The sequence below is a fragment of the Lepisma saccharinum genome, chromosome 5, assembly GCF_977018435.1.
Source record: "Lepisma saccharinum chromosome 5, izLepSacc3.1, whole genome shotgun sequence".
NCBI classification, from domain to species: Eukaryota; Metazoa; Arthropoda; class Insecta; order Zygentoma; family Lepismatidae; genus Lepisma; species Lepisma saccharinum.
The window spans coordinates 88255072-88399250 of record NC_139233.1 but is presented as its reverse complement, the minus strand read 5'-3'; the positions used below and the strand labels follow the sequence as shown (position 1 = coordinate 88399250).

Sequence of the window (144179 nt, the reverse complement as noted above, 5' to 3'; positions counted from 1 at the left end):
ACGTAAGCAGATAATGATTCTGTAGCGTGTTGTACTCTGCAAACATGAGAATTAATAAGTAAAGCTACAGTGTTTGATGGAACCAGGGTTGACCATATGTGACATTTTAGAGCAAACCAAGAGGCGGAGGCGGCAACTGCCTCACACCAAAGCGTCTTCAAAAGTCCCGTAGTTTTCCTAATAACATTACGGAGAACAAGTTGGTCAGGATATATATTGAAACTAAAAAGTAATTGCAAACGTAAAACAAAGTCAAACAAAAAATCAACATTTTCCCCATCACATAAAGGCAATTCATCAATTTCTGCATCAAGGTTACGTAAGGTTACTTTATCTGATGAGGAAGAAGGTTGAGAAACAGATTGCTCCGTCTTGCCGTCCGTTGTAGGTTCTCCCCCGCCTTCGGGGCTAACAAACAAGACCTTAGGCACCTTGACATAATCCACTCGCTTGGGTGTAGTGGACGGGACCAATTGGACATTGCCTGGAAGCTGTGACATAATGAAAAAAAAAATCACAGAAGGTCAAACTTTAAGGAAATAATGGGAATCTGAACTGAAATTTAAACAATTTAAAACCCTGAAAAAAAATTCTATTCATAATCAAAGATAGTGGGTACAGGAAAATTCTGCAATTCGGCAAGGCAATACATTAAATTAACAGCAAAACACGAATAATTTCAATTCCCCAAAAAAGTTCACTGCAAACCTGTTTAACAGAAATAAACGCAGTTGGTCAAAGGCGGAAGTCCAACACTGGAGCGAAAGCACCTCGGGAAACGTGGCCGTGCCTGGTACCATATAGTTTGTGACGTCTTGTTCAAATTCGATGTTGTTCTTGACAATCCGTCACAACCCATATTTTTTTGATTATTTTGGAAGTACGTGCGCTTCCTTGGATGTCTCCCTGTAATAGAAATAAAATAACACACCCTCCAAGAAATACATATGAATATATATATTTAGCTTCTCTATCACGGGTGGCTCGCGTGCTGTAGGGAGAAAACCAAGGATCAGACAATCAAAATGGGCACAAGTCAAACTACTAAATCCCAGTTTTTTAAAGTATTAAATAGTGCGTCGCTCCAAGGCTTCTCGCATATACCGCCAGCTGGTCCGGAGTTTTGTAGCGGGCTCGTCTAGTCCCACTCCCGACGAACTAACGTGTATGTATATAACTGAAAACATGCAACTGCTTTTTTTTGGTTCTTCCAATATATATATATATATATATATATATATATATATATATATATATCTGCTACCCAAGAAATTATACGGGGAAGGGTGAACTTATCCTAAAGGGCGCCCAGCGCTCAGCTTAATTACGTGAACAGTAAGATTGGGTATTTTCTCAATAATGCTTTTTATTTCCTTAACAAGTGCAGTGTATTTAATTTCTTACAACAACAATAGTAACAACGTGTTCTCTATAAATAAGTCACTTCACACAAGAAACTGTTAGCAATTACCCCCCTTGACAAATGTTCACAAAAATATTTAGAATGACGATCCACGTTGACCATTCCTTTTATTTTGGTTCCCAGTATCTCTTACAACACTTAAGCTTACAAAACTATGTCCATGATCATTCCTTCTTTTAACTACTTATATATTTTGCAGGAATTAGACCCCGGCGATAGGAAATTATTTGCAAGTGAAGTCTCGATGTTTTCTAAACTTTTAAGTAAAAAAAGGGGGAAAGGGAGGTGAAAGATTGAAAATTTATCAATTAAAGTAACGCGATAAACTAAACCCTTTTTAGTAAGAATACTTAACTCCATGTCCGCAAGGTTCCACGTTCTAGTCGGCGTCCCAGGTGTACGGGAAGATAAAGGGGCTGAGTCACGCCCACATTGACTCAGGCGGCTATCACGTCGTGGAGCACCGTTGCTGGAGTTGATGTTATCGGGGTCGGCTGGGAGAGAACACTGGCTCGCCCAACAAGGAAAACGTCTGCCCCGAGAAGCTCGCTAGGTGGCAGTCTCGTCGGCCCCCATGTGAGTTTCTTGGGAAACAAATGAAGTTTCTCCGCGAACTGACAATCCCACGTATCGGGTCTAATTCCTCTATACAGGGTGGGCCGAAGAATGTGGCGAAACGGGATAAACAAGTCTCGATTCACCACATAACCTAAGTTAATTTCTATCGCCATTCCTTTAAATGTAACCTCTTGCATTTATCACATTTAGGCCAAGCGAGTGATAACCATCTGAGAGATGAATGAGAAATAACTACATCACCCAATTCAATCTAGAGGTTCTTGGTTCGATCCCAAACGCAGCTTCTGAGTTGCGTTACGAGAGTTTCCAGCTGTGACTGTCATAGAATTACATAATATACTACATAGAGTTAAAAATTCAGCACCAGGAATGGATGGAATTCCATACCAAGCTATAAAGAGCTTACCTAAAACAGTAATTGATATTTTAGTCGCTATATACAATAAAAAATATACCGAGGGTAGTATACCTTCAGAATGGAAAACACATGTAGTAATTCCTATATTAAAGTCGAATAAACCACCATCAAATGCCCGTTCCTACAGACCAATAGTCCTAATTTCAGTATTGGAAAAATTATTCGAACGCACGCTACAAAATCGTCTTATGTGGACTTCACAAAAACAACGATTCTTTCCCCCTACGCAAATTGGTTTCAGATTACAACATACTAGTGAAGATGCCATTACAATTCTCAACGCTGTAATTCAAAATAACATTGTTATGAATTCCTATTGTTATAGTTTGTTTATTTATCGATGTGGATAAAACCTATGATGCTGTACCACTGATACAACTTTGTCAATTACTAGAAAGAATAGATATAACTCCTATGATTCCCAGATTAATTTGGAATTTATATGCTGATCGAAATTTTTTTGTCTGGTTTGAAAATTATATCCAGGGGCCTAGATTCACAACTACAGGAATTCCACAAGGAGCTCCACTCAGTCCTATATTATTTAATACATATGCACAGTCTCTACACTATGAACACTTGGAGGATTTTGAGCTTATTCATTATGCAGATGATTTCTGTTTTTACAGAATTACTCCACAAGCAACACAGGGACAAATAGACATGACACGTTTAATATATAAACTTCAAGCATGGTTTTATGAAGTAGGTTTATCTTTCAACCTTAATAATATTTTAATTCTCGTAGCCAAAATGTATTTCCTAAGAATATTAATCATATTTATAACATCCCAGTGGTATCTACATGTAGATATTTAGGAATTCATTTCGATCGTAAAAATAATTGGAAACCGCATACAGATTATTTAATAAATATAGGAAAATCTATCCTAAATATTCTTCGTGGCTTGGCAACTACTAAGTGGGGCAGTCAACCCACAATTATGTTACTATTTTACAGAAACTGCTTTCGCTCCTTATTTGAGTATGCGTCTTTCAGTTACAGTGGTACGTCCCCAAAACTGTTACAAAAAATTGATGTACTACAACGCAAAGAATTACGAATTTGCTCTGGATTAATGAACTCTAGTCCAAACGTAAATGTTTATATGGAAAATAGAGAGATGGCTCTATCTTATCAGCGTAAACAATTAACAAATAATGTTCTTTTTAAACCTGGGAGAATATTAATCACCCCTTTAATTTGCTATTTGAAACACAAAAACAGTATGCAATTGTAAATGTTATAGATCCGATCAACTCGAAATTTTATTTCCTCCATTGTTATTGTATGGATCCTGACGCGTACCAAAATTCTTTCACATATCATTCGCCTCCAGTATATAAATTAGATTTTCCTCTTTATGCTCAGGCAAACGTCCAATTTTTTAGATCATGGGCAGCATGCTCGGTATAGAGAAATATGGCCAGATTTAATTTTCATTTATACTGAAGGCTCAAAAAATTTTCAGGATGTAGGTTGTGCGTTTTATATTCCTGAAATGAATCAACACGAGATATTTAGGTTACCAGCAGATACTACAATTTTTACGCAGAGTGCTATGCGATTTACCGTGCATTAACTTATTCCATACAAAATAACTATAAAAAATACTCATTCTAACAGATGCGTTAAGTGTCTTACAGGCACTAACATCATCATATCCCCAACTATGTTGTCAATTTATTTTCATTATATTGATTATACAACTAACTCAACAAGCACAATCCAAAAATATAACTGTTCAGTTTACATATGTCAAGGCACATCATATTAACCAGAGTAATATTATGGTAGATATGTAAGCCAAGAGAGCAAGGAATTTACCTCAAATATCTTTCACCAGACTCCCTTATACAGATCTATTACCTAGAGTTAAAATTAAAATAAAAAATCACTGGAAAATTTGGTGCAAGGAACAATTGACGATGGTAAGGTCATACATATAGATGTCTGGCGGAATTTAATGCAAGACAACCATGGTTCCACAAATGTCCTCTTCCAAGACAGGTTATAGTTTTTATTAATAGATTGCGAACTGCTTACGTGCGTACACCAGCACATTTAGCGAAAATAGGTATTACACATCAACAAAATTGTACATGTGGTAAAGTAATCCATACGACCAACATTTATTTTGGAATGCGATCAATTCTCACACCAACGAAATATATCTGATAAGATTAAAAATTCCATTACCTATATCTTTACTTTATCTTTTATCTGATTTATCAATACCAATTATTTGGATTTGATATGGATATGCACGAAAATGTCAAATCGAAATATAAACAGAACATAGAATGTAAAAGTGTAAAAGTGAAGATTTATTAGTGTCATCTGTCGTGTATCGTATTCGTATTACGATACGGTATTACAATATGTGGTATTACACGGAAACTGGAAATGTTGTGTAACTGAAATCCCATACCACAGATTACTACTGTCCCACACTACAAATACAGGAACGTTGGCCAAAGTCGACAGTGTTTTGTCTGACAGGGTCAGAAAAAGAAGAAGAAGAAGAAAGTTCTAAAGCCATGTTAAAGAATAGGCCGGGAATAGCCTGTGGTTGATGGAAACTGAGCTGTTTGTGTAATATTGTGGTAATATTAATAGTTGTTAATTAAGTGAGTACTGTTTATAAAGAGAGAATTTTGTGACTGGAATTGAGTTAAACCCATATACTTATTTAAGTTGAAGTTTAAAACTACGGTAAAAGGAAATATACTCATAGTAGTAGTATATATGATATTATAAGGACGAGAAAGTATGAGCCCCCCCTCAGGCAGATTTGGCTACACTTAAAACTAGCTCAACATGCCCATATGAGCTTATTGCTCAAGTGTGGCACCCTGTCTAATCCAAGATTTTTGTAAAAATGCCCTCGGGAATTTCCCGGGAAAGTATGACCCCCCTCAGATTGATTTGCCTACACTTATAAAAGCTGCATCTGCCAGATTTTTGTCCATAAGCTTGTCAAAAATATGCCCCTCTTGATATTGTTTTGGCCACACTTAAAACTAAGCCAAAAAGCCACCCTCACCCACCCACACCCACACATATTTACTTCTGGTTTAAGTTCAATTGAACACCAGCCTCAACTTGCATATCTAGTACTAAGACAATGTAATATGCAGAATTCTTCTAGAATTGCTCTGTGACTCTCTCATTTCTTACATCATAAACATATGATTTTTCACCTATAAGAATAACACTACATATGGTGTCATCAGGGAGTGTATCGTGGAATTCACAGATAATTTTAATGTTTGTCCTGTCATTAACCACAACTTGTTTTCTTTTTGAAGTGTTGATGACAAACATGGGTCTCTGTGCTTTGAATTCATCTGGTGTGTAATACATGTCAGTATTCCCGGTTGTAACCCTTTTGTATGATGTAAATGCTTCATATAATTTGAGGAAATCATCCTTGGACATGTTTAAATTATAATTTTCTCTAGGAAACACCTCATTTCTGCCATTTTTAAGATATATGTTCTTGATGTTGCAGTTATCAAATTTACTTGAATTTTTTTCCTGATTATTGTGTCTTCCAGTCTGAAACAGTACCACCACAAAATCTGGCATGTCATATTGTATACTGGAGAATGAGTTTGTAGCATCAAATTCATAATAGGTACCAGTGGCAGGCTTCTGCACACATTGATATGTATAAAATTGTAAAGGCACCTGTGGATTTTTTAGTATATTTGCTTTGTATTTAAGAGCATAACTGGCTTCATATTCAACAACTGGTATTCTTAGCTCCATAGTCTGAATAAGGCACTTGCCCTCATCAGGTAGGGTATTAGGCAGAGCTTCCCCGGTAGAGTTTAATGTACTGTACCTCATGAAAGCATTGTTATCATTGGCAGCTCTTCTAAATGTAATTCTTAAACCACCCTTCCACATAATATCTTTGTAATCTGAGAAGAAACCTGGCAACAGGCGCATGGGAAACAGTACTGTGTGGCCCTTGCTTAATATTTTATCACCAGCCTCAAATCCACCTATTTTGTAGTAAGAAGCCTCGGTTTTGGATAATTTTAGTGTGGCCAAAGCTGTGGAGGTAATGCCGGGGTAATCTGCTCTGTTTATAACAACACCATGTTTTCTGATCTCAATTTCAGAGAACAGATGCGGCACAAAATTGTCTACCAATCTTATATTTGAATTTGCCGGATAATCTGTTCCATCGAGCTTTACAACATCAAATTTGATGTATAGATCTGCTCTGTGGGGGTGTATAAAGCCATCCCCTACATCAAGATCAACCTCAATCTCTGTGTTGGGTTGATTTAAATTTGCAAATGTCCTCCTGTTTGGAGGGAATGATTGTAGCTCATAACTCTCAATATTTTCCATTTTTTTCTTGTATGTATTATTATTTAAATATTAATCTCTATGATTGCAGTTGTTGTGGCTCCAGCAAAATCAACTAATTCTTCTTTTTCATTAGTGACCATCAATTCAATGTTATCTATTCTATTATGGCACACAGGAAAATATAATGTTGGTGATGGAGTGTAGATGATGGGCTCCATAAATTCAGAATTAGGTTTGAATGTTGCAATGATGCCAGTTTGTTTGTGAGTGCCTATGCTATTTGATTTGGTGATCATACCCTCGGCCACATTACAGTGAATATTTAGAGTCTCTATGGCTAAGAATTTAGGTATATTAATAGTAGTGTGTTTAATGGCCGGTTCAAGTTTTGTGTTGTTCTCAAAGCCTAACAGCTCTCCTATAGTACCCAGATCCACTGTTTCTGTAGCAGATACAATCTCTACTCTGTGAGTGACAGAACTTTGAGTTAATACTATACCTCTGGGTAACTGAGCATTTAAAGTGGACAGATTATACTGCCCTGGAGTGATGACAATTTTTTGATCCCCTTCTGCAATTGTGTTGTTGTGGTGTGTAATATTAGGGATCAAGTACATGCCATAAAATGCTCTGAGAGCTATTGTTTTGGGATACACTATATCATCATGTAATCTAAGTTTCAATATTGAATTTTGGCTGGTGAGATGGAATACCCCCATGATGTTTTAAATACCACAAGGCCTTTTGAAAATCTTCAATTGATGGTTTATTTATTTGAGACAGATATCCAAGAACAGATAAACACAGATGTCCACAATTAACATCTTTGAAGTTTTGAACACGGGCATTACTGTAATAAAGATTAGCTGATTTTAGTTATTTTATTAAATTGTCAGGTGGAACACCTCCAAATGAATCAAACACAAATGCCTCATTGTTTAAATATTTAAGATAAATCCAGTGAGTGCCCTGATTTTTGTACTTATCCAAATTAACAATGCCACACTCTTTGTTGAGTGGTTGCTCTGGCAAAGAATCAGACATGTACACACCTCTAAAATTTTTGATGCCCAGTGGCTTGATTAAAGCTTCAATATCTTGGTATGTAAGCGGCTCTTGTTTTTTTTAAACTTATTCATGGCTCTCTTAACACCTTTGCCTTGTTTCTCCATGGCCAGGTTATGGCGCTTCAATTCATCTAATTCTGCCCTATTCTTCTTGGCATCTATTACTGTTTTTGCTATGGCAGCTGATCCCCAGCCAAGCTCCCAACAGCCCCAAGTGCTGCTAAGATGGCCGGGATAGTAAATATGAAATCCCCCACATGTGATTTTTTTCTAGATTGTTGTAATTTTTTTAATTGGAGGGTACTAAGTAATAATTTCATACCATGGCCTTTTGCAAGACAAGAATTTTTTTCTTGCGCTGCTTTTTGGTTAAAAGACTATCAATAGTTTTAAGAGATTTAAGACCTGCATAAGGTATTTGATACATAACACCCTTGGCCTTCATTCTAGGTTTATTATATATATATATTCACAGCCCCCACCCCAGTTTTTGTTTCGTGTTCATAGCTATGGTGGTTCCCAATGCTGCTATTCTTTCACTCAAAGAAGCAACTTTGCTTACAAATCTACCTAATGCAGCCTCTTCTAATTTATTGTCTGCAACATGTCTCTTGTCAACATCAGAATGTGTGTTGTATGCTATGTCATGGTCCTTACAAGCAGCATCTAGGGGATTAACACCAGGATCACCACTGTTTAATCTATGGTCTAATTTTGTGCATGGACCACAATACTGATAGCCTGGAATGTGTAGTTCAAATGGCAGCTTGTTTATAATATCATTAACCAACCCCCGGCCCTCAGAAATATTCCAAAATTTAGGTGGTAGAGTATTAATAATTTTTATAAGATATCCAATCCCCTTAGTGTCATTCACTATAAAATTAGACAATTTTGTGCTTATCATGTCCATAATTCCAACCTTTTCATTGTAAAAATTGTGGTTGCCAGCATTTTCCTCCCCAGCTATCACCAATAACCTATCTACAAGTTTCCTGACATCATCAACCCACACAAATTCTTTAGGCAGGGTGTTGTATTGTTTGATTCCACTGCGAGTCTTGATCTGTGACCATATGGGCTTGATTAAATTGTTGTATTTTGCTCCACTGCTAGACTTGACTCTTTTTTGTGTGGGATCATTGTTCTGGTATAGAGCATCTGATTTTATTAATATTTCTTTGTAGTGCTCATAGTCTTGATCTGTATAGCTGCCAGGCCTCTTCCTAGTTATCAGTTCCCACAATCCAGGTGTGCCGGGATATTTAACAAAACCACCTCTTTGTCCAAGATGAGATTCTGAATATACAATTATATCATCTCCCATAAATGTTACTCTGAAATTGCCAATTCTATGTATGATGCTACCATCACGCTCTGTGTCAGCATATAAGCCAAAGACCTCATCTTTGTTGTCTTTAGGTGTGCTTAAATATTTTTGAGCAAGAAGACCCAATTCAATAGGATCCAGAGTAGCTTCAATTCTTCGAGGAGCAACAGGACTAGGTGTATGAATACTGGAAAGTGGGGTGATTGGATAATCTAATATGTTCCTTGCAGCTACACGTACAAGCTCTGTGATCAAATTTTGATTTTGCTCTGTAACAGTTTTGATATTTTTACCTAATTCACTAATTGCATCAATAATAGGCTGTTCTGTTTGTTTGTGTTGTTCATAAATTCCTCGGTTCTGTGATTTCCATCCCTTAAATCTTTTTACAAGATAATCTCTTAATTTAAGATCATCAATGATTGGCCTTTTCATGGTTATTTATATATGTTTCAATGTCTAGAAAATTGTTGATTTTATTTCTGTATTTGGCACTATTGGGTTTTCTTGTCATATCAATTGTGACAAACCCATAACTGTCCTGGTTCCAGCACCTACTGCAAAACTTGGAAAAATCATTGTAACTCAAGTCCCCACCTACATATTCATCATGTATGTGTTTGAGGTTGGTATGATCTTGATGAAACACACATATAAAATTGCTGTTGTCTCGGATCAGCTGCTTCGGTATTTTAGAAAAAGTCTGTGCCAGGAAGAAGCAATCAATGTTTTTGTGTCGGCCCTGTGTAAAGAAATTTCTAACCTTGTTTTGATTATCCAGTATAATGTCATCAAACACAACAACAGAATTATCGAGACATTCATGAAGTGGCTTAACATCTGATTCAAAAGTGGCTATATCCAATCCATCATATAGTTTCATCAGCTGCTGATATTTTAATTGTTCCAAGCTCTTAGAGAAAACATACAAGTGCCTGTTTTTCCAGTCTAACCAGTTGGGTGCCAATAAAAAATTATCAATCATTAGTGTAGTTTTACCACAAGCTGATGGCCCAACAATAAGACATCTAATATTTTCAGGCAGCAACTTGCCATTTCTTTTAATCTGCTGTTCAGGTTCTGGCAGCCTCTTTATAACATCCCAGGTGCTCATATTATCACTTTGTCTGCATCGATCCAGCTGTGTTCTGGAAGTCCTAGCCATTTGACAAATAACTTGTTGCCTTTTCTGCGGATGATTTTTTCTATGAGATATGTGTCAGGCTGTTTAGTTTTGCTGAGTTCTTCTTCATAGAATCTGCCTTTGAGAATTTCTCCTCGGTGATCTTTTATTATACATGTGTTAAGGGTCCCAGGTTTAACTTGAACCACTGTAAATAATTCAGTGCTCCAGTTTCTTGTAAAGCCTCTTTTGAATAAGTGCTTATATTTGCTGATTCTTACTTGATCACACACCTTGTATTTGGCCTTTCTTGTTGTTGGCTGGTATCTAGGATAATAAACAGTCCTGATCAATTTTTGCTCATCAGATGAAGTTACTTCAGAGGGTTTCATGTTGATTGTGGAATGGACCGAGTTGTTATATTTATGTAGAAGTTCTGGAAGAATATTAATCCATTTATAATTACCTTGAAGTGTAAATTAATTATACATAAGATTTTTTAGGGTTTTGTTGAATCTCTCTACAATTGAGGCTTTGAGATCACTGTAACTCGAGTAATGTTTTATTGACTGGCTTTTAATAAATTGTTGGAACACAGAATTATAAAATTCTTTGCCATTATCTGTTTGCAAATAGCACGGTGATCTTCCACTCTGATTGATGATTGTCCTGATGGCTTCTGTAACACATTTTCCAGTCTTGGATTTGAGTGGCACAGCCCAGTCAAATTTTGAAAATGTGTCTATTACAGTGAGTAGATACTTGTAGCCCTTGTTGATTTTGTCTAAGTTTTTCAACTGTCCACTTGCCATCTCAATCAAGTCCCCTTGCCATAAATCATCTATGCCTTTTGTGACTACTGGCAGTCTCTTATAATTATGTCTGGCTTGTCTGTGTAATACATCAACAATAATTTGTCTAGACATAATATGAAAACAAGAATATTGCAACTATGGGGTGTTCCGCAGCTGATACTACAGGATTTTCTAAATACAGTTTGTCTCCTATTTGTATTTTAAATTCCAGAGAGCCATCATCTTCAGCATAGGCTGTTTCTAATGTATTGGGATCTGTAAAATCCTCTAACTCTACACTGGTGATTTTTGGTTTGTTGTCAGCATTTGTTATTGATAAGGTAGGGTAGTGGTGTGCCTGTGGTTGAAGCCAATATTTGATCTTGATTGGTCTCGGTGTGCCCCAACAAAAAACTGGTAATAAAATTGTGCAGGGGACAGCATATATATTTTGCCGCCTGGTGTAAATGGTGAATCATATTCTTCGTTGGGGATGCTGTACAATTCAAGAATTACTGTATGTTTTGGATTCTCAATTATGCCTGTTATTTCTTTTTCTGCTGTAAGCAATCTGCTTGTTACAGATTCAAGATGCTCATTGATGGTCCTAACAACATCTTCATGGCCTGGCTTGATTTTTATGTCCACAACAAGTTTCTTGTATTGTTGCACAATTTCTTGTAGCTGGGTGGCAAAAACAGACAGGGCATTTGCTTGATTGGATTCCATGGTCCCTAGCTGTTGCTTGATATTAGCTACAATTTGTTGCAAATTTTCAATAACTGCCAATTTTGAATTTTGAGCAGTAAGATCATGGATCTGTCTTCTGATATCCTCAAACAGGGCATGCAGTTCATTAATATGTTGATTAGTTGGTAGAGTGGCCACTGTCTGAGTAAGTTGTTTGATCTCTGTCTGGATATTCTTGATATCTTCTGATTTCAATATGCGATTCAAAGCTCTCTTAATATTTTTAAGTTCCTGTGATGTCGGGAGATTTGATACAGTATTTTGCAAAGATTCAAGTGCCAATTTCACATTATTTAATTCAGAAGCATCAGCCACATTTTGCATAGCATTTTGGATCAGGGCTATATCTGCCTGAGTGGGTGTTGATTGTTGTAAAATTTCAAGTTTTGTTTGGATATCATCGATCAAGTGATGAAAATGTGACAGCTCAGATTCAGTGTTGAGGTTTTCAAGCTTTGTGATCTGTTCCTGGACACTGACAAGTGTGTCTACAATACCGGGCAGGCGGGATTCTTGTACATTTGTCAAATCACTTTGCACTGCTGCTATTGTACCCTCAAGATGGGTTATGGTACTTTGAATTTTTCCAAAATCTTCATATGTTTCAAGTTGCAGCTTGATGTTTGCAACACTCCGAGTTATTGCACTTAAAGCATCAGAAGATGGCAAATTGTTCATAAAATTTTCAAGTGTCTCAATTTTTTCTTTAACCTCGGCTATGGCATTGTTCAAGGGGTCCAGATTAGGTATTTGGAGTGATTAAATCTGTTCTTTTAGAGTGGAAATCACTAGATCAAAATCTTCTTGTGATTTTATGCTTTTGACAATTGTTTGGAGCTGTGTCTGGACATTATTTATCTGCTCTTCCAATTGCTGTTTCAATTGCTCAGAGTTGGTGGCCTGGGTCTTAAATTTAGCTTCAAGAGCTGCTACAGCCTCTTCTAAACTTTGAAAATTATCTAATGTTGCCAAATCAGTATATTTTTGAAGCAGCACTTTGAGTTCTGAGTCAATTTTAAGAAGAGGGTCCATGCATTGTGTTTGTAAATTTGTAATTTCTAGTTGAAGACTGGCATTGAGTGTGGTTTGTAAAGCTTGTAAATCACTTCTTAATTTCTTGACTCTGACATCAAGCATAAGAATCTCATCACTGTGATCTTCATGCCTTGTATGGCCAAATATATCATTAGGCATTTTGTTTTAGTGGTTATTTATTATTAAATATCTGATTCTTAACTCTATAAAAAAAGGTATAAGCTTGTCATATGATCCCGGGACCTCAATATATAAGCAGTCACCAGCAGAAACAGTATATACAGTGCCAGAAATCATGTTTGAGTGCTTAATTCTATAAATATTTCTCCCTACTGAAATCTTGGCATTACCCTCAGGGGTTGTAATAAATTGCAATTGACCACCTACAGGTAATTGGTAATGATTTAAATTATTGTTAAATTTGTACAATGTTTTACCTGTTTCATCATCAACATCTGTAAGTATGCTGTTCAGATGAATAATTAACAAAGCACTTAGCTTAGATATCATATCAGAAGAGGGTTGCGGTGTTGGCAGGTCCATAATAGCCTGTTTTTTGAACCCAAATAAGTTCATAGGCATGTTTATTTATTTCAAATCATGCTCTGTAATTGGGCATTGATTGCCATTTTTCAAATCACAATGACCCCATGGTGAAGTATGTATGCCACATGATAAAATGCATCTCTTATCATCATGTGGGTCCAGAGCCACTTTTCTTACAGTATTTGTAGTCAACAAGTGATCCACACTCTGAATTCTGGATTCTGATGTTCTGATTGTGCTACATGATTTGAGACAATTTTTGTAATCTTCAAATTCAAGCTCTTTGTCAACAGTTACTTTGCCAATGCCCTTGGCCTTTTTGGCAACAGCACCACTACATGTTTCAAAACTGTACATCTTGGCTCTTAACCCAGCAAATGCCACAATAACATCACCAAGTGTCTCATCTTTTAACTTGCCAGGCACCTTTTTGTTGTGGTGTTTAATTTTTGAATGTTCAGTGGTATCAAAATATTTAAACAATTCAGGCTGTGTTATATCTTGATAAACATCTTCTGTTTGAATGTGAAGAACAAAACTATCTGTGTCCATGTACATCAGTTTTACACGATCCTTATAAAAAGGCTTCAACACATTATAAACAATTTTAACATGTGTAATTTGGCCAATTCCAATATCACAGCCCCTACATAAATAGGCTTATCAAACTTGATCTTTGTTTTTTTCATGTTGAAAAGTACCATATTTTCATCATAAATTCTTCTGTAATTGAAGTTGGGCTTTGCTATCAATTTTTTGCTCCGGCTGGGGTCAGTAATTATTTTAACATCAGTATGTTTTCTGACATTTTCAATTGTTTTGCCATACACTGAATTTACCATCAATTTAAACAAGGTCTTATCAAATTGGCTCATTGCAGATGTTCGAAGCTCTGTGTTTGTATCAATATATGGTTTCAACCATCTTGAGTGCCTGAAACTCAAAACTTTTCCAACTTTGGTCACTTGAACACCATGATTCATCAGGAACTGGAGGTTTTTGTAATATATGACATAATCCTGTTTCGGCTCTGGAGTCATCATCAATTTCTTCTGTTTAGAGCCAGGTGAGCACTTAACCTCAGGAATTGGGGGCAGATCAGAAAATGTGTTGTGTAAATTATCAGGAATTGTCAGATCAACCTCTAAGAACAGGCCATAGTTACTGTCATCAAAATCTTTAAGATCTTCAATATTGAAATCTTCGACCCACTCAAGCCCTGCATATGGCAGTTTTTCATCATGGCATAACCATAGAGGCTGTTTGCATCTACATACAGTATATAATTTGATGGCAGTGCTGGGTCATAATCAGGAATATACTTGTTATTTGCTCTGGCATATCTCTGAGAACATTGCACCATGCCTCCTCTTATACATTGTTCCATAAACAGATACATATCTTGATCCTGGATCAGTTCCAATTGCATTTTAGTGTTTAAAAACATTGCAGACCATGCTAGGCCCGGAGAACTGTAAAAATACATTGGATCCAGCTTATAATTTTGCATGGAAGATTTTCTGAATGCCTGCAGTATATCAGCTAAGAGGGTCACATCAAGTTTTAAATATGCCTTGTGATAATCACCAAATGTCTGGCATTTTAAATTGTTCCACATCAACTGGGCATGGTGATAATCTTCATCAGTGATTCCAGATCCTCTGATTTTGCTGTAAAACTCTTGTTGTGGTGGCAGAGAACACTCATCAAATTTAGAAAAATCTGTAACATAATCATATGGATATACACCCTTCCGCCTAATTAATTTCAGGTCCTGATTTGGAAACAAAGCACATGTGATTTTGAATTGATCATCAGATAATTGAGTGGCCAGTGTAGCCAGGCTAGCCGATAAAATTCTGTATGAATCAAGAAATCTTAAGTGAATAGGAACACCATTAACTTTAATTATTTTGCTAATGGCAATATATTTTTCATTATTTTCTGCTAAAATATTTAAATTCTGCTTGTCAAACCCCTCGTACCTGATCAAATGATGAAAATCATAATTGGATGCACCATGGCAAAATATAGGAACAAATTTTGGTCTCTGGATCTTAATATTACAGCTATTACACAGCTATTATCATTACACTCTGATACACAGTCTTGAAGCTTTAGTCAGAACACAACTAGACAAATCCAATACAATATTCAAGTTGTGTAGAAGATGTTTGTCTGTATTTGATGGTGAAAAAATAATAAATGGGGTTCGGGAAGTGAATGCAGAAATTGCTAAAAACAAGTTAATTGAGCATCTGAAATACTGTGGCAACCATAAACCTGTTCTTATGGTGATGTCTAATCCAAGTGAAAATGCAAAATTCAAAAAGTTTGAAGCCCTGTTGGAACACCCAGCATATATAGTCTGTGATTTTGAATCAAACCTCAAACCCCTTGCATTCTGCAGCCCAGATCCTGATGAATCTTCAATTACACCATACCAGTTAGTAGTGTAATTTGTGCTACAACCAGCACCACTTACAAGTGTACAAATGATGAGCTCATATAATTAAACAGCCCGATTTGCCCACACTTAAAATTATGCCAAGATCCTCTTATTCCCCAATTCTTCAAGTGTGATATGCTCTTAATTCTAAGAATTTTGAATCCTAGTGTACAAATGATGACCCCCCTCAGATTGATTTGCCCACACTTATAAAAGGCACTTCTGTGAGATTGTTGTCCATAAATTTGTTAAAAATATGCCCCTCTTGATATTTTTTTTTGCCCACACCTAAAACTAGGCCAAACATATTAACACACACCCACACCCACCCACACCCACCCACACCCACCCACACAAACACACACACACCCACCCACACACACATGCATCATGTTGTGCAACAAATTATTATCCAGCATGATGCAACAGACAAGAGCTCTTGCATCATGCTGTGCAACAAATTATTATCCAATATTATGCATGTGTTGTTTTCTGATTGGTTAATTATGACATAATGTGATGATGTGTTACATTCTGATTGCTTTGTTGTTTCAGATGTTTTAATCCATGCTTAGGGTATATAAAGAGATTTTGCATTACTCCTCACCCAGTATTGTGAGAGTGGCTGAAGAGAACAGATGTGTTGTTACAGTGCTTCTCATACTTACAGGCCTGTTTGGTTTAATTCTTATTATTCATATTAAATATATTTCTGGTATATTGAACAAAAGGGCTTATATTTTGTATAAAAAATCTGATATTTGTTGCATCCAGCTTGTTTGTTGTAATCCACTCATATTTAGAGTCAGGCTTATATTTGTCCCAGCCTGTTGTACAAAAATCAATACATAACACTCAGCGCTAGGTCATTGCCTTTCTAGACATGCATGTCTGTGCAGGCATTTGCGGAAGGTCAGTGTAGATCAATATTTATTCTCTTTTTCCACTTGTGGGCTATTAGCTTTACAACCTGTCATAATAAGCATAGAGTTTTGGTTTAAAACCCAAAAAAATTTATATAATAAACTGAGAATAAAAATTAATAATATTAACATATTAAATATACACAAGAAATAAACAAAGCACACAGCTGAACAAAATATATATATATATTAAGTACAAAATTCTGAATTGAACCCCAGGAAATCTTATATAATAAACCAACAACAAAAATGCCAAATCAAAAATATTGCAATCAGTGTAATAAGAATATATCCAGCCCCAATTGGGCCAGACACCAAAAGAATTGTGACCCAGGCAAATATAGAACTCCCACTAAAATATGTTCTAAATGCAATAAAATATTTAGCAAGGCATATTTCAATAGACATGTGGGTTCTTGTTCTGTACAGTCATCAACATTGCCCCCACAACCATCTACATCTGGTCTGAAAAGGAAGCACGAAACACCTGTTAATGCTGGACCGGCAAAGCAGCCACGCTATGAACCCATCCATAGCAGTTTTAATGGCCAATTAAGGGATCACCGTTTTGTATCAGAGCCAAGATGTGACATTAAGAATTTTTTGAAGAGTATAAATCCAGATGTGCAGGCAATTCTAAATGCACAAAATGGCTCTTATAAGCAGTCTCTCAAATTGTTTACACAATATAAGAAGCCAAATGGCACAAAATTTACACAGCCCCACATAACAGAAACTGTACCGGTATATTCAAATGCAAATTCAGACAAAATAATAAGCCGTTTGATAGATCAATTGAATATTAAACACTCTGAATTTGCAGCAAAAGAGTCTGGATGGAGCCTATGCGGATCTCCACACAAGTTATATATTAATATTTCTGAATTCAGCCCATTACAAGGTTCCACTTATGTGCCTTTACCTGCCAATATCAAAAACAAAACAGCCGTGGTTAATATAAAAAATAATGACCAGAAATGCTTTTTGTGGTGTATTTTAGCTGCTTTGTATCCAGTTTCAAGGAATCCTGATAGAATAAGTTATTATAGACAGCATGAACACAATTTTGATGAAGCAATGGAGGGTTTAGAATATCCAATGCCTGTTCAGAATATTGATAAATTTGAAAAAAGGCCAGGCACATCAATGGCAAACAATTATCTATTAATGTATTTACTTGTTCTACTGGCCGTGACAATTGCTTGATAGATCCTCTCAGAATCAGTACACTTGATGATGAATCTGCTATTCCGATTGATCTGCTCTTAATTAAAGGGGATGGCACATATCATTACACTCTGATACATAATCTTGAAGCTTTAGTCAGAACACAACTAGACAAAACTCATAGAATATTCAAGTTGTGCAGAAGATGTTTGTCTGTATTTGATGGTAGAAAAATGGTGAATGGTGTTTGTGAAAAGAATGCAGAAATTGCTAAAAACAAGTTAATTGAGCATCTGAAATACTGTGGCAACCATAAACCTGTTCATATGGTGATGCCAATGCCAAGTGAAAATGCAAAATTCAAAAAGTTTGAAGCCTTGTTGGAACACCCAGCATATATAGTCTGTGATTTTGAATCAAACCTCAAAACCCCTTGCATTCTGCAGCCCAGACCCTGAGGAATCTTCAATTACATCATATCAATTACATGAACCTTCCAGCTTTTATTATGTGGTTGTACAGGATGGGGTTGTTAGTAAAGAATATTTATACATGGGAGCAGATGCTATCAAAGAATTTGCACATAGAATAGAAAATGAGTGCCATGACATAGCATCTAATATTTTATTAAAATCAAAGCCCATGTTGCCTTTAACAGAGGAACAGATTGAAGATTTCAACAATGCAGAAAAATGCCCGGTATGTGATTCTGAATTTTCAGATACAAATAACAAGGTGAAACACCATTCCCATACAGATGGTAAATTCTTAATGGCCCTGTGTAAAAGCTGTAATATTAAGATCCAGAGACCAAAATTTGTCCCCATATTTTGCCATGGAGCATCCAATTATGATTTTCATCATTTAATCAGGTACGAGGGGTTTGACAAGCAGAATTTAAATATTTTAGCTGAAAATGATGAGAAATATATTGCCATTAGCAAAATAATTAAAGTTAATGGTGTTTCTATTCACTTAAGATTTCTTGATTCATACAGAATTTTATCGGCTAGCCTGGCTACACTGGCCACTCAATTATCTGATGATCAATTCAAAATCACATGTGCTTTGTTTCCAAATCAGGAGCTGAAATTAATTAGGCGGAAGGGTGTATATCCATATGATTATGTTACAGATTTTTCTAAATTTGATGAGTGTTCTCTGCCACCACAACAAGAGTTTTACAGCAAAATCAGAGGATCTGGAATCACTGATGAAGATTATCACCATGCCCAGTTGATGTGGAACAATTTAAAATACCAGACATTTGGTGATTATCACAAGGCTTATTTAAAACTTGATGTAACCCTCTTAGCTGATATATTGCAGGCATTCAGAAAATCTTCCATGGAAAATTATAAGCTGGATCCAATATATTTTTACAGTGCTCCGGGCCTAGCATGGTCTGCAATGTTTTTAAACACTAAAATGCAATTGGATCTGATCCAGGATCAAGATATGTATCTGTTTATGGAACAATGTATAAGAGGAGGCATGGTGCAATGTTCTCAGAGATATGCCAGAGCAAATAACAAATATATTCCTGATTATGATCCAGCACTGCCATCAAATTATATACTGTATGTGGATGCAAACAGCCTCTATGGTTATGCTATGATGGATAAACTGCCATATGCAGGGCTTGAGTGGGTTGAAGATTTCAATATTGAGGATCTTCAGGACTTTGATGACAGTCACTATGGTCTATTCTTAGAGGTTGATCTGACAATTCCTGATGATTTACACAACACATTTTCTGATCTGCCCCCAATTCCTGAGGTTAAGTGTTCACCTGGCTCTAAACGGAAGAAATTGATGATGACTCTAGAGCCGAAACAGGATTAAGTTATATATTACAAAAACCTCCATTTCCTGATGAATCATGGTGTTCAAGTGACCAAAGTTTGAAAAGTTTTGAGGTTCAGGCACTCAAGATGGTTGAAACCATATATTGATACAAACACAGAGCTTCGAACATCTGCATTGGGCCAATTTGATAAGACCTTGTTTAAATTGATGGTAAATTCAGTGTATGGCAAAACAATTGAAAATGTCAGAAAACATATTGATGTTAAAATAATTACTAACCCCAGCCGGAGCAAAAAATTGATTGCAAAGCCAAACTTCAATTACAGAAGAATTTATGATGAGAATATGGCACTTTTCAACATGAAAAAAACAAATATTAAGTTTGATAATCCTATTTATAGGGGCTGTGATATTGGAATTGGCCAAATTACACATGTTAAAATTGTATTATGATGTGTTGAAGCCTTTTTATAAGGATCGTGTAAAATTGATGTACATGTACACTGATAGTTTTGTTCTTGATATTCAAACAGAAGATGTTTATCAAGATATGGCACAGCCTGAATTGTTTAAATATTTTGATACCAGTGAACATACAAAAATTAAACACCACAACAAAAAGGTGCCTGGCAAGTTAAAAGATGAGACACTTGGTGATGTTATTGTGGCACTTGCTGGGTTAAGGGCCAAGATGTACAGTTTTGAAACATGTAGTGGTGTTGTTGCCAAAAAAGCCAAGGGCATTGGCAGAGTGACTGTTGAAAAAGAGCTTGAATTTGAAGATTATAAAAATTGCCTCAAATCATGTAGCGCAATCAGAACATCAGAAAATAGAATTCAGAGTGTGGATCACTTATTGACTAGCAATATTGTAAGAAAAGTGGCTCTGGACCCACATGATGATAAGAGATGTATTTTGTCATGTGGCATACATACTCTACCATGGGGGCATTTTGATTTGAAAAGTGGCAATCAATGCCTAATTACAGAGCATGATTTGAAATAAATAAACATGCCTGTGAACTTATTTGGGTTCAAAAAACAGGCTATTATGGACCTGCCAACAGCACAACCCTCTTCTGATATAATATCTAAACTGAGTGCATTGTTAATTATTCATCTGAACAGCATACTTACAGATGTTGATGATAAAACAGGTAAAACATTGTACATATTTAACAATAATTTAAATCATTACCAATTACCTGTAGGTGGTCAATTACAATTTATTACAACCCCTGAGGGTGATGTCAAGATTTCAGTAGGGAGAAATATTTATAGAATTAAGCACTCAAACATGATTTCTGGCACTGTATATACTGTTTCTGCTGGTGACTGCTTATATATTGAGGTCCCGGGATCCTATGACAAGCTTATACCTTTCTTTATAGAATTAAGAATCAGATATTCAATAATAAATAACCACTAAAACAAAAATGCCTAATGATATATTTGGCCATACAAGGCATGAAGATCACAGTGATGAGATTCTGATGCTTGATGTCAGAGTCAAGAAATTAAGAAGTGATTTACAAGGTTTACAAACCACACTCAATGCCAGTCTTCAATTAGAAATTACAAATTTACAATCACAATGTATGGACCCTCTTCTTAAAATTGATTCTGAACTCAAATTATTGCTTCAAAAATTTACTGATTTGGCCACATTAGATAATTTTCAAAGTTTAGAAGAAGCTGTAGCAGCTCTTCAAGCCAAATTTAAGACCCAGGCTAACATCTCTGAGCAATTGAAACAACAATTAGAGGAACAGATTAATAATGTCCAGGCACAGCTCCAAACAATTGTCAAAAGCATAAAATCACAAGAAGATTTTGATCTAGTGATTTCCACTCTAAAAGAACAGATTCAATCACTCCAAATACCTAATCTGGACCCCTTGAACAATGCCATAGCCGAGGTTAAAGAAAAAATTGAGACACTTGAAAATTTTATGAACAATTTGCCATCTTCTGATGCTTTGAGTGCAATAACTCGGAGTGTTGCCAACATCAAGCTGCAACTTGAAACATATGAAGATTTTGGAAAAATTCAAAGTACCATAACCCATCTTGAGGGTACAATAGCAGCAGTGCAAAGTGATTTGACAAATATACAAGAATCTCTAGAATCCCGCCTGCCCGGTATTGTAGATACCCTTGTTAGTGTCCAGCAACAAATCACAAAGCTTGAAAACCTCAACACTGAATCTGAGCTATCTCATTTTCATCACTTGATCGATGATATCCAAACAAAACTTGAAATTTTACAACAATCAACACCCACTCAGGCAGATATAGCCCTGATCCAAAATGCTATGCAAAATGTGGCTGATGCTTCTGAATTAAACAATGTGAAATTGGCACTTGAATCTCTGCAAAATACTGTAACAGATCTGCCTACATCACAGGAACTTAAAAATATAAAGAGGGCAGTGAATCGCATATTGAAATCAGAAGATATCAAGAATATCCAGACAGAGATCAAACAACTTACTCAAACAGTGGCCACTCTACCAACTAATCAACATATTAATGAACTGCATGCCCTGTTTGAGGATATCAGAAGACAGGTCCATGATCTTACTGCTCAAAATTCAAAATTGGCAGTTATTGAAAATTTGCAACAAATTGTAGCTAATATCAAGCAACAGCTAGCGACCATGGAATCCAATCAAGCAAATGCCCTGTCTGTTTTTGCCACCCAGCTTCAAGAGATTGTGCAACAATACAAGAAACTTGTTGTGGACATAAAGATCAAGCCAGGCCATGATGATGTTGTTAGGACCATCAATGAGCATCTTGAATCTGTAACAAGCAGATTGCTTACAGCAGAAAAAGAAATAACAGGCATAATCGAGAATCCAAAACATACAGTAATTCTTGAATTGTACAGCATCCCCAACAAAGAATATGATTCACCATTTACACCAGGTGGCAAAATATATATGCTGTCCCCTGCACAATTTTATTACCAGTTTTTTGTTGGGGGCACACTTAGACCAATCAAGATCAAATATTGGCTTCAACCACAGGCACACCACTACCCTACCTTATCAATAACAAATGCTGACAACAAACCAAAAATCACCAGTGTAGAGTTAGAGGATTTTACAGATCCCAATACATTAGAAACAGCCTATGCTGAAGATGATGGCTCTCTGGAATTTAAAATACAAATAGGGGACAAACTGTATTTAGAAAATCCTGTAGTATCAGCTGCGGAACACCCCATAGTTGCAATATTCTTGTTTTCATATTATGTCTAGACAAATTATTGTTGATGAATTACACAGACAAGCCAGACATAATTATAAGAGACTGCCAGTAGTCACAAAAGGCATAGATGATTTATGGCAAGGGGACTTGATTGAGATGGCAAGTGGACAGTTGAGAAACTTAGACAAAATCAACAAGGGCTACAAGTATCTACTCACTGTAATAGACACATTTTCAAAATTTGCCTGGGCTGTGCCACTCAAATCCAAGACTGGAAAATGTGTTACAGAAGCCATCAGGACAATCATCAATCAGAGTGGAAGATCACCGCGCTATTTGCAAACAGATAATGGCAAAGAATTTTATAATTCTGTGTTCCAACAATTTATTAAAAGCCAGTCAATAAAACATTACTCGAGTTACAGTGATCTCAAAGCCTCAATTGTAGAGAGATTCAACAAAACCCTAAAAAATCTTATGTATAATCAATTTACACTTCAAGGTAATTATAAATGGATTAATATTCTTCCAGAACTTCTACATAAATATAACAACTCGGTCCATTCCACAATCAACATGAAACCCTCTGAAGTAACTTCATCTGATGAGCAAAAATTGATCAGGACTGTTTATTATCCTAGATACCAGCCAACAACAAGAAAGGCCAAATACAAGGTGTGTGATCAAGTAAGAATCAGCAAATATAAGCACTTATTCAAAAGAGGCTTTACAAGAAACTGGAGCACTGAATTATTTACAGTGGTTCAAATTAAACCTGGGACCCTTAACACATATATAATAAAAGACCACAGAGGAGAAATTTTCAAAGGCAGATTCTATGAAGAAGAACTCAGCAAAACTAAACAGCCTGACACATATCTCATAGAAAAAATCATCCGCAGAAAAGGCAACAAGTTATTTGTCAAATGGCTAGGTCATCCGGAAAACAGCTGGATCGATGCAGACAAGGTGATAATATGAGCACCTGGGATGTTATAAAAAGGCTGCCAGAACCTGAACAGCAGATTAAAAGAAATGGCAAGTTGCTGCCTGAAAATATTAGATGTCTTATTGTTGGGCCATCGGCTTGTGGTAAAACTACACTAGTGGTTGATAATTTTTTATTGGCACCCAACTGGTTAGACTGGAAAAACAGGCACTTGTATGTTTTTTCTAAGAGCTTGGAACAATTAAAATATCAGCAGCTGATGAAGCTATATGATGGACTGGATATTGCCACTTTTGAATCAGATGTTAAGCCACTTCATGAATGTCTCGATAATTCTGTTGTTGTGTTTGATGACATTATACTGGATAATCAAAACAAGGTTAGAAATTTTTTACACAGGGCCGACACAAAAACATCGATTGTTTCTACCTGGCACAGACTTTTTCAAAAATACCGAAGCAGCTGATCCGAGACAACAGCAATTTTATATGTGTGTTTCATCAAGATCATACCAACCTCAAACACATACATGATGAATATGTAGGTGGGGACTTGAGCTACAATGATTTTTCCAAGTTTTGCAGTAGGTGCTGGAACCAGGACAGTTATGGGTTTGTCACAATTGATATGACAAGAAAACCCAATAGTGGCAAATACAGAAATAAAATCAACAATTTTCTAGACATTGAAACATATATAAATAACCATGAAAAGGCCAATCATTGATGATCTTAAATTAAGAGATTATCTTGTAAAAAGATTTAAGGGATGGAAATCACAGAACCGAGGAATTTATGAACAACACAAACAAACAGAACAGCTTATCATTGATGCTATTAGTGAATTAGGTAAAAATATCAAAACTGTTACAGAGCAAAATCAAAATTTGATCACAGAGCTTGTACCTGTAGCTGCAAGGAACATATTAGATTATCCAATCACCCCACTTTCCAGTATTCATACACCTAGTCCTGTTGCTCCTCGAAGAATTGAAGCTACTCAGGATCCTATTGAATTGGGTCTTCTTGCTCAAAAATATTTAAGCACACCTAAAGACAACAAAGATGAGGTCTGTGGCTTATATGCTGACACAGAGCGTGATGGTAGCATCATACATAGAATTGGCAATTTCAGAGTAACATTTATGGGAGATGATATAATTGTATATTCAGAATCTCATCTTGGACAAAGAGGTGGTTTTGTTAAATATCCCGGCACACCTGGATTGTGGGAACTGATAACTAGGAAGAGGCCTGGCAGCTATACAGATCAAGACTATGAGCACTACAAAGAAATATTAATAAAATCAGATGCTCTATACCAGAACAATGATCCCACACAAAAAAGAGTCAAGTCTAGCAGTGGAGCAAAATACAACAATTTAATCAAGCCCATATGGTCACAAATCAAGACAGGCAGTGGAATCAAACAATACAACACCCTGCCTAAAGAATTTGTGTGGGTTGATGATGTCAGGAAACTTGTGGATAGGTTATTGGTGATAGCTGGGGAGGAAAATGCTGGCAACCACAATTTTTACAATGAAAAGGTTGGAATTATGGACATGATAAGCACAAAATTGTCTAATTTTATAGTGAAAGACACTAAGGGGATTGGATATCTTATAAAAATTATTAATACTCTACCACCTAAATTTTGGAATATTTCTGAGGGTCGGGGGCTGGTTAATGACATGATAAACAAGCTGCCATTTGAACTACACATTCCAGGCTATCAGTATTGTGGTCCATGCACAAAATTGGACCATAGATTAAACAGAGGTGATCCTGGTGTTAGTCCCCTAGATGCTGCTTGTAGAGACCATGACATAGCATACAACACACATTCTGATCTTGACAAGAGACATGTTGCGGACAAAAAATTAGAAGAGGCTGCATTTGGTAGATTTGTAAGGAAAGATGCTTCTTTAAGTGAGAGAATAGCAGCATTGGGGACCACCATAGCTATGAACACCAAACAAAAACTGGGGTGGGGGCTGTGAATATGTATATAATAAACCTACAATGAAGGCCAAGGGTGTCATGTATCAAATACCTTATGCAGGTCTTAAATCTCTTAAATCTATTGATAGTCTTTTAACCAAAAAGCAGCGCAAGAAAAAAAACTCTTGTCTTGCAAAAGGCCATGGTATGAAATTATTACTTAGTACCCTCCAATTAAAAAAAATACAACAATCTAGAAAAAAATCACATGTGGGGGGTTTCATATTTACTCGGGGCTGTGGGGAGCTTGGCTGGGGGATCAGCTGCCATAGCAAAAACAGTAATAGATGCCAAGAAAAATAAGGCAGAATTAGATGAAATAAAGCGCCATAACCTGGCCATGGAGAAACAAGGCAAAGGTGTTAAGAGAGCCATGAATAAGTTTTAAAAAAACAAGAGCCGCTTACATACCAAGATATTGAAGCTTTAATCAAGCCACTGGGCATCAAACATTTTAGAGGTGTGTACATGTCTGATTCTTTGCCAGAACAACCACTCAACAAAGAGTGTGGCATTGTTAATTTGGATAAGTACGAAAATCAGGGCACTCACTGGATCTGTTATCTTAAATATTTAAACAATGAGGCATTTGTGTTTGATTCATTTGGAGGTGTTCCACCTGAAAATTTAATAAAATATCTAAAATCAGCTAATCTTTATTACAATAATGCCCGTGTTCAAAATTTCAAAGATGTTAATTGTGGACATTTGTGTTTATCTGTTCTCAGATATATGTCTCAAATAAATAAACCATCAATTGACAATTTTCAAAAGGCCCTGTGGTATTTAAAACATCATGGGGGTATTCCATCTCACCAGCCAAAATTCAATATTGAAACTCAAATTACATGATGATATAGTGTATCCCAAAACAATAGCTCTCAGAGCATTTTATGGCATGTACTTGATCCCTAATATTACACACCACAACAACAAAATTGCAGTAGGGGATCAAAAAGTTGTCATCACTCCAGGGCAGTATAATCTGTCCACTCTAAATGCTCAATTACCCAGAGGTATAATATTAACTCAAAATTCTGTCACTCACAGAGTAGAGATTGTATCTGCTACAGAAACAGTGGATCTGGGTACTATAGGAGAGCTGTTAGGATTTGAGAACAACACAAAACTTGAACCGGCCATCAAACACACTGCTATTAATATACCTAAATTCTTAGCCATAGAGACTCTGAATATTCACTGTAATGTGGCTGAGGGTATGATCACCAAATCAAATGGCATAGGCACTCACAAACAAACTGGCATCATTGCAACATTCAAACCTAATTCTGAATTTATGGAGCCCATCATCTACACTCCATCCCCAACATTATATTTTCCTGTGTGCCATAATAGAATAGATAATATTGAATTGATGGTCACTAATGAAAAAGAAGAATTAGTTGATTTTGCTGGAGCCACAACAACTGCTATCATAGAGATTAATATTTAAATAAAAATACAAACAAAAGAAAATGGAAAATATTGAGAGTTATGAGCTACAATCATTCCCCCCAAACAGGAGGACATTTGCAAATTTAAATCAACCCAACACAGAAATTGAGGTTGATCTTGATGTAGGGGATGGCTTTATACACCCCCACAGAGCAGATCTATACATCAAATTTGATGTTGTAAAGCTCGATGGAACAGATTATCCGGCAAATTCAAATATAAGATTGGTAGACAATTTTGTGCCGCATTTGTTCTCTGAAATTGAGATCAGAAAGCATGGTGTTGTTATAAACAGAGTGGATTATCCCGGCATTACCTCCACAGCTTTGGCCACACTAAAATTATCCAAAACCGAGGCTTCTTACTACAAAATAGGTGGATTTGAGGCTGGTGATAACATTATATCTAAGAGCCACACAGTGCTGTTCCCAATGCGCCTGTTGCCAGGATTCTTCTCAGATTACAAAGATATTATGTGGAAGGGTGGTTTAAGAATCACATTTAGAAGAGCTGCAAATGATAATAATGCTTTGATGAGGTACAGCACATTAAACTCTACAGGGGAAGCTTTGCCTAATACCCTACCTGATGAAGGCAAGTGCATTATTCAGACTATGGAGCTAAGAATCCCAGTTGTTGAATATGAAGCCAGTTATGCTCTTAAATACAAAGCAGATATAATAAAAAATCCACAAGTACCTTTACAATTTTATACATATCAATGTGTACAGAAGCCTGCCGCTGGTACTTATTATGAGTTTGATGCCACAAATTCATTCTCCAGTATACAATATGACATGCCGGATTTTGTGGTGGTACTGTTTCAGACTGGAATACACAATAATCAGGAAAAAAATTCAAGTAGATTTGATAACTGCAATATCAAGAACATATATCTTAAAAATGGCAGAAATGAGGTATTCCCTAGAGAAAATTATAATTTAGACATGTCCAAGGATGATTTTCTTAAATTATATGAAGCATTTACAGCATACAAAAGGGTCACTACTGGCAATACTGACATGTATTACACACCAGATGAATTCAAAGCACAGAGACCCATGTTTGTCATCAACACTTCAAAAAGGAAACAAGTTGTGGTTAATGACAGGACAAACATTAAAATTATCTGTGAATTCCATGAGGCATTACCTGATGACACCATATGTAGTGTTATTCTCATAGGGGAAAAATCTTATCTTTATGATGTAAGAAATGAGAGAGTCACAGAGCAATTCTAGAAGAATTACATTGTTTTAATATTAGATAAACAAATTGAGCCTGGTGCCCAATTGAACTTAAACCGGAAGTAAATATGTGTGTGTGTGTGGGTGTATGTGGGTGGGTGGGTGTGGGTGGGTGTGGGTGTGTGTTAATACGTTTGGCCTAGTTTTAGGTGTGGGCAAAAAAAAATATCAAGAGGGGCATATTTTTAACAAATTTATGGACAACAATCTCACAGAAGTGCCTTTTATAAGTGTGGGCAAATCAATCTGAGGGGGGTCATCATTTGTACACGAGGATTCAAAATTCTTAGAATTAAGAGCATATCACACTTGAAGAAATAGGGAATAAGAGGATCTTGGCATAATTTTAAGTGTGGGCAAATCGGGCTGTTTAATTATATGAGCTCATCATTTGTACACTTGTAAGTGGTGCTGGTTGTAGCACAAATTACACTACTAACTGGTATGGTGTAATTGAAGATTCATCAGGATCTGGGCTGCAGAATGCAAGGGGTTTGAGGTTTGATTCAAAATCACAGACTATATATGCTGGGTGTTCCAACAGGGCTTCAAACTTTTTGAATTTTGCATTTTCACTTGGATTAGGCATCACCATATGAACAGGTTTATGGTTGCCACAGTATTTCAGATGCTCAATTAACTTGTTTTTAGCAATTTCTGCATTCACTTCCCGAACCCCATTTATTATTTTTCACCATCAAATACAGACAAACATCTTCTACACAACTTGAATATTGTATTGGATTTGTCTAGTTGTGTTCTGACTAAAGCTTCAAGACTGTGTATCAGAGTGTAATGATATGTGCCATCCTTTTCAATTAAGAGCAGATCAATCGGAACAGCAGAATCATCATCAAGTGTACTGATTCTGAGAGGATCTATCAAGCAATTGCCACGGCCAGTAGAACAAGTAAATACATTAATAGATAATTGTTTGCCATTGATATGCCTGGCCTTTTTTTTTTCAAATTTATCAATATTCTGAACAGGCATTGGATATTCTAAACCCTCCATTGCTTCATCAAAATCATGCTCATATTGCTTATAATAAGTTATTCTCTGAGGATCCTTTAAAACTGGATACAAAGCAGCTAAAATACTCCACAAAAAGCATTTCTCATCATTATTTTTTATATTAACCACGGCTCTTTTGTTTTTAATATTGGCAGGTAATGGCAGATATGTAGAACCTTGTAATGGGCTGAATTCAGAAATATTAATATATAACTTGTGTGGAGATCCGCATAGGCTCCATCCTGATTCTTTTGCTGCAAATTCAGAGTGTTTAATATTCAATTGATCTATAAAACTGCTTATTATTTTGTCTGAATTTGCATTTGAATATACCGGTACAGTTTCTGTTATGTGGGGCTGTGTAAATTTTGTGCCATTTGGCTTCTTATATTGTGTAAACAATTTGAGGGACAGCTTATAAGAGCCATTTTGTGCATTTAGAATTGCCTGCACATCTGGATTTATACTGTTCAAAAAATTCTTAATACCACATCTTGGCTCTGAGACAAACCGATAATCCCTAAGTTGGCCATTAAAACTGCTACGGATAGGTAGTGCATAGCGTGGCTGCTTTGCTGCTCTAGCATTAACAGGTGCTTCATGCTTTCTTTTCAGACCAGATGTAGATGGTTGTGAGGGCAATATTGATGACTGTACATAAGAATTACACTTGTGCCATTTGTAATATGCCTTGCTTAATATTTTATGGCATCTTGGACACATTTTTGTGGCCTTTCTGCATTTCTTACGGTCACAATTAAACCGGTGCCTAGACCAATTAGAACTAGATATATTTTTTTGCATTGATTGCAATATTTTTGATTTGGCATTTTTGTTGTTTGTTTATATATGGAAAATATGCCAAAACAATTATAACAGCAGTTAGTGGCTGAGCTGGTGGTTTTATACCCAAACAACAGCAATAACTAGGCTCTGGTGATCCCCAATATAAAATAATTTTGCTCTTTTATGCTGTTGTACAACACACTTTACCAGGTTTCAAACCTCAGCTGTATATCAGCTAGCAGTAAATATTCTCAAAATCTCACGTGTGGACATATTATTTTGCCACATGTATTTCAATCTTACACATTTTACCAGGATTCAAATCCAGAGCTCTTGTTTACAAAGCAGCAATATTAACATTTTGCCATCAGGGGAGGCCTCACATTTTACCAGGATTCAAACCCAGAGCTTTTGTTTACAAGGCAACAATATTAACACTTTGCCATCAGGGGAGGCTTCACATTTTATCAGGACTCAAACCCAGAAGCCTCTTGATTACAAGGCAATAAAAGCCATGGGGCAATGCACCACACTCTAATGGGTCTCAGAACCCAGGAGTTATTGAGCTCTATATCAGCTAAATACAATTCAAAGTTGGACTTTGAAATGTGGAATAAATATTTCTGTAAGTCTCTCTCGGGTAAATATTATCAGAACAAGACAAAACTTGATTCCATTTCAGGCATATATGTCAACATGCATAGAGGCCAATGTTCTTTTTACTAGGAATTTCCCTTGGAGTTAATGACATGAAGGCGTGCATAGAGAATTTTCCCTGAAAGGGCACAGTGTAGATTTTATCTTATGCTTGCATGCATGAGATAAAATCTACCAGGCGTGCATGATTTATTGCCGGCCGGGACATGAAACATGATCAAAGATTAGAAAGAACATGAAACAATTTGCAGCCTGACCTTGTATTGTATTGATTTGTAAGTTGTAGAGGATGAGAGTGACTTTTTGCCTTAGTTTTTAAGTGTAGCCAAAACAATATCAGGGGGGGGCATATTTTTGACAAGTTTATGGACAACAAACTGAGAGATGTAGCTTTTACACACATAGGCAAATCTGTCTGAGGGGAGTTCTACACTAGAATTCAAAATTCTTTAGATTTAAATATGTACACACATGGCCGATTGGGCTATATGCCCCCCCTTGACATTGTTTTAAGTGTGGGCAAATCGGGGCATATGAACTCTTCTTTTCTACACTAGGATTCAAAATTCTTGAGGATTAAGAGCATATCACACTTGAAGAAATGGGGAATAAGAGGATCTTGGCATAATTTTAAGTGTGGGCAAATCGGGCTGTTTAATCAAATGACCTCTTCTTTTCTACACCTATAAGTGCGCTCATCCTATGGGTTTTTATACTACTAACATTGAAACAAAATATTAGGGTAAATTTTGATGATATCCTAAGTATCTAATTTTAGTAGTCTCGGTAAGCAGAATTTGTTGTAGCTACGTACTTTTGACTTTTTAAACTAAAACTATTGTATTGTATTTGAGAAAACTAGTTAAATACGTTTCACAACAACGATAAAACTTTTCACCGATGATAATCTTAAGTTTCATAAAATTATAATTTAGTTAATATATGTTTGTACATAAAAATATATGGGTAAAAAAATTTAAACTAATTCTCTGTTACTTAAAAATGAAGATCAGGCTTTTATTTTTGTTTGTAAAAATATATTTTTGTAGGAATGCTGATCAACCAAGATAATTGTTGGAGATTGCATGTGTATGTACTCATGTCGTAGGTGTACTAATATAAATAAGGTAGGGACACGTGCAGTTGTTGGTTTTTGGTGATGGAAATATAACAACATTAAATTGTAGATATAGTTACCAATTAGCCTTTCTTTGCATAAAGTGTACTTAAAACAAAAAATTAAAAAAAACATTATTATTATTATTATTATTACAATTTAATAATCATGCTTCTATCAGTTCGGCATTTGCTTGACATTATTGCGAATTTGAGGCTGAAGAAAATTCTTTTCCATGCAAAAAGTAAAGAAGAATAACTAACACTTAATTTAGTTACTGGTTATTTGGAGGATTGACAGAGTTACAGTTACTAATTTCAAAAAGTAACTAGTGTTAATTGAAAATCTTGTCACTTGTTAATGTAATTAATTAGTTACTCCCAAGGACTGGATATCAGCCAAGCCTGCGTAAAGGATTTTTTTTCTCAGGGAGGCAGTAGTGCTCAGAGTGGGGAGAACGTGGAGTGATGACATCCTACAAGTAAGAAAATACTCATAAATCTTCCCTTTCTAGGATAAATTTTTCGGCATCCCACCACCCACTACACGTTCTCCATGTTGTCCATACAAGCTTCAGCTCACCTTTACCCAAACTGGGTGAAGCATCCTCCCCAGATAGGAATTTCCACTTCGAGCTCTTGGGGTGGGGCAGAGTAAGATTTCTTATCTTGCCCTTCAGTTATAAAAGCTCACATTTTAAATTTTATTATTATTACTATTGTTTTACAAATCAATGAATTGGAATTCAATTTAATATACCATGGTGTTGAACTTCAGACCTGAGTCCACTTATCGAACTGCAAACTGAAATCGAATTGCTTCCTTTCCATGAACATCAATCACTTTGGTAATGAACAGTTCTTTGTTCTTTGCACTTTCTTTTAGAGATATTATTTTATAAGATGCCTCTTAATTTTCAGTCTTTCGTGGCACCCCTCGATCATGTTTTTACGCTACAATTTCACAATTCGAATTACATGAAGTTTTCCCAGATATCTCAGGGGAGCAAGTGCTCACTGGCCTCCTTTTCATCTAAACCTGAAATGTCTACCCAAGAAAATTTTGAGGTAATACTAACGATCACCATCAAATGCAAGCAAAGAAATTCCTAGAACAAACACGTCTTATAGACTTCTATTGTAGACCCAGGACTCTTTATGTTGTTTTTTTTGTTCAAAAATTGTTGTTTTTCTGTAAATTGTTTAAAGAATGAAACATAAATCCAGAAATAGTAAGTCCAAAGAACTCAATCTTTAGTCACTTATAAGGCAAAGGACTAGAGAATGACTAGAGAGTAACTATGAGAAATCTTGATATATTGAAGACGGGACTTCCTGCTGGAAATTTATGAATAAAATATGGTAAAGATTTCTGATAAAAGCGAGGATTGTCGTCAAGTAGTGTTGTACAAAATGGATTATCTGTAAGTATCTTCAATAGGTGGGTTTCATGTGACGTCAGGATGCACACAATTGCCATGTTTGCAGCCAATTTTATTTGTCCTTTGCAAGGAAATATCCACCACGTATCTGCACCAACTACACGTTTATCTTAAATCACGAATATCTGTGTTAGTATCTTCTGTCCGCTGCTTGAATTCCGTATGCTTACAAGAACTGGCCTCAATCATGGCTGCTCGAAGTCATAATTCAACAGTTTGTGACATAGGTGAAACACGCCTATTATCTCGTAGTCAACGCAGCAGTTGCTTCAAACGTAATTGTATTATTCTTACTTGCTCTGTTTGGTGTATGAACTAACCACACGATTGTTTTTATTTTTTTGTTAATATTTTGGATTATTTTGAACTTTTACTACTTTCCATTGCTGATACACTCCTTCTTTTTTTCTGATAAGAGGATCTAACTGATCTCATAAAAATGGATAACATTGCTGCACACCTACGAATTTTGTCTAAATTCCACTAATCAACCTGACGTCATCTTTCATCAGTAAATACCCTGATCGACAAACCTGTATGTACTTATCTGCGCGTAGAGCTGGCAACATGGCACTCGGTTGCCATGACTAATGGTGCTGCCATCTGTTATCGAAAAAGTACCGCAAAATCACCTTTAGTAGAGCCTTAAAACGAGTAAGTGGCAAGAGAAAAATAATGGAAATGGTCGTGGACAGTTTGCGAGCAATACTTGTGCATCCCACTGTATCGTACTGTACGCTATTGGAACCCGTCACCTCATTTTTTTTAAAAAAAGAACGGAGACTGTGGGGGGGGGGGGGGAGAAGAGAAACCCAAATTAAATGTCCTGTGATCTAGTTTTTATGTATCTGTTTAAAGTGTAAACATTGTCTGTTATCTTTTCCAGATATGACTGTTTGTAGAATACTACGCTCCATGCTTCCTGAAAAAGATAATAGCATTGTTTTAGCCACAAACGATAATGAAAATTGAAGCCTAAGGTGCTGTATAAAAACGTTATCTCAAGAAGTAATGTACCACTGTAACTCTTTGTGGATTGAATTCTTTTGTGTTACGAGTGTTTGTGTGAAAAATATGCGTCTGTAATACCACTGCCTGTAATATGAAAAGGCTGGACTGTATTTTGCCTTGTATAATAGTGTTAGTGCAATGTTGTTCATCTGGTAAGTAGAAGTGGCAATTTTAAATATTGAACGGAAAAATTGTTCGTTGTTTAGAAACTTGCTATATCCGACTTTTATTTACGGCAGATGGCTTTAAGCCCCGTAGCTAGATATTTTGGCGCCCTAGGCAGGATTGTGTCTCCCCTACCCCGTCCGTACTACCAAGCACCGACAGTTTATGTGCACCATTCGATATTTTCTTCCTATACCATAGTTTTCTGATATTTACATCCTAAAGAAAGGAAACAAGGAAAACTCATTAAAAATAATATTATATGTTATCATGAGCACCAGCAGGGGGGACAGGAGTGGCACTTGCCCCACCTGAGATTTCTGGAATGAAATTCGAATGGTGAAATTGTAGAGATATTTTATAACATAAAGTATTGTTTTCTGTGACTTACAGGCCGTAAGTTACATCAACTATTATTATTATATGAAGCAGGGTTACCTTAAACTTACAGTCTATTTTACACTGATTATCTAACTATAAGCAACAGCTTTTTGTCCTACATGAGTTAATGTTAAGTATACAGTTATGCAAATTGTATATACAGAATATGGAAATTTCAAATGTATGTAATAAAAAAAACATAAGTAGTCCTAGTAGCAGTAATAGTAATGTAATAATAATGATAACAATAAAAACAACAATAATAGCAGTAATAATAATTATAATATGTTTCTGTGACTCTGTTACCCCCCTGAGAAAAAATCCAGCGGGCGCCCTTCTATGATACATTTGAAGATTCGTAGTTTGCATTTCTGATTTAAAAAAGAAGTTTAGTATATTAAATGATATTTCAGTTATGTCTTTGTGTCCAAGTCTGTAATTTCATAAGTTGAAAAGGATTTATGACAGAGATCTTTTCGTGACGTGGTCGGAAAGGGAACATTATAGAGCAATGCGCATTACAAAATGTGGAAAAAACTAAATCTACACATTTATTTAATGAGAGGGATTCATTCAGCTGATATTATCTGTGTAGATATAGTCTTGTATTGTATTACATTTGTTAGAGTTGATTATTCTGTACCAATATTGAATTTCAGTTGTCTGCTTTCTTTATTTAAATAATGTAAATTTCGTCACAAGAAAACCTGTGCTAAAGAGATGATAACGAATACCGAAAACTCAGTGGTTACAATGTTAACATTTCATTTTCATGTATCTAATAGTTATTGTGAAAAAGAAACATGTAGTTACAACAATTGGGCTTTGTTCAGATTGACGAGTGACCTTCCCCCCTTAAGGCACACCCAGTGGCGGCGATTGGGTTCTAAAACTTGGGGTGGAACTAGGAGGCAAAGGCAGTATATTTCCCTTTGTAGATAAGGTTTAGCATAGTGCGGGGGCAAAAGTGGCGAAAAGTGTGTGGAGGGGGGGGGGGGGCAATTGCCCCCCTTGCCCTCCCTAATCGCCGCCACTGGGCACACCAAATTAAATTAGTCTGCGCATGCCTATGGGGTCACTTCATCACTTGAATATCTTCAATGAGCACAAGGGTCAAGTAACACCTTGTATTTTTTCCTTCCCTCCTTACCTCTGCCAATTATAAAATTCTCAGTCGCATTATCTGACTTTGTTGTCACTTCTCTTAAAGGGCTTTGAACGGTGCTCTCTGTGTGGTGCCTTAGGCTTCAGATCCCCTAGCCTAGCCCTCGCTACGGGCCTGTCGTGACATCCCTGCTCGACAGCGTCGTGCATAATCTTGCACAGACGTGTCCAAACTTACCGAGACCTGCAGCTGGATTTTGCCGAGAAAGGTTGTTTTTTTTCACAGGAAACTGCGAGACAGCTTACCTGGAGTGAGTGAAGGTCAGGCAAAACCAACAAAATTCAGCTACAGGTCTCGGCAAGTTTGGACAAGTCTATGCAAGATTATGCACGCTATCGAGCAGGGATGTTACGTTGTGGACCTTAACACTATATACACATTTTTCTTTCTGTTTGGTGAATATTTGCACTCATATCACGATATTTTAAGCAGTAAAACCTAGTGAATGTACCTAAACAGCTCGAATATAAGAATGCAACTGCTCAACCTGAGAAACACGTCATAATTTTGTTTCTTTAAGTAGCACTTGAACTGTTTTGTCACTGTAAAAAGAGTGGAAATGAATGGAGTGGGTCGTCTGTTTGAAATAATGATCAGTTTGTCTGTGAACTTTCAACAATGATTTTGCGATAAACAAAGTCTTCAATCACACAATGACAGTTATTTTCAGTGAATAATGACATTCCTGCAGTTGACAACATCGCCGAACTATTAAACATGCTAACCATTCTTCGCATAACGTGTTGTGCAGCTGGCTAGCAGAGAACATTGACAGCCATCCTATCTTCCTATCTGACCGGAGCGGCAACTGCGTTGCATACATATCTTTTACCACGGCATCGGTTGGCTTTATTGAATACTAAGCCCACAACAAGCTAGCCACGCTGATTAACATGTAAATGCTTTAGATTTATCCCTGTAAGATTACGCGCTCTATGTAATATAATACAAATATAATACAATATACTACTGGGTGTTTTAAAAAAATGATATCATTTCGTAATCTAATAACGTTATCAATTCTCGTGCAAATGATCTGAAAATTTAACAATATGTGTAGAAATACCTCAAAAGTCAATGTGTAATGTGGTGTAAAGACAGCTTTGATACATGTTTTGTTTTTAGTGATGAGGCTACATTCCACGCGAATGGCAAGTCAACAAGCATAATGTTAGTGAAAAACTAAATATGCTGACCAAGGCAGTAATTTATTTTATTAAAAACATAAACTAAACGTAACGTTTCAACCTTCTAGCAAGGTCTTCTTCAAGGACGGTTCCTGGTTCAGCAAGATTGATGACGTAGAGTCTGGTCCGATTCATCAGGTCTCTCGGAAAACTCAATCTTAATCGTCGACGTACGACGGTTCGTGCGGGGAATAGAGTCCCCCTCTGCTCCCATTTCGCCAAGATGCTTTGGGAAAACTTCTCAAGTGGCAGAAGGAACGGGGCCAACAGCTTTTGAAGTGTTTCAAACTTTCCAACGGCGTATGCTGCGAGGGGACCGGCAGATAAGAAAGCGACAAAAAAAATAACGTGTTCGCTGAACGGGAATTATGGGAAATATTTGGGAACTGAACGTGGGTTCCACGGGAATTTTATTGGTCGAGCGAATGCCAAAAGTTAAATATATAGTCCACTTTGTGCACAGAAAGGCTAATCGGCACTGTACCTGCACTCTAAACTGGTATTCGAAACACAATGGGGTTCGGACACGGAACCTCTTGATTGATTGATTAATTTGCTTTATTTTACCTCGCTTCTTGTGCCACATTTGCGAAGATGGTGATGAGTTATGATATGATGAAATTGATGAATGGACACTAGGAAACATCCATGCCCATGCCGGGATTCGAACCCAGGACCCTTGGCGTCATAACGGGACGCGAAAATCAGGGGGCCGGCACGGGGCATCTTGATTACAAGGCGACGATGTTACCACTACCACATAGGAGCGTGTCCTCCCGTTTCGCCTTATCACATTCCCAATAGAATTTCAAATGATTTATGTGACACTAACTTTCTAAGGCGAAACGGGACATCCCATTTCGCCTTACACACAAAAAAATTCCCACCTGGGAATATTATCGACTTGAAGGATAATTCATAATGGGAGCGCAGAGCTTGTGATGTTGCCTACCTTGGCTCCCATTGTCCTGTCGGTTAGGTTGGGTTAATAATGCATTAAAAATGATGACCCTTCACGTCGATAATATTCCCTGGTGGGAAATTTTTTGTGTGTAAGGCGAAATGGGATGTTCCGTTTCGCCTTAGAAATATAGTGTCACATAAATCACACGAAATTGTATTGGAAGAGGTGAAAACGCAATATGGCGAAACGGGATAAGACAAAACGGGATAAGGCGAAACGGGATATGGCGAAACGGGATAAGGCGAAACGGGCCATAATCCATAGGAGAAGCCCGCGAATACCTAGACCGCGGTTCCTTTTATGGCTCAACAAGCGTGGATCTCTTGTTTAAAGAGGATTGATTGATTGATTTCATTTTACTTCGCTTTTCTGCAAAGTTTGGCTAATCGCGAAGATGAGGATGAGTGATGATAAGATGAGATGTACGAGAGAATGAGTAGCCGAGAGTCCAGACGCCAAGGAACTCCAACAGAGAATCACCGCCGTTCTGGAGACTGTTACCACAGACATGCTGCAGCGTGATTGACAGGAGCGGGACTACCGACTTGACTTGTGCCGATATTGGTACACTTGTGAAGGATCATTTGTGACATCCACATACCTTTGAATTTCTTATTCAAATTTGTATGCACAAATCTTATTAAGTTGAGGATTACACCTGTGTAGTTTCCTTTACCTTGACTATGTAGTTTCTAAGATTTTTACTGTAATGATATCATTTTTTTTGTAAACACACTATATAATACAATATAATGTAATATACAGTAATATGCTTACGATGTTTAAATACACGGTAGGGCCAAGCCGACCTCCGCGTCACGACGCCTGAGGTTCCGGGTTCGAATCCCGGCCTGGGCATGGTGTTCTTTCTTAGTGTCCCTTCATTAATTTCATCACATCACTCATCCTCATTGTTGCGATTAGACAGAAGTGGCATAAAAGCGACGCTAAATAACACATCAAATCAAACGTCACGCTCAAAGTTCTAATGGGGTTTGATTGTAAATTAATATAACCTAGAATTTAGCACTTATTTATCTCAAAATTATAGGCTTGTTGCATTTTTCTTGCTTGAGCCCACAAATTTGATTTTTATATAAATACGTATATGCAGATATTATTTTGGGAAACTCTCTTTCATATCTTGTTCGTTTCAGATGCATCTACCGGCTGCGGGAGTACAGAGGCAACATGTTCATCGCACTTGAAATACTGTTGCCAATATGAAGGCTTGTGTTGTGACTTCTGGAGCTTCGCCAAGAGCGAATTATTTAGGTAATAATTAATATCATAATGTGAATTTTCGATCCCGTTGAACCAGTGGCATGCCCAAGATTTTCGAAAATGAGCGGGGTAATATATATTTTCTTTAGCAGTCATCCTCATTTTGCCATCTATTCGTGCCTTTAACGTTTTTTTAGGAATACAGGGCCAAAGGGGTCTTATGACATACACCAACACCACCCATGGGTACGCTACTGCGTTGAATTATTCTGCATTCGACTTCCAGCAGCCAGCTTCCAGCATCATGAGGACAAATGAGGAGGTACTTGAAAGGAATAGTAGTGGACAGTGGCGGCGATTAGGGAGGGGGCAGTTGCACCCACCCCACCTCACTTTTGCGTCCGCCTTGTTACTAAGAGAAGGTAAACTTTTCTTTCCTCCCCGTTCTATTCGTCGCCATTAACAGTGGACTCCGGTCTCGAAAAGCTAGAAAACATAGGACATACCATCCAATCAAAAGCCAGTTGGCAGGTAGGTCCTGATCCTGAAAAGGGCTGTTGAGTCATTTTTGCAAAGTGTGAAATTTGATATCATTGACCTCACGTATGTTTTACTCCTTCCTTAATTTCATTAGTTCATTCAATATTAATTATCATTTATTATCATTTTGTAATTTGATTTTCTATGGGATTGATAAAGTCTTGTGATCGTACTTTCAATTTTCTAAGATTCAGGCAGAATTTGCATGAAAAGGAAAACTTTTGACTTGGGAAAGGTACCTGTGCTCACTAGTTGGTACAAACAATGAATACAGGACACCCCTAATACACACACACACACACATTTTAGTGGCAGGGGAGATTGAGAAACTGAAATAGGACTATTCACAAATATCGTAATTACATATGAGGGATTGGTGAAGCTCACTGTGCTCACGGCATTTCCATAAATACTTCTTATATTTAATTTCAGAATTGGAATACCTGTTACCATAGCCCTACTGTCTGCTGGAGCGGTTGGTACACTTGTATTCTTATCTTGCCTTTACTGTCCATGCTGTATACTAAATAAACATAGAAGATCTCACGACCAGATCTACATATGTAAGTATATAGTAAGAACATGCACCATTTTTTTTGGATGCACCAATACATTCATATAAATTTTAATAATGGAAATAATTATAATCACATAAACTATTAGAATTAGAAATTAGAATTAGAAATTATTTATTTATGGGCGAAGTTCAGCCTGTGGCTGCTCTACCATTTAACCCGCAAAATCTAGTAATTACAATAAAACAAACAAAATACAATTACTACTTTAACATAAGAATTCCATTACATTTTCACTTATAAATATTTCAGTAATTAACACTCTAAAAAGATAAAAACAATTTTACTCATTCACACACATGAAAGTAATTAAGAATTATAGTGAATGAATTATAATTATGCATTCAGTAATTAACACTCTAGAAAGATAAAGACAATTTTACTCATTCTCACACATCAAAGTAATTATAAATTATAATGAATGAATTATAATTATGCATTCAGTAGTTAACACTACAAAGATAAAGGCAATTTTACTCATTCATACACATCAAAGTAATTATGAATTATAATGAATGCAAAATGAATGTATTATGCATTCAGTAAGTAACTCTCTAAAAAGATAAAGACAATTTTACTCATTCACAGACATCAAAATGTTCATCTTGGGTTCAAATCTGCTCATTTTGTTTTGATTTCAACGTAAGCATGCTGAATCTAGTCATGTGTACTGAGGCTCTGTCCTTGCTCATGTAGAAGTATTTTTGTTACTGCCCTTTTAAAGCTGTTGTATGTCGCACACGAGGTAGCATCTGGTGGCAGCGCATTCCAACAATATGCAGAAGCAGCTTTGAAGGATGACAGGAATTTGGATTTTGTGAATCTGTCCAGATGAAGTTTCTTAGAGTGTCGAGTCGTGTAGTTGTGTATGTCGTGTCTAAATTGGAGTCTGTCGTATACGTATGTCGGTGTTTTTGTTTGCATAATTTTGAATATTGTGCAGGCCCGATGTAGTTTTCTGCGTCGTGTCATATTCAGCCAATTAACGTCATTTAAGTAAGGCAGTATGTGATCCCTTCGTTTCAAGCTAAATGCAAAACGTATACAAGAATTCTGTACTTTTTGTGCAATTTTAGCATTCTTTTTTGTTAAATTAACACCGTAAACAACGTCACAGTAATCGAAAATGGGAAGAACGAGAGCTTGCATAAGACGCAATTTAACATCAGTCGAAAGTAAGTGCGATGATTTATAGAGCAGTGACGTGCACTGAGGAGTAGCTAGTCTAGCAGAGATAGATCAATCAATCTCACATTTCGAATTATATTCAAATCACAATATTTATTGTTGTTAAAGCCACAGTTCATATGCAACACTTTCTTTTGCACGCGCTTCTCGTCCATCGGTGTGATCGGCGGGCACAGCTGACTGGATACCCTAGCTCGCTCTTCTTCCGCCTGACCAGTTTCCAGGTAGAAACGGCCGGCCCAAGGAAAAGGAAGATTACTACCCCCCACCTCCCTTGCCCCCTCGCCCCCCGCTGCAATGGTTGAAAGCACGTGCTTTCAAGTCCCCTAGTCTATCTCCTATAGGACAGATAGGGGATTGGTTTGTCATAGATGTTTTGTAAATCCTCTAAAGAATTCAGGGTAAAATTTTCTGCAGCACTTATGTTCTCTATTCACGCAACCTTTTACACGTTGTACAATATGTATGTATAAAATGGGATGTAGTTTTATTATTTATGAAATGGGAACGTGTTATGAGCAGACAATAATGTTATGCTTTCTTTCTTTTTTTTCAAGTATGGAAAATATAATGATTAAATTACAAATATGTGCTCGGATCTCTCTCACTCTCGTTTTAGTAGTGTTTTATTTAAATATACTACTCTTGGCCTCTAACAGTCATAAATACGGATGTATTTATTTGGGCAAGAGAACGCGTGCTCATATTGTTGTTGGTTTGGTTTATTTTACTTCGCTTTTCTGCCACATTTGGTTATCGTGAAAATGAGAATGAGTGATGATATGATGAAATTGATGAATGGACCTCATACGAACAATCCAAGCCCGGATTCGAACCCGTGATGAGTGTGCATTCTTGTCCTTTGTGTTGTACTCTGCAGTGAATAATGAAATAATTTGGAATGAAAAATGTATCTCAGAACTCAAAAAGCTAAATGAATATTATTGAAGAAACTACAAAAAAGTGTGTTTTGTTACCTGTTTTGTTTCTGTGCATAAAGTGTACTTAAAACACCAAATCAACCAACCGTGGGGGAGTGGTTATCACATCGCGCTACGACACCAGGAGTTCCGAGTTCGAACCCCGACCTGGGCGTGGGTGTTCTTTGTGTTTGTCCCTTCATTAATTTTATCGTATCATCTTCGCAATTAACCAAATATGAGAAAAAGCGACGCTAATTAACTAAAATTAAATCATTGATTGATTGCTTGATTTGGTTTATTTTACTTCGCTTTTCCGCCACTTTTGGCTAATCGCGAAGATGAGACGATAAAATTGATGAAGGGACACACACAAAGAATACCCATGGCCAAGCCGAGATTCGAATCCAAATCGTTTTTATTTTCGAATGTGGGAGGCGTTTACGTGTACTCTTTTTTAGTACTCGTTCATCATTTTGCAATCTTTTCCTGTTATTGACATTCTTTTTTTTAGGAATAGTAGACCCTAAAGGGGGGAGGGGTGTGACCCACACCAACCCCCCCCCCTTGAGCACGCCACTGACTGCTACTCCAAGTGTCGACGTCACCGCACGTCACTATTATAGAGTGATCTAAGTATACCATAAGCTTTTGAACTCTGAGACGTTACGTGGTTTTGCCAGTCAAGTTTCTCATTAAATATCACACCTAAGTTCTTAACAGTTGTGCAGTGTGGGATCCTCTCATCATTAATATTAATTGATAACCCATTTATTTGAATTTTATTTAAGGCAGCGCTAGAACCAATTAATGTAAAGTAGCATTTACAAGGGTTAATTACAAGACCATTACGTTTACACCATTTATAAATAGCATCAAGGTCACGGTTCAGGAGACCAATTGCTGGTTTTGCATTTTTAGGGTCTACTGTCATAATGAGCTGCGTGTCGTCTGCATAACAATGAGGTACACTGTGTCGTACATGCAGGGGTAGGTCGGCGGTGAAGAGGGAATATAGAAAAGGGCGTAGAATACTTCCTTGCGCAACCCCTGAGGGTATCGTAAGGGGAGTCGATGTAGCTCCTGAGGGAAGCGTCACCGATTGCACTCGCCCAGTAAGGTAAGACTGGAACCATTTTATTGCTCCCGGCGAAAAACCGTAGTAACTTATTTTCGAAAGGAGTAGCTGATGAGATACAAGATTAAACGCCTTGGACAAGTCCAGCAACACCAAGACTGCAGCCTTACTTTCGTTTAGAGTTTGTAAAATGCCTTCTGTTACTTTCATGAGCGCCGTTGCGGTGCTGTGGGAAGATCGGAAACCAGACTGTACTGCAGGCAATATTTGATTTTTGGTAACAAAACTTTCTATCTGCTTGTACACTGCTTTCTCGATAACTTTTGATAAAACAGGTAATATACTAATTGCTCGTAAGTCGTTCATGTCGGTCACGTGTCGTTTCTTCGGCAAGGGCAGGATTCTAGCCTCCTTCCATGCAAGGGGAAAGGTGTTCTTATCTACCGAGAAATTTATCAAGTGAGTCAGAGGTGAAAGAATGTGTGGAAGAATTAGCCTTATCATTTTTAGGTTTATGCCGTCTGTGCCACAAGAATTGGATCGGATTTTGGACACGAGTTGTGCAATTTCTACTTCTTTGACGGGTCGAAAGAGTGGCCGTTTTCAGAAAATGTTAATAATGACGAACTATATGTTTTATGCCTATATACAAGTATTATCATATTCTTGGAGGACACTATTCTATTCGATACACCAGATGAGTCATTATCCAGCACAACTATATTTCTTTATTTTTTATATTTCATACCTTTAATATACTGAAATGCCGGACTCCTGATCTAGTTATTGCATATCAGAGAAAATTTTTGGAGCTAAATCATTTTATTGTTTGATGAATAGATTCTCTCATGCTATCGACCAAGTGAGTTGTGGAAAGCTTCAAGTCTTACTTCATTTTATTGTTTGTTTATTGGCACTGTAACACTAATTATCAGGCTGGAATATATTTCTGTTATCAACCAGCAAAGTTATAAGACTTTTGCTATTTTCTAATTTAAAATTAACTATGCCAATTTTCACCGGTTTAACTCTCTCACCATGCTAGGTTAGGTTTGCAAGTAACGTTATTGTAAATACGTTACAAATAGAAAACAGTTGCTTTTTGAGTATCTGTAACAGCAACTGAATTACTATTTTTGGCATAGTTGAAAGGAAATATGTATATATTTGCTTCTGCTTTTGTTTTTCTATATACAAATACTGGAATAAAAATGACGACATTTTCTTGTTTTCCTTTCGGTGCATCTCTCTAAAGAACCTCATGGTGAAATCTGAGCCCCGGATCTCGTTTTATTTATCTATTTGGAGCCCACTGGAGCCCATTCGAAGCATTGAATTCCGGTGAAACTTCGTATACAGGATATGGGGACCCTGTAGAAGTGAATGATGACGAAAGAAATAGTTCAAATTTTCACCACTAGGTTGAAAAGTGGCTTTGCGAATTAAAATTCCTCTACTCAGAACCCTCTGGAACTTGTTCGAACCAACAGACTGCAGTGAAACTTGTTAGAAAGGCTTTGGAGACCATGAAGAAGCGAATGCCGACGGAAAATCAATAGTTCAAATCTTCACCACTAGGTGGGATTGAGTCTTTGAAATAACAACAACCAGTAATTTGGGGTTATGTCGATACATCAGTGTTCAATATGTCCCGTCAACGTCAATGAAACTTTCGAAGCTTAAGGCCGGCTTCAGGAGAAAGCATTTTCATTAAGATTTTGGCTAGCATAAATGCTATGCAAATGCTTACAATAAAGCAGGTAGTACTTTACAAGGAAGCATTCCATGGAACATTTCGGTTAGCTTTTGCGAGTACAATGTATAATATATATATATACAGCACGAAAGGCACATCAAGTTACACCATCTATGGTGAGTGCACGATGTTTACAATTGAAAAAAGAACAAACAAACTAAAATACTCTTCCTTATGTGTACAGTAAACGCTTTAAAGTATGTATTTAAGCAGCGCCATTCTTTTGTACCTAAAACCATTTTAATACGAAGCGTTATTCCTCTCGGTTGAATAGCTATTGTTTTTTAAAAATGTGAAGTGATGCATTGTTTACATATTACGCAGCCGTCATTAGAACTGTACTCGTGACCTAGAGGTCGCTTCTGATTGGTTACGTTACGAAAAATGCTACGGAAATAGGACCGATCCTATCCTTGAGATATGCCATGAAATATGCCATGGCATCTGAAAAGCCATAAGATTTCTCACTTTACACGGTAGCATTTGGTCATGGCGTAAATGTTAAGACAAATTCTAAGAAAAATGCTTTCGTCTAAAGCGGGCCTAAGACAACGGTCTTACGAAGCGTTTCTATTGATGTTCACTGTGTACCAGATTTCAGCGCCACATTTCAACCTGGTGGTGAGAATGTAAACTATTTTTTTCGTCAGCATTCGCTTCCGCGTGGTGTCCATAGCCTATATACCAAGTATCATCGCAATCCGATGCTTCGAACGGGCTCCAGAGGGCAACTTCAATTGTGGCCACCCAGGATATACGAATATATACAGTATATAGCGTAGCCCAAAAAAGGTAACCGGTAGTGTTAACAACTTACTATTTCGGTTACCTTTTTTGGACCACCCTTCATATATTAACTCATTCCTTTCTTAAATATCAACTACCACCTCTCACCTGATATCTTCTTCTTTCGAGGATCCTTTCACCCATTAACCATTCCTTCCAGCGCACCCTTTTCCAGGTAATTCCTTCTCAAATTAATCCAATTTCTTTATCTTTTCTTGATAACTTTCAGCATTGCTCTTATTTGACCAATCCTTTCCAACACCGTTTTTCCATCTTACTTTATAAATTTTGCATGTGCCATAGCCACATTTATAAAGCTTCTAGACATTTTCCTCAGCTTGACAATAACAACTTTGAAATATATTGCGTTGTTTGGTTGTTTAGGAAGCCAATGGGAGGCAAACTGCCGATAACTGCCATAAATTTAAGGGAATTTTGCTGAAGTTCGCACTTGAGCTGTGCGAATGACTGGAAATTTAAGAAACGCTCTAATGACACTATGACATTTTATACCTTCCGTCCAGGTTTTTTCTGCCGCATCAAAACCTCCATCCCTAAATAAAAATTGTATTCTCCCATCTGTCCTTCATTTCCTGTTTCTCTTTGTCATCACTGCTCAGGCTACAGGGAAGTATCCTTGAATGACATATTTGCCGAAGAACTGTAATGTTAATTCAGTTAATTCACAGAAAGCGCTGGCGGTTGGTATAGATGGTTTATTGTAAGGCTTATTGAAGAGAGTAGTTTCAGTCCGGATTCTACAGGGTGATTCAAAAGTCCTTTAACACCCTCTATAAAATGTGAAGGCCATGATAGAAACAGGTTAGGCCTAGGGGGAACCATATTGGTATGTTTCGAGCGAACGTCCGCCATATTGAATTCAACTCAACATTTTTAATTGGGAAGGGGGTATTGTGATACATCATATCAGGCTAGAATTTCATGAGAAATTCTTATCTTATCTTTAACCAATAAGAAGTTAATGAATGCTTGTACGCATTTCCTCCTTTTGGAGGTGTCAGAAAAAAAAGCATTAAAATGCCTGTAACGCGTCAGTATGGCATCGAGATTATACTGACGTCAAGGATGAGAAGTTCACATGACATTATGATTTTAATCAGATACATCCACGAATAGATGAGCATTATGAATGGTTGTCTCGAACAATTACAGTGTGACGCTTCCATTGGAATGAAAAGTCCTTGCTTCATAGTGACAAAGCTAATGTTTATGTTCATAATGAAGTTAATGAACAGAATATGCGACACTTGTCACCTAATAACTTACTCTGGACAGAAACTGTCTCACAACGTTCCCGTAGTGTTGTGGCTCCGTCCTATTGAAAAACCTCTGGAAAAGAACCTTAGTCTGTAAGCAAGGATGAAAAAACCCGTTCACTAAACAAACCCAACCAATGGTGTTCCACACACCACACCACACGAATAAGTTACCACCGCCAACCAACCATTCGACTGGGAACTGTATAATAATTTTCAGATTGATTCATTTTGTTATTAACATGGAGTAGGACCACTATTCCTGGCGCGGATCCACGGGGAGGGCGATAGGGGCGATCGCCCCTTCCAACTGCCAGGAACTTGGATATATTATTATGCTTAATATTTTTGAAGACTCAAATGTTCCTTCTTTTATCACAAAGTTTAACATCCTCGATAATATTTTTTTGAAGTTTCATGTACTTGTAAATTCACTTTCGACTCATGATAGGCTAATCGGAACTGGACCTACAGTTTAAATTTGTATCCGAACAACTCTGCAATATGCCTCAAAGCGGATCGGCTTTGACACCCCTAGAGAGAATAGGGTTTCGTTTTCTTTGTTTATTCACTTTATTCCTTCTTTTTCTGTTCATTCAGTTTACTGTGACAATGGGAGGAATTAAGATACATTAACGACATACAATAATTACCATTTATCCCAGCCAGAGGTTCAGGGTTCGAATCCCGAACAGGGATGTGTTCTTTGTGAATATCCTCTCATCAGTTTCATATATCATCACTCATCCATATCGTTGCGATTAACCAAAAGTGGCAGAAAAAATACGCTAAATAACAAAAATAAAATGAAATCAAACCATCTATTCCAACCCTGAAACTTTATTTTTGGAAAATGAATCTGTAATCTCTAAAATATGGATGCTAATGTGGTTCCTGTTTATAGTAGGATGTATTGTTTATAAACCAGTGCAATTGTGGTCAGGTACCCGAATGAAATTCGCCCCTCCCAACTATAACTGCTGGATCCGCCACTGCACTATTCGTGGAATGCTCCACAATCAATTGCATCATTAAATCTTATTCTTGTGTTGTTTCTTTCAGCAATTCCATCTGAGATGATGTCAGAAAAAGTTCTAAAAACACCACAAAATTGCAAGAGTGGAAAATATTCAGCTCATCCGTCACACCAATTGCAGGTAAAAGATCTTGAGTTTTCCAAGTTATTTTCTCCGAAAACTGGCTATTTCCCCATTTTTCTGTGCTTCTTCACTTGATATTTGTTTAACTGTAACCACGAAAAAAACAACATAAACGATACGTCTAAAGTTAAAATAGAAAGTTATGATGTAAAGTAAATAATCTTGTCCACAACTTTTGTAAAGGGAGGGGTGATTAAGCTTTAAGAGCAAGAAATGATTTATTTGCCAGCTAATTTCAAGAAAATGAAAAGTTTTAAGCTTTTAAGCAAACAGTACTAAAACTTACCGATTATTGTTAATAGTTCAAAAACACAATTTGAATCTAATATATTACAGAAAATAGTTTTTTTTTCAGAATAACTACATAAGTTGAGCGTTTGAACTCAGTAAAGAAAATATTATTTTTGCTGACAACACACAAACATTATTAAAATTTCATATCCTAATGTAAAAAAAACAAAAAAAAAGCAACCTTTTATCTGTTGTGTTTATATCACGAGAATCTTGAATTATAGGCGCTTTGGCGATGCGTGAGGCAGTTGTTCCCCAACTTTTTGTCACCTTTGCACCCAACAATGGCATCTCAATGCTAAGCCTTGTTTACCAAGAAAAATAATCTATCCTGCCCCCCCCTTCAGTTTTGGCACACAATCGCTCCTGTACATGTATGTATTTGCATGCTTTTTACTTTGCCATTACCAATGCATTTTTATTTATTATTTAGTATTATCTTTAATTTCTTGCATCCTTTTCAAAATCGGTACCATCAGTAAATAACGCCTGCATTTTGTCGGGTTTTAAGTGTCCCTTTTACGGTCAAAAGGAGGCTTGTAAAGTTGTGAGCCTCCTATAGCGCTAGAGAGTTTCTCGAAGCTAAGATTGTATGCTACGCCCTCCCTTGCCCGGGAAAACAAATGCTACCACTACCTAGATAGAGGCGGCAAAATCTCCCTCGGACAAGCGAAATAGCGTTACGGTCCAGGTTAAGTTCGTGTGTAGGAACCGGTGACCAACAGTGCATAGTAATAAGCCATATCGAATAAAAACAAAGACATATGTACTTTCAAATAACCACCTCTTTACCTGTAGCCGGGAAGCGGCTAGCTGCATACCTGAAAATCACGGGTAGCGACATGCATACGAAAATGATATAGCCCAAAATTAACATGAAAATAAAAAGTATATTCTATTCATAACCAACAAAGATGGAATTATTACAGGTCCCCACACTTGCACTCTCACATTCTCTCTCAGATTCAATCCTCATGGGGTCATCGACACAAGAAATTATACATGACATGTACAGGTTTTATGACGACAAGCCCTAATTATTGCACTCTCAATTAATTTTATCTTACTTTTTGTCTAATCAGGTCATTTGTGATTTTGCTCCAGTGCTACTTAAATCCTAGCCAGCCCTTACTTAAGTTCACCTTTTGTTTTTAAAAAAGAAACTAGTCGGCGCGGTGACCATACATTACTTAACCAGTATAAACAAAGGCGTCTCAACGGCAATTACATTCACGTGGGCGGACGTTTTCCTTTTACAAGACCTCACGTGGTTCCAAACATAACAAATAACCTCCGTTGAGTGGCGCAAACATATACTCTCTAGTAGGCGGGACTTAAACACTTCGCCGCGACGAGCAATTCACATTACCAGGCAAATACTTTAACAAATAATCACATATGCGACCGGACATAGCTAGCAGCGACACAGCGCTGACACATAAAAATGAACAAACCTCAAGTAGAATATGCAATTAAGCGGGCGGCGCTTTACTCTAATAGTACGCACTTTAAACAAATACAAAGGAGCACAAAAAACAATGAATTTAAGATCATAAAAAAAATATCACAAGGAATACGAAAAATTGACCTGAGACGAATAGATTACAAATGACAAGCGCGACGGGAGTTTGGTATGAAGTTCGAGTTGAGTGGGCGTTTTCAAAATGTCGACGAATTTCAAGGGCGTTCTCTAAATCAATCGGGCCGTCACGTGTTAAGGTTCACACAGATGAATACTTTACCATCTCTCAGCTTCCGGGGTGCATCCTGGCGTCTTTATGGGCGATTGAAAACACATAGTATCCACGCGAAAGGTTTCCTTGGTCGTGACGATGAAGATGCAAAAAGGGTTCAAACACCTAGTTCCCCGGCTCCTCTTCCTCTCGGGATCGGTGGATCTCCGTGGTATGGCGCGGTTCGGACGTCGCATCTGAGCGGTCGTTGTAGGCGTCGTCGGCGTCGTCGGGGCGTCAACATCTCTCTCTACGTCTCTCTGTCGCGGCTGGTAGGCGTCGTCGGCGTCGTCGGTGCGTCAACGTGGCGGATGGTAGGCGTCGTCGGGGCGTCAACATCTCTCTCTACGTCTCTCTGTCGCGGCTGGTAGGCGTCGTCGGGGCGTCAACGTGGCGGATGGTAGGCATCGTCGGCGTATCAATAGGGCGGCGTTCGACGTTCTCTCTCTCTCCATGGCGGCGGATAGGCATCATCGGCGTAGCTTCTTCTGACGTCGGGCGAATCGACGTAACGCCCTCATCTCTCTTCTCCCTCTAGCCCGCCATAGTTTCCGGTGTTCCTCGTTTCTCAAAAATTATGAATGGCGTAAGGTAATCACGGAAACACGGTTTCTCTTCAACTTCCCCCAGCGGTTGAGGTAGGCGCACTCGTGTAGACTTACTGCCTATCACACACACTGGTGTTCGCACAACACAACAAAGTCCACTGTACACGAAAGGTAGCACGAAGGTGATCTCGTTCCAAGAATCGCGGCAAAACTGTATATGGAGAGGTAGCACGGAGCTGCTCTCGTTACAAGGATCGCGGTAAGACTGTGTATCGAAAAACCATGTCCTTCGTTTTATTTAGATTTTGAAAAACGACGCTAGGCGATCGTTGAAGCGACGCTTCCGAAGAGGTCAGTCCACTTTGCTCTATTGTCTCCAAACTAGGACGTACCGTGTCCGAAGTTGACTTGCGCGGATTAAGCTTCCGCCTGGCTGTCGCCCATTGCTCAATTGCAATCGCTGTCCACAAACTGATCAATTAGAACCGATTTGATGTGGCGTCCGTAATTGTCGCTTGATCGTGACGAAACTCCACACATCTGTCCTTGCACACATGCCGCTGCGCTGGTATAAGTTTCACATGAATCTGACCGTTGGAAACCGAGATATTTAAATGTTTGTCATTACGGTCGAATTTCCTAAGCTTTAGACGCATACCGTGACCCTTCAGGTGCTCGCCCTTAACACACGCGAACGTCTCGTTCCTCCCGTCTGCTTGGCAAAAATCAAATATGTATTCTTACAAATTAAAACACTCAACACTTTGAATCAACACGTCTTTTTACCGCTACATACATGAATAATAATGATAATAATAATAATGACGGTAAATCTGACTGTCACAAGATAAGCATGTAGTCAATGGAATGGGCAACTGAATGAAAAAGAAAATGCATGTGCAGTGTTCGCAAATTCTTCTGAAATAATTAAGAAGGAAAAATATTAATGAATTGAACATTTTGGGCAGCTTGTAAGTTAAACGCAGGTAGACGCAGGTCTACCTTAAGACAGGACAACGTGTATGATTTGTAATTTTCTCATTTTACAATGCTTTTCTGTTCCTTTCCTTTGCCAAATAGCGACGGTGAAGATGAACGGTGATTAGATGAAATAGATGGAACCAATCTCACAAAGAATTACCCATTCCCAGGTCGAACCTAGAACCTTGAATTTTTGGTAATGAGACGGTGAGTCGATCACACAATGCGCTACTGCCATTTTTAATGCACTTCATTCGTGATACATAATTTAAAAACACATATCAATGACAAATTGAAAAAAACAGTAACCAAAACTAGTTTATTTTCGGTTGGTCATGATGGAGGTTTAATGCGAGTGTGTAGTCTGGCGTTGTACAGCAGACTCCTCCCTCTCAACGCTTTTCGACCTTCGAGCGCATGCGCAGAAAACTACAGCGCATGTGTTGGCACATTTTTCTTCGCAGCAGGGACTAGTCCAGGATCGACGAGAGAGAGAGAGAGCACGAACACTGGAATGAACTGTGCAGAATCTTTAATCTACACATATAAAACTAGTTCAATGAATGTTCTACAACGTGGATGTGGAAATTTCCAGAGTTAATAGACACTCTTATAGTATTCAAGACTCAATATTTATTTTTTGTTTTTGACAATTGCTCTTTGCTAATACTAGCTAATTCATTTAATGTAAACTTTTACAGTGAAATACAGGCTATTTGCCAAGAACTGAAAGCTATTTATGTTTCATTCCAGAATACTCGAGACAGCCAGGAAAATAGATGCTGCAGTTTGCAATGTTATGGAAGTACGAATACTTAATGTCCTAGAGTATAGGCTAGAGGTGCATGTGAAGTTCAAAGCATTAAGTGCAAATCTCCTTCAATCTGAGAATAATATTTTAATTATTACGTATTTAATTAAAGTAACATTAATGATAATGGCCTTTCTGCATAAATATATATTATGATTATATTGACACAAAATATAATTTTCCAAATTTTTTAAAAATTTGGTGCCATTTTTGCAATTCATGCGAATAGCAAAATTATATCAGCATTCAAGAATGTAAGGAAATACATTTTCTATAAATTATATAAAATTAGCTCCTCTTTTTCACTACTAAGTTAATATATTATTGACCTTTACAGGTAATTGGGAATTTAGTAAATTTCCTTCAAAATATCAATTTAAACTTATTTGTAAGCAGCTACTGTTTCTCAAATGATTTAAATTGTAGATAATAGAGTTTGTATATAAATATATAGAGTATATATTTTTTTAAAAAAAATAAGTAGTTGCTATCAAAGATATTGTCATAAAGATACTCAGTATTTGTTCTTGTTTATAATTATTAGCAAATAGAAGGAGAAGATTCTCGTTTTTATTGTGTTATTTATTCACTGGTAAAGATGCAGCAAATGAATTTATGGATTTTACCTCCTCACAGAGTTAGATAATTCAGAATTTAATGCATGCACAGAATTTGTTTTTTGAAACCCACTATTTGTCGTGACTTCAAAACAATGCAAAAATATGTTGACAAACTGACGATCAAAGTATTACTTCATTTTCACGGATTTCTTCGTTTACTTACAGTTATATAAATATTCTATGTATAATTGATAAAAGAAATATTGTGGTTTTATTCTAGCTTTATTATGTTCAAGTATATCATTATTCTCCTGTTATATTAAAATAACAAATATGTTAGGTGAAATGTAAATAAAGAAACATGTTTAAGAATACGGAAAACAGTTTATTGTAATTTTTGCATTGCTTATGATTTTTGAAAACAAAAGCATGGGTTTAGCTAAGGGTTCCATATTTTCAGATCGTAAGATCGATTTGTCATCTATGTTGGGAGATGAGAACAGTGTTTTAACCAATGTTTTTAGCTTTTGGAGAAGAGCAGGCCTTTTCTACTGTTTCTAAGGAAGGGGAAACCGGGGTGAGTTGAGCATATTTTTATGTTTACATTTCTGCAGCTCTTAAAAATTACTATCTACTATTGATGAAATGCTACGAGCAATACCTGTAGTTTCCTTGACCACTGTGAAGTTTTATTACACCATGATGCTAAAACTTGTAAAGTTATTGCTTGTTTTTTCGAAGCGTGTCAGTATTGTCAATTCACCCCGTACGTGGGGTGAGTTGACTATACGTGCGGGGTCAGTTGACAATATGTGTAATTCTACTCCATACACAGTGGAAGATCCAGGATTGGCAGTTGGGAGGGGCGATTTTCGCCAGGTAGATTACAGTACCTTACCAAGTCAGGAAACTATCCTGACATACGTTTTCAATGGTTATGTAAACAATGCTGCTTCAAAGAGAAGCTGTGCTGTCGCCTGAGGTCTCGTTGGTAGCGTTCGAAACAAGGGTTTGAGAATTCTAATTCTAGACCGTTTTTTTTTTGTTTTTTTCTTCATAATTATCGTAATTAATTCCAACTTCGCGACACACACATAAAAATATGCATCGTAAATCTGTAAATAAACTGATGACAAACATTACTGTCACTCATTACATGCACCTGAAGTATACAGGATTCTTTAACCATCTGCCTGAGGAAATATTGTTACCTTGGCAGACTGCGATTTTCTTTCGGAATACAATGCAGTGAGACAGAACTACTTCATAACTTAAAATGTAAATATCAAATAAACTTCCTCCATGCTACTAATAATTATAATATATAAAAACATACGTTTAGAGTTAAAATTGTTTTAACAAGAATAAAATATTGGTACTGCACCTGATGATATCGGGGCAGATACAGAAGCTAGAAGATCAATACGAAATCGCAAAAATTCACGGAAATTGCCTTCATTGCAAAGTACACCTTTACTTTTATATCCGGAGAGTTTTCCGTCATCCCTGTGAACCTCTGAAGGGAACGTTTTGACGTCCAAGCAATATGACAGTTTTCACAATAGGTAGTAAGTAACCTTTCCCTGTTTTCAGCTATTTGTTCTAGGCGTTTGTTTTGCTGAATATTTATTACATCGAGACTAGGATGACTTCGCATCTTCAAAAACCGTTTTCCATCTTCCACTGCCTTTTCGTGATAATCTTTAGATTCGTGAACGACCAAATCACCATTTTCCCCTGTTAAATTTGAAAAATCCTTCAAATGTTTCGTAACTAATTTCCCGAGTGTCACATTGTGTTTAACCCCCCCCCCCCCGACTTGACCAGCTACGAAAATGAGACAAAATTTACACAGGTAGTCCTGAAGATGATCTGAAATGACAAGCCACTCGAACGATTCCAGGTGCTTTTTGGAAGCGTATCGATGGCCATCTTTGTCGCCTTTCCTTTGCAAGGAGAACGGATATTTATATCCAACCGGTGGAACCCAATGGCGCCTTAAAATACCCTTTCTTGAAAAATTATTTATCTGTCCCCCCAGGAATTTTCCAATATTTAAACATCAATGTTTTGAACTCGCTGAGCTGTTTCACTTTCCGCGCAAATTGCATTGTCTGCACTCAATCTGGTCGAATCTGTAGATTCTGCACTGTCATAAAATATCATCTTTCAGACTACTAACTGAATTTACTCCCTCCCCATTTTCATTGCTCCCTTCCGTAGCCCATTTTTTTGTGAAAAAACTCTCTATTGTCCTCGACTGGCGTTTTATTTTAGCCCCTGCTATTTTTTTTCGTATCCTCACAACTCATATCTTCAACGTAAAACACAAATCACAAAGAAAGTAAGAAACACAAACACCTTTGTCACAGCACCAATGCCACTCATGCAAGCTACATCTCGCGCAATAATAACAAACGCGTTTTTTTTTTTTTTTTTTACACTACGCCACACTATCACGATGGAAACGTATCGCACCAATTCGCTCGACCCGAAAAGAACGCGAGAACTGACAAACCCAAAGTTACGTTGACTGGTGCCGACTGGACCCACCCTCAAGTCCGGCGTGGGTATCATATTACCGTGCATGTCCAGCGAAGACTGCGACTTTTCGGTGTTAACTGAAATGTTGTTTTTTTTTTCTCCTGGTCAGTAGCAGAGGGAAGGAAACCAAAATTTCACTTCAACAGGGAGTAACGAAGCTCCTGCGGTGGAAAATCACGTTTACCTTGTTAATGAGGGAAATGTAACTTAAAAACATACATGCAGCACTTAAATTATTAGTAATATCAATCATTATTATATCTCCCAAAAAATCCATCATCAGGGCAGTTGGGGGGGGGCGATCTCCCCTATCGCCCTCCCCCAGTGGATCCGCGCCTGCGCCATACGTGGTTTGGAATAATATATTTCAAACAATATACTACGTTAAAAATTACAGATTACAAAAATGTTTTCAAGTGAACACTAATGAGACGTAAATGTACCAAACTTTTAAAAAAAGGTTTACAAAAGTGTTTACTGAATGTTTTACCCAGTCTTTATTTTTATTGTTATATCACAAATACAAATGCAATATACTGTCCTATAATCCTAATCTAATTTATATTATTATAAACAATGTGTCTATAGACGGTGTCTATAGACGGTGCTACTGCGGAGCATGCACACTCGTCTGGCTCCCCTCAAACATCCGGTTACGCTTAGGGTAAAAACACAGTGAAGCACATCCCTCATCGCTAATTGCCTGAAACTCGCAGGGGCAAGTTTCCGGTAATTCAAAACCATGGAGTTAAATGGGGAAAAACATAGTGGAGCACCGCTCATCCCGAGAGGTTTCCAAGATCAAACCGTGTCTCTTGTTTCAAGTGGATGGACCTGTGATTGGTCCACTCAAGGTCACTTCTCCCCTTCGTGGAAGACACCCTCTTCATTTTCCCAGTTTCTTTTGACAGAGTTCCGCTCAACGGAAAGAATGGGGACCAGTTTGAGTGGGAGAGGCTTGTTCGAGGTGCCTGTCCGACATCTGGTTCATTCATTATATCCTGACATTTTTATTTCTTGATCGGGCTAATTTCGATTAGCAAGGGTCCTTGTGCCGTACTGTGTTTTTACCCTTACGGTGATATGGACGATAATATGAAACGGCAAAGTGGAGATTCTTTTTACAAGGAAATAAGGTGTCAGCTGTGTAGCATATGGTTGCACAGTTCGATCGGGAACAAATTTATTGAGTCAAGTATCACTTCGTAGGTTTCCGAAGGACGTAGAGAGACGAAACCTGTGGATACAAGCAGAACGAAAAAAGGATTGGTACCCGGAAAGGATTTGTACGACTTGCATTTTGTTACAAGCACGTTGATCGCTTATCTGCGTATTGTGTTGTAGTGAAAAGAACGGCTCTTAGTAAGGTTTCAAAACGAAGCGACACGCGACAGCAGTGATTCACACAGAAGTGACAAGCGACACAGGCCCATTTAGTCTATAAATAAGCATTTACCGCGCATGGGAAATCAAGTCTCAGGCGGCACAATACACACCATTGGGAATCTGAGCGACACTTGCACGTTGTCGTGTCGCTTCGATTCGAAAAATGTTTCATTGATCACTGAGAATTCACTTTCAAGTGGTATGGAGATTACACATCGAAGCGACAAGCAACGGTCCCTTTATTCTAAAGCAAACATTTCACCTCGCATACGAGTACAACAGACCGAGGCGACACGATGCATAGTACTGAGTAGTGTTGCCCACGAGACGAGACGAGACGAGACATTGGGCTGTCCCGTCCCGTCTCGTGAAAATGTTGTCTCGTCTCGTGTCTCGTCTCGAAAATATTCGTTTTGTCCCGTCTCGTGTCCCGTCTCGAAGGGTTCTGTCTCGTCTCGTCTCGTCCCGTCTCGTTTTGCCCCGTCTCGTCTCGTAAAAGTGATCCGGGATATCATGCCAACAAAAGTCAAAAGTAGCAGAAACACGAAATATTTTTCCGGAAAGTGGGATAAAGCTCCAAATATTTTACCCATTGCGTGGTGAGAATAAATAAGATTCGTTAATCACGAGGACATTAATATTAAAAATGCAGTTTCTTGATTACTGATTGCTAGGTATCTTATGAAATCTACCTTGTGGTTTTTCTCGCTTCATACAACTGTCTATCCATCGTACATTTATACCAAGTTTGTTAGAACCTGTCCCGTTTCCCGAGCTAGCGATCGCTCGACAGTTTTGGTGCCAATGAGAAACGAGAAAAAAGTCGTCTGCTGGGCAGAGAGGAGCGAATGGAAGCCAGAAGAGAGGAGCTTACGTAGACGTTGTTGCCACGTTGCGTATTTTAATTTGCTGCCTAACTTTGGCTTTCCCCAGCACGGAGTTCAGGCGGTCTTCAGCAGCAACACCGCTTGGTTTATGCTAGAAAAGCCAGCGATCAGCTACCGCGGGAAGCCGGACAGGTTGTAACAAACACGGTATAAGTGAGTGCTCTTTTTCATTACTGCTATACCTTTTGGAAGTCTTGAAATGTTTTCCAATAGACCTTCTTTCTTTCTGAATGTCGAACTTCCGTGCACTATGAAAATGTACATTTTTTCTTTAAATTCTAAGCTTGGCGCTGGGGAGCAACAAAAAAAGTTTTTAAATGTGTAGTACGAACACAAAAGACTATTTAAAATTTCAATATTTAGTATATTACAAATAGAAAGCATTAATATTGTTAAACATCTTCTATGACATAAGTTTCAAAAAGTGTTTCTTGGTGATATTGTGCTGTTTCTTATGCCCAGCTTATGACGCACATACTTCTTTGTTTTCCCTTTAGCCTCTAAGTCCGGTACCACCACCGCTTGATCTAATTTATCCTTCGGCAGGCACGCATCTAGAAATATATGTCGGGGGAGGGTGTCTGAGCCAAGTGTTTCAGAAAACATGATAATAATAACATCAACGACAACAATTAAGCAAATGTTTAAATTAATTCATTAATATAATTCATAGGTCTATTCACTTGAATATGTAAATTAATCAATTCTATTATTGTTATTGCATGACATGTTACAAAGATGGTAGAAGAATAGTAATATAACAGCACGAATATTAGCTAATATCTAGCTTACGTGTAGTTAAGATCGTCAAAATCTGCATAAAAACAGCTGTCCTGGCAAGAAAATTAATGTCAAAAAAGGTGATGAATTGAATATTTGCTAAATAACAAAAAAAGATGTTACATCCAGTTGACGAAAAATAAAGTTCTTGATTAATATTTTATGCTCATTATTATAAGTAGTAGCGTACATAAAACTTCATTGATACTGTGATTCAAAGCAGTATGATCCCAATAGAATCCTTGTTTTCTAGTAAGTTCGGCAGGAATATGTAACCCTCGATTATGCTAAACAAATATATTTTATGTTTAGCTAGAGCAAGGCCCCAGGAGGATGCAAGAAGCCTTTCCTGCAAAAGTGTATGTTTTACGAAGCGAAGAAACGTGACAAAACCACCACGTATGGAAGGCAAACCTGCATTGATTTTATATCGCACGTTTACAGAGCCGTGCCTCCTGAAGTTATAAAAATCCCAACTTCAATGATTCTTTTAGACATGCTATAGTTGAAAAAAATATGTTTAGATGCACCCAAAGTGCATCATTATCAGATTATGCATATAACGTGTTATTGGAATCAACATATTTGTGTAAATTGGGTGCCTCCCCGATGGCGTAGTAATAACGTCGAGGTCTTGTTATGAAGGGTCGTCGCGTCGATACTCAATGGAGGCACAAAGTGGATCGGATCGCACTTTAAACTGTAGGTCGGTTCGCGATTTAGCCTATTTGCGAATCAAGTGGACTTAAAGAAAAACAAAAAACAATATCAACCTTAAGAATATTAGAATAAACTAATTCACCCGCAGGTAAATCAAATTTCGCATATCCTTCTTCATCCTCGTTCATAGACTTCCTGCAATACTCTTGTGTTGCATCCCACCAGTGCGAAAAATGTGAAGTTATTATTTCCCCGTACTGCGTTATTTCTTTTCATAACAGTAAGGCTAAATTCTCGTTTTATCTGAACTTTTAAAAAATGTGCAAAATACGTCTCTATCTTTTAAACAACCACCCTTTCCCATGTATGTGTAAAATAATCCCACTCTGTCTCAGAAAACCTCTTCCTACGATCAAATGAAGGAAACAACTCTCAAGTCTCAACAATAATAAATTTCCTATCATTTATACAAACAGTAGCACATATCACGTCCTTTGGTGCAACACTGTCAACAGCTAACGTTACTTTCCTCGTCCTAATAAATTTACTTCCAACCAGTGATGGCGCCAGGTAAATTTGATTGGGGGGAGGGGAAGGCTGGCAACAAAATATTGTAAGGGGGCAGTCACATTAAAACGCCCGAAAACACTACACATATATATATACATATATAATAATACTTATAATAATAATAAATATTATTATTATTATATTCATGTATGGTGTTTTGTGTTTGTCTTTTATTTAGAGTGGACGTTTACTGCCTAAATTTACTTCTTGATTACGAGTTTATCTCCACATGATTCGTTTTAATAAAGACATTAATTCTTTTTTATTGGTAAGTTGTGTTGTCTCTAGTGGCCTATTTCAGTATTGAAAGACATTCATAATTTTATAATTCATCGTCTTTCTTGAGATGAAACTACTGATATAAATATTTAAGTTATAAGATAATAATATAAATGACGAAAATAATGCTTCTAACAGTTTAATTTTCTTGCAAAATAAACGTGACGTTGGAAGAAATTAATCTTCTTAAGTATTAGAAACAATGTGAGGCACTCAGTGAAGTGCAATTCTCCCGTAGGAGAATTCTGCTCTATGTGCTTTGGAGAACACATTGCCCACCCTTGGTACGTCCAGGACTTGACATTTCTTCTCAATGGCAAGAACAGCCAAATGAGGCAGTTTGCATCCAGCATCCTGTTTCGAGCAAGCCTTTTCAAAGATTTTAAGGACAACCATCTTCGTAACGCTGAAGAATTTTTTGCAAAATTTGTGTTTCACCTTTCAGGGAAATGTTATCACAGGATAAAAAATCAGACAAAGGTTACAGTTATCTCATAATTCAAGAAATATTCAGACCCTGGCAATACTTACTCCTACTCTACCATTCCAACGTATGCCTGTGCTACCCAATTACAGGCACCTATGGAGTTCGTGGGAAGAAGTTCTTCGATTTTGATATGTACGAGAAAGAGCGAACCTGCATCTAATGATTGAAGAGTGGCAAATCCTAATAAGCGTTCCTTTACCTGCCCGCGATATGTTTTGAATCGAATTTTAAGTGTAATTTGCATTTTAAGGTTCACGTTCAATACATTTCCAAATAATATCCCCTCATTAGCTTGAAGAGTATCGAAGAAATCCCTTTGTTAAGGTTTCCTCAGACTCATCATCTCGAAATTCAAGTCCCTGAATAGTAAGAAACCGCGATGAATCCACAACAACTGACATGTTGTGTCGGCTTTCTTGGATCACTTTTGGTCCCGGGTTTGATGCCCGGTGGAGGCACTTTAAACTATAAGTCCAGTCCCAATTAGCCTTACTGTGCATAAAGTGGACTTCAAACGCCAAATCAACCAACCATCCAAATCTTGAATCAACTTTGAATGTCTTTTAATAATTAGCGTTGTCACTAACGACCACGATTAGAATAATTTGCCCGTACTACAGATGATGTCTTGTGGTCCTGAAAATATTCGTGATGTTTTAAAATCATCCACATTTACACTTTTTCCCAGTTCTTAAGACTGGTTAAAACTTAGGTTAATCTAGGCTATTACAGGAAATAAATGAATGAGAAATCACCTATGCCCAGGTCGGCGCTCGAATCTTGGACGAAGCAAATTAATATTTGTTAGTCAAGTTGGTATTATAAGCAGGAAAGTGATATCATGCAGAATACACCACTTTGAAAAGGTGAAAATTGTCATACTCTTATAAATTAACTCTCTTATTATTCGATATTTAATTAACTTCAGTTGGGGGGCCCGGGTGGGGGGGCGAAGTGTCTGACATGGGGCGTCCCCCTGCCCCCTCTGGCGTCGTCACTGCTTCCAACCCTCTAATAACTTCGCTGCTGATAGCCTCACCTTCGAAATGGAAGCTTGTGTGTCGGCGAATAATACAAAGAACTTGTGTTCACTGTCCCTCTTTCATTCAGAGTCTGCCGTTTTCCTTTTCAGCTTTTCCTGCAAAACTTCCTGTCAGCAAGCAAACCAAATTAGAGATTTTTTATTGCCCCTCTCTTGCATCAACTTTCATTCCTACTTTAGGCCTGGATTTATGGCACGTACCCGCTACTGCAGGTCAACCTCGCCCTATGTTTGGTGTTTGCCCCCTGAAGCAACGGTGTCCATTGTTCAAAGCGAAACCTCTGACAGTGGGGAACGGCGAAAAATAGTCTCGGAATACACCCTGGTCGTAAACAAGCTCCCGCCACCCTGACATTACTGTCAGCTTCCCTCTGAAGTTCGATAAAACTAGTTTGTGAAATGTGTTTAATAACGAGTGAAAATGTAGACAGTAGATACTACATGTATTTTGCTCATAAACTTGAAGGCTAAATTTACAGAATAAAAAGAACAGCTACAACATTCCTTCATCTGATTTACAGAAAGGCTAATCGGGACTGGACCCACATTTTAAAGTGGGGTTCAAATCACAATGTGCCTTCACCGGGTATCGAACCCGGGACCCCTTGATTACAAGGCGACGACGCTACCACTTTACCATCGGGGAGTCCCCTCATAGAACAAAGTTTCCTTCTACGACGAATATACAGAACTTAGTGCACTTCCTTCATTTGAAATCTACGTGGGCCGTTCAAGTCAATCGGGGACTTTTTTTTTCCAGGTTTAAATATACGCCTAGGCTGGAGGTTTTGTATGCAGTAGGAACTGGCAACTGTGTGCTGTTACTGGTAGGCGGCGCTCATTTCCCGCGTTTCTGCATAGATCGTTATTCAAGATGGCGGACAACAGTGTGAATGTCTACATGGAACAGCGTGTTGTGATGAAGTTTTTAGTGAACGAGGACAGAAAACCTGCAGAAATTTACAGAAGACTTCAGGCTCAGTACGGTGATAAGACACTCTGTCGCAGTAAGACATTTGAATGGTGTAAGCGCTTCAAAGATGGCCGTATCTCTATTACTGACGATCCCGGTCGTGGTGGATCACAGCCCACGGCAGTCATTCCTGGGAACATTCAGCGCGTGGAGCAGCTGATCCTGGACAATCGTCGCATAACCTGTCGTGAAATTTCAAGCGTGTGTAATCTGTCGTTAGGAACAGTGAACACAATAATTCATGATCATTTGTTGTTCCGAAAAGTGAGTGCACGGTGGGTCCCAAAGCAGCTGTCCGCTTTTGACCGACACAGAAGAGTTGAAGTCTGCAGAGAACTCAAGGACCGCTATGACATGGAAGGCCAGGATTTTCTGAATCGCATCATGACATGTGATGAAACATGGGTTCACCATTTCACTCCAGAATCCAAAAGAGCATCGATGCAGTGGAAGCATACGGAATCACCACCTCCCAAGAAATTTCGAACAGTTGCGTCTGCTGGTAAAGTGATGGCAAGTGTCTTTTGGGATAAACAGGGGATTATTCACGTTGATTTTTTACCCCATGGTGTCACTATCAACAGTGAGTATTACTGCCGTGTTCTGCGTGATGTGCATAAGAGTTTACGGAAGAAACGTCCGGGTTTCATCACAAAGGGTGTTCTCTTTTTGCAAGACAATGCACGACCGCATACCGCTCAACACACATTCCAAACATTCCAGGAAATCGGCTGGGAGATATTACCACACCCCCCCTATAGTCCTGACTTAGCGCAGTTACCACACTCTGGAATTTGTTCTTCTATTTTTTAAAAAAAAAGTCCCCGATTGACTTGAACGACCTAGTATTCTATATCAGCCTCAGTATTTCGTTATTACAATCCCAGGAATAGTATTCTCCTTAAATAAGAAATAAAAAATAAAAAAAGAACATTGGAAATAATCTTCAAACGGACGTAAAAAAATCGAATCCAACCACCTGCAGAATGCCTGAGGGAAACAACAAGAATTTTCTCAACAAAGACATATCCGAAATTTCCATAACATTCTAATAATTTCGCAACCCGTGCAAATAATGATGTGGTAAAATCTTGTCGTGGTTCCCTGTAAACTCTAAAATCACCAAATTACTTCTTTACATATTTCCCGCATTTTCTCCTTGTGACAATTACTTTTGTCACCAGTCCTTTTTGTAGTTTATGTGAGTGTATTTTAGAATTTCGTAAATACTCTTAACAACTTTCTGTAGCCAGTTGTGCTTTTTGGCTTTTCTTGGATTTTCGGTTCTAGACGGCGAGGGTAGGAAAACAATAGCGAGTTGTGGAATTTTTGACACTAAGGGTGACTTTTACTTGTTCAACGAATGGAACAACGTCCAAGTTGCCGACCGAGGGGGAGTTCTTTCGCAACACGTGTGAGGACTACTCTGTTTTTTTTTCTTCACCCCCAAACCTCCCAAGTGGACAATGAGGCTGGAAGAAAGACCACCGTCCAGCTTTTTTCTAAGCTAACGAACTGCGAGGCGGTTGATTTTTGAAGTTTCAAGATTTCCTTAAATACCCCTGGACTCAAGAGGACCGACACAGTTTAGCGCCATATTCAGACCGAACACCATCTCCGCGTCACTTTGCGCGAGATACGGAACTTTGCTTTGTTTTAACTTTTCGACCGCGTCGTGTTAATTGCCGTGAGTGTGTGATCACAGTGACAGTGCCAGGAATTGAGGCCGTGTTAATTACGTGTTTCACGTGCTCCAGTTGTGTTTTTCCCTTTTTGTAAGGAGGGACATTGAATAAATATGGGCGGTTGAAAACTACGAGAGGGACGGGACCTTCGGGTTTCCGATTACTGCTACCATGAAGCCAAGAGAAGAAGCCACGACGCCTGCTTAAGTATACGACGCCTTAAGTCAAGAGAACCGCACCACGACGCTTGCATAACGGCGTCTGAGATGAAAGCCACGCCGCAGCGACAACTCGCATTGCCAACCCAGGTGGGAGACGACAGTACAACAGTGAGACGGATGTTACGCCGAGAAAAGGAGAAGAGATAGAGAAAAGAGAGAGAGATGAAACGACGTCCGCCCTTAGACGACCCGACGCCCTGCGTATCCCCGAACGGCCATTGAAGCCATGATCGGATGCAACGCCCCGAGCAGACAGATGGAAGCGAGGTGCTTTTTCCGCCCATCTTCGTCCCCGCGATGGAAAAAAGGAAGAAAAATGAATGTTACGTCTAAGTCGAAGAGACAGTTTTTGCCCGCCAGGAGGACAGACTGGCATAGCCACGAGTATCGTCGGGACGCCTCAACGAGGACCACGCCGCCAATGAGTCGGTATAGTATCCTCCAGTTATTTCTTTATGTGTGAGAGTGAACATTTGTCCACCTACGTCGCCACTGGTTCGTCATAACACAAAGCGAGATGAAATCGAACAATGTTGCCTGCAATTACTAATTATTTTGGCCAATTAAATCAAAAGTACTATAAATCTTCAAAAATTAAGAACCTATTTCGCTCACCCTTCGAAATTCTAAAAATGTAAAAGACCTACTATTTGTTATTGTTTTCCTATTCTCGCGCCGAGTATTTATATGAGTAATTATATGTTTGTGTTTTTATCTTTTCGACCGTGCTCTTTGATAGATATAGGTATCAGAAAAGCTAGGTACTAATTAGTATAGCCGACTTAATCATTTTTAATATATCCTAGTTTATATTACAGTCGTTTGTATTATCAGCACTCGTGTACTTGTAATCAAGTTAATTTCCTCTTGTCATTCATTTAGTGTATGCTTGTTCTTTTTGCATAGTGCCTCAACAAGTGTAATGTCAATTATTATTTACTTTTGGTAACTATGACGCCTAGCTAATCGCGTCTCATACGTGACAGAGCGCTGGCCGCGCTTATTTACATTGAAAGCAAGCCTAAGGGGCTAATAGAAATCTCAAATTCGAAGGTCCACGGGAAATAAACCAAAGAGGCGGTTAGATATTTTATCATGTAATGGTATATTGTGTTCACCCCTGCAGCGTGTGTGTGTGTGTGTGAGTGCATGATGGAATGAGAGCGAGGGGATATGTACAAGTAATGTGTTATATTATCATTGTTGTGTTTATTTTTGCCGAATACACGTATATATTCGTTATCCTACAGGTGTTCTTGATTCATTTATATGTATGTATAGATGTATACCCTCGTATGGTCGATATTTTTGGTTTTAGTCCTGAGTTTGAAGCTGTATAGCTTGTCTCCATTGACCAGAAGATTTATAGTTTTCTATTATTACAATTATTATTATTATTATTGCTATAAAATGAATAACAGCACCACTTTATGCACGACGTGGCTTACCGCCGGAGGTGTAAATAACCGACCCGGTGACATGAACCTGGAATTAAACCGTTAGCTGCATCGTGCATCGTGCATCGTGTTGCCACGAACCAAGGACCGGCGACCGTCCAATCGGGCGGCCACGGAACCCTGAACCTACGGACCAGCGGTAGAGTTGTTTGGCACCTCGAACTGGGGACTTCGGTCTCCAGGACGAATGGTCAAACCCTTTACATCCTCCTCTTTAGCTCTCAGCTGTTCGGAGTGGGATAATGTAAGATTATTTGTCCCTAATTATCTCCTTCTCTTAGTAATGCTTATATCTTGGACGCCTTAATAACTTTCCCAACAACTCCTTATCAATTGGTACTGCCATGTTTCCTACAATGTTTTTCCTACTTCCTAATAACAATCATTTCTGTACACCCTTTGATGTAAAAATTAAATAATAAAAATAAACCATATCCGTCGGTCCGTTTATCTTTCCAACCTATAGAGCTGAGACTATTTTTACAAGATAAACCTCGGACGCAGACATTCCACGATCTTTTGCCCCCTCCTTCCACCTTCTCTACCTGCCCTTTTACTTGATGTTATTCAGAATTGTATTAGTATCTAGAGTACTATCGTAACATAAAGTTATTAACCTGGAATATTTTTTTTAAAAAAAACGGGGAGTAACGCTGTGTTTCGAAAGAGTATAGGAAATAAGTGTAGGTATTCATTCATGCCTCTCTCTAGAATAGTCTTCTTATTTTGACTTAATACACGCTTATCAACGTTTCTAATTGAAATACTTTATTCCAAGCAAACAAGTATTTGCAATTGATTAAAAATTTTGCTTTCATTTTTTCGAGACATTCGAGACGAGACTTTTCAAAAGCCGTCCCGTCCCGTCTCGTGTCTCGTCTCGAAAACGAGACGAGAAAGGCATTCCGTCTCGTCCCTTCTCGAATTTCAAAAGGCTTGTCCCGTCTCGTGTCTCGTCTCGTTTTCGAGACGAGACACGAGACGAGACGGGACATGTCCCTTCCCGTGAGCAACACTACTACTGAGAAAACAGTTCAGTCCAAGCGACACGTGCATTTTCTCGTGGTGAATTGGTTCGAAAGGAAGCTTTCAGACTGAAGCGATATGTGTCTCTTGGAAACTAATATTAAAAAATAAACAACACCTTCCGAACAAAGCGAGACGACAAATTGCAGGTGTAGCTTTCATGTCGCTCGAACTGGGCCGTTTTATCAATACCGTGCATCGTGTTGCCACGATCTGTTATTTGCGCAAACGTGGTGAATGGTTTGCTTTAGATCGAATGCTTCTGTGCGAAATCCCGATATCGCTCGTCGCTTCAGTCTGAAAACTCCTTGTTGTTTGAAGTAAATTCGTGCAAGTGAAAGTGGCATCCCATATCATAGGGTTTCCCTAAATCCCTCAGGCGGAAATGCGAAGTTGAAAGCACACTCACCAGCATTTGTATGTGTCATTACTAGAACTCGGATTTTTAGGTTCTAAGAAGTGTGCTTTTAGGTTCCTAAAATAGGCTCTAAAAATCCTAAAATAGGTTCTAAAAACCTTATATTAGGCTCGGAAAATCCTGAAATAGGTTGCAAAAAGACTTAATTTGGTACAAAATTCCTGAAAAATACTGATTAGATACAATCGTTATCAACAAAATTTCACAAGAACCGGAATAACCAAATATTAATTTCTTTATATCATTTTCTAAATTATTTATAAATTCTTATAATAGTGCACTTGTGCTGTTAGATAAAGTTACATGTTGATATGAAAAATGAATTACGTATGTATAATTTGCTGCACAATATCACGGTGGCTACTCACTTGGAATCAAGGAATTACACGTGAATTATTATTGGCTCCGGAAATTATACGTGAACTATTGTCTCTGGAAATTATTCATGAATTTTGACAAAACATGAAAAAAAAAGTACAAGCGGACGTTTTCTCTATTCCAATTTTTTCTTCGTAGACGTGAAAAATTGGCACTTCTATTACTCCAAATCCCATTAAATTGATACATGTTTATAAATTCCCTGAGGCAAGTTTCTCTCAGTTTAGTTTTTCTTGAGGAAGGAAAAGAAAGCTACATGGAAAATAAAACACAATTTTCTCAATCCGTTTACTTTGTTAGTGTCTTTTGCAGAACAATCTATCTGGCAGACGGAAGATTATTGCAAAATAAGTAAAAAAAAAAAAGTAAGTAAAATAAAGCAAATCAGTCTATCAGTTGATTAGGTAAATTTTTTGGTACATTGGAATCATACACACCCTTTATATTATTAATATTTTTGTGTGTGTGGAAGGGAGGGTGAGAGTCGGTAATACGTAAGGTTCGAATAGAGAAAACATCTGCTTGTATCCTTGAATTTTTGGAAAGTTCGCCTTGAAAACCAGGAATTATACTTGAATTTTATCATGGTCCTAGTGACCACCATGAATCCTTTTGTTTTATCCACACTCACTCAAACTCCACCGTTTGTCTGTGAGGATCATTTCATGTGCTGAAAATTGTCTTTCAACAGAAACATAGGCAGTAGTGCAAATTTGAATGCCGAAACATTCCTTCGCAAGGTGTGAATGCCACAAAAGGACCAAACTGACACGAGAGTGAGCAAGGCCACACAGATCAGAAGTTTGCACTTGGGACTATGCAGGCAGTAGAGACGATTGGGTGCCAAAACTGAGAAGGAGGTGGCCAAGAAGTTTACTTTATCTTAGTAGCCAAGGTTTAGTCTATAGTGCAAGGGTAAAAAGTAGGAGAGAACGGTCCCCTTTTGCCGCCACAGTCTGCAGGTAACAGTGACGTCAGACATTTTTTGTTTTGTTTAAAGCTTTCATAAACATCATATACTTGGAGGGAAGGAAATCGACAGAAAACATATTTCAAACACGCCAGTCATTGAATTATTTCGCCACCAATCCTAGTATATGCCTCTGTCATATCAAAATTCTGTAAAACTTAAAAAAATATAAAAACCTAAAGAAAAGTTTAATTTAGGCACATAAACCTAAAATAGGTTCTAACAAGCAAAATAGGTTATTTTAGGCTCTATAAAACTTCGCCAGTTGTTTCGTTTTTAAATGAAACGCTGCTATAACTTGTTATTTCTTATTTACCTGCAAAGATAAAAAAATAGGTTAAAAACCTAAAATCCGACGTCTAGTCATTACTTCTGCAGATCTGTTGACAAAGATTCACTTAAGCATATTTTATAATATATAATAATATCACTAGTTTTATATAATTCTCTTTCCCTCACTTTTCCATTTACAAAATAATTCAATATATCTAAACTTTCGTACGTTTTGAGTTCGTCGTGCGTGTACAGTACATGAGATACTCGTACTCGTAGTATGCAATACAACTGGCGGCCACAAAGACACGTCATTTTTTAATAATCTGCCCTGTAGTTGATCATCCGACGGATTCTAGGCGTCCACTCCTTCACAGTAGAACTTTAACAAATACCTTTCTTGACTATCGTCACACAACTGATGAAAATGAAAACAAGCGCTCATTTCATACTTCGTATGCCGGTGAATCTGCACTGGAAACAACGGGGACTGGCCTAAATCGGAAGTTCCGGGTTGACCGGGCAAGACCTCACCAATGTTTATGTTTACATTTTTAACACGGTCTATATGCTTAGATGTTTCTGATGAAACAATTAATTGAAGAACAATTTTCTCAATAGGCCTACAGTATTGTCAACTAGCCTTTTCCTTCCTATTGTCAACTCACCCCGATCGCCATATTGGACTTTCTGGTCATGCCGCTGCTAAACATTACAGTTTAACAAAGTATCCGAATGTAGTATCGGTACAATTTACCATACTCTTCAGGATAACCTTAGCATAAACTATGTGCTTACTTACTTTGAAAACGTATAAGAAAGAATATAGAGTTGAGAAAATTTACTTCGCAAGTAAGATTGGGTGTTATTTGTCAAGCACTAGAAACTTTGTGAACAAGACACTCAACTTCTTAGTTGTGAGTTGGTTCTAGAGATGACACATATTCACAGTAACCTGCAATGTTGCCAACTCTTGACTGGTGGGAATAAAATGGACTTTGTCAACTCGCCCCTGTGGGCAACTCCCCCCGGTCTCCCCTACTTTTTAAACTATTCTTACCTTTTTTATGTGTTGTGTTTGTCCTATTCAGGTCCATACACAACCTGCATTTTTAACCTTTTCTAAGGGGCTTTTTACACCCCTTTTTTAATTTTGACGTAAGGGTTTTAGATCAGGGGATCTTCCCCGCATACAACAAAGGGTGTAAAATGGCCATGCGTGCCGACGCACCCAAAATTTTAAATCAATCAATCGGGATGTACTAAAAACATAAATATATCGTTATTTACATCCCCCTGTTGCAATGTATTTCATTTCTTCTTTTATACTTCAATGGAGAAGATGCTGCATGCTGTAAAGTATCAGCAAACTTCGAATCTCTTTTTTGGTTTTTTTACATCAATTTTCTACCCCTTCCATTGCTGAAGAAATGGGTGCAAATATGGCGTACACCTAAAAAAATGCAAAATGTAAATGAACATCAATTACAAAAAACATTCTACTATTATTCTACAGAGTACGAAGATAAAATAAAACTGATACACAAGTTAGACACGTTTTTTTACTTTATCCATTTTTACTGGGAATGTCATATCAAAGCTAGATACAATAATTCATTTTTTTATACCATACAACTAAGACATATCCAAGAGTAAATTGCGTATGTTTTTCTATGAGAAAGATATCTAACATTACATGATGTAATAGGAGCGAATTTCATATTGGAAACACAGTATATATTTTGGCTGGAAAGTTAAGTAGATAAACATTCTAATGTCCTTGTAACGGAATATTTGAAAAGACGACTTTCCCATCGCATAGCATTGATTCTCATGAACAAGTTGGACTCTGAGACAACAAAAACATCGGGACATTTTCAGTCAGTCAGAATAAAAGTGGGAGAAAGGATTAAAAAGAAAAAAAAACGTCTGGTAGTCTGAAATTTAGCAATGTAAAATAGACTAACGCAGCTAAAAGCATTACATAAATGACAATAATTCACAAGTATCAACGTTAAAAATACAGTAAAACCTCGTTAATCCGGACTAATGGGGGGATAAGTTGACCGGTTTAACGAAAGTCCGGATTAACTGAAATAACCTAAAAGAACAGTATAAAGTGCATTTAAACTCCGTTTATAGCAACAAAACACGACTGTTATGGTGTATTTAAAGGGCATAGGCCTAAATACACTATATCATCATCATCATCATCATCATCGTTGTTGTTGTTGTTATTATTATTGTTATTGGGTTGTGGGCAATGGTGGAAGATATTTAAAAATTTATCAGTTAAAGTGGAATAAACATGTTCTGAGGATGCCACATAGACGTTTGCCTCGACAATTATTAAAAGAAGAAAAATATTTAGACCATATTATAGTAGTAGAAGAAGTAGTAGTAGTAGTAACGCTATAGCTCTTGTTCAGTCTTACGGCGGGCGACTTACATGTTGGCAAGGCAAGTGGGGAGCGCGATAAGAAACATAGCAGCCTGTGCGCGCAGCACATTCTCCTGGAACGTCGTAACCTTTCGGTGTCTCCGCTGTTGTCTGGTTGGTCTGCTGCGTATTCCCGCTCCCCCACTTCCCTTGCAGCATGTAGGCCGCCCGCCGTAAGAGTAGACAAGAGGTATAATCAGAGCCACCATAGGGCTCTGCTTTTGTTCCCGTTGTAGATGATTTCAAGTGAGAATTGTTCGTACATGTCCTTGCATAAAGCGGCTCTGGGGTTTACCTGCAGGAAACCATGGTAGGTAAAGGCTACCGGAGCGTGGTACTGATTACATCACCTCCACAACGAACTAGGTGAATGTGAGCTCCCTACGTCCACACCCTTCTCTCTACGTGGCCCAATGGCATGTTGCAATGTGCAGAGGAAGGCTTTACCTAAAAAGTATATTTCACTTCTTTATGACGAATGCCGCTGAGGAAGATTGAAAATGAACATTGAACCAGTAGTTCGTAACATCAATGGTGAATTGAAGATAGCACTAGCTGTATTGATCCCTGCCCTCTGAAGAGTGAACTCGTTCAGAAAAATAAGAATAATTAACATTTGTTGAATTAGTTCGTCGAGAAAAGTTTGTTCCATTCTGTGAAGGGACAGATCAAACCATATGAGCCGTTATATGGTATGAAAAGAAAGCAAACCACTGTAATGATATTGTTAGTAGATACGTCTCGAAGCTCTTCTGATGACGAATGAAAACTCTTGGGATATCGACCAGCTGAGTTTGGATAGCCACTTAGCTCTGGAGAGCCAATGTCATTCTAATCTTCACTGACTGATGTGAATTTTGGATAGGTTAAGGGCAGGAGGAACAGTTTGTGTCCAGCAAGACGCGAGGACCCTAAACTACTACTCCCCCATCGACCTTTCACCGCGAAGAGCTGGGGAAGGAGAGGTCTGTGCGCTGAATAGTCGTGAAGGAGGACAAAACTTAGCATTACGCTCATGGGTGTATTATTTTACTTGTTCTCTTGGGAATATCAAACATCCGACGGCGTAGAATAACACATGAACGGAACGAGGACACGTTGAAGCTTTGATTTGTCGTAGGAAAGAGTCGAATGTTCTCATTTGATTAGCCGTAACCTCAATTTGTTGTGTTTCTCCCCCCCCCCACCCGCATAAGGAATACATAGGAATCTGAAAATTCTTATTTATTATATTTTTCAAACATAATATCTAGCTTAATAATCAACTTGAAAATCGCTTCCAATTGCATACTCTCTTGCATAGTCGGGTTTCTTTTCAGTAGCAGTGCCCATTCCGACGATATTGAAATAAATGCATACCTGGTGCAAAACTGTCACTCTTCGCCTTAAGGACCATGTTAGTTCTGAATACGATTCCAAATTTCGAGAGCTAACGTCATCCTCATCTTCAGAGACTGCAGTAAAGAGAATCTCTCTCTCTGGTTAAGTACCACGTGAATTTTCTGTATGCAGGTGTGACGCACAACGGGGAGAGGCGAAAGGGATGGCATGAGACTCTTTATGAAAGTTTACATAGGTGTTAACCCTTTCCCCACCTCGCCGCCGTGAGCACTATAATTTGTTCATAAAAAAAAACAATTAGTACAATAATATTTATACAAATATTGAATTTATTATTTCTGCGTTGTTAAAAAAAATATGATTAAATGATTGTGAACATTATAAGTATATACTTTTGCTTCTTGTTGTATTTACAGTTCCGTCTTAGTTATTAGAGGCCTCTACTACTTGTTTTACTTATCCCATGCACACACACTAAGTCCCGGCGCCTTCCGTTGGGGCCCTTATTCACTGCACTCTCACCTCCATATCCCTTCTAAGCTAGTCCAGTCCTCTTCTTTTACACACTTTCCTTCGGCGGCTTCATTCTTTCACTATGTCCAATCCTTTCCTAAGATCCTTGCTTCGATATTACACATGTCAAAAAATCCTTATCCGCACTATTTGCACAATGCACAATGCACACTCTCTACAGGCTGTTTTACTATGTCCTTCTACTCCGCCATATTATATCTTTGTTGTCTTTTTGTAGACTCTCTCCTCGAAGTGAGAAAAAAACATAAAAAAAACTTCCCCCTTCTCCCCCCTGGGGTGGTTCTTGGACTGACCGGCAGAGGGGGTGTCCAACAAGAGTCCTTTTTGGTCAGTCACACGAGGTGCTGCCCTCTTGCGTATTTTGTTACACTACATGTTAAAATTCCACATCTAGCTGCCCGTAATCTGTTATGGACCGTATATGAGGGTACACTGGTAGTACTGGACCTCAACTAATCCCTAACTATAACCCAAATACCCCAGGAGAATAGGAATAGATTAATGTTGAATATAAATCCAAGAAAAATATATAACTAAAATACGAAATTTCTACCCGCACCTTCTCGCCAGAGTCCTCCTTGACTGGATCACTTATACTCCAGAGAAGAGCGCAAACTACACACGAAACACATACAAAAAAAATAATATGTATATAATTATTGAAAAAGAAATACTAAACTGGTGGTTGCCTCACAGCAGGATACGTTTTCCGGGTATGGCCGGTAAAGGAAGTGTGTAAGAGTCCATAACAAAATAAATAACTACGAATTTTAAATACGTTAACGGTAGCGAGAGAATCCGCCCCTGCCTAACACTCCTACAAGAATTTCTTGCGAAACCTATACATGGAAATACATTATATTCTAATTATTTTCAAAATATCACCCTAATAATCCATAGTTTTTTCCACATCAAAGAAGGAAATTGCAAAATGAAGAAAAAATATTTCTTATCTGGTGAGTTCGTATTTTATAAAAGAAATGGACACAGAAGATAAGATATCAATGTTCACGATAAGATTCTTTCTAGATAATTACAGTCTTAAGCGTTCAACATATATCTAGACGGGATGGAGAATTGGATAAACAATGTTTTGTTTTGTAAACTATAATTCTGCGAAGAAAATTAATGACATGGAGACGAATATATTCTTTATTGTGCTATTTGTGCTTGGAATCGCAAGTTGCGGTAAGTTCCATTGAATCTCTTTTTGTTGTTTTTACAATTTATGTACTTTATTATCTTATAAAACTGTAGCATTGAACATGTTTTATTTCTTACACTGGAATGTTTTAAAAGCAGTCTGAAGTATGAAAGAACTGTGTTCGGAGGGGTTTTGTTTTTGGAAGTTGTTTTAAAGCCTACTTTATCCCCAGATAGGGTAATTGGGATTAGACCGACAGTTTAAAACTTGCACCCGAGCCACTTTTTAATGTTCCTCTAATTTGATTACATGGTCACATCGTTAGCACTACGCCATCGGGGAGACCATATAGCCCCGTAAAGGAAGGACAAAAACAGGAGAAAGCTCAATTTAGGCTGGATGTTAGCTTTGATGAGTGCTATATTTCTACAAAAGTTCACACCCTCATTCAATTTGCTTCCCCCTCCTGCCCGCCCCTGAATATAAAAAAAGTGCCCAATTACTTTCGCTCTAATATCTGATAATAAAACTGTCATAGGGCACTGAAATTTTTATCAATCGATAAATTTTTGTATGTAAATGTTTTCCGAATCTTGTACAGATTTATTGGGGAAAAAATGTGAAATATACAACAGTTTTGAACACTTTGGCAAAAAAAAAATTAACGTGAAAGATTTTTTTCCAAAACTTTGCTGTCTCTTCAGAAGTTATAGCACAAATTTGAACTTTCTGCGACGAATCTGTGCCATATTACATGTATATGTATATCTGTTCCCCATAATAATCACTGTATGTTGGTCATCGAATTAAAATCATATGTGCGAAAGTAATTCTTGCTGAGAATTTTCAGAAAGGAGCAGTGGCATTATGTAAGTTTTCAATTGGGAAAATCTCATTTATTCTTTTGTCTCAAGATGACTATACTTTAGCCATTACCAGTGCGTACTTAGAGAATCGGTTAGTTCATTGAACTCTTCGGCCTAACTATTGCCTATTTTGGGGAAGCAGGAAAAGGTTTATCAAGTTCTTTCCTTAACTCATTCTCACCCAACAGGCTGGTAGGTGCCGGGGCTTGACCGGAGTTGATAGGAGATGACGCCTGCTCGAAAGAATAGGTTTATAAAGTCCTCTTCCCTTTACTCTCAGAAGAAAAATAATTCACACAATGACCCCATAATAACTTCTTGCATTATGGTCGTACAAATACATATCCCAGGAAGATTGTGTTTTGATAATTATCTGACTGTTGACAGGATTGGATTCCATTATTATCATAATCGTAATTATTCTTAATACTATCATTATAATCATTATTTTTAATGTTATATTTTAAGTAGCAAGTGCATGTGATGTAAATAGATAAAGCATAATGTTTCAAAATAGTTTAGTAGCAATGAAATATAAAAACAATATATCTATATTCAAACTATATAATGTGATCTACGATGTTTGCTCGGAAAGTAATGCTTCCAATTATTTTTCGGACAAACTACAGCAGATACAAAATATCACAATACACCATTGAATAAAGCAGAGTTTCAGCTGCAAGACACTATTTTTCTATGTAATCACTACCTTTCTCTACACATTTTCCCTAGCGGTGAACTAGAGCCTGTATGCCACGCTCGTAAAAATCACCACCAACCGATTTAGTCCACTGTTTCACAGCTGTGATGGCGGCATTATCTGTTGGGAAATGTTGCCCAAGCAATGAATCTTTCATTGGCCACAAAATATAGAAATCTATCGGAGCCAAATCAGGACTGTATGGTGGATGTGGAAGGACAGTTCAGCCAAATTTGGCAATGTGTTCCATGGTCTTCAAACTCGTGTGTGGCTTGGCATTGTCGTGCTGCAGGAAAAAGGTTTCCCTCTTCTCTGGTCTGGTCTGGAGATTCGAGCCTTTAATTTTGTCAGCGTTGCAATATAGCGGTCAGAGTTGATTGTTTCTCCGCGCTCCAGGAAATCCAGAAGGATGACCCCATCCTATCCCAGAACACACTACACATCACTTTACCAGACGAGGACTGCGCCTTAAACTTATTCTTTTTTGGGGAATTCACATGTCGCCAGTCCATTGATTGCCTTATTGACTCTGGCTCGTAGTAGTGACACCACGTCTCGTCACCAGTGATTATCCGATCCAGAAAAGTGTCACTTTCAGCCTCATATCGGTTCAACAGGTCCCGACAAATGTCAACACGGAACTTTCTGCTCCTGTGCAATTCGCGGCACCCACCGCGCACAAACTTTGTGATATTCCAGTTTCATTAACATGGTTTCCAATGCATTGAAGCTAATATTCAGCTCTATACACAGTTACCTGGTCGTTATTCGCCGATTCGAACGGATAAGTTCATCAAGGCGCATCTCATTTTCTGGTGTGACAGCTGTATATTGCCGTCCAGAACGTGGTCTGTCTATCACTTCACTTTCCCCACTGCTGAAACGTGCCACGCATAGTGTTGCCCACGAGACGAGACGTTGGCCTGTCTCGTCTCGTGGAAATGCTGTGAAATGCTGTCTCGTCTCGAAAATATTCGTTTGTCAAAGGGACACACGATCAATCTCGTCTCGTCTCGAATTTTTAAAAGCCTGTCCCGTCTCGTCCCGTGGGTAACACTAGCCACGCACCGCCTCACTGTACTACCATCCATTGTCTGGTCTCCACTGCAGCAAGCGTAGATGAATTTCAATTGGTGCAACTTTTTCCGCGTGAAGCAAATCCATCATCACACATCGTTGCTTCAAACGGACATCCAAGTCAGACATCACATCTGCGGGCTGCCTCTCTGCCGCCATCTTTCGCACAGCAACGAACAACCAGTTATATTTTCAGGATGATTCAGTCTCCACTACTGTTTCATCAACAACCACCTACACTGTCACCTGCAATGGTAAAAAAATTGGAGGTATTACTTTCGGAGCAACCCTCGTATATTTATTGCACTGAAGAAACAGTTTGAATACAATTTTCCTAAACGTATATATTAAAACCGTTTTAGTAAAGAAATGATTATTATTTTTAATAAAACGTACTGTGCGTATTAGATGCTGCAGGGAGAGCATTTCGCTCAAACGCCAAATAGTTCGGACGGACGACGCTAGACAGCGCTCGAAGCCCAGCAGTACATGTATAACCGTAATTTGTCTGTGGTAGTGAGCCCTCAAATATGGATCGTGAAGTGAAAGACGCAGTGAAATTGGAACTTGAGTAAACATAGTCATTATCTAAATGTTAAAATTTAGTCTAATCTATCTTACCATTACAGTGATATATAAACATGAAACAGATGATTGTGGGCTGAAACTGCCAGACGGATATTTTACATACAATGTGTCTACGAATATTGTCACATTAAAATGACATTCAATTGTATACACTCGAGCGAGTACGAGCGAGCGAAAGTGCATTTTACACCTGTAACCTAGTAGGTATTTGAAAAACTAAAGTTACCCCTGCAGCGGAGTGGGGTGAGGAATCTAGACAATTTTATGAGGTGATATGATCAGCAGGCGAACCCCAGAGCGACCCATCCCAGGAATCGAACCCGGGACTCCTCCGACTTTTTCTTTAATACTAGTTATTATTCGACTTTTTTTTTGCTATTCAATTATATTTATTTTAATATCTAGTTTTCGAATTTTTTTACTTTTCTCTTGCTTTTCCATTAACACAAATATCCATGACTTAACCGGAATTTTTGAACCCGAACCGTCCAACATCGTTACGCTTTGAGCTGAGCAATCCCGACACGGAGGCCGACAGTATCATTGTGGCTATGTTCTCAATTGTTATCATTCTTGTGGAATATTGCAAGTAAAATGAAACAGATTATATCCAACAAGCCACTTATGCGTTCTATTCTGTGTATACATCCCGGGTTAGATGTTCTTCGTGAGTGTACCTTCATCAATTTCATTATGTCATCACTCATCCTCATCGTCACGATTAGCCAAAAGTGTCAGAATAGCAATGCAAAATAACAAAAATAAAATCCAATCATATTCTGTTAATAATATGAATGTCTTGAATATTTTTATTCTAGAAAATAATTCAGTAATTCCCATTGGAGTACGCAGAGGGGAAGATGACAGTACTGAGGGGTGAGCAACTACAATAGATTAATCCAATTCAATTGTTTTCGTATACTGTAGTGAATCCAATTAAGAAACAATTTCCGAGTACGTGTTTCAATGGTACGTATTAAACAGGTAAATGACGTACAAATGTCACGTGACATCAGGCAATGATCCACGTAACTAGATAAGATTAGAAAGTGTTACACAACCTTGGGTTTTGGTTAAATGAATTCGTAAACATAATTTAGTTTGAATTATTATCTTTATGGAGGAATTAGTTAATGAAATCATATGGCAATTGAAGGCTGCACAAGAATTCGTAGATGCATGACAGGTGCTAATTACTTTTTCTTTGTGGCAGGGGTGAAATTTATTGTTCTACTGACGTGCTAATATGCTAAAGCTCTGAACAAACTTGCAAAAAGTCGTCATCACCATATTTCCCTTAGATGTAGCCAATTCTTGTAAGGACATGTAAGGACACGTGTCCGTCGACCAGTGAATTCACTTTTGTACAGAAAGTTGAGGTAAGGGTGGCTGAAACCACTCCTGTAGCACAGATAAACATATGGACTGGCTACGTAAGCGTGACGTCACCAGAACCAGTGTCCCGGATGCATGTTTCCAAACAAACTTCCACGTGGCGAAGCCCCTATGCTTCGGCATAGCAAACTGTTCGCGAAGGTGCAACTTTTATTACAGTGACAGCAGTTAAGAAACAGAAAGATGATGTGCATCATACGTCAATGTAAAGACTAGATTCTGGAGAATACCTGGATATTTTACTCTTTCTTCACGGATAAGGGGTTAGTGAAGAAATAACGTAAGAAAATCGGATAGTTTTTCAAGAAACATGTTAAGAATTTACTACAGGAACGTCGATATAGTTAGTCTTTACACTGATATACGATAGAAATCAGTATTTGTTTCCTAACTGCTGTCACAGTAACAAACAATATCATTCTGCGATCAGTTTTCACCACGTAAGCGCTAAAAGCGCCTATGTTACGAACAGTTACGGCTCCAGCCTAAAATAAGTAGGGGGGGGGCTACAGATTTCGAAGTCAAATTCTCGGGGAGTTAACTAATATTGGCTAAAACGTAATAGTTTACTTCTGTGTAATTTTACCAGTGACATATATCAGTCAAACACTGAGATGCTATGTTGCATGCTATGTTCGATGTGCTTCAAAGATTGATTCTCCTGCACGGTATCAGGTTTGGCCACTATGGGGGTTCTGCAAAAATTGTTTTCTAACCTTAAAAAATATAATTATTTAACAGGACTGCGAGTAATAAAGTTGCTTGATTGGATTTGTATTAAGGTTCATTATATTCACATGGCTAATCGGGACGAGAGCTACAGCTTCTAGTGGAATTGAATTATTTTTGAAGTCCACTTTATGCACAGATAGGTTAATCGGGACTGGGCCTACAGTTTAAAGTGGAATCCGAACCACTTAATGAAATGTTGCTTCCACCAGGGATCGTACCTAGGACCCCTTGATATCAACGCAGCAATTTTATTGCTAAGACTATTGGGGCTGGGAGCCCAAATTTAATCTTTCCAATGCATAGCATTTAGGGATTAGGTAGTTTGTGTACTCTTTTATTCTTCAACTTCGTATTTCTCCTTCTCGAATATTTGCAGCGATAAGAATAGGAAGGCTTGTGTTGCTGGAGTCATAAACCTTCGGGTTTAAGAATGCTGGAGAGTTAGCTAAAAATAGATATAACATTGAGACCAATAAGAGAACTTCGCCAACACTCATTTGTCAGTACTCCAATGAGAAACTGCCGGACCCTGTGGCCTAGTGGTTAGCACATCGCGCTGCGACGCCAAGGGTCCCGGGTTCGAATCCCGCTAGGGTTTGGTTGTTTGTGAATATCCATTCATCAATTTCATCATTTCATCACTCATTCCCATCTTCGCAAATTAGCCACTAGGCACAAAACTCGAAGTAAAATAAGCTAAATCAATCAATCATTCAATCAAATCCAATGAGAAACTAACAAACAGATATTGAACGTTTTTCACACCTGTTAGACCAATTCCGAAATATAGTGATACGATTTACAAAGGAGCCGGCCCCGTGGTACAGGGGTTATCACATCGTGCTACGATGTCAGGGGTCCCAGGTTCGAATCCCGGCCTGGGCATGGATGTTTGTGAGTGTCCATTCATCAATTTCAACTCATCCCCAAATCGCAAATTAGCAAAAAGTGGTACGAAAGCGAAGTAAAATAAAGCAAATCAATCAATCAATCAACTATTTACATAGGCTAATAATTATAATTGTACACATTTAACTGTATATGCCCACAGCCACTGAATACGCCAACTCCCGTCAAATCGCGTGCGATATCTCCGCTATGGAAGGCGCTAGCTTCGAAATGACTTCAAGTTCTCAGAATTATAGTTACAATTACATTCAAAATAAGCACGTTAATTGTCATGGGGGATGTTGAATATGTTGCCCTCGTGCATCCACTCGTTTTTGTAATGTTTTTAGGAAATTTCGCGTAGCTTTGGTAACAAGACACGCTAAAAGGGCATTAAGTTTCCTAACAGCTCGTGGCGCCAGAGTGCCAACTGAAACACATGGCTTTGAGCATAACTTGTGGATTTATTTCTTAACCACATTTCATTTCAGTAACTTTGCGATCTCAGTTCAGTCGTATTTTTAAAGTGGTTACGTGTTACAAGTGTTCTTGCGATTTTCTATTTTTTTATACAGTGATTATTAAGCGTAGAGTGTTCCAAGTGTTATTTGTGTTTCTCTATAGTTTTAATAATGCCACATATACGCACACATTACAACAAAACGTAGGGCCTCGCTGATGGCGCAGTGGTACCGTCGTCGCCTTGTAATCAAGGGGACCCTGGCTCGATTCCCGGTGGAGGTGCATAGCGGTTCGGATCCTACTTTAAGCTGTAGGTCCAGTCCCGATTAGCCTTAATGTTCATAATGTGGACTTAAAACATCAACTCAATCAATCAATACAACAAAACGTTTTTTACGTACGATTCGTATCTGATTACAAATTGAGGACTAAAAGTGGTGAAAGTTGTAAGTGCCAAAAGCAAAAGTGTTGGGAAATCGCATCGTTCCGCACATCAACCCTTAAGAACGTGCACACTAGTGACCTCTTTACACGCCCTTTGAACTACTTAGAGGGCTACCAGCCACTTTTCACGTTTACCACATTATAATCCATGGCACATTTCACACTTTAACGTGGAAAACGGTGTTTGAATTATTTTGGGACTTACATCATTTACCAATTTTAGTCTTCAATTCTTGAAGGAATGTTCGTAGACGATTTTCAACAGAATTCCCAGGTGTGCCTGTTCCACACAGAAATACCGTGCGAAACTTTGTGAAGAGATTGAGATCGAGAGTCTGTTAAATTTCTGTAAATGAATTATGGGGAATGTTAGTGTTGGGGTAATTGATCCACGTTTAATATTCTTCTCTAACGAAGCAAGGTTCCATTTACAGGGAACAATGGAACTTTACTTCCGTTGTTGAAATCATTTTGAATAAGGATATCTAGCCTTTTTTTTCTAAATTTAATTTTATTTGAAAAACACTATTCTTTTATCACATTTTGATAAAAAATTGTGACTTTATCTCTCCTTTTTCAGCAACAATGGGACCTATCGTCTGCTGTTGAACTCGTTTTAAGAAAAGGATATCTAGCCATTTCTAAATTTAATTTTCTTTGAAAAAAACTCACTATCCTGCAATATTTTTATCACATTTTGATCACATACTGTAACTTTATCTCTCCTTTCCCAGCAACAATGGGACCTTTCGTTCATTGTTGAACTCATTATGAAAAAGGATATCTAGCCTTTTCCAAATTTAATTTTCTTTTAAAATAACCAACTATCCTACAGTATTTTTATCACATTTTGATCACAAGAAGTGTATTTCTTCATCTGTCCTTTTTCATCAATGAGAGAGAGCTTTTGTTCCATTGTTGTACTTTCTAAGTTTCAGATTCGCTGCCTTGTTTAAATTTAACTTTCTTTAACAATCTCGCATTTCTGCAATATTTCTCTCACATTTTTATCGCATGTTTGCCATTTCCCAGTTTCCCGCCAAATTTAGCGAAATCAACCGATTCAGTGTGCATGGCTACATGGACGCAAGTGTTTCGCGCTCATCTCGTGACTCGAAACCGCGACATCTCAATCTCTAAATTAACGTGACTTCTTCTCCCGTTCCTCTTTTGTCAACCTGACTTATCGGTTAGCGTTAGTAAAGTGTTTTTCTATGGGGAAATTGTAAAATAAAGTCTATGCACATACCTTCACACATTAGAAGAACTGAAGGAGAATATCAGCACAGAAACTGTAGCAATTTCAGAAGATGAACTGTTGCGTGTAAATTGATATTTCCGAAAAACATGCCAATATCGTGTGGATGCATAAGAACAACATTTCCAACATCCCCTTTCACAAGGTACGTGCTTATTTTGATTGTATTTGTAACTGTAATTCTGAGAACTTGAAGTCATTTCGAACGGCTTCCATAGCGGAGATATCACACACGATTTGACGAGAGTAGCCGCCTGGGCGGCAGCGAAGCGGGCAGCCGTCAAGCGCCCAAAGGCCAGAAATAAAGTCTCTGCGATTAAGAAAAGTTTTCATCATTATAGACTGAAAGAATTCTCGCAAGTTTAATTACTAACTGTTTTCAATATGTTACATAATTTTTATATGAGATTTTCAGTGTCCTATATTATTTACACCATCCACGGTCATCACTAATACAAATCTAAGGGAGGTTAAATAAGGGCTTTTAAACAGGATGAGGATTGATAGGCACTAAAAACTCGCAAAATAAGCAGGCAAATAAGAACAAAATAAACAATAGGCACTAATCGTTCTGCACATCGCCCTACGACGCCAGGTGTCCCAGGTTCGATTCTTGGCCTGGGCATGGATGTTTGTGAGTGTTCCAGGGACGGTGCAAGAATTTTTCGACCGGGTGGGCAGAAGCTGTATATTGATAAATTAGGGTAGGCAGTACAAACGTAAGGCATTAGGTGATTTTGACTAACACATATCTCTCCCCACCTCTTTTCTCTCTCTCTCACTCGAGATTTCCCTCTTACCTTGTGTAGAAAGCGATTTGGACACAAGGAATTCATCAAACCTATAATCATCGTATCCAGTAATTCGTAACTCTTTTACATATCATTTGGGCTGTAAGTGTGACCTTTTCGAACACACTCAAATGTCAACCTCCCTCCTGAATAGTACATCCTGGAAACTGTATTCTTGTAGGCAAATGAGTCTCTGGTTCCTGTAACCGCAGTGAAGATAATCCTCTTGGGTGTTTTTTGTGTCTCCTTGCGTGTTTGTGTTCGTTCCTTCATGACGTTCATCTAATTACCATTCAACCTCACCGTCACCATTGGTGAAAACTAGCAGAAACTCGACTTGAAATATAACAATGAGTCAATCAGTCTTGATTATACTTTCCACAAATAGAGTATCAATAGTTCATAGCACTTCGAAAGTAGAAGTAGTAATTTCAACTCCACAATGCTTCATTTTTTTATCAAAACAGATAACTCCGTGAACAACGACGTGGTTTTATCTAAATCTCAAATATTTTTGTCCGTACGTGAAAGAAGTAGTTTAAATCTGAGGCCAATCCATAAGTGTCCGGAAGGAGGGGGTGCAAGGGGACACGCCGTATTTCTTTTCGTTCATAGTAATTTGTTAATTCCAATAATTATTGGAAGGGTGCTGCAGGAACATGATAGCTTCAATTTTAATAAGTGTTTTTTTGAGGGGGAAGCACTATTAAGCTTGATTCACATCTACACTACAGTAACGCTCAGATCACCCTCCCTCCATGGTCCGGAGAAGCAATCACACCTGGCGCTCCGGTCAAGGTTAGTTCAATCACGCTCAGCTCCAGGTCCGGTCACGATCGGATGGAAAGAATATTTGATCGGAGCGTGAGGGGGCAGAGCTTGACTTTGCAAAGCTCGGTCGTTGATGTGAACGTCTGATAAGGTTCAGTAGCAGTCTTCAGCCCCGTAGCAGAGAGTACGTAACCCAGTTTTGTTCGTAGAAGATGAGCCATCCGAAGACAAAGATCTATTAAAACACAGAAAAAGGCAAGTAATGATAAAATTGATTGATGGGGGCATTGAGCAAAATAATCCCACAATATTTTCCTGTCAATTCTGTTTATAAAACTGAGTCATCTGTCACAATATGCGATTTCATGAACTCGAAAAAAAGACATTTAAGAAAGTAAAAACTGACAGAAATAAACAAAACAAATTACAATTAGCAAATGAAAAAGTTAAATACGAGACTAACAGACAATTATGATTCATAAACAATAGTTGTAACGACCTTTTTCCAACCCGTTGCATCAATTAAAATCCTTAAATCAAAAGGCTAACCTATTGGTGGTCATACGTATTTTCCCGGACAACAAAATTGTCATTTTTGTGTGTGCAAAGGGAAAGGAGGTGGTGGTCGACTCTCTGCCAAGGGAAAAATCATTTTTGATGTCTAGCCCCGAATCAAGATTAACGACGAACTTGTTCTTCGTTTACGGAAAACAATACAAAATGTCTCCATTTTTTTTTTAAGTCATGGGAGGCCACGTTTCAGAATATGTGCATAATAATCGGGTCCTTGGAACTAGGCTTACAATCTGCTGTATATTTGTCACGTGTTGTATCGGAAACTTTCTAATAAAAGAAATGGTCACCAATGTCGATATGAAACAATGAGCCAGAAATTTTTCATGTCAAACCTAGACCGACAAAGTAGTGTTAGCATTGTTGACATTTACAGTTTATTCATTGTAGTTGCAAATAAACGTTTGCCGATTTCTAAACCAAAAGTATAACATCAATAAACAACATTATAATAGCCGACCTCCTGTCCGAGTGGTTAGCACAGTGTGCTACGACACCAGGTTCGAATCCCGGCCTGGGCATGGATTTTCATTGTGATGTTCCTTCATCAATTTCATCATATTACCACTCATTCTCATCCTCAACATTAGTCAAAACTGGCAGAAAAGCGAAGAAAATCAACCAAGTCAATGACTCCCCGCTTTTGCAATTATTTTTCTTCTTTGTCATTTTCTTCTAATTAATGCCAGTGCTGTAACAGACAAGTCCGTCGTTGAAAATCTCTTAAACATTGTAGTTAGCACAATCGGCAGGCTTTTTATACAGAAAAATCGGTGTACTATGTGAAAAGACCAATACCAGACTCACGCTGATCGTACCTTGACCGAGACGAAGCTTGACCACTAGTGTGGATACCCCCTGACCGGGAGCGCAGTGGCGTATGCTGGTTCTAAAGAGTGGGTAATCTCCGACCCTTGATCCTCAAACTCCAAAGGTTTCCGTGCAATTTATGTCAGGATCCATATTGGATTTAGGAATATTGTGTCGGAATGTTTGTCTTATTGCTACGACCACAATCAATTAATTCTCGTTATTGCAGTTTAATATACGTGTAGAATTTCAAATAATAAAACAAGACAGTATTATAAAGCTATAAAAAAACAACCTGTGAAATATAAAATGAAAGACGTGCACTAGTGAAATAAAAACCCTCAATATTAATTTAAGTGCAAAATTCAACTTACTCCAGGACCCGATTACTTGTGCTGTACAACATCCAAAGCATGCTGTTTGTCCAGTTGCACGTCAATACGTGTCTGTGCGAAAGATTGCAGCTTAACAAAGAAAGTTATGTGACTTTTGGATTTTTCATGTTTGACACAAGCGTTGCAAAGATTACAGTATCCGCCACGAGTCCATACATTCTTTTCAGCCCCGAAAAGTAAGCACGGCCAACAAAAAAGCAAAGCTTATTAACACTTATACTTCCTGTCAACCATGGTGTTTTGTCATAATTTGCTTGCGAAAATGCCTCACATATTCCCGATTTTTGTCTTTGTGCGTAGAAATAAGTTCAAGCGATGACACTGGTCTGCCTGTATTAACAATTTGCAACTTCTCCTGAAAAGATCTTGTTCCAAAAGGTTTCACCAGCAAATCTTATATCACATCCATTACCCTTTAACACAGCACTATCACGACAAACACTAACACCTAAATAAATAATAAACACGAAGCACAGCACGAAGCCAACGACTACACGCATTCAGTTTCACGCGCCAAACTTCTGTTGTTGTGTTCCTGGCTGAGAATGAAATTCCCTATGAATGATAAAAAAAAATCCCTTTCCGAGCTTGAAATGACAGGTTTTAAAAGTTCGAATCATTGCAGGCCAGAGCCAGAATTTTATTAGAATTTTATTTCGGGATGGGGATCATCCCTTATTAAAGTCCGAGCGTTCATTATATCCCCATCGGCAACCCTTTGATAAAACTTAACACTGGAAACAATAGCCAACAATAGCCAAGCCGCTCCCGATAAGCGCGTGCACTCAGACGTTGTTGCCACATTTTCTTTACTTACATTTCTTGTAGTTGCAAGGCGGAGCAGGCGGGTGCGTGAGCCTCTCGTTATTTTTGCGCCATAACCATGATTTTCTTAACTAGTTGTGTTGTGTTGTGTTATTTATTTGTTGTGTTATGGTGATGTGTTGTTGCTTTGTTATAGTGTTGTGCTTTTAGTTTTTATATTAGATTTTGGTTTTGTTATTAGCATGTGGAGACCGTGGGTTACAAACCAGGTTCCTTTAGCAAACGGTGTTGCGCAGGAGAATTTAACTGACGAAAGTGACCCCCAGCCAAGTACTAGCAGCGGCAGTTCTAGAGTGCTGAGGAAAAGAAAGAGAATTCTGAACAAACAAGCTCAAGAATTTGTATGCAGTGTGCACGAATATGTCTCCAGGAATAATTCAGGAAGAGGACCAATATCGGAGACAGCAAATATTTTGAAATTAGACAGGAAAACAGTGCGAAAGATCACAGAAAGAGGCCCAGTTACACCAAAGAAGCCTGGTAATAAAAAGAAAAAAAATCATAAAGTGGACGAGTTTGTTTGCGATTTTCTTAGGAGAGAGATTTACATTTTTTTTTCTAAAGGACGCGCACCAAGTGTCTGTGAATTATTAACACAACTGAAACTAATATCAGACTTCCCTTACAAACAAACGACGCTTCGAGAGCTTCTGAAGAAACTTGGTTTTTCTTTTCGTCAGCTGAAGAAAAGAAATGCAATAATGGAGTCGACAAGAATTGTTGCTTGGCGGTATCGTTACCTTCACAAACTCAACAAGTTGAGATCAGAAGGCTGCCAGATTGTTTATTTAGATGAAACTTGGTTCGACACTCACGACGTCGTCAAAAAAGGGTGGGACGATGGTACTTGCAACTGTATTTTGAAGTCGCCGTCAGCACGAGGAAAACGCATCATGGTGCTCCATGCTGGGAGCAGTGAGGGGTGGGTCCCAAATTGTTTGTATCTTTCAGCTAAGAACATTGGAGATTGTAAAGCTGATAGTCACGACGAAATGACGGGACAAGTGTTTGAAAATTGGTTTACCAATAATCTGCTGCCAAATTTGCCAAGTGTTAAGAAGTGTATCATAATTTGTGATAATGCAAGTTACCACTCGAGGTTGCTAGTGAAAATCCCAACTATGAAGACAAAACTGCAGGATATTATTTCCTTCATGGAGAGGCACGACATTCCAGTACCGAAACCTGTTCCTATAAAAGCCCTTTTATTAGAAATAATTAAATCGGCAAACATTACTAAAAAGTACGTAGTGGATGAGCTTGCAGCCTCACCTGGACATGAAGTGTTGCGACTCCCTCCCTACCATTACATGTTTAATCCCATAGAACTGGTGTGGGCCAAGTTAAAATCATATGTGAGGAAAAACAATGTATCTCCTACTCTAAGTGCCAGTGTATGCCAGCTGTTGCGTGATGGAACAGAGACAATTGATGCTCAGCTTTGGTTGTCCTGTATTCAACACACCATCAAAATTGAGAGAAAATACATTAACCACGATACGGATAGTAACCAGGAGAGATTCGTGATCCACGTGGGAGACAGTGATGACGATGAGTGAAGGTAAGTTAACTATATATGTATATTCTAAATAATATATTTTTCGAGTAGAAACGTTAGGGGTATTCAGTGTAAATATGAGGATTTATAATATGCCTCTTTCCTAACTTTATTAATATTGTCCTTTATAATATTTATCTGTATTTCTTTTCTCTTTACATATTCTTTAATTTGTTTGTTTCTCTTTCTTTTTCTTTACAATTTCCTTCAATTTGGCAACATCGCTTTCCTACTCCAGTTTCTTCAAGAGAAAACCGCCCACTTGGGTGTTTCTTTTAACAAAGAGCACCGCTCCCTTTGTTAACCGCTGGGGATGTAATGAACGCGCGGACTTTAGCAGCCGCCACATAAAGTTGAAACAGTGGGATTAGAAGAAGTGTCCTGAAGATGAATCTCAGATTATTACAACGTATTATGCAAGGTGTTTAATCCTGCTAATGAAGTAAAATTAATTACCAGTATACACTTTTTAAATTAGATATTTGTAGGATTTCGGGAAAGGGGGTTTCAGCCCCCCGAGTCCTCCACCTGGCTACGTCCCTGATGTTTTTTTTTCGTTTTATGTTTAATTCGTTCATCTTCATCACTATTAATCTAAAGAGGCGGAATATAGCAACTTAAATTAACTAATATATATATATATATATATAATTTATTTTTGATATCTTTCCAATTAAAAAATATTCATTTCCGTGAAAGAAGTATTCTCGCTGCTTTTGAAGATTAGAGATGAGAAACAGTCACTATTTCTGTAAATACAAGGATGGGGGAGTCAGCATATAGGTGCTTTAATTGCTTAAGCTTTGAATTTTAATTTAGTTTGCTTCATCTTCAATATTTAAGCTTTTTCCTTTTGATAAATTTATGTTCAAGTAACAGAAATCAGCAAGACAGAAGCAAATGTAAAGTGAAAATTAGCGTAGAATTGGTTTGCCCATGTTATTCAATTTTCCTGTTCTTCGCACTCTACCGGGTATGTTTTCCCTATTCAGCGGAGGGAACGGTAAAGGCTCTGAAGGTTGAGAGTGCAACCGGTGGACTCTCACAAGAAGGAGCTTACCCTGGCCACGGAATCACCGCGCCTGAGAAGCAGTGTTTTCTCTCCCTCTTTCTCTCTCCTCCCTCCTCGCCAAGGGTTGTAAGGGAAGCGGGAGGAATGACGTCAGGGGGAGATTCCCTGAAGTCATTCCACCGGCTGGAGAAAGGTTCCCGGACATTCAGCGGCAAACGGTTGGAAGCATTCGCGCGCTGGAAGCAAAGAAATGTATGCATCGAAATTGGTTTGGAAGAATATTGCGAAGAAATGTATATATATATATATATTTTTTTTTTAATAATAAAAAAAAGAAATACAGCCGGGTCATCTGCGATTACCTAGATGACCCAGAGTATACGCCGCTGCGGGAGCGGAGCGTTAGGGGAGAATGATTTGAGTGTTGCTTGAGCGTAGATGTGTATCGAGCCTTATCGGGGGAATATGTCTAGTTTGCCTCCCCTTGAACAAATTACCATGCTTGCCCCTCCCTGAAAAAAATTCTGCGGACGTCCATGGGCCAATCATATAATAATAGTGTAATCCACCTCTTATATGGACGCATCTTATGTTATGATAAAATGGTACGGTTGACGGGGTTCTTTCTGTATATCGTCTCTCTGCTCGCATAACGCTCTCTTCTTATAATTAAGGGGTCTTGGGTTAAATCCCGAGTGGAAACCCAATGCACACTCGTTAGGACTACAGCTTAAAATGAAGATCCAGTGACAATTAGCCTATTTGAGCAGGTGGACCTTTAAAAAAATCACCCCTGGATTATTATCCTGATTATTTATTTTGTTATTTAATTTGTCTGCCTCATTATAGGTCTCGGACACCCTCGAGTCAAGGTTTATTTCCACCCCTTCCTCATCTTCTTTGAAATTCATGCAAGTTAATCATAAGAACTGCATAACTGATAGTGAAAATGTATATGTTCGAGGAGAACTTGTATGCTAGCCACTAATTACATCAATTCAGTGAAACTATAGAAACATACAAATCTGTTACATTAAAATTTGATCACCTCGGTATGTTAGTGATTGTGATTACTCGTTATTAATTAGAACAAATTAAAACTTGTAAATTTAGAAACATTGCATTATTTGAAGATGACATTTATGTAAAAAAAAAAACTGATAGAATATAGAAAGTGACACATAAAATTACCCGCGGAGAGGTTATCGCAGTGCGTTATGATGCCAGGTCCCGGGTTCGAATCCTGGTCTGAGCATGTGTGTTTTTGTGAGTGTCATTTCAACGCTCTCATCATCATTCATACTCATCATTGTGATTATGGCAAATATGTTTTTATTTGTTTATTACTTTGATCATACCCAGGCCGAGGTTTATATGGAGGTCCAGTGCTGACAACATCAAGAACTCGCTCCCATCTATGCACAGTTTCAGTTAGTCTATAACATTTAGCCCAAGTCATGACAGATGGTCAATTATACTTTTTATACTTCCACATTTCTAATATAATTTTTTTCTTCAATATATGGCTGCTTTCAAAGCAATTTTTCCTCATTGAAGACTGGGAGCTGCAACCCTCCAAATCCTACTAAATACTGATTAACTCTTGATCATGTAGCAAAGCTCATAATTGTGACTATCCAATAAAACTTACTAAGCCTGTTGATTGCTTCTAATCATAGCAGTGTTCATTAGATTACATTTCAAAAAAAGAGAGTTCTGATATTGCCTTTAGCTTTCCAATAACAAAATTAAGGAAGTAGAAAAATAAGCTTCATTAAATTTCATTCAACAAGATATTCGCTCTAATCTTTGTAAACTTACTTATTACATTACTTACGCATTGGATTCGAGAAGTTGAACATTTATTTGTGTACCTCAAATGATAACTAATTTGTAGTAACATACTTAATTTTCTTGTTCATATGAAATTGTTCCTTGAAACCTAGAGTTGGAACAAATTAACATTATTAATTGTTACACAAAAACATAAATTGCAAACAATTTTCTTTTGACGAATTCTTTACACACATTTTTTGAATAAAATTCGTTTATGCAATGTTCTCAACGGAAACCAAAACTGTTGTTACATAAAGGGAACAAAATGAAATTGAAACTACCAAATGTTTATAAATGTTCGAAGGTTGCATTTTTTTACAAAATTTTTCAAACAAAAAATACTTCTTTTTCAACACGGAATCCAAATATGTAAAACGAATGAGGGTTCCATTTGAAATTTCACATTTACCCCCTCCCCGCCCCCTAAGGGGTGGGTGGCGCGACGAAATTTTTGCGGCATTGACTTACCCCCTCAATAGTATCAAACTTTTGTTCTGTACAAATTTTCGATTGGATGCCTTCTGCATGCGATATTCCATACTATCATTATAAATGGACCACCCGGTATATTTGGATTAAACTCTTATTAAACTATTTTGGTAATCTATGGAACATTGATCGCCGAAAAATAAACTCCTCACAAAAAGTTTGGAATATTGTTATATTAGGCGATAGGTTTCGATTGAATGATTAATTTATTTGGTGTTTTTAAGTCCACTTTATGAACAGTAAGGCTAGTCTTGACTGAACCTGAAGTTTAAAGTGGGATCCGAACCTCTATGTGCCTCCACCGGGAATCGAACTCGGGACCCCCTGATTACAAGGAGACGATGATTAGACGTGAAGAGCTCGGGTGTAAAGCATGGTAAGTGACATTTTGGTATTTTTGAGTTACAAAGTAAAATGTGCCATCCTTCAATTTTCGAGTGAATTTGCCATGTCAAAAATTTGCATTGGACTCAGTGAAGCCTTCTGAAATTGGTAAGCACAAAACAAAAGCAATTTATCTACAGCATAGCTTCTAATTACCTTTTTTCTTAATGAACTCAAAAATGACCAAAATGTCACTTACCATGTTTCGCACCCGAGCCCTTCACGATAGGTGATAGGCAGGGTTGCTTATGTCAGCGAAAACACGAGAACGTGCAGCAGACAGATACCATGTGTTGTTGAATTCCAAGGTCTTGCCTATCACGTATTGCCTAATGTAACAATATTCCAAAATTGTTTGAGAGGATAGAATTGGAGTGTTTGTGTTGAATCTTTGCTGTTGCCAGATTTTCCTCCAGGTTCTGTGAAGTGAAAGTATATGGTGTGCGACATTACACCTTAGTCTCCATGTATAAATTTCATATTTGCCATTTATCTGCCTGATTCTGAAGAATAAATGCGTAACGTGCCCAGAAGTTCAATATTGGATAAATATATTTGGCCTGGTACTCTATATCGAACATATAGTGTCAAAAGTTTAAGAGTCTAAGTGAATTCCTAGACCATTCTCGGTCAGGAAGAACGAGAATATTCGTGAACAGTATTCAATTAAGAGGGCTGACAAGTTTTTTACACAGAAAGTATTGTTGGATTATTTATCTTAGTGAATATTTATCATAGACCTACACATACACATTACCCTACTCTTTATTGGTAGAGAGGAGATTCTCGAAAGTGAGTTTAGAATCCATACGAATTCCTAGATTTCAGTTTATTTTCTTTCATAACAGGAAAGCCATGAAGCATGTACAAGTAGTTCTCTTCCATATGTTCCAAGAAATGAAAAAATTACGTTTATACCTTAAGAGTATCTATTTATGTCATTTTGAAGAAAATATAAGTCGGACGAGTGTTTGGTTTCTCTCATACGTTTGCAACTATCAGCGAACATTAACACTATACTCGAGATGAAGAATTGAAATGAATGAATCAATTATAATTTTAGGGTGCGTCAGCAAGTATCGCCATTTTGCACCCTTCAATGCATACGGGCAATATCCCTTTATCTAGAATCCTTATCATGGAGTTAAAAAAGGGTGTAAGATGCTCCTTGAGAAAGGTTGAAAGTGCAGGCTGCGAAGGGTCCTGCACAAGACATACACAATATATTAAAAAGGTAAGGACGCACTAAAGAACTTCCTCAAAGAGAGTGGAAAAGGCACACAAAGCTAAATACAGTAGTTAAAACAATCTCATCGTCTCTCAACATGGAAAATAAATTGAAATAATCTGCTATGTTATCCAGAAATAAAACAAATAATAGCGGTAAAAAAACACTTCTTAGAGGAACGCTCGAAATGACAGCCAGCTATTTAGAGCATGTGACAGATAGTGTAACATCTTATGACCTGCTTACAAGCTAATACATTCATTTTAGAACGTTACCAGTTACGTTAAATCTATCATCTAACTTATGTAGCACGGATTATCAACAAAATAAAACAAACCTTTGGATAGTTCAATAACTCCGTATCCAATATTAGTAATAGCATTTATAGAATAGAATTGCAAATTTATGTAATGTTGTATGTTTATTCACAGGATAGAACAGATAATCATTGCCATTATAACAGTGAGCGCAGTTGCAAGCATTCTTATAGTCTGCTACTTTTGCTGCTTATGCTGTCCCTTCTGCTGGTGGTATAAGAAGAGGGAGCACATCAATCAGATCATTCACTGTAAGTACACATATTCGGTCACACATCAACGGTTTAATTTATTATTGGGGTGAGTTCGACATTACGAGTGGATTTTACTAAGATCTAAATACGTGTATATAATACAGTAAAATTGCATATTTCGATTGAAGTTGCTGATAACCTGTTACAAATGTCTTGCATTTACACACGAAATCTTCTCCTGAAGGAATTCCAGAAGCATTTATGCAGGAAATCTGGAAGAATTCCAAATATAATTCATACAGGAAATCTCCTGGAAGAATTCCATTAGAATTTATGCAGGAAATCTCCTGGAAGAATTCCAATATAATTTATGCAGGAAATCTCCAAGAAGAATTCAAATAGAATTTGTCCAGGAAATCTCCTGAAGAAATTCCGATAGAATTTATGCAGGAAAAAATCTGGAAGAATTCCAATAGAATTTATGAACAACAAAATCTCCTGGAAGAATTTCAACAGAATTTGTGCATGAAATCTCCTAGTAGAATTCCAATAGAATTCATGCAGGAAATCTTCTGGAAGGATTCAAATAGAATTTATGCACAAAATCTCTTGGAAGAATTCCAATCGAATTTGTGAATGAAATCTCCTGGAAGAATTTCAACAGAATTTGTGCATGAAATCTCGTGGAAGAATTTAAAGAGAATTTGTGCATGAAACCTCCTGAAAGAATTCCAATAGAATTTATGCAGGAAATCTCGTGGAAGAATTCTAATTGCATTTATGCAGGAAATCTTCGAAGGATTTTTAATTGCATTTGTGCGGAAAATCTCTTGGAAGAATTTTAAAGAGCTCACTGAAATCTGAAAACCTTTTCTTGTAAGAATATTAATCTGTATTATACAACTGACCTGTACTTTGGTTCTATCTCATTAATATTTTGTAGCTCTCTACAAATGCTCATCGTATCGAAAAACCACGATTATGTTCTAAATTCTAACGTTATAGAATTGCTTAAAATTCCCCATAGCATTTATGAGAATCTTTGTATAGATTGTTGTCACTATTCTCTAGATAAACATTTGTATAATAAATAGCCTTATGTAGCCAATATCCAATACAATTTCTAAACGCTCTAGGCATATTTCTAGACTCCCCCCTCCACAATTGACAATACCTGCCTGGTAGTTAGAAAAGAGAAGTATTTTTGCAAAACTCATTGCTGGAATAGATCACAAGTCATTCACATAAAACTCTCCGATCGACTTTCAGAAAGAAAAGCTAAGTGAGTAATGAAGCATTTTCAATTGTTTGGTGGTAAATACACTAGTTAAATCGTGTGCTTCCCTATATTTCATTTTTATTTTACAGCAAGCAGAACTAGGAGGGTAATCCTGGTAGGGGATTTTGCAGAAAGGAATTCATCACAAATTCAAAGCGAAGTGGAAAGTGGAAACCATAGCAGGAACCACAACTCAACGCTTCCGCCACCTTACTCTATGCCGCATCCTGGTAAGTTGAACGGGTTTATTGTATATTTAAATCCATCCACTAAGCCAGTGGTTCTCAAACTGTGGTACGCGTACCCCCAGGGGTACATTACCGACTTGAAGGGGGTACGCGATCAACTCGGAAGAGAATTGTCGAGAATACCCACACGACAACATGTTTGCTGCAGGTGTTTAGAGCAGACTCATGGTTTCAGACATCATAGCTTTAACACTCAACAGGAAAATAAGGCTGATTTTGTCACTGAGAATCTTATATTTGTTTCAAAATTTTTGAAATAAAATACTCGTTAGAAATCTATAATAGACTAAATTTTGTTGTATGAAACTATTAACATTATAATACTATTCCGCATTTGTTGGATACTCAGGTCAAGGTCAGATCTACTTGCGGAAATTGCACTTTCATTTTAAACTCTATCATATGAATTTCAGTTTTGAAAGATACCGAATGGGAATAAATGTCAGTAATATAAAGTTGTTCCTTTGTTTACACTGAAATGTCATGTTTGACAGTTATTGGTTTGTTTATTTTCAGAAGATCCTCCTCCTGCTTATGCAGATATTGCCGAACTACCTGAAGTTAAAAGCTGAGAAGATTTGACGAATAGCCTGGACTAGCTTTCTTTTCTGACCGAAGAAAATGTCCGCCATGGATGATGTTCAAGGTTCATCTAGAAGGGGAAAAAATGTGCCTCGTAATTTATGAAGAAATCAAAAGTTTTATCATGAATTTCGCAGACTTTGCACTCAACAATATTTTACTGCGAAATTGCGAGTTTCTGATAATTTATTTCGACGTGAATAATTGGTAATTTATTTGTATATACAGCGAGAACATTTTTGGAAAGCTTGTTCCTATAGATTCCGCATTTATTCCGAGGAGTGGGTACGTTATCTTCACATTGATCCGTGGCTAGCATAAACGTTAGTCACTATGATCATCTGTAGAACTGTTGCACAACATGTATGAATGAACATTTATGTAATAACATGTGCGTAAATTTGAAATTGGCTTTTCAATTATCGAATGTGTTTACTATTCTTTATGTATGACGTCTGACTGCCACACAGGGGACCGGGTTCGTTTCCCGGCATGGATGAATTCAGATGGATTTTTTCAAGCAATGTCCTTGCATGTAGCGGTTCTGTGGTTTTCCCAGCCTCTAATAAATCGATATACTTGGGACTAAAGGTGGCTGGAGCGTGAAGCTGATCACATCACCTCCAAAAATGGCCGAGATTGTGAATGTATGTAGTGCTATAGTCCCAAAATTGTCACAGAGTGTAAGTTTCGTGAAACGTTAAGTGAAGACCAGCACATATCGGAATAATTTAATCAATGGAAAAGTTTTTATTTCGTATGGTACACAGTTGGATCTGAAAGTGAGACAGGAGTTAGATGTGCAGTGTACGACCCACAACAGAAAATACAATAATTGTTTCGTCTTCAACAAGACAGTTCAATATTTACTGCAGAAACTTGTGCAATTTATCAAGCTTTATTGTATATCCAAAAATTAAATTCGACGAAGATCTTAATATTGACTGACTTCCAGAGTGTATTACAGGCGCTTCAGTCCTCTTACAAGATTCTTTATAAATTACCTCTTATATTGTCAATTGTATTCAATTATTTCAAACAATACAAAAAACTGGAAATACTATTGAGTTTGCTTGGGTTAAAGCACATAGTAATATTATACAGCCAATTCCTAAGTCGATGAGTGTGCAAAGAAAGCAATGTGTCTTCCAAATATTACGGACTTAGCATTATACTACAATGATCTTCTCCCTAGAGTAAAAAATAAAATTTTAAATGAATGGATTGATTGATGTCGAAATGAATTGTAACAGTTGGAAAATCATACATATCATTTGCCGAATTCAACCCCACAAACTATGGTTTCATCATGTCAGTGGTACGTACAAGAAATGTAATTGCATTAATTAACAGACTGAAATAGGGTCATTTGCTAAAATTCTAAATTATATAAAGTTTTGTATAAAGTACTCGTATTTATTTCCCTATTATATTTTGGACATTCCAGTATTAGATGTTGCGCGTCTACACTTTCCCAACAACATTCACATCTCTCATTGCTCGTTACTCCAATTCTGAATAAGTGTTTCCTAGTATACAAATGAGGAGCGAATGAAGAATATAGAGAATGTCTCCAATTTCATTAATATTTGGTATAGCTACTAACTAAATTTGGCCTTCTAATCACGAATCTGTTTCAACAACAACAGATTCGTGATGGCCAAATGTAGTTAGTGTACCAAATATTAACGAAATTGGAGACACTCTCTATATTCTTCATTCATACCTAAATTTTATAAGTTTTGTTGTTAATCCGGAGTTTCGGATGGGTTATATAGTCTGTTAACATTTTAAATAATTATATAGCTCTACAGCCCATTATTGGGCCCTGGCTTACCTACCGACTGCTGGCCTCCCTCCCACGCGGCCACCAAGGGGCGTGGAGATCTGCAGTCAGAACAGGGTGACAGGTGGTGAGCCCGACCAACCCCCAGCCATTGTAGGACGTCGCGACCGGATTACACTCTCACTCGGAGCTCCCCAATTTCCTCACGATGGTGGGTTGCCACCGGCCCTATACACAGGCCGAAATTTCCCGGAGACTGAACCCGGAATCGGACCCATGCCGTCCCGCAACCGCCGCCCAAAGCATGGTACCTAACACCCCACGCCCACGGAGGAGGACTTAAAATATCTTGCAAGTGTCCACCAACTGTCTGCTCTGATTGTAAACATCAGAAAAATGTCCGGTGTACAAGTGTGTTGCTTACTATGTTCCATGTTGGTGAAACAAAAATAACTGCTTGGAAGACACATTGGCATACTAGAGCATACTTCCTGAAATGTTCGAAAGTGCTGTAGTTATGCTTTGTTATTGATTGCATGTTCGTTTGGTTATCTATTGTGAAAATTTCTTCTTAAAAAAATATACACTAGTTGTTGCTAGCGCTGCTTAATTGACACAACTGGCGCTTGTCGCCTCCTTGTAGTATGATGTGAACTATAATGCATGTAAAAAACTGGCTAGCATGCATGGTATGGAACTGAACATGTGAAGAAGGGCTATGGAAAAGTATGTTTCCCATAATGCACGGTAAATATCCACATAAGTACACATGGTATGAGCTTGCATGTGTATGTATGGGAAAACACTGTGGCACAATTTGAACAACAATTTTGTAACTATTGTTGTGACCAAGACTGCTGCTTGTGGGAAATATGTTTATCTGCTTCTTTTCTTCTTTGTATCGCTTGTCTGCTTGACTTAGTTTGGGGCAATGTAAAATGTGTAATAAATTACCCGTAGAACTTGGGAGATGGGGAAAAGTTGTCCCAACTGCAAACTGTGTGGAGGGAAATTTTATCTGGTTCCTTCACTAGGTGTCGTTGATAGTCTGTTTGATTTGATTTGATTTGAATTTAAAATTTTGGGAGCGTCAGCACTTAGGCTATTCTGCTCCCGTCACATTATACGGGGGCCAGCCCCCTACCATTCCACATAACAACTCTAACGTTGCATAATTAAAATTCTTAAAATGTTCTGACTTCCGTTAAAAGCTGAGGCTGTAAAGGGGCACTCAGCACACATAAGGACAAGAGAACAGGACAACACAAACAAAACCACACTGGCCATGGGGCCAGTCGCCAGAGCCTCGTTAGTCTTCAGTCCAGGGTGCACTAACGTGGAAGTGAGGTTGACATTTGGGTGTACTACGTGGAAGGTCTCCCCTTACACCCCGATAGTCTGTAATCCACTAAACTGGAAATTCATGGTTGAATACAGTCTCCCTGGTAAAAATGTAGTCCTACTGTAGCATAACTTAAAAATGTCTGCATGCCTCCCTCAAGTTGTTGGTGACGGGTCTCTCTGCATGGTAGTTGACTGCTTCTGCGGAGGTCCTTCATAAAAAAATGCCAATGATTGGTGTAGGCATTGCTCGTCCACGTCGTTCCGTATAGACAGGTTAGGTTAAATAAGAGGAAAATTATAAGAATGAAAGGAAACTGCGTAGGATAGGTATATATAATTCACGGTTGTGCACACAAGACCAAACTCATTCCATTGCCTTTTCTTAAAATTAAATTAAATTAAATTGCCTCATCAAAATAAAATAAAATTAAAATAAATTGATTAAATAACTGCCATAACTCTTTGAAAATAAATAAGGAAAATTTAAATAAAATATACAACTGTAATTAAAATATTAATGTCCATGATGGATGTGTTGCCTTAAATTATAAATTATTACTGTGCTGCTCTGAATGAACATGTCGTGCAAGTTGATGGTGCTTATAAAAATAATACACCAGTGCTGTAGTTAGTAATAAATTCCAAATAATAAAAACTAATATAGACATGGGCAAAGGGTTTAAAACTAATTCTTGAAATGAAATGCCCTTACTAATAGATTGATTAAGTTGCTTTAAAGCAAGTTCAAGCGGAGTCCATTGGGGAATAGTGAAATCAGATACATTCTTGGGAATATTAAGTGGTAATTCAACTTCCTTCATTTTTACCATTTCAAAAGCTAAAATTCTTGTATGTAAAATTTGTTGATCCACATAATCTGAGAAAAATCCTGATAATTAAAAAATATAGATTGCCCCTCGTTAATCTGAATTGATCTGTGGGTGTTCAAATTATTATTCAAATTCTGAATGACAATAAATTGACCTGAACCTGATATTAAAATACCATTACGTGTTCTGATAAACTGAAATAATTTATTGTCAGTAATAGAATTCACTTCAAAATTACAAAATTTAAAACTATTAAACAAGAATAAGTCTGACAAGCATGTTCTAAATTCTGTTTAAAATTATAAAATAAATTATTATGTTGTGAACCCTTAAAAAAATAATATATAAAATTCGAGTTGCGCAAACCAAGCTATTAGTGTCCTAAGAGGTTGCTTTGGCAAGCCTCTAATGGCCTCCTAATAAATGATAGGCCGGTGCAATTTGCCGTGGTTCATAAATATGCAATGTAAAACAAAAAACTTGAACTTGCAGTTGGACCGCTGACATCTAAATTAAAACTTGTAGTCCCTCGTGCTATATTTAATAACTGGTCTAATGTTTCATCGAGTTCATCAGCAAGGTGAAAGCTCGACATCTATCATGGCATATATAAATTCTTCTCCCCCCATTAATGTTAAAAAAAGGAAGCTTTAAGCCCTATGAATTTTCGAAATGAAATATGGCAAAGACCTACTAAAAAACTAAACAAGTTATCAAAATTTTTGGGGTGGGATTAATTTAAACTGCTTAACAATTAACTGCAACTCTTTTCATTTCCGAAGAAAATGAAAAGGCCTCAAGCACTCCACCACGTGTCGAGCTATTTTCTCATCGCATTTCCGAAAAAATGCATGAGAAGCCCCAGCAAATCCACCACGTAACGAACCGTAAAGTTCGTGGGATCTTACGAGTACCTAGAATGTTAACCAATTAATCAATGGATGATGTAAATTACTCATCATTCATCCTCTGATGAGAGCACTCGTCATTGGCATGACGAGTTAACGCTTGGCAATGCGAAAGGTACAAAATCACACTAAGGAACTAAACTGCAGAAAAGACAATGGTCACTCGTTGGGTTTTGTGAACCGTTGAACCTGAATCATGGCTGGGTGTTAGGATAATTACCTGTCTATCTGAAGAATTAGGCTGAATCGAATATACGAAGTTCTCTGTTGGCTTCTCAACTTGTCGACCAGAGCGTCGTCTCACTTCTGACCCACTGCTCTCCTGACCACTTCTCCCTTCTCAACTCCAATCCCAAAGTCAGTCCCCTCTCAGCTTGTCTCACCTCTATATCACTAGGCCATCTAGCTCTTCCTCTATGCCGAATCGTGTTTTTTAATTGCCACCATGCAAACCGCTGACTCTATAACCAGAAAAATTACCTGTTTCCTGAATGCTCAGGAGGTTTGCATGGCACAACACTGTGCATTGATTACATGCCTCAGAGGCTTGAGACAACTGAGAAAAACAAGTGGATGCCCTGGTCAACGTGAAGCATTCAGAGAGACTTAATAAAATAAACATATAATCTTAGGGATTGATACGGTAATATATCCTGAGAATTCTATTATTTATAGTCAGTAGTCAGTATGCGAGAGGTTTTGATTCAAGTAAATTTAAACTTGAAGTTGAGATTGAAAGGTTAGAAGTGCAAAAGTACATATACCTAGTCCTAAATATGTTCCCTCGCATACGAGAGATACAGAGATAGAGAGAGAGAGAGAGAGAGAGAGAGAGAGAGAGAGAGGGGAGAGAGGGAGAGAGGGAGAGAGGCTCAGAGTCAGAGGTAGAAATTAAGAGAAAGTTGTTAAACCTACAGAGAAACATGAGAAATAAAGAGAAGTATAGACAGATAGAGGAAGAAAGTGAGACAAAAGAAATAAAGAATCTCAGGAAGGCTAGAAAGAAAAAAGTAAATATAAAAAAAGAAGAGAAAGAGATTGATTTGATTAATTTGCTTTATTTACTTCACTTCTTGTGTCACTTTTGGCTAATTTGCGAAGATGGGGATGAGTGCTGACATTATGAAATTGATGAATGGACATTCACAAGGATCCATGCCCAGGCCGGGATTCGAACCCGGAACCTCTGGCGTCATAGCGCGGTGTGCTAACCACTCCGCCACAGGAGCCGGCTAAACAGAGAGAGAGAGAAAGAGAGAAATAAAAATATATTTCGAGAGTGGCAGAAAGATAAGAGTAAAGATAGATAAAGAATACAGAAAGATTCGGATATAGAAACTGAGAGAAAGTGATATAAATAATAAAGATAAATACACAAAGGAAGGGAGAGAAAGAAAGATAGAAGGGAAGATGTACAGAAAGATAGATAATGAGAACAGGGAAGTGAGGAAGAAAGAAACAAGCAGGATAAAGAAAGAGATAGAGAAACAGAGAGAAAGACAGAAATATAGAAAGAAGTAAATACAGTTTTGGGCAAAAAGAACGCATGTTTTTCGAATAAGTGTAGCGTCGTTGATTTTCAAGATACAAATGTTTTATTAACACCAAAACCATCGGTAAGAAATGCAGTTTGGATTGGTATACAGTTGATTTAAGTATGGATAGATGACGTCATTGTTGCTGCACACATCCGGAGCCTCTCGTCAAAGTTCCACATTGCCCTTGCCAACATTTCGTCTGGCACAGCTGTAATTCCTTCACGAATGGTAACTTTGAGCTCGTCGACTGAACAAGGTTTTCGATTGGAGGTAACTCCACAGAAAGAAGTCGCAGACATACACATCTGGGCAGCGTGGGGGCCGAGAGACATCGCCGAAACGTGAGATTACGTGCTGGGGACGAAAACAATGACGTCATGTTTCCAACATCATCTTCCATACTTAAATCATCCACACTGCATTTCTTACCGATGGTTTTGGTGTTAATAAAACGTTTGTATCTTGAAAATCAACGACCCTACACTTATTCCAAAAACATGTATTCTTCTTGCACCACCCTGTGTAGTGTTGCTCACGGGACGAGACATGTCCCGTCTCGTCTCGTGTCTCGTCTCGAAAACGAAACGAGACACGAGATGGGACAGACCCTTTGAAATTCGAGACGGAATGTCTGTCTCGTCTCGTTTTCGAGACGGGACACGAGACGGGACGGGACGGCTCGTGAAAAGTCTCGTCTCGTCTCGAAAGTCTCGAAAAAATTGAAGCAAGGAATTTAATCAGTTGTCAATGCTTGTTAACTTGGAATTTTTTTGTCTTTAGAAACGTCGACAACCGTGTATTACGTCAAAAGAAGGCTATCCTAGAAAGAGTAATGGATGAATAGCGAAACTTATTTTCGGTACTCTTCAAAACACAGCGTTATTCCCCATTTTTCAATTTATTCCAGGTTAATAATTTTGTGTTATGATAATACTCCAGATTTTAATTTCAATTTCGTTTATTAAAGGGCGAGGTTTAGCCTGCGGCTGTTCTGCCACCTAAATACTATGATACTAATACAATGCTGAATAGCTTATTCAGATATCTATTTTGTGACTCGATAAGTTCCTCGAATGATCAGTTTACGAAAATATTGCAAACTGTAGGAGTCAAGTTTAGTCAGTATATTGGCGGGTTGTGTTTGTATTTAAGTGTCAGCCCTATAACTTGACAAGTTTAAAAACAAGACGCGGCAATCCATTGTTTGCGCACCTCACATCACATTTCCCCACTCTATTGTCTGCGAAGACGTTCGTTCGCAGTGTTGCAACCTGGAGTGAGCGGAATTGTCTGAGAATTTTTCAACGAAATTTGAATGTGAAAGGCATGAATTAGTATCCCGTCACCTACGCTACCTATTGATTACGCTAAATTCTAAATACATTTGGATATTTTCCCTTTAAACCTTAAATGAATTAACTTATATTAGGGATATTTCTTACCAGCATAAGAAATGTATGAAATAAAACGATAGAAAAATGAAAAATATATAAACGATAGAACTGAGCTCAACTTCTAAATAGTTTCCAGTTCTGCTTCTTCAGTTTCACTCTCCCACTCATCCGAGTCTGTGTCTAACGATGAATCTGTGTCCGTGTCTGAATCGGCTTCACCAAGTCTCATTATCAGTTCATCTACACGCTCGTCCATAAGTCCATCTCTTTCAAAGTAAGAATCTTGCAGCCAAGAGTAAAGAACATGAACATTTCAATGCTTTAGAAAAGAACACAGGCAAACGTGTAATCATATTGCGTTCTCGTAGTGATTGTTGTACGATAAACAAAGGAACCACCACCCCACTCGTTTTTTTTTAAAAAACAAAACAAAAAGAACTGGCCACTGCTCGATGTCGCATTCAGAAAATGAAGTCACTCGCCCTGTAGTTTCTCTTCGTTATAAACCTTAACGCACGTGCGTAATACTACAGTTTACGATCGGCGCACCGCACGCATTTTCAAAGGCCGGATTAAATAAAATGAACCCCTGATATAATAGGAGCCTGCATGCACCGTCACGCTAAACAGTGAAAATTGTTTGTCATATTTGTTTTAGCTTAATTTTGGTGAGTTGGCACCACTGGTACTCTCAACGCCAGACAAGTGAGTAGAAGAATGGTGGGGAGGATGACGTAATAGGAAGTACTCCGGAGCGATCTGCGCATATCGGGACTTAACTTGTCAGGCTATAGTTGGGCTCTGATTCATTATTTTCATTGCACTGACGACATACGTAGCAGCATTGTCTTCGTTATTTTAGTCCTCCCGAAACTGTCGCGGTTTGCAGAAAGAAAATTGCGTGCTTATATAATATCTTGCTTCGGACCAGATGAGCATTGTTGTATTCTGCAATGTACACAAAAGAGCCAGCAAGGACAACAAAGCATTTCTTGGTGATTTTTAACTAAGCTAAGAACATGTCAATTGCCTTCCTTATTTATTATTTTTAAAAAAAACGGACAGTGGTGTAGGCAATATAATGTAGGATTTTATTTTTATGTGGCTTTAATGAAATCTAGATCTTTTCTGCAGTGATTAGTGTTGCCCACGGGACGAGACGGGACAGGCTTTTAAAAATTCGAGACGAGACGAGATTGATCATGTGTCCCTTTGACAAACGAATATTTTCGAGACGAGACAGCATTTCACAGCACTTCCACGAGACGAGACAGGCCAAAGTCTCGTCTCGTGGGCAACACTAGCAGTGATGGCGGCAGCCTGATATAAGTCGGGGGGCTACAGATTTCGGTTTCAAATTCTGGGTGGGCTAACTAACATGGGCGTAACTGAGATCTAACTTGGGGGCGGGGGGTGTAGAATAGAAAAGTTTTCCATCCCATAGAAATAATGTCCAGAAGAACTGGGCAAATAACTGTTACATTTGAGAAATCATAAAAATCACTCCTTATTTCTTGTTCCTCAGGTTCCAGGAGGTTAACAAAAATACCTTGGTAAATTTTAACATTGAAAATTTTGTTACGCAAATTCTTCCCCTTTGACCTCGCTAAGTTATGCCTATGTTGACTAATACAAGATAAAAGATGTTTTACCAATGACATATTTTACAGCCACACCCAAAGATAAATCGCTATCTGAGATGCATTCTGATCCATCATATTCAAAAGAACTCTTACGCACGATCTAAAAGGCCAAAAAATATACCATACATATATTTCTTTATTTTCTCAAGGCATTATTTAGCGGAATAATGCCACAGACTTACTATTCATATTAACATAAAAATACACCATAAAAACTACACTCACTCTCAACTCTCTGGATATAGTACAGGTAACACTATTTCTGTGAAAAGAGTGCAGCTAATTTTTTTGCTGAAATGAAAAATGAACCACATAGTAGTAATGCACCGGCGTTGAAGTCGATAAATCAATTGATTGGAAAAGATCGATCAAAGATCAATTGATGATGTAGTTGTGTGGGCAAGCAAGGGTTATTGTTGTTCGCGATGACGTCATAAAATGGGCGGGGTGAATTTGTGTGGATGATTCTGATTGGTGGGCTGTTTTAAAATGGGCGGGGCCTAATTTTGTGAGGAGCGTTTTGATTGGTTGTTGGGTAGGAGAAAAAGTATTCGGGTTTTTCCCGTTTTGCCGGCGTCTGGAAACAGATGGCGTTGGATGATTCTGAAATTCTGGGAATTTGGGTTGGGGAGGAGGAAAGGTATCGACGATTATCCGGTGACGGTTGGTTTTCTCGGAATTTCCGGCGTCTGAAAACAGATGGCGTTGATGAGGCTTTTAAGGCGTGCGGTGAAGGTTAAGTGACTGTTTTTGGAAAATGTGGTTTGTTGAGTGTTGGTTCGAGGAAATGTTGTGAGAATTAATGGATGTGGTTTGTGTAATGGGTCGGGAATGGTAATTGCTTTTGCAGTTTTGAGTCAAGTGTTTTAAGGTCTGTTTTTCAAGGAATTTTGTCGGGAGATTATTTCAGGGTCTGGTGAATGTTCGAGCAGATGACGTTAAAGTGTTGAGTGTTCGAGTTCTAGAAAGTATGTAGGATGAGAGTAGGGTTTCGAGGAATGAGTAATGTTTGATGTCTGGTGTTAATTGGTTTGGTGTTGCGAGAAAGATTATCGTTAAGTGGTTCCAGGAATTGGTGAGCGATATGTGTGTGTGTGGACGGTTGAGAGTGATATGCATGGACCGGATGAATGATGTGCGGAATGGTTGAATGCTGTGCTGGAAGGAGGGTTCTCTGCAAAGCATGTGGGATAGCACGTGATGGAGAAAGAGCATAAGGAGAAAAAAGTGCCGGAGAAGACGGATGTAGATAAATTTTACAGAGTAAAAAAAGTACGATTCTCGGAAGAGTTGAGTGTGTACAGTGTACCAGGACAGGAAGAAGATAGGAGAGGCACGTGGGCGTTGGATGAGGGGTGGATCTTCCTCCTCTTCCGGAGCAGGAGAAGGAGGACGAACATAGCATCTGAGGACCGCAGGAGGTATCAGTTGAAGCAGGTTGTCGGCCCTACGAGCATTGCGTCGAGCCATGCTGTAAAACAATATATAATAATTAAAAAATATATTCGGTTCCATGTAGATATTGGCTATAAAAGAAAAAGTGGTATGTGACATATATAATCGGAAAATGGTGAACATGCATGTGAAACCAGGCCGCAACTGAGGGCATTTTGAAACGTGAGGTCTGGGAGAAACAGGATCGTGACTGAGGGTCTTTTATTTCAATTTTGTTCAAAAACGTTTTAAACTTGTTTAAAACATTTTAAACTTTTTCGATTTTTTCGATTTTATTTTTCGATTTTATATTTTCGATTTTAGTTTTTCGATTTTAATTTTTCGATTTTATATTTTCGATTTTATTTTTTCGATTTTATTTTTCAGATTTAAATTTCCATCTGTCCATAATTGAGCTACAAGGATAGTCGATAGGTTGTCGGACCATGTCAAAATATACAATGTTATAAGAAATAAATTAAAATAATTACCTTTGGCGATAATAACGGAAAGTGTTGTCCATTCTTTCCCGATTGAGTCGACGCCGAAGTGCGAATACGGCCAACGTCTGCTCGTATTGCCGATGGATGTCCGCCTGCTCCTCCAGGCAGCTCCCTGGTGAGCTCCCTGGTGAGCTCTGCGAAGTGCTCTTGTTCTTCTATTCCTATTTGATATTGATCAAAAGCATTCCGCAGAGCCTCCCCCTGCTGCATGTTACGTTCCTGAAAATATGTGTGAATTAATATATAACAGTGATTACAGTTTGTGTAAAATATATATATATAACTAATATATTTTCTGTCTATTTTCAGATGACTACGCTGCCACTAGGGTTCAGTCTACTGTATGGTGACGTAAAAGAGGAGACGGGGACTACAACAGACGAGAGAAGAAATTTGTGGAGCAAAGTTCACGCACGACAAGTAGAAAAGCATGTACGTCAATTTCTGCGAAGAAAACGGGCTGTCCGAAGATTTATTGCACCGACTAGAAGAAACGTGTAAAGATTTTGAAGTGAAGGTGGACACATTGGTGAAAATATTCAGCTTCATTATTGAAAAAAAAAAGAAACGCGGCAGTGTTTGGTGATTTTGTAGAAAACATACAGAGAGTCCAATATGTACCCTCGCATTTATCGTTAAGAATCTGTTTCGAGTTAATGGAACTATTTAAAAGTGTAAGGAATGAAAGAGCAGAAAATAAGAAAACAGGGGGAACGGGGAAAGAGCTAGAGGAACGGATGGTGGAGATGTTAAAAAAGAGAAAACTGAAGGAATAAACATTACTAATCTTACTAATACACTAACACGTTTCGTTCAGTTGTGGGATAATTAAACAATCTATCTTATTTTAAATTTATGCACAGAACCATAGGTTTCCATCGGGAATCGAACCCGAGATTGTACATATAACGTCTACATTGAGAGGTGTTGCATTTAATGGGTATAATGAAATATGTATAATAGTTTTTTGTAATAAAAATATATGGTGTATACAGAAAATATGTTATTTTAATACGAATATGAAATAGGTACGTACCAAATTTCCATCAGCCATCGCACGTTCTTCTTGATCCAGCACGAAGTAACAGAATGAGTGGAGGAAAATCTGTTTCAGAAGTTCTGCAGACTTCCTTACATGCTTAAGTCATTAGCAAGCGTGTTACGCGGAAATCTGTAGAAGAGATTAAACTGCGGTGGCTGGAGTTCTTTATTACATCATGACAGATTTACAAGGAGGAAATTGCTGGACTGAGGCCTGCAGTTCTGAGATGAGTTTCACAGTAGTTCCTTGTTGCATCCGGTTGACTCTGATAACGTTATGTACATAGTACTTCCTTGTTTCATCCAGACAGATAATAAAAGTATGGAGGTTAATTGCAAAACCAACTTCCTTGTTAGGTCCTCAGAGAACGTCTGAGAAAGAGCATTGTCAAATAGATGATGTTGAAAATGTAGCGTTATTGTAATTGCATTTGTTTCTTAAATAAACAGAATCAGAGTCGACCTACACATATGGAAAATTCGTTTTTACAGGGTTTGAGTGGACTCGTTGCAAAATACAAAATTAAAGCAATCAGTTTGTTTTTTGTTTTTAGAACACACAGGGGGGAGTCGAACCCCTTTGAAAATGCAAAGTTATTTATATTATTTCTTCCCGGGGCCAAACCGAGTCGGAATCGCCCTTTGAAAATGCACAGATATGGCAAATCAATTTTATGTTAAATCACACAGGGCCGGACAATAGGGGCCCCCCTGTTGACGGCAATGTAGGGTTTCTGTATTTCAGATCGTAGACCCCTTCCATATACTTTTGACATACAGATTCCGAATCTACAATTGCCTTCACTCTAGTCCAGTTAGGGGCCTGCTGAACGGCCCTTCGAAATTTTCCGGACATGTTTTTCGAGTTTGAGTTTTTCAATTTACCTACAACAGATAGGTGCCAGTAAACATCGCCGACGGTTACTACGTAATATTATACAATTAATTGTCATCTTAGCTCGTCATGACAATGGGGCCGCCATCTTGGCCGCCATCTTGGTTTTTGTTATTTTGACTGTAGACCTCCGTCCATATACTCTATTTAAAGGTGTTGACGTACAGATTCCGAATCTACAATTGCTATCACTCTAGTCCAATTAGGGACGGCTGGACGGCCCCTCGAAACGTTCCGGACATGTTTTTCGAGTTTTTCAATTTACCTACAACAGATAGGTGCCAGTAAACATCGCCGACGGTTACTAGGTAATATTATACAATTAATTGTCATCTCAGCTCGTCATGACAATGGGGGCCGCCATCTTGGCCGCCATCATGGTTTTTGTTATTTTGACCGTAGACCTCCGTCCATATACTCTATTTAAAGGTGTTGACGTACAGATTCCGAATCTACATCTGTTTTCACTCTAGTCCAATTAGGGACGGCTGGACGGCCCTTCGAAACGTTCCGGACATGTTTTTCGAGTTTTTCAATTTACCTACAACAGATAGGTGCCAGTAAACATCGCCGACGGTTACTAGGTAATATTATACAATTAATTGTCATCTCAGCTCGTCATGACAATGGGGGCCGCCATCTTGGCCGCCATCATGGTTTTTGTTATTTTGACCGTAGACCTCCGTCCATATACTCTATTTAAAGGTGTTGACGTACAGATTCCGAATCTACATCTGTTTTCACTCTAGTCCAATTAGGGACGGCTGGACGGCCCTTCGAAACTTTCCGGACATATTTTTCGAGTTTTTCAATTTACCTACAACAGATAGGTGCCAGTAAACATCGTCGACGGTTACTAGGTAATATTATACAATTAATTGTCATCTCAGCTCGTCATGACAGTGGGGGCCGCCATCTTGGTTTTTGTTATTTTGACCGTAGACCTCCGTCCATATACTCTATTTAAAGGTGTTGACTTACAGATTCCGAATCTACAATTGCCTTCACTCTAGTCCAATTAGGCTCGGTTGGAAAAGAGTGTTAAGTAGTTCCGAGAATTTTAGATGGTTTCATAGCAGTAGTTGTATTTACGGTAGGGACAGGACGAGAAAGTACGAACCCCACTCCAGCAGCTTTGCTACACTTAAAACTTGCTCAACATGCCCATATGAGTTTTTGCTCAAGTGTGGAGCTCTTATAATTCAAGATTTTTGTAAAAAATGCCCTCGGGAATTTTTTAGAAAGTACGAACCCCTCTCTAGCAGATTTGCTATACTTAAAACTTGCTCAACATGTTTATTTGTTCAAGTGTAGCACCTGCCTAACCCAAGAATTTTATAATTCGGAAAATATCAAACCCCCCTCAAGCATATTTACAAAAATTGCATCAGTTTGTCTATAAACTTGTATCCATACCTACCTATACATATTTACTTCAGGTTTAAGTTCAATTGGATACCATTCAATTTGCTTATTTAATATTAAAACAATGCAATATGCAGAGCCTACCTCTAGAATCGCTTCGTGTTTGCATGTTTCTCCTCTGTGTCAGTGTGTGGAATTCCCGAGACGGTAGTATTGATTTTTGTCTTGACCTCAGCGCCAGTATTTACAGAAATTCCCGATTATTGCGTCATTCAGTATTGTGAGACTGACTGAGGAGAATAGATGTGTTGATACAGTACTTCTCATACTTACAGGTTTAAATTCATATTGAACAATATAAAATCTGTTATTTGTTGTAATCCACTCATATTTAGAGTCAAGCTTATATTTGTCCCAGCGTGTTATACATAACAAGGTTATTGCTATTCAAGACATGCATGTCCGTGCAGGCATTTGCGGAAGGTTGGTGTGAATGATTTTTACACTTGTGGGCTATTGGCTTTACAACCTGTCATAAGATTAATATTATTAATATTAATCCATAGAGATTAGATTTAAAACCCAGGAAATTTTATATAAATACCAAATCCAAAAATATTAAGTGTATATACACATACACACATACACACACACACAAATCACAGTGCTGAACCCAACTGATATTTTTTATTCAGTATAAAGTTTTGAATTGAAACCCAGGAAATTGTATATAATAAACAACAACAAAAATGCCGAATCAAAAATATTGTAATCAGTGCAATAAGAATATATCCAGCTCTAATTGGGCCAAGCATCAAAAAATTTGTAATCCAGACAAATACAAAACTCCCACAAAAATTTGCCCCAAATGCAATAGAAAATATAACATGGAATATTTCACATATAAACATAAAGATACTTGCTCTGTACAGTCATCAATATTGCCCCCTCAACCATCCACATCTGGCCTGAAAAGAAGGCACGAAGTACCTGTTAATGCCAGAGCAGCAAAGCAACCACGCCATGCACCACCCATCCGTAGCAGTTTTAATACCCAACTTAGGGATTATCGGTTTGTATCGGAGCCAAGATGCGGCATTGAGAATTTCTTGAACAGTATAAATCCTAATCTGCAGGCAATTCTAAATGCACAAAATGGCTCTTATAAGCTCTCCCTCAAATTGTTTGTACAATATAAGAAACCAAATGACACAAAATTTACACACCCCCATGCAACAGAAACTGTACCGGTATATTCAAACGCAAATTTAGACACAATAATAAGCAGATTGATGGATCAACTGAACATGAAACACTCTGAATTTGCGGCAAAAGAGTCCGGATGGAGCCTATGCGGTTCATCGCACAAGTTATATGTTAATATTTCTGAATTCAGCCCATTAAAAGGTTCTACATATCTGCCATTACCTGCTAATATCAAAAACAAAAGAGCCGTGGTCAATATAAAAAACACCGACCAGAAATGCTTTTTGTGGTGTATATTAGCTGCTTTGTATCCAGTTTCAAGCCATCCTGAGAGAATAACTTATTATAAACAGCATGAGCACGATTTTGACGATGCAATAGAGGGTTTGGAATATCCAATGTCAGTTCAGAATATTGATAAATTTGAAAAAAAGGCCAGGCACATCAATGGCAAACAATTATCTATTAATGTATTTACTTGTTCCACTGGCAATTGCCCGATAGCACCTCTCAGAATCAGTACACTTGATGATGAATCTGCTATTCCGATTGATCTGCTCTTAATTGAAGGGGATGGCACATATCATTACACTCTGATACATAATCTTGAAGCTTTAGTGAGAAAGCAAATAGACAAATCCAATACAATATTCAAGTTGTGCAGAAGATGTTTAACTGAATTTGATGGTCAAAAAATGGTGAAGGGGGTTCGGGAAGAGAATGCAGAAATTGCTAAAAACAAGTTAATTGAGCATCTGAAATACTGTGGCAACCATAAACCTGTTCATATGGTGATGCCCAATCCAAGTGAAAATTGCAAATTCAAAAAGTATGAAGCCTTGTTGGAACACCCTGTATATATTGTCTGGGATTCCGAATCGAATCTCAAATCTCTTGCATTCTGTAGCCCAGATCCAGAAGAATCTTCAATTACACCGTACCAGCAACATGAACCTTCTAGCTTTTGTTTTATGGTTATACGGGATGGTGTTGTTATTAAAGAATATTCATACAAGGGACCAAAAGCCATCAAAATATTTGCACATAGAATAGAAAATGAGTGCCGTGACATAGCATATAACATCTTATTAAAATCAAAACCCATGTTGCCTTTAACAGAGGAACAGATTGAGGATTTCAACAATGCAGAAAAATGCCCGGTATGTGATTGTGAATTTTCAGATACAAATATCAAGGTTCATCACCATTCTCATACAGATGGTAAATTCTTAATGGCCCTGTGTAATAGCTGCAATATTCAGATCAAGAGACCAAGATTTATCCCCATATTTTGCCACGGAGCATCCAATTATGATTTCCATCATCTGATCAGGTACGAGGGGTTTGAGAAGCAGAATTTAAATATTTTAGCTGAAAATGATGAAAAATATATATCTATTAGCAAGATAATTAAAGTTGATGGTGTTCCTATTCACATAAGATTTCTTGATTCTTACAGATTTTTATCTGCTAGCCTGGATACACTGGCCACTCAATTATCTGATGATCAATTCAAAATCACACGTGCATTGTTTCCAAATCAGGACCTGAAATTAATTAGGCGGAAGGGTGTATATCCATATGACTATGTTACAGGTTTTTCTAAATTTGATGAGTGTTCCCTGCCACCACAACAAGAGTTCTACAGCAAAATCAGAGGATCTGGAATCACTGATGATGATTATCACCATGCTCAGTTGATGTGGAACAATTTAAATTGCCAGACATTTGGTGATTATCACATGGCATATTTAAAACTTGACGTGACCCTCTTAGCTGATATATTGCAGGCATTCAGAAAATCTTCCATGCAAAATTATGGACTGGACCCAGTGTATTTTTTCAGTGCCCCGGGCCTAGCATGGTCTGCAATGTTTTTCAACACCAAAAAGCAATTGGATCTGATCCACGATCAAGATACGTATCTGTTTATGGAGCAATGTATAAGAGGAGGGATGGTGCAATGTTCCCAGAGATATGCCAGAGCAAATAACAAGCATATGCCTGATTATGATCCAGCACGGCCATCAAATTTTATACTGTATGTGGATGCAAACAACCTCTATGGTCACGCTATGATGGATAAACTGCCATATGCAGGGCTTGAATGGGTCGAAGATTTCAATATTGAGGATCTTCAGGATTTTGATGACAGTGACTATGGCCTCTTCTTAGAGGTTGATCTGACAATTCCTGATGATTTGCACAACAAATTTTCTGATCTGCCCCCAATTCCCGAGGTTCAGTGCTCACCTGGCTCTAAACAGAAGAAGCTCATGATGACCCTGGAGCCAAAACAAGGCTATGTCATATATTACAAAAACCTCCAGTTCCTGATGCATCATGGTGTTCAAGTGACCAAAATTGGAAACGTTTTGAGGTTCAGGCACTCAGAATGGTTGAAACCATACATTGATACAAACACGGAGCTTCGAACATCTGCAATGAGCCAATTTGATAAGGGCTTGTTTAAATTGATGGTGAATTCAGTGTATGGCAAAACAATTGAAAATGTCAGAAAACATACCGATGTTAAAATAATTACTGACCCCAGCCGGAGCAAAAAATTGGTTGCAAAGCCCAACTTCAATTACAGAAGAATTTATGATGAGCACATGGCTCTTTTCAACATGATGAAAACAAAGATTAAGTTTGATAAACCTATTTATGTAGGGGCTGTGATATTGGAATTGTCCAAATTACATATGTTAATATTATATTATGATGTGTTGAAACCTTTTTATGGTGATCGTGTAAAATTATTGTACATGGACACGGATAGTTTTATTCTTGATATTCAAACAGAAGATGTTTATCAAGATATGGCACAGCCTGAATTGTTTCAATACTTTGATACCAGTGAACATACAAGAATTCAACCCCACAACAAAAAGGTGCCTGGCAAGTTAAAAGATGAGACATGTGGTGATGTTATTGTGGAATTTGCTGGGTTAAGTGCCAAGGTGTACAGTTTTAAAACATGTAGTGCTGTTGTCAAAAAAGCCAAGGGTATTGGCAGAGTTACTGTGGAAAAAGATCTTGTATTTGAAGATTATAAAAATTGCATCAAATCACAGAGTTCAATTAGAACATCAGAAAATAGAATTCAGAGTGAGGATCACTTGTTGACTTCAAATATTGTAAGAAAAGTGGCCCTGGACCCACATGATGATAAGAGATGCATTTTATCATGTTGCATACATACTCTACCTTGGGGGCATTGTGATTTGAAAAATGGGAAACAATGCCCAATTACAGAGCATGATTTGAAATAAATAAACATGCCTATGAACTTATTTGGGTTCAAAAAACAGGCTATTATGGACCTGCCAACACCACAACCCTCTTCTGATATGCTGTCTAAGCTGAGTGGCTTGTTAATTATTCATCTGAACAGCATACTTACAGATAATGATGATGAAACAGGCAAAATATTGTACATATTTAACAATAATTTAAATCATTACCAATTACCTGTAGGTGGTCAATTGCAATTTATTACAACCCCTGAGGGCGATGTCAAGATTTCAGTAGGGAGAAATATTTATAGAATTAAGCACTCAAACATGGTTTCTGGCACTGTATATACTGTTTCTGCTGGTGACTGCTTATATATTGAGGTCCCTGGATCCTATGACAAGCTTATACCCTTTTTTATAGAATTAAGAATCAGATACTCTATAATAAATAACCAGTAAAACAAAAATGCCTAATGATATATTTGGCCATACAAGACATGAAGATCACAGTGATGAGATCCTGATGCTTGATGTCAGAGTCAAGAAATTGAGAAGTGATTTGCAAGCTTTACAAACCACACTCAATGCCAGTCTTCAATTAGAAATTACAAATTTACAATCACAATGCATGGACCCTCTTCTTAAAATTGATTCTGAACTCAAAGTGCTGCTTCAGAAATATACTGATCTGGCAACATTAGATAATTTTCAAAGTTTAGAAGAAGCTGTAGCAGCTCTTCAAGCCAAATTTAAGACCCAGGCCACCAACTCTGAGCAATTGAAACAACAATTGGAAGAGCAGATAAATAATGTCCAGACACAACTCCAAACAATTGTCAAAAGCATAAAGTCACAAGAAGATTTTGATCTAGTGATTTCCACTCTAAAAGAACAGATTCAATCACTCCAGATACCTAATCTGGACCCCCTGAACAATGCCATAGCCGAGGTTAAAGAAAAAATTGAGACACTTGAAAATTTTATGAACAATTTGCCATCTTCTGATGCTTTGAATGCAATAACTCGGAGTGTAGCAAACATTAAGCTGCAACTTGAAACATATGAAGATTTTGGAAAAATTCAAAGTACCATAACCCATCTTGAAGGTACAATAGCAGCAGTGCAAAGTGATTTGGCAAATGTACTAGAATCTCGCCTGCCCGGTATTGTAGATACCCTTGTCAGTGTCCAGCAACAGATCACAAAGCTTGAAAACCTCAACACTGAATCTGAGCTATCTCATTTTCATCACTTGATCGATGATATCCAAACAAAACTTGAAATTTTACAACAATCAACACCCTCTCAGGCAGATATAGCCCTGCTCCAAAATGCTATGCAAAATGTGGCTGATGCTTCTGAATTAAACAATGTAAAATTGGCACTTGAATTTTTGCAGAATACTGTTTCAAATCTTCCCACATCACAGGAACTTAAAAATATTAAGAGGGCAGTGAATAGGATATTGAAATCAGAAGATATCAAGAATATCCAAGCAGAGATCAAACAACTCACTCAGACAGTGGCCACTCTACCAACCAATCAACATATTAATGAACTGCATGCTCTGTTTGAGGATATCAGAAGACAGGTCCATGATCTTACTGCTCAAAATTCAAAATTAGCGGTTGTTGAAAATTTACAGCAAATTGTAGCTAACATCAAGCAACAGCTAGGGACCATGGAATCCAATCAAGCAAATGCTCTGTCTGTTTTTGCCACCCAGCTACAAGAAATAGTGCAACAATACAAGAAACTTGTTGTGGACATAAAAATAAAGCCAGGCCATGATGATGTTGTTAGGACCATCAATGAGCACCTTGAATCTGTAACAAGCAGATTGCTCACAGCAGAAAAGGAAATAACAGGCATAATCGAGAATCCAAAACATACAGTAATTCTTGAATTGTACAGCATCCCCAACAAAGAATATGATTCACCATTTACACCAGGAGGCAAAATATATATGCTGTCCCCTGCACAATTTTATTACCAGTTTTTTGTTGGAGGCACACTGAGACCAATCAAGATCAAATATTGGCATCAACCACAGGCACACCACTACCCTACCTTATCAATAACAAATGCTGACAACAAACCAAAAATCACCAGTGTAGAATTGGAGGATTTTACAGACCCCAATACATTAGAAACAGCCTATACTGAAGATGATGGCACTTTGGAATTTAAAATACAAATAGGAGACAAATTATATTTAGAAAATCCTGTAGTATCAGCTGCTGAACACCCCATAGTTGCAATATTTTTGTTTACATATTATGTCTAGACAAATTATTGTTGATGAACTACACAGACAAGCCAGACATAATTATAAGAGACTCCCAGTAGTCACAAAGGGCATAGATGATTTATGGCAGAGCGACTTGATTGAGTTGGCAAGTGGGCAGTTGAAAAACTTAGACAAAATCAACAAGGGCTACAAGTATCTACTTACTGTAATAGACACATTTTCAAAATTTGCCTGGGCTGTGCCACTCAAATCCAAGACTGGGAAATGTGTTACAGAAGCCATCAGGACAATCATCAATCATTCAGGAAGATCACCGCGCTATTTGCAAACAGATAATGGCAAAGAATTTTATAATTCTGTGTTTCAACAATTTATTAAAAGCCAGGCAATAAAACATTACTCGAGTTACAGTGATCTCAAGGCCTCGATTGTAGAGAGATTCAACAGAACCTTAAAAAATCTTATGTATAAACAATTTACACTTCAAGGTAATTATAAATGGCTTAATATTCTTCCAGAACTTCTACATAAATATAACAACTCGGTCCATTCCACAATCAACATGAAACCCTCTGAAGTAACTTCATCTGATGAGCAAAAATTGATCAGGACTGTTTATTATCCTAGATACCAGCCAACAACAAGAAAGGCCAAATACAGGGTGGTTGATCAAGTAAGAATCAGCAAATATAAGCACTTATTCAAAAGAGGCTTTACTAGAAACTGGAGCACTGAATTATTTACAGTGGTTCAAGTTAAACCCGGGACCCTTAACACATATATAATAAAAGATCACCGAGGAGAAATTCTCAAAGGCCGATTCTATGAACAAGAGCTCAGCAAAACTAAACAGCCTGACACATATCTCATAGAAAAAATCATCCGCAGAAAAGGCAACAAGTTACTTGTCAAATGGCTGGGTCATCCGGAAAACAGCTGGATCGATGCAAACAAAGTGATAATATGAGCACCTGGGATGTTATAAAAAGGCTGCCAGAACCTGAACAACAGAATAAAAGAAATGGCAACTTGCTACCTGATAATATTAGGTGTCTTATTGTTGGGCCATCGGCTTGTGGTAAAACTACACTAATGGTTGATAATTTTTTATTGGCACCCAACTGGTTAGACTGGAAAAACAGGCACTTGTATGTCTTCTCTAAGAGCTTGGAACAATTAAAATATCAGCAGCTGATGAAGCTATATGATGGATTGGATATTGCCACTTTTGAACCAGATGTTAAGCCACTTCATGAATGTCTCGATAATTCTGTTGTTGTGTTTGATGACATTATACTGGATAATCAAAACAAGGTTAGAAATTTCTTTACACAGGGGCGGCACAAAAACATCGATTGCTTCTACCTGGCACAGACTTTTTCAAAAATACCGAAGCAGCTGATCCGGGACAACAGCAATTTTATATGTGTGTTTCATCAAGATCATACCAACCTCAAACACATACATGATGAATATGTAGGTGGGGACTTGAGCTACAATGATTTTTCCAAGTTTTGCAGCAAGTGCTGGAACCAGGACAGTTATGGGTTTGTCACAATTGATATGACAAGAACACCTAATACTGGAAAATACAGAAATAAAATCAACGATTTTCTAGACGTTGAGACATAAATAAACAACCATGAAAAGGCCAGTCATTGATGATCTTAAGTTAAGAGATTATCTTGTAAAAAGATTTAAGGGATGGAAATCAGAGAACCGTGGAATTTATGAAAAACACAAACAAACAGAACAGCCTGTAATTGATGCTATTAATAATTTAGGTAAAAATATCAAAACTGTTACAGAGCAAAATCAAGATTTGATCACAGAGCTTGTGCCTGTAGCTGCAAGGAACATATTAGATTATCCATTCACCCCACTTTCCAGTATTCATACACCTAGTCCTGTTGCTCCTAGAAGAATTGAAGCTACTCAGGATCCTATTGAATTGGGTCTTCTTGCTCAAAAATATTTAACCACACCTAAGGACAATAAAGATGAGGTGTTTGGCTTATATGCCGACACAGAGCTTGATGGCAGCATTATTCATAGAATCGGTAATTTCAGAGTAACTTTTATGGGAGATGATATAATTGTATATTCAGAATCTCGTCTCGGAGAAAAAGGTGCTTTTGTTAAGTACCCCGGCACGCCTGGATTGTGGGAACTGATGACTAGGAAAAGGCCTGGCAGCTATACAGATCAAGATTATGAGCATTACAAAGAAATATTAATAAAATCAGATGCTCTATACCAGAACAATGATCCCACACAAAAAAGAGTCAAGTCGAGCAGTGGGGCAAAATACAATAATTTAATCAAGCCCATATGGTCACAGATCAAGACAGGCAGTGGAATCAAACAATACAACACCCTGCCTAAAGAATTTGTGTGGGTTGATGATGTCAGGAAACTTGTGGATAGGTTATTGGTGATAGCTGGGGAGGAAAATGCTGGCAACCACAATTTTTACAATGAAAAGGTTGGAATTATGGACATGATAAGCACCAAATTGTCTAATTTTATAGTGAATGACCCTAAGGGGATTGGATATCTCATAAAAATTATTAATACTCTACCACCTAAATTTTGGAATATTTCTGAGGGTCGGGGGCTTGTTAATGACATTATAAACAAGCTGCCATTTGAACTACACATTCCAGGCTATCAGTACTGTGGTCCAGGCACAAAATTGGACCATAGATTAAACAGAGGTGATCCTGGTGTTAATCCCCTAGATGCTGCTTGCAGAGACCATGACATAGCATACAACACACATACCGACCTTGACAAGAGACATGTTGCAGACAAGAAATTAGAAGAGGCTGCATTTGGTAGATTTGTAAGCAAAGATGCTTCTTTGAGTGAAAAAATAGCAGCATTGGGAACCACCATAGCTATGAGCACCAAACAAAAACTGGGGTGGGGGCTGTGAATATGTATATAATAAACCTACGATGAAGGCCAAGGGTGTTATGTATCAAATACCTTATGCAGGTCTCAAATCTCTTAAAACTATTGACAGTCTTTTGACCAAAAAGCAGCGCAAGAAAAAAAGCTCTTGTCTTGCAAAGGGTCATGGTATGAAATTGTTGCTTAGTACCCCCCAATTAAAAAAATTACAGCAATCAAGAAAAAAATCACATGTGGGGGGTTTCATATTTACCATCCCTGCCATCTTAGCTGCTCTCGGGGCTGTTGGGAGCTTGGCCGGGGGATCAGCTGCCATAGCAAAAACAGTAATAGATGCCAAGAAGAATAGGGCAGAATTAGATGAGCAGAGGCGCCATAACCTGGCAATGGAGAAAAAAGGCAAAGGTGTTAAGAGAGCCATGAATAAGTTTAAAAAAACAAGAGCCGCTTACAAACCAAGATATTGAAGCTTTAATCAAGCCATTGGGTATCAAAAATTTTAGGGGTGTGTACATGTCTGATTCTTTACCGGAACAACCACTCAACAAAGAGTGTGGCATTGTTAATTTGGATAAGTACAAAAATCAGGGCACTCACTGGATTTGTTATCTTAAATATTTAAACAATGAGGCATTTGTGTTTGATTCATTTGGAGGTGTTCCACCTGAAAATTTAATAAAATATCTAAATTCAGCTAATCTTTATTACAATAATGCCCGTGTTCAAAACTTCAAAGATGTTAATTGCGGACATTTGTGTTTATCCGTTCTTAGATATATGTCTCAAATAAATAAACCATCAATTGAAGATTTTCAAAAAGCCTTGTGGTATCTGAAACATCATGGGGGTATTCCATCTCACCAGCCAAAATTCAATATTGAAACTCAAATTGCATGATGATATAGTATATCCCAAAACAATAGCTCTCAGAGCATTTTACGGCATGTACCTGATCCCAAATATTACGTACCACAACAACACAATTGCAGTAGGGGATCAAAAAATTGTCATCACTCCAGGGCAGTATAATCTGTCCACTCTAAATGCTCAATTACCCAGAGGTATAGTGTTAAGTCAAAATTCTGTCACTCACAGAGTAGAGATTGTATCTGCTACAGAAACAGTGCATCTGGGTACTATAGGAGAGCTGTTAGGCTTTGAGAACAACACAAAACTTGAACCGGCCATCAAACACACTGCTATTAATATACCTAAATTCTTAGCCATAGAGACTCTGAATATTCACTGTAATGTGGCCGAGGGTATGATCACCAAATCAAATGGCATAGGCACTCACAAACAAACTGGCATCATTGCAACATTCAAACCTAATTCCGAATTCATGGAGCCCATCATCTACAATCCATCCCCAACATTATATTTTCCTGTGTGCCATAATAGAATAGATTACATTGAATTGATGGTCACTAATGAAAAAGAAGAATTAGTTGATTTTGCTGGAGCCACAACAACTGCTATCGTAGAAATTAATATTTAAATAAAAATACATACAATGGAAAATATTGAGAGTTATGAGCTACAATCATTCCCCCCAAACAGGAGGACATTTGCAAATTTAAATCAACCCAACACGGAGATAGAGGTGGATCTTGATGTAGGGGATGGCTTTATACACCCCCACAGAGCAGATCTATACATCAAATTTGATGTCGTAAAGCTCGATGGTACAGATTATCCTGCAAATACAAATATAAGACTGGTGGACAATTTTGTGCCACATCTGTTCTCTGAAATTGAGATCAGAAAGCATGGTGTTGTTATAAACAGAGTGGATTATCCCGGCATTACCTCCACAGCTATGGCCACACTAAAATTATCCAAAACCGAGGCTTCATACTACAGAATCGGTGGATTTGAAGCTGGTGATAAGATATTAACCAAGAGCCACACAGTGCTGTTCCCCATGCGCCTGTTGCCAGGATTCTTCTCGGATTACAAAGAAATTATGTGGAAGGGTGGTTTAAGAATTACATTTAGAAGAGCTGCCAATGATAATAATGCTTTGATGAGGTACAGTGCAATAAACCCTACAGGGGAAGCTCTGCCTAATACCTTACCTGATGAGGGCAAATGCATTATTCAGACTATGGAGTTAAGAATCCCGGTTGTTGAATATGAGGCCGGCTATGCTCTTAAATACAAAGCTGATATCCTAAAAAATCCGCAAATTCCTCTGCAATTTTACACATATCAATGCGTACAGAAGGTTGCCACTGGTACTTATTATGAATTTGATGCAACAAATTCATTCTCCAGTATTCAATTTGACATGCCCGATTTTGTGGTGGTACTGTTTCAGACTGGGAGACACGATAATCAGGAAAAAAATTCAAGCAAATTTGATAACTGCAACATCAAGAACATATATCTTAAAAATGGGAGAAATGAGGTCTTTTCTAGAGAAAATTACAATTTAGACATGTCCAAGGGTGATTTCCTCAAATTATATGAAGCTTTTTCGGCTTTCAAGCGGGTCACTACCGGGAATACAGACATGTATTACGCACCAGAGGAATTCAAGACACAGAGACCCATGTTTGTAATTAACACTTCGAAAAGAAAACAGGTTGTGGTTAATGACAGAACAAACATTAAAATTATCTGTGAATTCCACGAGGCTTTACCAGATGACACCATATGTAGCGTTATTCTCATAGGTGAAAAATCATATATTTATGATGTGAGAAATGAGAGAGTCACGGAGCAGTTCTAGAAGCACGATTCAGGGCTTCCCCCATGGCGCAGTGGTAGCGTCATTGCCTTGTAATCAAGAGGTCCCGGGTTCGATACCCGGTGGAGGCACAAGTAGTTCGGATCCCACTTTAAAACTGTAGGGCCAGTCCCGATTAGCCTTACTGTGCATAAAATAGACTTAAAACAGCAACTCGAACTAGAAACACGATTCAAACACCGAAACCCTTTGGATATAAAACAATACTTTACCGTCAGAAAATATATTACCTACCCATTTTATGCACCTATGCTTACGAGCAGAAAAGCTTTTACCTACTAACACAGCACATTTGCCATTGCAATTATTCTGTTGCGACAAGATCAACCCTTTGCATGACAATATCCGAAAAGGCAATTCCTCAATATGATGGATGATCCCTGAAAGAGTGCATAATGTAGATAAGAATTTCTCTTTGAATTCCATGACAAATGACATGTAATTTCCCTCGGAAAAGGCACAGTACAGGTAATATGAACAGATATAATCACTCAGGCATACAGAAAGAAGGCAATTACTCTTTGATGATGTTATTTCTCTCTGAAAAGACGCAGTATAGATTATATCTGTTGACATACAACTCCCGGGCAAGCATGATTAATAGTTGGCAGAAACATGGGATTGATCAAAAGATTGGAAAGAACATGGAATGTTTACTTGACCTCCATTCTATTGTATTGATTATGCAGTTTTGCTCGTATTGTTGTTACCCAGATAACAAAACTCTGGTGATTCTTAATAGAGAATAATTTTGCTCTGTTATACAACATTTTACTAAATTTAAGATCTGGGGGCTATTAACAGAGCAAAATTATTCTCAAAATCTCACGTATGGAATGCCACATCTCTCAGGACTCGAACCCAAAGCCCCTTGTTTACAAAACTACAATATTAACATTTTGCCATCAGATTTTATGAGGACTCAAACCCGAACCTTTTGATTACAAGGCAATAAAAACCATGCACCACACTCCACTCGGTCTCAGAACCCAATAGATATCAATTCAAGATTCCTGGAATTTTGACAGAAAAACATACTATAAGCTTAATTTCTGGTGTGGCCAAAAATTGACAAGTTTATAGACAAACTGATGCAATTTTTGTAAATATGCTTGAGGGGGGTTTGATATTTTCCGAATTATAAAATTCTTGGGTTAGGCAGGTGCTACACTTGAACAAATAAACATGTTGAGCAAGTTTTAAGTATAGCAAATCTGCTAGAGAGGGGTTCGTACTTTCTAAAAAATTCCCGAGGGCATTTTTTACAAAAATCTTGAATTATAAGAGCTCCACACTTGAGCAAAAACTCATATGGGCATGTTGAGCAAGTTTTAAGTGTAGCAAAGCTGCTGGAGTGGGGTTCGTACTTTCTCGTCCTGTCCCTACCGTAAATACAACTACTCATAGCAGTCAGGAAAACATCTGGTGAGGACAGTTAGCTATTTCCGAGAATTTTACATGGGTTTGATATCAGCCAGGAAAACATCTGGTGAAAACAGTTAGCTTTTTCCGAGAATTTAAAATGAGCATTCATATCAGCCAGAAAAGGCGAAGACGGTTACTAGAGGACTGTTACAGATTTCCGGAGAGTTTACAGATCAGCCCAGGAACGGAAATAACTGCTTTGTCATGCTTGCGTATATAAAGAAAAGTGTTCTCTCCACAACACAGTGTTCGTGAAACAGTCATCGTACGGTCATGGATGTACAGTTATCCGCTGACGATCTGTTAGCACGTTATCGTGATGGATATTACACAACACATGGACAGTTGCGGGAAGTGTTGACTATCATCGCGCAAAAAATCATCGCGGGAGAAAGTATCTCCCTAGTAGAGGAGTATGACCGTCTACTACAGACCGTGACATCACTCGTACCCGATCTTACCGGAGAAGGATGGAGAGATATTTCCGAAGAGTCGCCAGGTCCCTCATCGACACCCGATCCTGTATCCAGAGTTGCCGAGGAGAAGCAGATAGCCGTCACATCACCAGGAACTTCCAGAAACACCGCATCCGAATCAAACCCGGAACCTTTACCAGGACCGTCATGGAGACCGGATCCCTTACCCTCAGCAGAACCGTCATCCCAAAGTGTTTCTGTATCAGATAGAAGAGGTAAGAAAAGAAAACGTGATACAGTGCCTCGTGAACAAATAGGGAACATAATATTACATAACATTCAAGAACGTGAATATCCCAAATTCCGTTCCAAAGGACGTCGTGTGGAATTCAGTTTCTCGCACCCCCAGAAAATGTCGATCCTCACACATGGATCCGTGAAGGTGTTGAAAATCTTATCACCTATGTTAAGAAAGACACCAAGGATGAAGACAAGATAGGTTTAACTCTCTCTAACATATCTGACCCAACCGTGAAAGATATTTATGTCGGGTGGCACAGAAGCGACCAGTTACACAGTGATATGGTGTGGAACATCATGTATAAAATATTGCAGAGTGCGAAAACATTCACGGCTACAGATCGGTTAATTTTGCGAGCCGACCATGTCAATATACCTGTCGGAGGTAGTGGAGGTAAACGAACATATTGTTTACCTAATTACATGTTAAGCACGCAAAAAAGGAGTATCGTCGGTGTGCCGAATAGGAAAAAACCACTCTGTTTAGCTGAAGCTTTGGTAATAGGAAAAGCCTATGCTGATAATGATCCGTCCTATTCACAGTATCGAAGAAATAGAAATCTTCTTAAACCTGTTTTCGAACTTATGCGGAAAGCAGATGTAGATCTGACAGACAATGCGTGTGCAGGAAGTGGAATTCCTGAACTGAGAAAATTTCAGCAAGTTCTCACAGATCATAAAATTATTGTGTACAACAATCTTCGTGATGTTAAAGATGTTCTGTTTGAAGGGCAGGTTGAACATGTTTCAAAATTTATATACCTTCTGTATGATAATGCCAGACAACATTATGATGTGATAGTGAACCGTGTTGGAGCATTTGCAGCAAGCCAAGAATGTCATGGGTGTAACCAGCTCATATTTGGTAAACCTCATAGTCACATGTGTAAGCAATTATGTTGTATGTGCCGTGCAACTCCACCATGTGTACCTGAACCGGGTGTCCGTAGAACATGTCAGACATGTCACCGAAATTTCAGAAATGAACAGTGTTTCACAAATCATGTTTCTACACCATTCCGAAACGGTACTGTCTGTAGCGAAATCCAACAGTGTCCTCGATGTTTCAGAATTATTCTCACAAACAATAGATATGAAAAAGTACATAGATGCAACATGAAATATTGTACTGTGTGTAATTGTGTGAAACCTGTAAATCATTTCTGCTACATGCCTATACCGAAACCTAAACAGTACTCAAAATTTCTATTTGTGTTTTACGATTTCGAATGCTACACTGATATTCCTTATTCTGACAAAGAAAAAAACTTTTCTTCATGTTCCGAATCTTATCGTGGTGCAGACAGCCTGTCACGCATGTCACAAAAGAGAGGATTTAACAGCTTCGTGTTCTGTTTGTGGAACAAGACAGTTTATATTCTGGGATGACCCTGTAGATACATTTCTGTCGTATCTCGAATTGCAACATAAGTTTACCAATATAACCATCTGTGCACACAATGCACGAGGTTACGATTGTACATTTCTATTACGAAGAATGCTGGAGAGAGAAATGAAACCTCGTGTTATCTTAGATGGTACCAAAATTGTCTGCATGACATACCTAAATCTCCATTTTGTGGACAGTCTCAACTATGTTCAGTCAAATCTTGCAGGATTTTCAAAACTGTTTGGTTTACCTGTGCAGAAAGGATATTATCCGCATTTGTGGAATACTTACAAGAATAGAAATTACATAGGACCGCCACCTCCTCCTTCTGCATACGGATATGAATATATGAAAACAGTTGAAGATCAACGCCGTTTCATGTCCTGGTACAACAATGAATGTGAAAATAATATACTTTTTAACAACAAAAACGAACTTCTCCAATATTGCATCAAGGATGTGACCCTGTTGAGACAAGGATGTCTAAAGTTGAGACAGAATTTTCTAGACATATGCAAAATAGACATTTTCAGGGACTGCATCACAATAGCATCTGTCTGTTCACTAATTTACAGGCAGAAATTTATGCCGGCTAACACTATAGGAATAATACCTAAAGGAGGTTACCATCATGCAGATCAGATGTCCAAGTTCGCATTGAAATGGTTAACCTACGTGGAAGAACAAAATGATGTAATACTTCTTCACGGTGGACGTACTCGTGAAAAATATGTCATAGGAGGGCGTTACAGAGTGGACGGCTATCACGAGGAGACGCAGACGGTGTACGAGGCGCTGGGGTGCTACTGGCATGGTTGTCAACGCTGCATATCAATTAACAGGGATATGTATCCGAAAGGTGACGAAGAAGATGAAACCGATCAGGATATTAACAGTGATAAACATAGTGACTTGTTGAACACTGCAGCCTTCAGATACGAGACAACGTGTCGTAAACTTGCGGCTCTACGTTCTGAAGGATACCATGTTGTCACAATGTGGGAATGCGATTTCAAAAAAATATTGCGAGCAGATCCTGAACTCGATAGACATCTATCGACACATCCTATCGTTTGCTGCATTCCTTTAAATCCACGAGACGCCTTATATGGAGGAAGAGTTGAAAAAGTCAGGACGTATTACAAAATCAAGGAAAATGAGAAATTACAGTACTATGATTTTACAAGTTTGTACCCTTATGTGAACAAATACTGTGCCTATCCTGTCGGACATCCTACCATATTTCTAGGAACTTCTATTCCATCGGTAAATGAGGTTTTGAACATGGAGGGGCTCATAAAATGTACTGTTCTGCCACCAAAAGCCCTTTTACATCCTGTTCTACCTACAAAAATGCATGGAAAACTGATGTTTGTCTTGTGTAACGAATGTGCTATCAGATTAAAATGTGAAGGTACATGCAGCCATTCCGATGAACAACGCGCACTTTCGGGGACTTGGGTCATCGCCGAGGTGCGTAAAGCTTACAGTTTAGGCTACAGAGTACTGTCAGTGTCGGAAGTGTGGAAGTATGAAACATCGATGTACAACCCTGTCACAAAAACTGGAGGACTTTTTGCTGGTTATGTCAACACCTTCTTGAAAATAAAACAGGAAGCGAGCGGCTGGCCTTCATGGTGTCAGAACGACGAGGATAAGAAGAAGTACATACAGAAATATTTCGATAAGGAGGGTATTCTATTGGAAGAAAACAGTATCGAAGTCAATCCTGGTAAACGTACTCTGGCTAAACTTTGCCTTAATTCTTTATGGGGCAAGTTCTGTCAACGGGACAACCTTTCCCAGACGACCATCATCAAGGAATCGAAAGATTTTCTCGATAAAATGACTGATCCAAATATAATGATTGGAGGAGTCGTATTCATCAATCAGGACACCGTTTTAGTGAACTGGAAATATGTTGAAGAGGCTGTCAGTCTGAACAGGAAAGTAAATGTTCCTATCGGAGCCTTCACAACATGCCATGCTCGTCTGAAACTGTACGAACTTCTCGAAAAATTGGGTGACAGGATATGTTATTGTGATACAGATTCTGTAATTTACGTAGATAGTCCTGAAATGGAATATCATCCCCAGACAGGTGACGCACTAGGAGAACTCACCGATGAATTGGCAGATTTCGGACCCGGTGCAGTTTGTGAACAGTTTGTTTCAACGGGACCGAAAAGTTACAGCATGAAAATAACAAAACCGTTCTCCGAACCGCAGTATTTCTGTAAAGTGAAAGGAATCACATTGAATACCTCCACATCGGCATTGGTCAATTTTGATACCATGTGCGACATGATAAACAGTGAGCAACCTGAAGTTAAGGTCGAAAATATTTTCAGGATCAGAAGAACAAAACAGTTCCAAGTAATCAGTACATATGAAAAGAAGCTGTTTCAGCCGGTACTGTTGAAACGACGTTTCGACGATGAACATTTATCGTATCCCTTCGGATACTGTGCTGACTAAAATATGTCTGTAGCGGTCCAGAGTTTGAACCCTTCTTCGGACAGTCAGTGTATAAAATGTGTTTACAATGTGCCAGATCTTCATTTTTCTTCAAATCTCCAGTATAAAACATGTTTCCTAAACTTTCCCATCCTTTCACCATGATGGTCTGCGGAGCATCAGGAAGTGGAAAAACTACTTTTGTGACAAATATGGTCGACTCCATCGTTCATCTTGTCGAAGGATCCGTCAAGAAAATCGTATGGTGTTACGATCAGGAAAACAGTATTCCGCAAAATCTTCGAGATGTGCAATATCATAAAGGGATCGTCGATTGGCAGTCGTGGAACGGAAAAACCCCTACTCTCATAATCCTGGATGATCTTATGGTTGCTCAAGGAGAAAAAGTCGCCGACCTTTTCACAAAAGGCAGTCATCACAAAAACATTTCGGTGGTGTTCATAACACAGAATCTTTTTCATCAAGGGAAAAATTGCAGAGACATTTCGCTGAACGTGAAGCATTTCGTTATTTTTTAAAAATCCTCGAGATATGAACCAATTCACAGTGTTTGCACGACAACTTCATCCTCACCGCATGAAGGAACTCGAAAAAGTATATATAGATGCTACCGCTCAACCTTTCAGTTATTTGTATATTGATCTTTCACAGTCAACACCGGATCCTTTACGTTATCAGACAGACATTTTTAACCAGAATTACTCAACTGCATATCTTCCTCAGGAATGTTTAAAACATCGAGATGAGGAGAACGAGGAAGACACGTACCAAATCACGTTCTAACAGGAATAGACATTCGTCTTCTTTCAAGAAACATTCACCTTTCTTGCACGTGTTGAAAAATTCACCGACCAAAATCCGTAAATCATTATTGAAAAGTGCTCCGAAAAAGACAATTCGTTTCATCAGCGAATGCTGCCTGAACGTTTTAAAAGGAAACGTGAAAATTAAACCGTCCACAAAACGTCGTCTGACACCTTACAAGTCGGTCTTACGCAATCTCGTGAAACCGAAAGTGAACATTGAAAAACGAAGAAAACTACTTGTGCAAAAAGGTGGATTTCTACCCTTACTTCTAGGTTCTTTGTTATCGGGTCTTCTCGGTACTCTCATTCCTCATTGAGAAATGACATCTTCCTACAAAAAGATGATCGACCTTTCACCGGAACAGTTAGCACGTATTCGCGGTTCCGACTCGTCTGTAACTCAGAAATTATCCGTTCTGGATAAAAAAATGAATGATATTCAAAAAATGAAAAATACATCAGACGATCAGAAATGGCGTCTTTACAGAAAGGAACTGGACGAGTATTTATGGCTGAGTCGAAAATCCAAAGAACCATTACAAATTCCTATTGTTCAAGATAACGACGGTTCTTCTACTATTTCGCCAGGATCGACGTTCTTTCCTCCGAACCTGGCTGAGACGTTACCCCGTAATACACGTCATCAGTTACAAAATATCATCGACGAGTACCAATCTACGGCTCAACATTTGATAGACGAACGTCAGGAAAAAACACTTCCTGATCCGAAGACGTTGAACTTCTCAGCGTCGTCAACGGAAAGCCCTGGACCGTCTCATCGACAGAAACAGAAAAAGAAGAAGAAAGCGGCTGTCCGTGTTTCCAGAAAAACTACACCGTTTCTGAGAACACCTGACGCATACAAGCTGGTTTCTCTGAGAAAAAGCCGTAGACAGAGAGATCAGTCATGGGAGTCCCTAAGTTAAAACACGATAAAGTCCTCACCAAAATATATTACGATCCCCGACACCGTGCTTCATTCTCATCTGTAGATCGTTTATGGAACGCGGTACGGGATAAAAATATATCCCGCAATACGGTGAAAAAATGGTTGATGCACCAGGAAACGTACACTCTCCACAAACCTGCAAGGAAAAGGTTCCCCCGAAATCATTACAATGTGTGGAACATAGACATGCTTTGGGAAGCTGATCTCAACGACATGACATCGATACAGAAACATAACGATGGATACAGATATCATCTTCTGACAGTGATCGATGTATTCTCAAAATATGCCTTCGCATTACCACTAAAAAATAAAACAAGCAATTAGATAACCGAAGCTTTCAAAAATATTTTCGGACAAAGCAGACGAAAACCTGTCACACTACAGACCGACCAAGGAACGGAGTTCACAAATTCTACATTCCAGAAGTTTTTAAAAAATGAAAATGTAAATTTTTCGATCGCTTCAAATTATCCTGTGAAAGCAAGTGTAGTGGAACGTTTCAACAGAACATTGAAAGAACGAATGTGGAAATATTTCACATCGAAACAAACAAGACGTTACGTAGACATTTTACCGCAACTTCTCGAAGGTTACAATACAACTATCCACAGTTCCATAGGAATGGCACCTCGAGATGTGAACGAGTCTAACGTTTACATCGTGTGGAAACGTCTCAACAAACCTGACAAACATATTTCACAACCGTCTTCAGATCTGAATGTTGGTGATTTCGTACGAATCTCTGTCGTCAAAGGACATTTTGAGAAGGGATACGAACAATCGTGGTCACGAGAACTTTTCAAAATCCACTCCCTTTTTCAGCGATCAAATGTACCTGTATACATCTTAGACGATTTAAATGAAGAACCTGTAAAAGGCACATTTTACAAACATGAACTGCAAAAAGTTTATTCGGATCCTGACCTGACGAAGAGTATAAAATTGATAAGATTTTGAACAGCCGGGGAAAAGGTAAAAATTTGGAATACCTGGTTCGCTGGCTCGGATATCCACCTAGTTTCGATTCGTGGATCAAGGCATCTTCCGTAAAACAGTTATCAGAAAAATAATTTCCAAAACATATTTATATCAAAATATATCGTCACCACGATCCAGTGAATTCTTTGTGTTCGGCGAGAATGGACGATAATTTCTATGTTTACCTTCCGTCATCAGCATCGGAGAACTATTTTCCGAACAACACGCTGACCCATTTCAACGTAAAACTTGCAAAACGGATCGATCTGTCTCCAGAATCGTGGGAAGTCGGATTAGCAGAACTGCATTATTCAACTCTATACGACAATGTTTTGGAAACAGATTACGGAACGGTAACCTTTCCTGTTCGGACGTATGCAAATGCTGAGGATCTGATCTCTACCATCGAAGAATCCCTCCCCAACGACCTGGAAATACGGAGAAACGTTCTTAAGCAATTCTGGCATTTTCTGTTGGAAGCGCAATGGGACGCGTCGGGATCTTCTGTTTCTACGGATAATATACTCTATATTAACGAGCAGCCATTTTATTTTCCTGCAGCAACATATACAGTAGAGGAGTTCATTCAGTTCCTGAAAACAAACCCTGCTAATACCGTTGTTCCTACTCATCTCAGATTTTTCTTTAAAGAGGCTGTGAACAAACATCTGTCCGTGATAGGGGTTCCCGATCCTGAATCGGAAGATGTTCCAACAAATACTGTTACACCCATAGACGAAACTGATGACTACGCTAAATTTCGATATGACGTATTGAAATCTATTTATTCTACGCACGCAGTGTCCAATAACGTCGTGGATAGAATCCCCTACATATTCATTTATTCTGATCTCGTGAAACAGCAATTGGTCGGAGGAGAAATGCTACGTCTTTTACGTCTTGCCCGAAAACAGTATTCGGAAACAGAATCATCTTGCACAGTACCCGTAGCCCATCATACATTTAATCCGATTCATTACGTTTCTCTGGATAAAGGTTCTTTCGAAACAATAGAAATTTCGATGTACGATAGAAAAGGAGATCTGCTGCCTTTGAGGAACGGCTCCGTACCCACAATTGCTGTTTTACATTTTCGTAGAAAAGCAAAGTCCTTTTAAAAAACAGTAAGGAATCATTTTGCTCAGTCTATGTCGAAAAGCTGATGAATCACCATGAATTCGCAGACCGAATATTACAGTAATCAGATCCGTGGGGGAATTGGACCCATCTACCGTTCAACTAGAATTCAAAAAGGGAGAGGATTGGGGTCTCTCTTTGCAGGACTGTTTAGAATGGTGAAACCTCTACTCTGGAGTGGTGCAAAAGCGATCGGAAAAGAAGCTTTGAAAACAGGCGCTAACATTATCACCGACATTGCAACAAGCCAGCAAACTCCGAGAACTATCGTTCATCAACGTGTACGTGAAGCGGGTCAAAATCTTCAAAGTAAAGCACAACGGAAAATCGACTCTCTGGTAGGTTCCGGTATAAGAACAAAACCTGCAACAAAAATTGCTCAGTCGATGTTAAAACGTTCATTAGAACATCTACGATCCGTAAAAAAAGCGCATCCAAAAAGCGGAGAAAAACATCCACAAAATCTAGGACAACACGCAAAAGGAAAATTAAACAGAAGGCGGCAGGAAAAGATATTTTTGGATAATGATGGAGAATAACACTTGCATGATCTCGCAGTTCGATCTTTTCAGTAAAAAACCTATTCAGCAAAATGTTGAAAAAACTTACACGGTCGCCTACAAGCCTATCGCTTCCATCGATAATCAGAACATACTTCAGTTTGCCGTTCCGCCGGCAGGAACAGATTTTCTAGATCTTTCATCTGCCTATCTTCGTCTGCTAACGCAGATGGTCAATCAAGATGGGTCTCCCATGAGTGCTTCCGAACCTTCCAACGCCCTCACAAAAAACTGCGGGGTCGTACATTATCATCTCCATTCACTTTTTTCACAAGTTACAGTGGCTCTCAACGGTATCGCTGTAACAGTTGCCGATAATTACGCATATAAATCAATCTTCGAAGCAGAAATCAATTACGGCAGCGATGCTGCGAACACGCATCTCACAAATGCCTTGTGGTACTTGGACACACCTGGACATCAAGATCAAATCACCGCCGACAACAAAGGTTTTACCGCCAGAAAAGACTTTTTCCAGCACGTTCCGACAACCGGAAATCCTACGGAAGTGTCTGCCGTAGTCGAACTTATGGGAAAACTGCACATAGATTTTTTCCACCAGCCTAAATACCTGGTCAACGGCGTTGAAGTACGTATCGATCTAGCCAGGTCACGTGATGCTTTTTACATCTGGGGAGATCAGACTTCACCAACCACCAGAATAAAAATTTTAAAGGCTGTTCTCGAAATAAATCACATCATTCCTACTCCTACCACCAGTTTGGCCATAGACAGAGCACTCTCTTACGCTCCAGCCCATTATCCGTTCACCAGAAGCGTCATCAAAGCTTATTCTTACGTTGCCGGAACGCAGCAGATTTCGATCGATAATGCTTTTCAAGGTGCTTTTCCGAATGTTGTTCTTTTTGCTATGGTATCCACCGCCAGCTTTCTCGGAGACTCTAAGAAAAATCCGTTCGACTTTAGAAGTTTCAATCTATCTTCTTTCCATCTTGTGAAAAATGGAGAACTCGTACCTTACGAACCCTTGCGGGTCACCACAGGAGGGAACGGCGGATTGATAACACGTGCCTATCAAACTCTATTTTCCGGTACAGGCATTCACCACGCCAATTACGGACACCAGATCACAAGGAAAATGTTCGAGAACGGATCCTTTTTCCTGATTTTCGACATAACGCCTGACTCTTCAGGAAACGACACGCACACCAGTCTCCAGGAACAAGGTATCATCGGAGCCGAGATGCAATTTTCTCCCCAGCTGTCGGAAAATATAACATGCCTTCTGTATGCTGAATTCGAATCTGCAGTAGATATAACAAATGACAGAAGTGTTATCCTCCATCAGTGAGACCGACTTGTCTATAAATATGTGTGTTCGTGTTTCTGGCTCGCAGTGTTATCGAGACAGTTCTGATGTAGACATATACTACCTGTGATGGAAAAACCTGCCAAAGTGATAACCCGTACTATTAAGCATAGTAGTGTTTCTTCGAAAGTGACAACTTCAAAACCTGTGAACATACAATCGTTTCCCGAACTACTTGACAGCTCTTCGAAAGTGACAACTTCAAAACCTGTGAACATACAATCGTTTCCCGAACTACTTGACAGCAGCCCTGGGAGCATAGAAATGACCAAAGACAGGAATATTATTATAAACATATGAAAACATATGTAACGTGAGATGGGAAAACTCATCGAACTGATAACCTGTGATGATATTTATAATAGTGATTCTTTGGAAGTACTGTCTGCCAAACCTGTTGACACGCAACCGTCCCCCCAAATATTAGAAGAATATCATCTTGAGAGTATAGAAATAACAGAACGCTGTACTCTCATTTTCCGTTTTCGAAAACATAGGCAGCATGAACACGTCGCAGATCAGGGAGATTCTATCTCGAAACTGTTCCACCAAGAACATTTTCTACGGTGTTTACTCGAGAGATCTTTTACCTCGGACGTTTCCTACCCCTGCCTTGATAATCGCAAACACCGACACTTCCAACTTCCAGGGTACACACTGGGTGGCATTCTATTTTGGCAAAAACAATATGGCTGAATATTTCGATTCATACGGATTTCATCCTTTCTATCCAGAATTCGTAACTTTCCTGAACCGTCATTCCTCGGTCTGGACTCACAACAACATTCCCTTATAGGGGGTGTTGGCCACGACGTGCGGACATTACTGTTGCGTGTATGCTTATTACAAAGCATGCCATGTTACGACCAAGGATTTCATTCAAGCATTTCCGCCCGGTGTCAGTAAAGATGGATATATCCTACACCGTTTTCGTCAGATCTTCAAATGTTTACCCCATTGCAAGTGCCCGGGAGGGGATCAATCGTGTTGCTCTATCCACGCGATCCGGTGTCGTGTTATGCAAAACCTATATAAATGTGTGCTGCTGCATCTTTCTCTCAGTGCCGTCGAGACAGCTCCAGTGAAAACATCATGGAGGCTGTTAGGGATTCTACAATGGAAAAACACGACAAACTAGTGAAACGCATGACCCGTCAGGATGATGCTTCCAAACGTAAAACTCGCAACCGTGTGCAACCCCTCAAAATCGAAACTGTCCCTATCAAGAACGAACCGATGGACGAGGGAATAGATGTGACTACAGACTGTGATTTCATAAAACGGCGTAGGGAGATCGGCTTTTCTCCAGATACAATCGAATGTCCTGGACTACACAACGTAGAGGCATGTTTAGATCTCTATCTTGCTAACACATATTTTCTGAACAAGGAAAAAAACAAGTTCGTAGCAATAGGATTCGAAAAGCGATCCCCTTTCAATTTGGTGTGGGAGTTTTCGCAACAGGGGAGATCACCCGTACGCATCGATTCTAAGGAGATTAGAGAACTGTGGGCTTTGAAATCTGACTTACTGAATTACGTCGAAACAGGTCGTCGATTCAATTACTTGGTTACGGGAAATATCACCGTCAGTGGTGTAAATTTTTTCGGGAAACGTTGTATCTCGATGTATCAGCATCATTCATCCGATGCTTTTATTTTCACAGCCTCTGAACTACACTTATTTTTGTGTAACCTTTTTTGGCCTCTGCAGAAATTAAAGAACGAACGTTATCATAAATTGCAACCCGAAATGGAGGCTTTTGTATATTGTATCAAGAACAATATGGTTTCAGAAAAAAAAGAAGTGCCCAATTTAGTGAACTATTTTTATATTCTTTGGTACAACGAACTAATGATTGAAATATATCTTGAGAACAATCATGGACAGACATTGACATTGTAAATAAGCTCTGTTACTTTCATGTATCTGATGTTGTAAATGAACCATTGTTCTTTCTGTGTATTGTTATTTTATGTATTGTAATATAACCCTTCAGGTATTGTAAACCTTTCATATTCAATTGTAAATACAACATTTGTGTTATTCTATGTATTGTAAACCTATATCCATATTATCGATTGTAAATAAAACATTTGTATATTTTAAAAAAACTCTTTTATTTCTTGTACTTATTACAATAGAAACTGTACATCTTCCAGACATTTTCAATTGCACAGGTTTTTTTTACATTTTTACATTTGCTATGTTCTTTGCATCTTCCTGAAGTGTTTTTCACACTATTCAATTTTGGACATTCAAGTTCTTCGATGTTACGTACGGATATTTTTTTACCCATACCTTTTTCTCCAAGTAATTTTTCAAACCATTTCACTTTCTCCTTACCTTTGACGTACACTGTTTGATTCACAAGCACGACATATAACAAATCTCCTAATTTCTCATACGGTAGCCATCCATCTCCCCAGTTGAGGCCGTGTTTGTTGGTACGGAGCCAGTAATTCACTCGGCGATACTTTTCACTCAAAAAGCGTAAACCATATGGAGATTTCACTAAACAGTCAAATACATTGTCAAAAGGAAATTTTAAAATTCCGACTTCTTTCCACACAAATTCTCCTCCTGCTCCTCGAAGACCTTGAACGTCCAAAAAACAGACATCCATTTTGGGCATCAGGTGAAAACTGTCAACGTATCTTCAATGCTACCCCGGCATACGGCGCACTTGTCCAATTGGGAAGCACAGGATCCGCAGGAAACAAAATGTCGACACGGGAGAATTACAACACTGCTAGGATTCTGAAAACATATTTTGCACACAGAATCCACACTAGGTTTATCGGACGTTTTCTCAGGAGTCTCTATACTGTCGCAATACTTGCAGCTCTTGGAGTTACGATGTAACGCCGCAACACTCAGTATAAAAGGACACTGGGGTACCAACATGTAATGTCCTAGAATCGGGCAATCTTTGGATGTCCAATCGCAAAGTCCGTACGAACAATGAAAACATAATACTCTGTCGCTAAAGCCTGAATAGTAAAATCCTGCAGTCACTAATTCTTCCGGAGTCTGACGTAATCCTATAGGCCACTTTCTGTATGTTCTGTATCTCGAATTCACTGATACGTAATTGATAACGTACGGCTCGGCGTGAGTCCAGCAGACGTGGTTAGTAAACACTCTCATACGTCATAAAAGGTAAAGTAATCGGATACTGTAGGTGACGGCGTCCCAGGTATCGGTGATAAAGGAACAACCTGAAGATCGTTGGGGAACAGACGTCTGCGGACGCCGAAACCTTCTGCAGGAACCACAGGGAAACAGGGATGTCCTTCTAATTTACGTAACAAAGGACGATCACAGCCAGAACACCACAAGGAATTTCTGTCTGCCAGCAATGAAAGCCACTCTTTCACTCTCTGCTTCAAAGCTTCACCGATCTTGTCCTCTTCCTTCCTGCGACGTAGTTCGCACATACACCTGTGACCTGGAAATCCTGTTCTCTCGTCCGCTCTTCTTTTCCTCTCTTCTATCTCCTTCAACGTCTCGCAGTGATGATGGACTCCTTTTCCTAATCCGTCGAACAGGTAACATCCACACCAGGGAGATTTAGGTATCGCTACATACATAAACGGAAAATAACTCAACACCCGATGCAGGGCCGTTGGATCGTTGTCCAGGTCGCCGCAAGATCGAACAAGTTCCCAGAACTCCTCGTAGCTAACCTCGTAGAAATTCACACCATTATCAGACAGTCTTGTACCGCACACATCCATCCTCACATGATACTATTATCCTGTATCCCTTCTATTTATACCTACTTTTTTCTACGTCACGATTTCAGTTAAACATACTTCAAACAGTCACCCTGGAAGGTTAAACCTAAAACATGCCAGGACATGTTTTTCAGACCACACCCAATTCCAGGAATTTCAAACTCATCAACGGCCGCCCGAGAAAAACACCACCTTCCCCGGAATGACTCATCAACGCCATCTCTCTTCAAACCACAAAAACACGTACCCAATTTCCCAGAATTTCAGAATCATCAACGCCATCTGTCTTCAGACAACAAAAACACGTACCCAAATTCTCAGAATTTCAGGAATGCAAAAGCAATTACCATTCCAAACCCATTACCCAAACCACATCCATTAATTCTCACAAAATTTCCTCGAAACAACACTCAACAAACCCCATTTTCCAAGAAAAGGCACTTAACATTCACCGCACCACTTAAAAGCCTCATCAACGCCATCTGTTTTCAGACACCGGAAATTCCGAGAATCTCCCCAACCCTAATTCCCAGAATTTCAGAATCATCAACGCTATCTGTTTTCAGACGCCGCGGGAAAAACCCGAATACTTTTCCAACCAATCAAAACGCTCCTCGCAAAATTAAGCCACGCCCATTTTATGACGTCATCGCGAACAACAATAACCCTTGCTTGCCCACACAACTACATCATCAATTGATCTTTGATCGATCTTTTCCAATCAATTGATTTATCGACTTCAACGCCGGTGCATTGCTACTCACATCAAGAAACTACAATAATATACGTCTTTTTAGGTGGGAGGCAGCTGCAAAATTATCCACAAAGTTATTGCAAACTTTTTCTCGTTGGAGAGAATTAGATAGAGCACTTAAAATTTCGTTATCAAGCCGATTATGAAGGTAACACTTGATTTGCCGCAAACTGGAAAATTTTCTTTCACATCAAGCTATGGACATTACAATAGCACAAAGCTTCTAACAACCACCTCACTGTCGCTGAATACATCCGCCTAATCATGTAGGCAGCAGAGTATCATGTTATTTTAGTAGTCAGTTGGAGAATTTTTGTGATTGACCAGTTACTTCGTATCAAATGATCAGCGTTCATTGTTGATCCAGTCAGATCTACCGGATCCCCCCTCCCCAATCCACCTGTGCGATTTTGAAACACACCGTAATAAAGTAATCCTGTGATCTTACTAACGTAGGACATGCACTTGAACATTGTAATGGTCCTCCCCTAATGAAAGTTTTATAATTGAAACTATTATGTAAGATCACCTCTAGTTCTTCTACAAAAATATGGTGGGAGGCTACAAGAGAGGGGTGAGAGCCGATTTGAGGGTGGAGGGACTTCAGCCCCTATTGTCACACCGTCCCTGCTTTTCTGAAATCTAAATGCTGCTTATACAGTCACATAGTAAAAATGCCTACATTCAGATCATAAAACGGCAAGGATTTCCAATTACCGCTACAGCGGTGAGCGGGGGTGGGAGAAAAACCAAGTTCTGTCTGTCAACAGTTAGCATTCGTTGCTGTTGTGTGGTAGTCGTATTGTGAGATCGACGTGCAAGGATGTATTTAGGGGGTCCAGGGGGTCCGGACCCCCCCGAAAGACTTATTAAGTACTAAAATTAAATAATGTAAATATACTCGTTTAACATTTGTTGTATTATTTCCTCTGAACTTATTCGAAGACAAGGATCATATTGGGATCATACGGCTTTGAATGATATTACAAAGAAAATTTATGTACACTACTACTATTCAAAATAATATGCATAAAATATTAATCAGAAACTTATTACTTTTCTCCAACCACATGTAACATCATTTTTGTTATTCGATAAATATTCGATTATTCATCTATTTGACATTAATTTCATTGCTAGAACACTTGTTTTTACGTAAATTATTCTGATCTTAACTACAGGTAAGCTATTATATCTTTACCTATTCGTGTAATAATAATATAATATTAATTTATGTATTGTAATTTGTATTGATTTGATTTAATACAATTATTTTAATTTAAACATTATTATTATTATTATTATTATTATTAATTATCCCTAAGACACTTGCTTCGGACAGCCCCCCCCGAAACATATTTCTAGATACGTGCCTGCCGACGTGGCAAGGAAATTAATGTTAAATAGATAACGAATTGAATATCAAAAAGGATTTTAGATCCAGTTGACGAAAAAGTTCATAGGATGTCGGGTAGTGCCCCCACACATTCTCGATCTCAGTCATTTTGGAAGCAATGTGATCAGCCACTCTCCGGCCGTCTTTACCTCCCAGACACCCATTGATTTGAAGCTGGGTGAGCCCCAGAGCCGTTTCATGCGTGGTTAGTCGGAAACGTTCAGACCTTAGATCATCCCTACCGGGAACTGAACCCGGGACTCCCGCGTTGGAGTCAGACACCCCACCGACTACATCAACGCGGCTCCTGACTATTCACATCTGTCGTATACAAATTTCATTTCGATGGATGAATTCCTATATATTTATGAACACGAATGCACTTTGTTTCTGTTGTTTTCTTTTTTCATCGAGCAGCGAAGAACAACAACAGTCGGAAAGCACAACCAAAAAAGATCCCTTTTCCTCACCAACCTGAAAGATTATCTTCAAACTTTCACTGTGATTGGTTGTTACCACAGCATCAGCCCAAGAAGCCATTTGCAATTAGAGCCCGGTCTAGGCCTCCCCGATGGGTAGTCGGCCTCAGTGGCGGAGTGGTTAGCACAGCGCGCTTCAACGCCAGGGGTTCCGGGTTCGACTCCCGGTTAAGACATGGGTATTTGTGTTTGTCCATATGAACTAGAACTGTCGGCAGAGAAGACTAAATATCTTATCGCTAAAGGCCATCTTAGCACCAGCAGGAATCCATCCATTAGGATACTGGGATCAGCTATACAGAGATCGGTCAACTTTAAATACCTCGGCGTGACCATGGGAGAGGGTATAAAATTCGGAGAACATATCAAAAACATTACAGCAAAGGCGGAAATGGCGATGGGTAAACTCACCAGAGTGGCATCCCAACAGTTTGGCCTGAAACCAAGCACAATCGAAGCATATATCCGAGCAATATACTACTCCATTGTGACTTACGCAGCCTCTACCTGGTTTGAGAGTCTAGCTTTGAAAAAAAACGTCAGAGTTCTCAGGGCTTCTCAACGAAGAATATTGCTAAGAACAACAGGCGCGTTTGGAACAACTTCCACAGAAGCATTGCTAACCCTGACTGGACATCTCCCTTTAGATTTAGAAGTAAAATGGAGGGCGGGTAGATACTTTTTTAAGAAAGGAAATGAAGACAAAATGATCTCCTGTATAGGAAACTTCACCCCAACCCTGCATGAAATGAGAAAATCCCTGTTGGACAGATGGCAAGAGGAATGGAACAATGCCGAAAATGGGAGACGGACATATACCTTTATCCCGGATGTCCGAAGCAGTACACAGACAAAAATATTTCATACAGGGGGCCTGTTGCATCTTCTAACAGGACATGGACCGTATGGCAAATATCTTCACCGAATTGGCAGTGCCCTGGAACCGAAATGTACCTACTGCGGAGCTACGGAGGATTCTCCCGAGCATAGAGTCTTCTTCTGCCCGGAAACAACTGACAGGATCAAAACTTTGCGAAGAGAACTTCCTACGTTTGATATTAGAACACTTCTATGTGAGCAGCAAATTCAAAATCTGAAGATCTTGGCTGACGAAGTCTCAAAAGAAGAAAAGAAGAAATTCAACACACGACACCGTAACACGGCCCCCACAAACAGCCAACAAACACCGGAAGAACCTAGGAGAAGTGCGAGAATACAAAGGCAAAGGATCACCCCGGCCCTCGAGCAGGAGGAAGAGAATGATGAAGAACAATGAGGCACCACCAACTGTATCAAGAAGAAGGTACTACGTGGTATCAACTGGAAGACGGGAAGCCGCAGACAGAAGAATAATTCGTCCTGTTCGGATGCTAGGGGAAAAGTACAAAGATTATTTGTTGAGAGTGGCGGAAGCCAGGTTAAAATATATAGTAATTAAATAAAATAAAAATAAAAATTTAAGGAAATATGGTATGCTGGTATTCCAGCACCCGGTGACATTGGCATTCCAATGTCTAATCTAAACCCCAAACTAATTAACATCAAATTAAACAAGCACTATATTATTATTCATTTAAATTATTTTTATTCAAATTCTAACAAATTCAAAAAAAAAAAAAAAAAACAACTTAATTCACTGTATGTCATATAATGAAGATCAGAGTGTACCCATTTTGATCGACAACTTAGCATTTCAATATTGTTTTATTTTATTTTTTATTTTATTTTATTGTTGTCATACCTTATTTACTCTTTTGTACAATTAATATTAACTTTAAAATATTTCAAACGCAACTCAAGCTACATAAGTCATGGACTGAAATAGGAGGAGTAGGACGAACCGACAGGGATAAGAACACCTAGCCTC

At 38.3% G+C, this 144179-nt stretch overlaps 2 protein-coding genes across 3 annotated transcripts; both read left to right on the top strand.

Annotated features, from left to right (window-relative positions):
• Positions 1–34598: 34598 nt before the first annotated feature.
• LOC145988426 (uncharacterized) lies at positions 34599–53495 on the top strand. Its single transcript, XM_083123317.1, has 5 exons — positions 34599–34791; positions 39659–39776; positions 40698–40828; positions 48908–49002; positions 53312–53495. The coding sequence occupies exons 1-5, from the start codon at positions 34731–34733 to the stop codon at positions 53375–53377; spliced, it is 471 nt and encodes a 156-aa protein (XP_082979443.1). The 5' UTR covers positions 34599–34730; the 3' UTR covers positions 53378–53495.
• A 21838-nt stretch (positions 53496–75333) lies between these two features.
• LOC145988425 (uncharacterized) lies at positions 75334–98168 on the top strand. 2 transcript variants are annotated; one of them, XM_083123316.1, is made up of 5 exons: positions 75334–75468; positions 79474–79531; positions 94938–95074; positions 96386–96526; positions 97064–98168. In XM_083123316.1, exons 1-5 carry the CDS (start codon positions 75369–75371, stop codon positions 97114–97116), a joined length of 489 nt encoding a protein of 162 aa, XP_082979442.1. In that variant the 5' UTR covers positions 75334–75368; the 3' UTR covers positions 97117–98168. The 2 variants fall into 2 exon arrangements, with proteins under 2 accessions (XP_082979442.1, XP_082979441.1); XM_083123315.1 differs by having other exon boundaries at positions 97061–98168.
• Positions 98169–144179: the final 46011 nt, after the last annotated feature.

Excerpts from the sequence above, each read along its gene's own strand:
- LOC145988426 (XM_083123317.1), top strand. The coding sequence starts at position 34,731 with ATGAAAAGGCTGGACTGTATTTTGCCTTGTATAATAGTGTTAGTGCAA. Across the intron at positions 39,777-40,697 it reads GCCAAGAGCGAATTATTTAG|AATTGGAATACCTGTTACCA; the intron begins GTAATAATTAAT and ends ATTTAATTTCAG. Across the intron at positions 49,003-53,311 it reads ATCCGTCACACCAATTGCAG|AATACTCGAGACAGCCAGGA; the intron begins GTAAAAGATCTT and ends GTTTCATTCCAG.
- LOC145988425 (XM_083123315.1), top strand. The coding sequence starts at position 75,369 with ATGTTTTGTTTTGTAAACTATAATTCTGCGAAGAAAATTAATGACATG. Across the intron at positions 75,469-79,473 it reads GCTTGGAATCGCAAGTTGCG|AAAATAATTCAGTAATTCCC; the intron begins GTAAGTTCCATT and ends TTTTTATTCTAG. Across the intron at positions 79,532-94,937 it reads GAAGATGACAGTACTGAGGG|GATAGAACAGATAATCATTG; the intron begins GTGAGCAACTAC and ends GTTTATTCACAG.